At 35.4% G+C, this 110,679-nt stretch overlaps 9 protein-coding genes and 1 long non-coding RNA gene across 13 annotated transcripts; 6 read left to right on the top strand and 4 right to left on the bottom strand.

Moving 5' to 3' along the window:
- Positions 1-1,318: 1,318 nt before the first annotated feature.
- LOC131005114 (high-affinity nitrate transporter 3.1-like) lies at positions 1,319-2,917 on the bottom strand. Its single transcript, XM_057931928.1, has 2 exons — positions 2,392-2,917; positions 1,319-2,003 (listed from the first exon to the last, which is right to left on the bottom strand). The coding sequence occupies exons 1-2, from the start codon at positions 2,516-2,518 to the stop codon at positions 1,519-1,521; spliced, it is 612 nt and encodes a 203-aa protein (XP_057787911.1). The 5' UTR covers positions 2,519-2,917; the 3' UTR covers positions 1,319-1,518.
- Positions 2,918-16,967: 14,050 nt separating this feature from the next.
- On the top strand, positions 16,968-20,711 carry LOC131005112 (zinc finger BED domain-containing protein RICESLEEPER 2). Of its 3 annotated transcripts, XM_057931924.1 has the most exons (5): positions 16,969-17,299; positions 17,378-17,434; positions 17,918-18,181; positions 18,447-19,285; positions 19,545-20,711. In XM_057931924.1, exons 2-5 carry the CDS (start codon positions 17,389-17,391, stop codon positions 20,460-20,462), a joined length of 2,067 nt encoding a protein of 688 aa, XP_057787907.1. In that variant the 5' UTR covers positions 16,969-17,299; positions 17,378-17,388; the 3' UTR covers positions 20,463-20,711. The 3 variants fall into 3 exon arrangements, with proteins under 3 accessions (XP_057787909.1, XP_057787908.1, XP_057787907.1); XM_057931926.1 differs by lacking the exon at positions 17,918-18,181 and having other exon boundaries at positions 16,968-17,299; XM_057931925.1 differs by lacking the exon at positions 17,918-18,181 and having other exon boundaries at positions 16,968-17,434.
- Positions 20,712-37,251: 16,540 nt separating this feature from the next.
- On the top strand, positions 37,252-43,420 carry LOC131005111 (putative late blight resistance protein homolog R1A-10). Of its 2 annotated transcripts, none has more exons than XM_057931923.1 (4): positions 37,252-37,960; positions 39,731-41,730; positions 41,807-42,026; positions 42,667-43,420. In XM_057931923.1, the coding sequence occupies exons 1-3, from the start codon at positions 37,487-37,489 to the stop codon at positions 42,024-42,026; spliced, it is 2,694 nt and encodes an 897-aa protein (XP_057787906.1). In that variant the 5' UTR covers positions 37,252-37,486; the 3' UTR covers positions 42,667-43,420. The 2 variants fall into 2 exon arrangements, with proteins under 2 accessions (XP_057787906.1, XP_057787905.1); XM_057931922.1 differs by lacking the exon at positions 42,667-43,420 and adding an exon at positions 42,213-42,410.
- Positions 43,421-45,327: 1,907 nt separating this feature from the next.
- Positions 45,328-49,774, top strand: LOC131005110 (putative late blight resistance protein homolog R1A-3). Its single transcript, XM_057931921.1, has 2 exons — positions 45,328-48,255; positions 49,516-49,774. The coding sequence occupies exon 1, from the start codon at positions 45,605-45,607 to the stop codon at positions 48,248-48,250; it is 2,646 nt and encodes an 881-aa protein (XP_057787904.1). The 5' UTR covers positions 45,328-45,604; the 3' UTR covers positions 48,251-48,255; positions 49,516-49,774.
- A 14,037-nt stretch (positions 49,775-63,811) lies between these two features.
- On the top strand, positions 63,812-67,720 carry LOC131005109 (putative late blight resistance protein homolog R1A-10). Its single transcript, XM_057931920.1, has 3 exons — positions 63,812-64,622; positions 65,113-67,326; positions 67,405-67,720. The coding sequence occupies exons 1-2, from the start codon at positions 64,173-64,175 to the stop codon at positions 67,309-67,311; spliced, it is 2,649 nt and encodes an 882-aa protein (XP_057787903.1). The 5' UTR covers positions 63,812-64,172; the 3' UTR covers positions 67,312-67,326; positions 67,405-67,720.
- Positions 67,721-70,326: 2,606 nt separating this feature from the next.
- LOC131011735 (putative inactive disease susceptibility protein LOV1) lies at positions 70,327-71,124 on the top strand. Its single transcript, XM_057939554.1, has 2 exons — positions 70,327-70,335; positions 70,723-71,124. Exons 1-2 carry the CDS (start codon positions 70,327-70,329, stop codon positions 71,122-71,124), a joined length of 411 nt encoding a protein of 136 aa, XP_057795537.1.
- Positions 71,125-71,811: 687 nt separating this feature from the next.
- On the bottom strand, positions 71,812-72,654 carry LOC131005108 (uncharacterized). Its single transcript, XR_009095205.1, has 2 exons — positions 72,514-72,654; positions 71,812-72,425 (listed from the first exon to the last, which is right to left on the bottom strand). It is a non-coding gene; the product is annotated as an uncharacterized LOC131005108 (long non-coding RNA).
- LOC131005107 (putative late blight resistance protein homolog R1C-3) lies at positions 72,177-76,571 on the top strand. Its single transcript, XM_057931919.1, has 3 exons — positions 72,177-73,277; positions 73,674-75,895; positions 76,260-76,571. Exons 1-3 carry the CDS (start codon positions 72,177-72,179, stop codon positions 76,261-76,263), a joined length of 3,327 nt encoding a protein of 1,108 aa, XP_057787902.1. The 3' UTR covers positions 76,264-76,571.
- A 639-nt stretch (positions 76,572-77,210) lies between these two features.
- LOC131011731 (putative late blight resistance protein homolog R1A-10) lies at positions 77,211-79,811 on the bottom strand. The gene has a single exon (XM_057939544.1). It carries the CDS (start codon positions 79,809-79,811, stop codon positions 77,211-77,213), a length of 2,601 nt encoding a protein of 866 aa, XP_057795527.1.
- A 7,865-nt stretch (positions 79,812-87,676) lies between these two features.
- Positions 87,677-90,738, bottom strand: LOC131005106 (putative late blight resistance protein homolog R1A-10). The gene has a single exon (XM_057931918.1). The coding sequence runs from the start codon at positions 90,557-90,559 to the stop codon at positions 87,980-87,982; it is 2,580 nt and encodes an 859-aa protein (XP_057787901.1). The 5' UTR covers positions 90,560-90,738; the 3' UTR covers positions 87,677-87,979.
- Between the last annotated feature and the right edge of the window lie 19,941 nt (positions 90,739-110,679).

Below are 110,679 nucleotides of genomic sequence, written 5' to 3'. Positions count from 1 at the left end.
AGATCTTTGACTTTAGGCATTAACCCTTTAACGCTTGACCAAGGGACATACTGGCTCCCCTTATCTCAGTACTTCACTTGCGTGCTCTAATACTCCATCTATATCATCAATAGATGATCCTTGATGCTACGTGGAGTATCAAACATGCATCTTTCAGTTGACTTTGCATAATTGCATATTCTATTTCTTTTATTTTATCTTAGTCTCTATCTTGCACTTGACTTGCATTTTCCAATTATCTGTTCGCATAATTCTTCATTCACAAAACTATTTAATGTCAGAAACACTTGTGATCCTAAACAAATTTACAAACAAGAACTTGGTTCTCATAAATAACGCATGAGATTCACTTAAATCCCACACCATTTATTACACTTTGTTCGATTGAGTCTTATGATTCTAGAAGACTCAAAGTTGTCTGGGTGCATGGAGTGTGCAAACGTTACTTGAATAATATCGTTCGTGTTATTTTTAATTGATTTGAACAATATCGTCAATCGTCATATTTCAAATCGAATAACAATAATACGGAACACTAACACTGACGATATTACCACATCACAATTTAGCTGTGTTTATGATAAACAAAGTATCAAAACTTATCTGTCAGTAGTTGTGCTCTGCAAATTGTCATTCTCATCTTCATTGACTTTTGGAAATTGCCACGTTCCTTCCTATATTCAAGCGTGTACGGAGAATATAGTGTCCATAAAAAAAGTAACCAATGTGCAATGACTTTTTATTTACCAATTTTGGTTGACTATTTTACCAAATCGAGATTGAATTTATTGTATTGTATACTCTTATTGAGACCTAATTTATGGATGATCTGAATCTGTTAGTCAAGCTCAAAATATATACTATAAAATTATATAAACACGATCATATGCTTTTGATCGAACATGAACAATAATTCAAATCGTCTTTTTTTTTTTTATTATTACAATTTCATATTTACTTATTGTTTTTTAGAAGAAAATTCATATAGTATTTTGTTTCCGAGGGAAATTTCAAGCACAAGCTCAATTGCATATCTAATTAATATGCTAGCTCGACTCAACTCTTTATAGCCTAGGCTTATATACTAATGCAATTTGATGACTGATGAAATCTAAGAAATTTTAATTCTATACCTATGATGAAATGAAATTTAACTAAGATCAAAAGGAACAAACCTAAAAACTCTCAGAAAAGACTCATTATAATCTTTTCAGTAAAAAAATGTCAGTAAAGAAAAAAAAAACAGTTCCATCTACCCTCCCCACCAAAAGAGTCGACTAAAACAAAATGTCAAAGCATGAGATTGGAAAAGAAGAAATATACAGAAATTAAGATCCATTAATTCAACATCCTGAGAGAATACCAACCTCTCAAATTCAACTTTATGCATCACACAATGATTCATCTCCCAAGAATCACTTACCCCATACATGAATCACTAAACCACACCCCCTTCTTTTCCCCCCACATTATACAAAACAAAAAACCCAACTAAAAAAAAGTTAAAACAAATAAAAATCACTTGGCTGCCAATGCCTTGGATTTCCTCTTCTCCAAGAAGAAGAAGCCAAAGAGGGATACGATGGAGAAGGCGGAGAAGCAAACCGACGCGATGTCGAGCGACACGTGGCGGCCCGAGACTGCATCAACCGAGAACAAGTTGGTGGTCTTGTGAGCATCGGTGGTCTGGCCGTAGCCGACCTCTTCGGCGGCGGCGTTGAAGACGTAGGCCCTAATGAAATAGGTGGCGGTGGGCACGTCTCTCTTCACTGTGTAGGTGATGGTGTTGTTGGAAGAGGTGTAGGGTCTGCTGACGATCAAGTGTTGGCATGTCTTATCCTTCTTCATGATGTCGACGGTTTTCCTCCAGCCACGATCCTTCTGGCTGATGGGAGCGTAGCACAGCTTCACCTTCACTGTCTTGTAGCTCGAGTCCGTCCCCGCGGGGAAGCTCGTGTTCACCGACCACGTCACGGTTATATTGTCTTCTCCCGCTTTCAGAACTGCATATCATGACTCCTTATCACTATCACTAGCTTCCAATTTTGAACTAGTAACGTTTGAATCGAATGTATCTATAGAAGAAATTCCACTCAAGATTTTATTTTTCTACCAATCGCCTCTTTTCAGCCTAATGCAATCATAAATTGTCCGGGGCGATTCACGAATCGTTATTGTAATGTTTGAATCTCAATAATTTGACTAGAGCATTTGTTTTTTAACCACTGGTCCACTACCCTCTTTCAATATCCAATTCAGTCATAAATTGTTCATTCCACTTGACTAAATTTAGGGAGGCTTCTTCGTCAGGCCCTTAATTAGAGAGGTCAAATTGAATGACTCATAAAGGATATCACAAACAGAGAGAGAGAGAGAGAGAGAGAGTTTTACCTTGGCCAGATTGAGGTGAAGCAGTGACATCAAGAGTTCTCTGGAGAGAAGAGAAGGTAATACCGTAGCAAGTGGCCGCCAAGCACGAAATCAAGATCGATGCAAAGAGAAATCCATTAATCGCCATTTTCTTCCTTCTTTTTTCTTCTTGAAGAAAAATAAAAGATTTGCAGAAAAGGTTGAAAGCTGATTTTTGAGAAGTTGAAGATGGGATAAAAGCCTAGCAATAAATTGCTTTATATAGAGGGAAAAGGCTAACTAAATATCTTTCACCTTCAAATCCGACTTAACCCGAAAAAAGTCAACACAATAATCCAGCTGATGTTGTAGGAGTTAGTGGTAGTGATTAACAAGAGATTACTGAAGAAAATATGGCTGATAATGATGTTTTGATTTGTTTAATTGTGAGAGTGGCCCAAAGGTATATTCAAGAGATATGTGCGTGTGACTGTGTTTTCTATGTGTTTTGTGTGCGTGGCTGACTTAGCTTATTACATTCTTGTATAGTTGGATATGAACTGGAGCTGAGATACTTGCAAAAGAATCATGATATATTCATTTTGTAATGGCAAATTCTCCCAGCAGGATGGATGTATTGTGCGGCCCGTCAACCCGGGGTTCGCCTTGTTCCGGTCCATCTAACAAAAGCATCATTTTTTTTGGTTAGTATTAAAAGTGTTATTTACATGCATTAAAAATATTATTTGTAATGTATTATTTATTTTTATACAAAGTATCATTTATTTTTGTAAAAAATATTTGTGAAAAGTATCATTTATATTCAAGAAAAGTATTAATTAATGTTTAAAAAAAATATCACTAATGTTTTATATGCATGATGTCATTTGTTATTGATAAAAGTGATAGTATTTGTTTTCAATAATAGTGTCATTTATTGTTAATAAAACTATCATTAACATATAATAACTGGATGAAACTGGGTGAAATGAGTCGAAGATGGGGCGAGTCGAAACGGGCACCGGGGCACGAGCTAATCCGGTTCACATTATCAACTCTTTTATAATTTGGTAGTGATACAATACAATTAGTTCTTCCTCATTTGGAATGTGGGTCCATCATAATTAAATTAGAAGGTTGCGTGGTGTGTGTTTTTATTTGTGTCTAGACAATCCTGTAAAAGTGTTATTCAAATACATTAGGTTTGATGGAGTACTATATTTGAACAATTTGTATGGACTTTTGTGAATGAATGAAAAGCACCGGGCGAGATGTATTTTACCAATTGTAGCATATATGGAATTATTTTGAAGTAGAAAATTATCTCTCTCTCGATTGTATATAACTCTAAAACTAATAAATTAATAATAAAAGAAATAGGCACTCTGATGCATGATATTTTAAATGAAAATAAATAAATTTGAACTAATAATTAATTAAATTAAACTGAAAATATAATTGCGGATGGCCGGCCACACATGAATTTTCGTTTCAAAGAATCTAATTAAACTATTAAAAAAAATTTAAAAATGCACGAGTCAATATACATCTAATTAAGGCCATGAGATGATATTTACCTTTTCAATAGACAAATTTTTTATGACATTTATTTGAAAAGTAAGAAAATAAAGGGGCTAGCTAGAGTATGAAAGCAAAAGGCAAGTGAGAAGCTGCAGCTCGATTGCAGTTCAAAACATACTAAATTGTGGCCTTTTAACAAAGTCTGCCTACTTGGCTCCCTTCATTTTGGAATATTTTCAATATAATTCATGTACAATTGTCCGTTCATATTTGTCAAAGCTCCCTCCCTCTCTTTCTCATCAATGGGAAGATTGAATGGGTCTAATATAGCTAGATTAATTTTAATTGTATTTTGTAAAATAATAATCTAATCACAAGTTGCCAGATTTCAAAGGCAGCAAGTCGGAAGTAATATATGTCAATTGATAATAATTGTGTAAATACTATACTTCTTGCTCTTTTAATTCAACGTTTGACTGATATATTTTGACGTAAGTATTATTTACAATTTGGAATCACGATTACCTTCTTTTCTCTCCCCCCCCCCCCCCCCCCCCCCAAAAAAAATATCTTTCTGTGGCCGAGAGATTATTTAGCATGGCAAAAGTCCACGTTGATACCGATGTGGATAATTCATATTCAATTTTTAAAGGTAAAATGTGACTTTTTACCATATTCTTATGGTGTTTCCAAATAATTACTGTACAACGTTGTATGAATAACTTTTTTTTTTCAAATAATATATACTAGCTACAATTATTTTGATATTTAATGAGAGAAATTCGATAAGCCAAAAATTAATTCATGTTTATAACAACATCAAAAAATAAAGAAAAGGGGATAATTATGTGGCAAATAGGACATCGTATGATTGATGGAATTAAAGAACAAAGCCAAATAAAAATATTAGTATATGGTATTTACGCTCATATTTCCCATATATTCTTCAATTAAGCCTTACCTCATTTACAAATAGAATTGAAGAAGATAATTAATAGTTAATACATTTCTATCTTCTTAGAGCCGCTCCAGTGCATGGCGCTAATTAAGGGGTGATGCTAATTGGTGGTCCCCACCTTAGTGTCACTCCTCTCCAGTGCATTGGCCCTATAAGTTGCGCTATCATCTTCATTTCCATTTAATTTCATTTTTACTCTTCTATTTTAAAATTCAACATTTCATTAAAATTAAAAATTCAACATTGCATTAATTAAAATAAAATAAAAGTTACATTAATTTATATTATTATAATTAAAAATTCAACACTAATTAAAAAACAATAATTTCTTGAACTAATTTAGAGAGAATAAATTGAAATAAAAAAAGTGAGAGAATAGATTGAGATGTGAAGAGAGAGTTGTCTTGGATGTGAAAAAAATTGTGGGAATGATGTATATATATACAGAAAGTAATGAAAAAAAAAAAACAAAAAAAAAGAAGAAAAATTGAACTTTTAGAATTACATCAATTTTTAAAAAAAAATTGCGCGTGTTCAGTACGCGCCAAACATAATCAGCCTCTGTGTCCGGCTCCAAGCAACGAGCTCAGCACGAGCTGTGGAGACACTCCAATGCCGTGTCTCCAGCACCGTGCCAACTCGAGCTGGCATGAAGCAACAAGCGATGCAGATGCTCTTACACAATAGGTACAACATAATACTAATACAATACCGTTTGTTTGAAGAATATTTGGGGATTGTAAGTGTGAACAACATATTAGGTTTCTTTCAGTTTAACTCCTCTATTCGGATTCCCGATGATACGGTATCGGTTATGCTACATACTTTATGTTTTTAATTTTATTTTCCATGTAGATTTCAAACGTATAGCTCTTAGTTGTCGGAAAAAAAATTACTACAAAATGTTATACTCTAATTAATTTTTTTAACAATAATGATTTTCAGACACCAAGGTGTCTAGACACCTTGGTTTTAACCGATTTTTATATGAATTTTTGATTGAACCGATTTTTTGTTAATTTATGATTTTACTAAAATATCCTTTCCTTATATTTCTCAATTACTTTTAATCTTATCTTATTTTTTGTTTGTATTTTCATTTCTTCCATAATGTTTCCCGTTTTTTTGCAGCTTTTTCGTTTTTTGCAGTTAATTGTTTTCCAACTTTAATTGCTGGTTGGGGTTTGTCCCTCACAAGGTTATTTATTTTCAAAAAAATTATAAATCATATAATAATTGGAATTTATATGAGTTTTAATTGCAGATTTTTTTTATTTGTTTCAAGATTTTATTATTTAGTTTTCGAAATTAATTTTGTTTTTCGAAATTAATATTTATTCGTTTCAAATTTTTATTATTTATTATTTTGATTTTTTTTTCGAAATTAATATTTATTTTTATTATTTTTCGAAAATTATGTTATTTTTATTTATTTCCACCAATTTAGAGATTATCCTAAAATAATCTTAGATTTGATTCCACTAATTTATTTTCAAAAAATTTATAAATCATATAATAATTGGAATTTATATGAGTTTTAATTGCAGATTTTTTTTATTTATTTGTTTCAAGATTTTATTATTTAGTTTTCGAAATTAATTTTGTTTTTCGAAATTAATTTCTATTCGTTTCAAATTTTTATTATTTATTATTTGGATTTTTGTTTCGAAATTAATATTTATTTTTATTATTTTTCGAAAATTATGTTATTTTTATTTATTTCCACGATTATCCTAAAATAATCTTATATTTGATTCCAATAATTTAGAGATTTAAATTTCTCCAAATAATAATCTCATATTTGATTCTCCAATAATTTAGGGATTCTCCTAAAATAATCCTAAATTTGTTTACATAGATAATTTATTTTTCGAATTTTAATACAGATTTGAGTCCTCTAATTTAGGGATTCCCCTAAAATAATAGTAGATTTATTTCCACATTTAATTTAATTTTCAAATTTTATGTTAATTTGATTTGTTTCCATTAATTTAGGTATTCTTCTAAAATAATCCTAGATTTGTTTTCATTTATATATATTTTTCGAATATTTAAAAAAAAACATTTCGAAAATGATTTAAAAAACAAAGAACCAAAATGACAAGAAAGGTGTTTCATTTAATTTTTTTTTCGAATATTTAATAAAAAATCGTTTTCATTTATATAATTTTTTCGAATATTTAAAAAAATGATTTAAAAAACAAAGAACTAAAATATCAAGAAAAAGGTGTTTCATTTAAATTTTTATTTCGAATATTTTTTAAAAAAATCGTTTTCATTTATAGAATTTTTTCGAATGTTTATAAAAAAAATATAAATAACAAGAAAAAGGTGCTTGGGGATTTGAACCTGAGACCTCAATAATATGTGAGTAATACTTTGCCACCTTGTCCGGTAGTGGCAACCACATTAGTAAACCGTTAGAAATAATAATAAACTGAATCATACGAAGGGGCATTGTTCGAAAGAATAAATAACATATACTTTATTAAACGTGATATAATAATTATAAAATGAACTACTACAATGTAAGTAATGATAAGAAAATTAAAAATAGTGAATCAAACAATTGGATTTTGCTTGTAAAAGTATGTAACATATACTTTGTTTGAATATATTATAATAAAGTATTATAATTGATATGATAATAACTAATCGAACCATCATTGCGTTATTAACGAAGTCGAAATAATTGTACTCAATGAAATAAAGTTAATAAATTATTTGAAATTAATTAGTGAATTTGAAAATAAAATTAACATATAAAACTATTTAACATATACTTGAGGGAAATTCAATTTAATTATTGTAAATAATTAAACACGATATGCCAATAAGACAATGAACTGCTATAGTGTATGTAACGAAGTCGATATAACTTTTTTTTTTGTTCAGTAAAAGTATAAATTCATTGAAGAGGGAAAAACATGGCACCAGAGATGCCAGTTAAAACAACAAATCAAGTTTGAAACCCTTAGAGCACCAAGAAGTAAAAGGAATCCCCAACTCAACAGTTTTGAAAACCTCATTCAAACTCCAAAGACTCCCCTTAATTTGCACAACCATTCTATCAATATCCCAAACCTTACTCTGAAATCGGCTTTCGTTTATGCTTTTCCATAGCCACCAAATAGTGTCCACCCACAGCGCTAAAAGCAATCTCCTGCTTTTCTTCCCTTGCCGTTTTGATGTTGAGCCATTGTTGTATCTGGTTCCAAACCGCCTCTGCTTTCGGACAATGTAAAAATAGGTGTTCCGCCGTCTCCTCACACGACACACAAGCGTTGCACCATCTCTCCTCGATTCCGATCTGAATGTTTATTCTAAGCAAATTATCGCATGTTGCCAGTCTATTCCTCAGGCATCTCCAAGCAATCACCTTTACTTTATGCGGCGTCGGTGCATCCCAGACTTTGGCCAGCTCCAGAGGTTGGAAGTCGATATAACTATTTGTTATAAAATTATGAGTTGTTAATTAATTTAAATTAAATTAGTGAATATAATATAGTCATAAATAAAATAAAGTGAAATGATTCATACGATTGGATTTCGGTCGCGTCACTATTTAACATATACTTGAATGAGAAAGAATGTATTATACGATGGCATTTTGCATTATATTGAAATTAATTAGTGAATTTGGTATAAATAAAATAAAATAAAATGAATAATACGATTGTATTTCGCTCGCAAGTCTATTTAACATATACTTTATTTAAAATTGAAGATCTAGTGGATAGGATTAAGTTGGAAAAATATGCGCCCAACATGGATATAATTGTTTTAGATAGCGATTTTTTTAGTTTTTAATTAGTCAAAGGTTATATTTGTCTTTTACTATTTACTTAATTAAACCTAGATGATTAGTTAGTCGTGTGTTTCATTTTTTCGTTTTTAATCTTTTATTTTATGTTCTTAATTTTCTCTCATTCTTTTTCCAAGTCTTCTTTATTCTTCCATACTCTTAATATCGTATACTCTTAATATCAATTATTATTGAAGATAGTTGTAGCAGGTATTTATACACGATGAACACTGAAGTTATTTATTAATTTAGTTTTATTCTCAGTTTTAGTTGATTAATTTCATTGATTTATTTTGCGATTTTTTATTAAACGATTTAAATGTTGATTTGATTTTGAGGAAGTTCTTTTGCAGTGTTAATTATTATTCTTTCAATTGTTGTTCATAATTTCTACGAGTTGCATAATCAAATTATGTAGTTGCTTAATTGAATGGCAAAAAGTGTGTATTGCACAGAAGAATATGTAAACTGTATAATTTAAAATTAAAGTAAAAAAAATAATTCCTTCATTATTTACAAGTATTAATCGTACTGAATTATTAGTGGAGGAAAAATTAAAAAATCATCATTTTCGAAAAAAATAAATAATAGAATTTTCAAGAAAAATAATACGTATGAAAACAATCTACAATTATTTTTAAGAGAATCCTAAAATAAATGTAAAAAAATGAATAAAATATAATCGAAAAATATAAATAATTCATTTTTGGAACATATAATATGTGTGGAAGCAAATCTAATTGGTTTTTAGGAGAATCCCCATATTAAAGGAAACAAATCAAAAAAAAAATACAATTTTCAAAAAAATAAAATAAAATTACAGAAGAAAAAAATAACAGAAACAATTAAAATCGAATATAATACTAAAAAACGGATGAGATAATTTTGGAAAGGATATTCTAATGAAAATAAATCAAAAAAATTAATACAATTTTCGGAAAAAAAAATTGGCTGAAAATAGAACCCTCAATAATCGAACAAATTTAAAAGAAAACATAGTCAATTCATAAATTTTTGAAAAAAATAAAATAAAATTCGAAAAACAAATGAGATAAATTAAAAAAAAAATATTTTCGAAAAAAAAAATTCGGAACAATAAAAAAATAATATATGCAAAAATAATTACTATAGGATTATGTTTACAACAATTCATAAATTCGTCGGAAAAAAATAATAAAATCTCAGAAAAAAAATAACAATTCGAAAAAAAATCAATAAAATTTTCACTTTTCAGAAAAAAAAAACAATTTTCGAATAAACCGAAAAATAGGGGAAAAAAAACTAAAATACAAGATAAATAGGATAAGATTAAAAGTAGTTGAGGAATTTAAGAAAGGATATTTTAAAAGAAAAATAAAAAAATTCGAAAAAAAAATAATTCAAAAAATATATATAATTTTCGAAAAAAAAAAGGCAAAAAAACGGCAAACATTATGGAAGAAACGAAAATACAAACAAAAAATAAGATAAGATTAAAAGTAATTGAGAAATATAAGGAAAGGATATTTTAGTAAAACCATAAATTAACAAAAAATCGGTTCAATCAAAAATCCATATAAAAACCGGTTAAAACCAAGGTGTCTAGACACCTTGGTGTCTGAAAATCACTACCCTTTTTTTAATAGCATGACAACCGCATTGTAAATATCCATATTGAGGTAGTTATGTGAAAGTAGTGAAAGAGTGCCTTTAAACATGATATTTTTCTTCTAAACTAATTCTTTTTCATGCCCATATTCATCGAAAAATAAAACATGGTGAAAATAAAAAGTAAAAATGATTGAGAATCATGTTATGAATAATCAACATCTGAATACATTGATCAGAACAACGAAGAATAAGTAAAAAATTGGGATTTAGAAGCTACACAAAAATGTGACTTCTTTTTGTGGGCAATTAAATTTATAAACAAAACGAAAATATATACGTATATATAGGATTTGTATTAGGGAGAACAACTCAAGCAAGCAAGCAAGCACTAGAGATATCCTAAGACTGACTGAGTGGAGTTTTTATAGCTTCATTAGAATCTTTTGAGTAAACCCCCAACATGAAAAAACGAAATTGCCGTACCAAACTCCAAAGACAAGTCAAAAAACAACTTATATAAAGAAAAATCAGTAGTTTTCCACCAAAAATGGAGCCTAATTAAGATAGTGATGGACAACGTCAATTGGATGGAAAACATATAAGTTCTGGAAAGTTAAAACCTTAATCTCTCATACAAAAGCAGTAGCCAGATAACATGAAATGTTGGCGTAAGCAATCATTCTCGGTTATTCAATAACTTTCGATACTCTGTTTTCGAAATTCCAACCGCAATGGGGCTACTACGTATCATATGTATCCATGGGCCTATTGGGCTTCATTTAGCTAAATATCACTACATTTAACCCATTAACCACTTTTGCCCTACGCCTCACTACCGCCGCACACTCTCTCTATAAAAAGGCGCCTGCGACCTGATTTTTAGCTTCGTCTAGATTTCATCTCATTTCGTATTGTTCTTGGTTTGATCTCATTTCGATTTTTAGTTAGAAACTCTGCGTCGTGGTGGTGGAATCTGTTTTGTTCATATTATCTCAGTCAGTGGGATGGGATGTGTCGGCAAGATTAGTTTTTGCAAATTTTGCAAATTGAAATATTGCGATTTCAGTTTAAGTTAGTCTTACCGATACCTCCCATGCCGATGATTGAGTTGATGCCTTATAGTTAGCAAATCATGGATTTGTTTAATGTTCACCATCTTGATCAATTTTGGCTGAATTGATTCATTATTTGATGATTTGATTATAGTTAGTCTTTTGCTATTTTCGATTATGATTTTGAAGTTCAATACTAAGCTGTATTGGACTATTGGAGCTTGAGATTTCATTAAACTCAAGTGCAATAACTCACTTTTGTTTCTTTATTATATTAATTAACCTGCACGAATTAATTTGCCTATAAGCATTTTATCCAGAGTGATATCAAATAGTCGTATTGTAGCCACCCATTAATTGGTTAAATAGGAATTTTTTTTATTTTATTAGGAAATTTTTTGATTTATTAAATCCATTTTTAAAATAAAAAAAATTAATTATTTTACTCTATTGTCTACATTGTAATTATCTTTTTATAATTTTTTATTTTAAAAAATAAAATAAAAATGTATTTTTTTTATATAAAAAAATAGGTATGACATATATTACAGTAAAATAATTAAATTTTGTTTAAAAATAAATTAAAAAATTCAAAAAAAATCTATTAAATTAGTTTGTATGTGGCCATAACGTAGCAATAGATTTCTTGTTATATTATTTATCTATAGTTTATTTGTCAACTTTAATGTTAACCCAATACCAAAAAATTAATAATTCTAACAATTCACTCATGATTTTAGGGTTGGGCAGTTTGGAAAGTTTCACCCTGACCCCCGGGCTATGAAGTCAAAAGCTATAAAGTTTGGCCTACTTGGATTTTAATGTTTAATTACCTTCCCATCTTTTAATTTTTAGTTTAATTTTAGGTTGTTTGCCCATCCATCGTCTCCTCATCTCCTAAGAGCATAAATTATTTTTAACCCCTATTTTACAATTGCACGCAGCAATCCTCTTATTTTTCTTTATCTATTTTATAAACTTAGAATTAGATTTAAGGGAGATGTAAATTTAACAGGGGGATGTAAATTTAGGATTAAATTTGAGGGGGTGTAAATTTTTTTGTGGGCCCAATTTAATATAGGTGATCTGTTAGATGATCATTTTATCTCAGATTTAAAGTTACTTTTGAGAGATCTGTTGTGGATGCTCTAAGAAGTGCAAAATACCTCTTATTTTTTTTATGAACACTTAATTTCATCCAATATTTGTTTTTCTATTTCTCTAACGGATCCCACTCTACAGGTATAAATTACCAATTAAGGAATAAGAAGAGCAAAATACATATAAGATTCACAATTCTTAAAGTTTCAATTGATAGATTATATTCTCTTAAAGTTTCAATTGATAGGTTATATTCTTACTAGCAACCATTATATAAGCAAAAATATTTTATAATCTATGATTGAATTTACAAAATAAAACACATGATTTTTGCAGATATCAACTGCTCAAATTATTAACATTTATATTAATCAAATACACATAGAAATAAATTAAAGAAAAAAAAAATCTTCTTTAACATAGCAAAATTCAGTGAAACCTAATGAAAAATAAAATAAAAAATGAAGCAATAAAAAAACAAAGGCACGAAACTTGCATGCTTGTACCGAGTTATCAAACAAAATGAAAATTCATTAAATATATTAAATAAAATAGTCTTTCTAATGCATTGATAAATAGAGTGAGACCCGCTTGAGAAATAGAAAATAAAAATAATAATAAATATTAGACGAAGTTAATTGTCTGTCAAAAATAGGGGGAATTTTGCATTCTTTAGTAGATGTTGAGGGACTAACAGCTCAAACTCAAAAGATGAGAATATAAATGTATGAGGAGTTATATGATAGGGACTATTTGTTACTTCTCTATCTTTTTAGTTACAAATTAAATGGTTTACTTTAACTTTTAGTTATAAATTATATGTATAATTTAAATTACGTTAAAAAATTAAAATAACTAACTTCGTATTAACTATATTCACTTTTTAGTTACAAATTAAATGGTTTATTTTAACTTTTAGTTATAAATTATACGTATAATTTAAATTACGTTAAAAAATTAAAATAACTAACTTCGTATTAACTATATTCACTCTCCTCCACCAGTCCGCAACCTGCCTCCCATCTTGGTCTTGGATTCATTAATGTGTCACTGTACTTTTTCCGAAAGCGATGTATGACTATTTCAAACAAATTGTAATTTTTTTCTGATAAATTAATAATATTAAATAAAGAAACACAAATTCTTCGTGTCATTTCAAAATAGTGCACATGAGACCACCTTAATATAAAAAGCGTCATAGGAGACTCGAACCCAAGACTTTAGACTTTAGGCATTAACCCCTTAATGCTTGATCAACACACACTCTTGTAACTTTTTTTCAATCTTATCTCGTTCGGTTTTGCCTGTTTTCTTTTACATAATCGCTTTATACTTACATTGAAAATGAGTTTAAACATATTTTACTCTATATTAAACATAAATTCATTTATAATCATTTTAAATAATCTTGACAAAATGATATAGACCAAGTGAAATAGAACGTATAAGAGTGTTATTATGCAAAGGTACTAATTTTTGGCACTATTGTGTATTAGATGGCTATAATCAACTATGTTAAAAACTCATATGTGATTTAAAAATAAATAAAAAAACTCAAAGATAAGCGAACACATAATCATTTATGACAATGATATTTTTAATCAAAATAGTAACTCATTAAAGAGGTGTCTGTGCGAACCCTTCTTTTGTTGGGCTATTGAATTGTTTTGACTTATGTGAACTTATTAACTTTTGTGACGCAATTCCACCTACCCTCCACTAATGTGGCAATGGTAATTAAGAAGGAGAATTAATAAATTTTACTCTAACTAAAATTATCTTACTCTAATTATAATTGTCACATTAGTGATGATCGATGGAAACATTATTCTTGTCCACGGTGGGTAGGTGATCGGTTCTGTTCCATTAAATATTCAAGCCCAGATCCAAATTGTGATATCTTTCATAATAATCTCATAAATATGAAAATGTAACAATATTACAAGTATTCTCTTTGAATACATACTCTACTACTAATCTGTAAAAGCAATTATATATTTAAGTTAAAGTTACATTATTCCACTTATTATCTGAAATGAAATGAAATAAATCATTAGTTTCTATTTAAACGCAGCAAAACATATATTTTTTTTTTTTTTTTTGAGGAATTAAGAAAACAGAACTTTGATTTGAAGAGTTGCATTCATGTTCATTGATGTCCTAAGACATAAACTAGAAATATAGTTAAAAGAAGTTAAAAATTAAAATATTTTTCTTTGTGAGTAAAAATAATCGAATGCTATTAAAATAAATATTGCTGCAAATACCTCTTAAAACTGGCAAAAAAAAATCTCAGATCTTTTATCTTTTTAATTATAGCAAGAAATATGATTGGATTACATGATATTTACATCAACCAATACGTGTTATAAACAGTTTATTTATTTGGAGACCTCTCTTTGAGTGATAAGTATAATTAATAATATAATATAATATAATTAAATATTGAGTTAATATATAAAACTATTCACTTTCATATTGTAAAGATAAAAATTGTCCACTAAAATAAAAATAATAAAAACTGTCCACTTTTTGATTGAAAAGACAGAAATACCCCTTACTTTAAAATTTTAAAAAATGGCCACTCATTTCTCTCTTTCTCTCCTCTCTCTCTTCACCGTCACGTCTCTCTCTCTCTCTCTCTTTCTCTCTCTCACTTTCGGCGCAGCTGCCACCTCTCCCTTCCTCCGCCACCATCTCTCTCTCGGCGTCGGAAATCCGCCACACTCTCCGATGCTGACCTCCGCGCCACCCTACGAGATCTAGAATAAATGTGTTCTGAGGCGCAGATCCGTAGAGGAGGTGAAGGAGGTGGCGCAGATCCGACGGAAGTGGAGGAGACGCTGCAGATTATGCCAAAACCTGCATAATCTGGAAGCTTCTTCCCCACATTTCTGATGCAGATCAAATCCAGCACCGTGAAATGCTCGTCGATCCAGATCCCGGCCAGAGGAACGTTGCCGTCGGAGATGCCGCGGTGGAGATTCGCGGCTCTGAGTCCAGCCGATGTCAATCTCCCAATCCTCACATCGATCTCGAACAGCGAATCCTCCGTCTCGTTGTCTCTCTTCACGGTGGTGACGAAGATGGAGGGTGCGGCGGAGAAGAGGCGGTTTGCGAGGCCTTTCGATTAGGGTTTCGTCGGATTTCTAGCGTGTTCTCTCCTCCGGCGAAGCGCCGCCGCCCCGGCCTCGTCGGCTCCGCACAATGGGGAAATTACAGCTTGAGGCGTCCAATCGAATGGGAGATTGGGGATGAATTTCTCTTTTTCAATTTGGGGATTAGCTTCGAGAATTGTGGTTTACAGCAGAGCAACTTCCAAACCTCACCGCACAATGGGGAAATTACATTTCTTAACTATTTACCTTAAATAAATAGAAAAAGGAAAAACGATTACTTTTACACATATTTTCGATTTTATAATAGTACCAGTGCACTTTTAATTTGTTGATATTGGATAGGAAATTAAATCCATATTTTATTTTATTTTAGCATTTGTAGTTTCAATATTCGAATTTTTTTAGGTGGAGTGTCGATTTCATTAAGGGTGCGTTCTTGAATTCACAACTAGATCTATGAATTCACAACTTAATGTGGTGCGTTCTTGAATTCACAACTAGATCTATGAATTCACAACTTAATGTTCTTGAATTCACAACTTAATGTTCTTGAATTCACAATCAGATCTATGAATTCACAACTTAATGTTCTTGAATTCACAACCAACTCGATGAATTCACAACTTAATATTCTTGAATTCACAACGAGATCTATGAATTCACAACTAAAACTTGAATTCACAACCAAAATAAATTCTAGTTTTAATTGTGAATTCAAACTTTGAAAACCCCAAATTCACAACTACTTGAATTCACAACAAAAATAAATTCTGATTGTGAATTAAATTCAGGTTGTGAATTCGACTGATTGTGAATTCACAACCAACATAAATCTGGTTGTGAATTCACAACCAAAAAATTCTGCCTGTGAATTAAATTTAGATTGTGAATTCGTAACCTAAAAATTCTGGTTGTGAATTCGATTGTGAATTCACAACCAGTGTGAATTCACAACCAAAAACTTTTGGTTGTGAATTCACACTGGTTGTGAATTACGGGATTTTTTAAAGAGTTGATGTAAAGTGGACATTTTTTTAATTTTTAATGTGAAGGGTATTTTGGTAACAGTGGACATTTTTTATGTTTTTTTTATTTTAGTGGACATTTTTTATATTTACAATATGAAAGTGATCATTTTAAAAATCCACTCTTAAATATTTAGTATGTATGATTCAGTTTAACTAAATAACTTTAATTAAAGCTTTATGAGGACGAAGCGAGTGTTGTCTAATTAAAATCAATATTTTTTAAATAAAAATATTAATGAAATTTACTATTTAAAAACATAATGTCGCAACATAATTAGAACTTCGCAATGATACCATTAATTTTAAAATATACAGTACTATAATATATGACACTACTTTTGTATATATTGCGATAACCCATAATCTAATTAAAAAAATAATTCTTTTCCCAAAATAAATAAATCAATCAAACTGAAGCAGTAGGTATTGGCGTGAGTGACGGCTGGCTCTGCATATTAAAGACGTGAACAGCTATCTATCTCTCTCTAATCTCAGCATTTTCTTGCTTTTGGCCTTCCCTCAGATTTTTTTCTTTCGGCGGCTCAGATGCGGCTCGCTCTACAATCTCAGCTCCAACTCTTTCAATTAAACTTCAAAAAAACTTCCTCCTCTCTCCTTTCTCTCTCCTCTTCCCTCCATTTTTTTCCTCGCTCTTATCAATTGATCAAAAACGCTAAGAACTTCATGTGCGCGACCTTGGATTCACGTTTCTTGATCTGAGTTTCCTCACAGAAATCCGACTCCATCAATCTATCAGCATGAAATTGGACACCTCAGTTTGAATTCTGTCGCTTCTTTTCTGTATTAGATTCCGATTTAGTTTTGAGTTTGAAACAGCTGCGAATTGGTTGCAGCTCGCAATGTGATGGATTGGGGTTTTAACAATGCATACAGTAACCATTCGCTGAAAGGTTTGCATTTTTCTCTTTAGTTTGATTTGATTAGTTATATCTGCTATATTGATTCTATGCTGTTTGTGAATTGCTCTCTGAATCTATGTTGTCAAGTGAAGTTTGCTCCTTTGGTTCTTTTGAGCTCGGGTATTTGATTTCGGACTGAAGATCATACTTTACACTGTGATTAAATTTTAGGAATCTCAAAGCATTAGACTGTATGCATCTTAGATTGGAGGTGTGGAAATTGTGGAAAGGAAAGTGAATATTCTAAGTGCATTAAATATGAACAAATAGGGAATTCTTCAAACTATGCTACGATCACTTGAATGCAAATGCATTATTAGAAAGGGAAATCACTTTTTGAAGACGAACTTAGTGCAACTAAGTGGGAATAAGCATCTATGTAGGAGTTCAGAGAGGCTGTTGTGATGTCTGGTGGTGCATATTGTTCACAAATGATTGTCCTCTTTATGATGAACTTTTTATTTTTGTTTGTAGTGGATATGGATCCGAAATCTCTAGCAATCATCCCTCAAATTGATCCAGTTGATATTGGTTCCGGTTCTTTGGAGAAAGGGAGTAATGTTCCTAATACAAAACCTGGTTCTGGTTCTTTGGAGAAAGGGAGTAATGTTCCTAATACAAAACCTAGGAAAAAGACTATGACCTCAGTGTATCTTAAATATTTTGAAACGGTGATGGATGGGAAGAGTCGAAGGTGCAAATTTTGTGGACAAAGCTATTCTATTGCCACTGCAACTGGTTATTTCTCAACTGATTTTCTCCTTTGTTATCTTTTCCATTTTCTCCTCTAGTGGTTCCCTATTTGTTCAAGTAATTCAATTCAAGTATCAAGTTGAGGCTGAAACTTGAGTTGCTAGAAAGTCTTTGTTACAACTCTTAATATTGTGGTTTTGACCTTAAATTTAACACACATTAGCATTTAAGCTTTGTTTACTATTGGAACATTTCATGCTGAAATATATCCATGAGAATTGTTATTGAAATCTTCCTTTATATATTGAAGGTAATTTGGGGAGGCATCTCACCAATCGGCACCCAGGATATGATATGGGGGATTGCTCCAACAGCCCTGCTCCACAGCCTGTGACTGTTGCTAGGAAACCTCAAATGCCAACTAAATCACCGGCAGTGGAGGTTGACCACTTGAATTGGTTGCTTGTTAAATGGCTCCTTGAAGCATCCCTTCCAACTTCTAGTTTGGCAGAAAAATGGCTGACAAATACGTTTAAGTTTCTAAATCCATCTTTTGAGCTATGGAAGGTGGAGAAATTCCACAAAGTGCTGCGTGAAGTCTTCAGAAGCATGCAGGAGACCGTGAGATTGACTCTGGAACAAGTTTCGTCCAAGGTTTCTATCACTCTTGATTCATGGACTTCATATCAACAAATCAAGTACATGAGTGTTTCGTGTCAGTGGATTGATGAAAGTTGGTCCTTCCGAAATATTCTTCTTGATGTTTGTCACATTCCAAGTCCTTGGGGGAGTTCTGAAATCTATTATGTTTTGTTGAAAGTTCTCAGGTTGTACAATCTTGAGACTAAGATTCTCTCTTGTACCCTCAAAGGCGATATAGATTGTCAGAAATTGGCTACTTTGTGTTGTGTTCCTTGTGTTCCTTGTGCTGCTTATACTCTTAATTCAATTGTAACTGATGGTTTAAGAAGTACAGAACGAGTGATTATGAAGATCAGAGAGTTTGTTATGGAACTGAATTTATCACCAGAAATGTCTGAGGATTTCATTCAGTTTACTACAGCATACCATGAAGGAAACTGGAAGTTCCCGCTTGATTCCTCAGCTCGGTGGAGTGGAAACTACCTTATGCTTGATATTGCGCGGAAGGTATATCTCATCCCTTTATTACCAGAGACTAATGAAGCCTAGCACACAACTTTAAGTTAATATATACATTGTGGCTTGATACTTTTTATTTATGTATAAAACTTTTGATCTCTAAAACCTAGCATAGAAATTTAAGTTAATATACACATTGTGGCTTGATACTTTTTATTTATGTATATAACTTCTTAAAAAAATGAAAAATGAATTAAAATATGCTTTTTGTTGAAACAATCACATTGGGAATTTGCTTCTTTTGCAGGCGAGCAAGTCGATGGAAACAATTGTTAGAAAGCATGAAGAACAATTGGGTAGCCGATTGCTGCTCAACAGTGCAGAGAAAAATATTGTTAATATGATGCACAAGTATCTAGAACCCTTCTATAAGACCATCAATGATATGTGCACGAGTAAATTGCTTACGGTCGGTATGGCTCTTTTCTTCATGGAGCATATTTCTGAGACAATTTTGGCCTGCAAAGATTCGAGACAAACTCCTGAATGGCTCAAGAAAGATGCTGAAGATATGTATGCTAAAGCACAATACTATAGTAACCAGGTTTGCAACGCATTCATATATATGACTGCTGTTTTTGATCCGCGGATAAAAGTTGAGCTCATTCCCGAGTATCTCAACTCAGAAAGTTACATGGAGGAAGCAAGAAATCATTTCATCAGAAATTACTCTGTTCCCTATTTTTCATCTGTCGGCAACTCATACTCTACTCAGGATCTGGAAGACAGAAGAAATGCATCTTTTGCAGAGGAGATTGCTCGTAAGAAACGGAGGGCCACGATGAGTTCCACTACCGATGAGCTTACACAGTATTTGTCCGAGGCCCCTGTTCCGATGCAAACAGATGTTCTTGATTGGTGGAGAGTGAATAGCTCTAGGTATCCACGGTTGTGTTTGATGGCTCGAGATTTTCTTGTTGTGCAATCGACTGCGTTGTTGCCTGAGCATATATTTTGTGTCAAGGGTGATGAAATCGATAGACAGAGGTCCTTCATACCACAATATGATACACAAGCTTTACTTTGTGCAAATTCATGGATGCAAAACGGGATTAAGTTGAAGCACAAATCTACTGAAATTGATTGTGAAAGAATAATGGAACTGCAAGCTGCTTCAACAACAGAGACTAGCAGTAGGAGATTTGACAAGAAGCAAGTATTATGAGTAGGATAGTGTACCATTGATTATGCAGTATGTAATGTTTGAGGTTGATGCAAGGATCATCTAGAATCTGTGCATCGCCTATATAAGTGTACTTTAATGTGATCACTCTACTGTAATTCCTCCTGCTATTGTTCTGGGGAGTTACAGCCCTTCAAAGATGTTCTTGAAATTGTAGTCTATACAGTACATCTGTATTTAATAATTGAGAGTCCAGTTTAACAATAAATTTAAGGGGTAATTACTTGTAAATTCATAACGTTTACATTGAATTGGTTTTTGCACCTAATTTTATTTTTCCACTTTTAAATACATAACTTTTCATTTTTTGTCTTAAATTTATCCGGTGACTGATTTTTTATTACACCGGCGCCGAAATGCTACTGTGGCAGCCGGAATTAATGAGGTGACAGTCGGAAATTAACATGGTGGCACTTTTGTGATATGTGACAAAAATATATGAAAAAAATTAAAATAAAAAATACATGTGGAAAAAAAAATTTAAAAAAAGAAAAAGAAAAGGAAAATAACCCCCCCCCCATCGTCTTTTCCCCCTTCCCCCCACCCCAAACCCTAACTCCCCCTTCCCCCCACCCGGCGCCGCCCCCTGCCACCTCCACCGCCGCCACCTCCCCTGCCCCCACCCTCTGCCGTCACCACCACCGTCACCCCCTCCCCTTCCCCCACCCTCCGCCACCACTCCCAAACACAAGCACGCAATTTGAGGGAGAAGAGTCGAGCCTCCTCTATTTTCTTCGAATCCAAGCTCTAAAATCCGGCGAACGGACTTGAACTGCGACGCGGCGCACGAAATTCAGCCTCTGAGTTTTTGAAATTATGCAATTTTATGGTGAATTCGAGTTTTTGGTTTTCTGAGTTATGGGAGAGAGGCGGAGGCGGAGGTGCCTCTGTTGAGGAAGAATTTGGTCGTTGCGGGTCTGGGGAGGGGGAAGTGGCGGTGCCGAGGTGGGGGGTCGGATTTGGGGATTTAGGGCTTTGGGTTGCAGCGCCGAGATGGGGTTTGAGGGAGAGACGATGGCGGCGTCTCGCCGTTGCTGTCGCTGGAATTTCAGAGAGGGGAGGTCGGCGAGATTTGGGGAGGGGGAGGAGAAGGCCGGCGAGGTCTAGGAAGGGGGAGGGGGCATCTGGAGTATGCCATGGTGGTGGAGCGGGTGGTCACAACCTGGGGTTTTTTGGTCGTCTGCAAAGTCTACACCGGTGGAGCGATATCCGGCCGGCATCGAGAGGCAGGGGGCGGTGCAGTGGGTGGGGGGAAGGGGGAAGAAGGGGGGAGAGGTGAATTAGGTGGGGGAAGATGATGATTTAGATTTTTTTTTTTTTGTCATATGTAAAAAATATATTTATGTGTCAATTCCGGCTGCCATCTCATCAATTCCAGTGGCTATAGTATTATTTTCGGCGCCAACGTAAAAAAAAATCAATCACTGGACAAATTTGAGACAAAAAATGAAAGGTTATGTATTTAAAAATAGAAAAATAAAATTAGATGCACAAATCAATTCAGTGTAAACGTTATGGATTTACACGCAATCACCCCTAAATCTAATGCTTGGCTGGGTGAGTATATATTTCCCGATCCATTAGATTCTAGATATCTCGTGTTTGTGTGCTGCACTTATATTAAGTTTGTGGTTTATTTGATGCGGCTGGGTCTAGTTGTAGTGATGAGGGGGCACGATATTCTCATCAATTTGCACTAGATTGTACTCACTCCTCTACAAAAAAAGTAGTCATAAAAATAGTTAAGTATATTGTCAACATAGGAAAGATTTCACTTAAAAAAGTACTCAATTCGTTCACAATTTAATGCCCTATTTGAGTGTGGACACGCAGACTAAGAAAGTTGAAAAATATGATGTGGATGAAATATAATGGTAGTTGACTAAAGTGATAAAGATAGTTGACTAAAGTGATAAAGGTGTTGTGAGTGGGTGCACTAGTGATAAAATGTACTCCCTCCGTCCACAAATTAATGCCCTACTTGGGTCCTGGCACGGAGACTAAGAAAGCTGAAAAAGGTGATGTGGATGAAATATAAGGGTAGTTGACTAAAGTGATAAAGTAGTTGACTAAAGTGATAAAGTGTAGTAAATATAGAATATAAAAGTGAAAAAGGTGTTTGAAGGTGGGTCCATTAATGGCAAAGGGTAGTAAATATAGAAAAAGTAGGAGAGTAAAAGGGTACAAAAAGCAAAACAGGGCATTAATTTGTGGACAGTTTTTTAAAGCCAAACAGGGCATTAAATTGTGGACGGAGGGAGTAGTAAATATAGAATATAAAAATGATAAATGTGTTTTAAGGTGGGTTCATTAGTGGCAAATGGTAGTAAATATAGAAAAAGAAGAAGAGTAAAAAGATACAAAAAGCAGAATATGGCATTAAATTGTGGACAGATTTTTAAAGGCAAGTAGGGCATTAAATTGTGGACAAATGGAGTATAATAATAATAATAATAATAATTAATTATATTTTAAGTGGAGGGAGGAGTCCATCGTATGAAAGAAGAACAAGACTATTGTCTGGGCCCGGCTTAAGCTTTATACGCCGGCATGGTGTTCGAAGCTTTTGCTTTCTCATAATAGTTTATCACACAATAATGAAGGGTTATTAATTTTTTAATTTATGCTACCATTTTCATATTATTAGAATGTATTGAGCTCTTATACCGAAGCAGCGAGGTTTAAGATTCAAACTCCATTATTTCCATTTTCCCATATAAAAAGAGCGAATTTATCCCATCATATTGCTACATATTTGAAATTACATGCTTTTTCGAAGAGGTCAAAGAACTCCATTATTTCCATTTTCCCAAATAAAAAGAGAGATTTTATCTCATCATATTCCTATAAGAGATTACTCATTTTCATAAAAGGTACTCCATCCGTCTTAATTTTTAGTATTCATTTGAGAGTAACTCGAGTTTTAATAAAGTGATTGAGTGTGTTATGAGTGTAATAAGAGTCTCACATTTTATGTAAGTGTTAAAATAATTAAAGTGAATCAAGGACTCCAAAGATCCTGAGTTTGAATCCAGCATGGCACGATCCTTATTATTTATTTATTTACTTGTTAATTTATCAAAAAAATAAATCAAGAGATATTGAAGAATTTGTTGGACCATTTACCTTTCCTTCCATCAAGCACATTTCTAATCTTGGACTGATATATCAACCCAAGTTTTAGTTGGATGAGCATTGGGCTTAATGGGTTTTAGATACACAGATGTCTCCCAATCTAGCCCACTAACTTTTTAAACCTACACTTGATCACAAATGCAACTGCCTCCTCCGCCGCCGCCCACAACACCCTATATATACAGCGCCTTCATTCCCAATTACACCCATGTTTGAGTTCTCATGCTTTCCCAGTCGTTGAGATGGGTGTTCTTGGTAAGACAGCTCTTGTTGAAATGATTCTCAGAAAATTTTGATTTGTTTCCAATTGAACCGTCTTACCCATTCCACCCATTCTAACGGTTGGGAATGAACCTCAGTTTTCCCTTTAATTGGCTGAACATCATATTCATCACAGCGTGTTGTCTTTCAAATTCAGTTATGATGTCGATCTATGCACCTTACTTTTTGATTTTAAATTTTGATAACATTTTCTGTTTTGCAGAGTGAGTATTCAATGATTTGTTCTTGCTGCAGCTCGAAAATCTAAATTATTTGCTGCTTTATGTACACTGCGTTACTGTTTGAGTTTGTTGTTTATTTGATGTTTGGATTCAGTTTTGAGTAACAGGATTTGCTCATCAATTTGCTTTAGGTAAATTCAATGTTCTGAATTTTGCAGGACCAGTTTTTGTTTTGATGCAAATGAATTGGGTGAACATATTATTGAGGTCTATCATGTCAAAAATAAATAGAAAATTGATAGTAATCCTCAAGTTCTACTATTGCATACTACATTTAATCTTTATTATTGATTTTCATTAATACAAAATTAACATTCTTTTAAATTATATTAATGGATTTGGATATCTTTTTGATATTTCTATAATTCCTCGTAAACTAAACCATTCAAATAAAAATAAGCCTATTTATTTTTTGTCCGCAATTATAATGTAATTATAAACAAACACACAAATAAAAAAATAAGGTAAATGTCACTTTCTGTTTCATCGATTATGTTCTAATTTTTTTATAATATCTAATTGATATTTAACCTACCAATATTTTTTTAAGGGAAAAGGTGCAAATAAGCCCTCCTAGGTGTAACTCTTATAGCGTTTACCTCCTCATTCTCTATGTTCGTGCAACTAAACCCCTATATTAAAAAAAAGGGATCAAATAAGCCCCTCGCTCTAACGGCCGTCTTCTCACCGTCAGAAAACATTTTCTTTTTATTTTTAATTTTCTGTGGGGCCCACCATCATCCCCTCCCTGAAGATTATGGTGGAGGAACGGTGGCCTGATTCCAGAGGGAGGCGGCTTACCGTCGTTGCTCCGGCGAGCTTCCGCGGCGTCGGATTTCTGAGGGAGAAGGAGGGTCTGTGCGTGGTTAGACCTCAACAGCAACCAGTTGAGCGACGAGATCCCGCCGCGGCTGGGGCGGCAGCTCAGGGCGAAGGCGCTCACCGGAATTTTATCAGGAAACACATTAGTCTTCGTCCGAAATGTGGGGAACTCGTGCAGGGGAGTCGGAGGCCTTCTGGAATTCGCCGGCATTCGCCCCGAGAGGCTGCTGCAGGTGCCGTCGCTCAGGAGCTGCGATTTCACCAGGCTCTATTCCGGCCCTGTTTTGAGTCTTTTCACGCGGTATCAGACGCTCGAGTACCTCGATCTCTCTTATAATCAGCTTCGCGGCAAAATCCCGGATGCGTTTGGTGAGATGATAGCTCTGCAGGTTCTAGTTATAACGCATAATCAGTTATCCGGCGAGATTCCGGCGACGCTAGGGCAGCTCAAGGATATCGGAGGGGATGATGGTGGGCCCCACAAAAAATTAAAAATAAAAAAAATAATGCTGACTAACGGTGAGAAAACGGAGGTTAGGGCGAGGGGTGTATTTGCACCCTTTTTGTTGGGTTGGGGGGTTTAGTTGCACGCACAGTGAGAATGGGGAGGTATACGCCATAAGGGTTACACCTAGGAGGGCTTATTTGCACCTTTTCCCTTTTTTTAATTGTGTCATGTAATTTTTTTTAATTGTGTCATGTAAAAATTTTTCGGCCCTGGGAGTTGACGTGGAACGCTAGAATTTGATTACATGGACTTATTAATCCACTTGGAATTACTAATTTTTATTATAGTTAAAAAAAAATCAATACTCACCACACACCAGTTCACACACGCATACACTCAAATTAGGGGCATCGCTCCCTTCTCGACGAGAGCAACTATCGGCTATTGTCTTCCCTCCATTGACCTCTCTTCTTCTTCGGCGACCACCGCCAGTCACCTCTCCCCCATCTCCCTCGACACACGAAAGAATACAAACTCTCATCACTCAACACATACACACATGACACACACACCTTAGCGGTGCACCTTCTCTCTTCTCTGATGAAGAGCACCATCGCTGACTCCCTCTAGACCTTAGACCTCCGGCGAACAGCGGCGACAAGCCGCCATCACCTTTCTCTTCCTCACACCGAAAACAAGACACACAAATTGGACGCAGCCTGCGCTGCCCCTTTTCCCGGCGATAGCAACCGCCAACCGATACCTCTCTCCTCATCTCCCTCAAATCCCCAATTTTCAGCCATCATGGACGCCGCCTGGAACTCCTCATTTCCAGCCATCTAGTTTCTTCACTGAATTACCAATAAGAAACGAAACTAGATCCATATAAATTCTAAAACATGGTGCAAAAATTTGGAAATGCAGAGGTTCATCAAGAAACGCACATCTGTAGCAAAACGAAATCCAATTTTGCTAAATTTAGGGCTAAATTCGAAGCTCAATCTCGTTTAATTCGCGAGATGAAACTCGTAGTTGACGACGAGCCACTGGGCGTCGTATCCGACGGCGGAGCCGATGAGAAGGATGAGGGGTGGTGGGATGCGGTCCGAGGCAAGGCCGACAAATATGCCGAATGCTTTTTCGACGCACGGCGCTACTGCGCCGTCTACGACGAGAAGCGGCGGCGGGTGGCAGAGATCAAGCAGAAGAAGGCCTCCTTCACCGGAGTGGCTTTTGGCAAGGACGTTTTCCGGTTGGAGGTGCAGCCAGGGTTCGACGCGGCAGTGGCGATGGGCATGGTGATCCTCTTGGATCAGATGTATGGCTCCGGAAAATTCATTTCGAAATTTTGCTTTTTTTTTTAAAGCTTAATAATGATGGCAATTCCAAGTAGGTTAATAATTTCACGTAATAAATTTTCGGCATTTCACGTCAACTTTCGGGTGCCGGAAAGTTTTTACAAGACACAATTAAAAAAATATTGGTAGGTTGGATACCAATTAGATATTATCGAAAAGTTGGGACATAATCGATAATTCGATCAATCGATGGGACAGAAAGTGATATTTACCCTTAAAATATGCAAATTTATACCTCAATGTTTATGCTTTTCTCACAAAATTGTACCGCAACGAGAAAAACCACTACAATACAACTTAACAGTCTAAATGTTTAAGGTAGACGAATCGTATTTATCATTAACCAATCATTCCAGGGTTCGTCAAAATAATTCGACTATTAAAAATCTACAGATTCCACACAGATTCTTCATGTATTTTGGAATTCTAAATAGATTTTGAACGAATTTTGTAGGAATTTTAACAAGAATTTGACGTGATTTTGATAGATTTGAAATCTACCATCCCAACGCTCGTTGGAGTTAATTGAGCGTTGGGACAGCTCCCAGCGATCGCTGGGTGCCAGCAACCGCTGACTTTGTGCGGTATAAATACATAGAATGAGCCTTGCTTATGCTATTAGTTTAAATTGCCAACGACAGCTGGACAGAGTTAAACGGGCCCAACGATCATTTAAAATACAATATAGAAGTAAATGGTACAATCATTGAGTGTTTCAATTGAGAATTTATTCTTACTGTTTCAATTGAGAATTTATTCTTACTGTTCAGTTGCTTCAAGCACAATTCCTTGAAAATGAGTATTTTACTTACTACTTCCATGTCAAATTACCACTAAGTGCATGGCACTTGTGCAAGAGATGTCTACCAGATTACGAGGACAGAGTTAAACAGCCCAGCGATCGCTGGGTGCTAGCGGTTGCTGGCTTCTTCGAGCCACGATCACTGGAACTCAGCCGGCGCTGAAATATGAAATCTTTCGAATTCTCGTGGTTCGAGGTCGGATTTGTTCATGTGTATTTTTTGAATGAAATCAATGAAAATCAGTCCAATTTTAAAATCCATAGATTTTTAAATACCACTAGATTTTCATAGATTTTTAAAAGTCTGAAACGAATACCTCTGGATTTTTATAGAATTTTAAAAGTCTTGAATGAATAACTCTAGATTTTCATAGACTTTTAAAAATCTTGAACGAATACACTCAGATTTTAAAAGTCTGCAGAAATCTATTAAAATCCTGAACAAATACACCCCCTAAATTTACTCACTTCGAATTCAATCAATAAATTATTTTCACGCTAAATAAAATCAATAGTTGATTGGGAAAACAAGTTGGTTGGGTAGCGTATGCATATAACATATCATTAATTGTCTCTATCTAATTGTAATAAATAGGAACCACTACAATAAATATCTCTATCACGTTGCTAGTGTAGAGAATGGGTCCAGCGACTTATTCTATTCCAATGTACCAAAATTTCTTCAAAAATACTTCTCCATCCGTTCCACTAACATGACTCTTTACTTTTGGCACGATTATTAAAAAGAAGAGTGATTAAAAGAAAAAAATAATAAAAAATTATGTAACCCATAAATTTTTGTGAGATAAATAAATTTTCTTTTTTAAAAAGGAACATTTGTAATGAAACAACTCAAAATTGTAAGGGGATCATATTAAATAGGACGGAGGAAATACAATTCTTTTAATCCCGATTTTAGAGTTAATCATCAAAAAAAATTTAGACTCAATTTAGTGAGTACATTGCTAAATTAACTATAGCAATTGAGCTAATAAAATAAAAAATTTAATACAGATCATAATATTTTGGTACTATAATGTATTAATGTTGCATAGTTTCTATGCTCAAAATATCTATATATAAAAAAAAGAAGCCTTTAAAGAAACAAGTGTAGTTGCTTTTGGGCTTTAATCTTTTGCCCCCTTTTTCACATTGAGTTCCCTTGGTACGCACTATGAGATAAAATGTGATATTTTGATTGAAATATGTTTTTTATTATATGTTATATTAATATCTTATTTAATAAAATACGTTAATATATATATATATATATATATATATAATATGATATGTTATTTGTTATGATGTATTAAAATTATATAAAGTTAATAATAATTACGAATTTTACCTAGTGTAGATCGTGGAAATTGAGAGAATAAGGTCGAATTGCTGAGAGAAAAGTAAATTTGATGCTGTATTGATAGAGAACACGTAGGAATACATAGCAGGAGTACATGGGGTATTTATAGAGTACATTTGGAGGGTAGAATAGTAATTTCATCCTAGAAGTCATGCTCCCCGCGTGGTCAGGGGCACGATGGTAATTTTATCTGCCTTTGCTCATTCCTCTGTTCAAAGACAGAAAAACATACGTATCGCGGAGCCTTGGATTCCTCTGCGAATGAGCGATTCATCTGCTCTGGCGCTTCCCGAGTGAAGTGGTCACTTTTACCATTAACTATCTCGTGGGTAGGTCATCCCTCTGACTTCAGTGATTCCTCTGACCGAGTCCGTCCCTCTGGCGGAGCGCGTTCCTCTGACCCGAGCCCATTCCTCTGAACCGAGCCCATTCCTCTGACCGAATGATTTCTTTGACCCGAGCGATTCCTCGGTCCAAGTCCACTCCTCTGCTCTGCATATATTACTCCTCATCAGATTTGTATTATGTATACCACCTCCATAGTTTGTATATAGAATCACTCGAATCAATATAATATTTTAAGACTTTTACTTTATGAAGAGTAATGTGTTCCATACTATTTTTTACTAATTAAAATTTTAAAGTATCCTAAATACTACTCCCCCGTCCACGAAATGAGTACCCATATTTCCTTTTACGTCCGTCCATGAAATGAGTACCAATTTCCCTTTTTGACAAGTGTACCCCACACATCTCTTTAATTAATATACTCACAAGATGAGACCCTTAAACTATTCACATTACACTCTATATATTTCTTAAAATCCGTGCCATCCATAAATTGTCGTGGACGGAGGGAGTATATATTATACACCCTAATTATCTGTATCAAAATAGCTCATATAATATAATTGGGCCTTCAATAGAACTTTTTTTTAAGGGTAATTTTAAACACAACCCCCAATTTTCTCACTATAGCCCCCTATTTAAAAAAATAATAAAATTAATTATGATTGTACTATTATACCCTCATAGCTTTTATTTTAAATCTGTAATAAATTACTAAGTTATAAAAATTAATTTAAAGTACATCACGTATAATTTTTTTACAGAAAAGAAATCATATATAGCTCTCATCCTGATCTAATATAGATAAATCATATAGCCCCATCATGTTCTAATATTAAAAATACTGATAAATAACCCTAATAACTCCATCAGTATAGCCCCCAACTCAAATTTTAATTAAATACGCAAAGAACAGAACGCAGGAAAAAGAAGAAGAACATCGACATAAGAAAGAACAAAGTTCAACATCATCTTCAATTTATTTATCTTGGATATGAAGAAATTTTTCTTTTTAAGATGCAAAATGACCAGAGTTATGAAAACCCAAGATACATACCTCCAACATATTTTTGTTTTGACATTATTAGATGGGAAACTGTTATCTGCACACGCTCTCAATGCTTCTGCATACGCCTCATTATTATCTACTGATTACAATTGGAATCAATTATATTTCTTTACGGAAGATCTAACTTTCAAATAACTTGACATATATAATATTGTCATGTTTAATTGGGAATTGGAATGAAAAAATTGATCTGATTATCAGAGTAAATTAGTCACTAGTACATTTGAAAAGTAAATTAGTCGCGTTTGTTCAATTTTTTTTTTTGGTTTTTCCATAGTTTGTTGGTTACGACATGTATAGAAATGAATTTAATCATACAACACATTCTCAACCTCATTGCGAGAAGTAAAAGGGAAAAGAATTTGAAAGAAAGTTGGAGCAGAGGATGCAAAGAAGTTTTGTGGTGAATTTCCTGCGTTCTGTTCCTCATCCACTCCAAGAACCACCTTATCTCTCCATTCACCAAAATCCACCTTATATCTCCAATCTCCAATTCGCTTCCAAGAGGGATCGAACCCAGGTCACTTCACTTAAGTGAGGACCCGGTGGCCAGTGGGCTAAGCCCCCTGGTTGAGTTGGGGGCTATACTGATGGAGTTATTAGGGTTATTTATCAGTATTTTTAATATTAGATCAGGATGTGGGCTATATATGATTTATCTGTATTAGATCAGGATGGAGGCTATATAATTTCTTTTCTGTGAAAAAATTATACGTGATGTATTTTAAATTAATTTTTATAACTTATAATTTATTACAGTTTAAAATAAAAGCTATGAGGGTATAATAGTACAATCATAATTAATTTTATTATTTTTTTTTAAATAAGGGGCTATAGTAAAAAAATCGGGGGCTGTGTTTAAAATTACCCTTTTTTAAAAAAAATACTTTTAACTTATATCGAATCAAATTGCATTCCCACTCCTCACTCCTTAATGAAGTTTACTAGTAGTACAATTTTTTTTTTTCTAACTCAAACAAAAAAAAGGGTTAACTAACTTTGCTTTCTCTTGAATTCAATCAATAAATTATTTTTATGCTAAAAGAGAGAAACGTCAATAGTTGACTGGAGAGACAAGTTGGTTGGTGGTGGCATATCAATAAGGACCTTCGCAATGCATATCATTATTTTTATGCTTTGTTTTAGAGAAAAGTCAATAGTCTGTATCAAATTGTAGTACTAATAAATAGGAAACTCTAATAAATATCTCTATCACATTGCTGGAGATAGGGTTCAGAAAACTTATTCAATTCCAATTTACCGAAAACTTTCTTCCCATGTACTAATACTTTCCTCGCACCACTATTACTGTCTAAAACTTTTTAGGCACAAAAATTAAAAAAAATATATAAATTAATTAAAAATTGTAAGATCATACCTTTTGAAGAGTTAAATTATTACTCCCTCCGTCCACGAAAGAACTTCCTATTTTTCTATTTCGGGACGTCCACGAAAGAACTTCCTACTTTTTCCTATTTTGGGACAATACCCCACCACTTAAAAAATACTCCCCTTTTAAGACAATTCCCACCACTCAAATAATATTAATTAAAACAACACAATAAATTATTAATACTTTTTCACAATTCTCAATACACTTTACAACTTTTTCTCCACTCTCAATACACTATACAACATTTTATTAAAACCCGTGCCACTCCCTCCTAGGAAGTTCTTTCATGGACGGAGGGAGTATATTTTATGAAAATGTTACAATAATAATAAGACAACTCAAAATTGTAATTGACATAATAATAGCGGGACAAAGAAAGTAAAATTCTTTTAATCTCGGTTTGGACTTAACTTGGAAAAGAAATGGTAAGACTCAATTTATTGATTGTATCAGTGAGAATGTTATTTTTTCGTGATAATTAGAATAATGAGTAAATCAATATAAATATATGAATAACTTGCTTGTTATGCACGAGTAGTTGTATTCTATTAATGTGGTATTTTTTTTGCACTTTCATAATTCAAATCCATATGAGAATGACTATTCATGCGTTACTTAATTTGTTTATAGATTTATATTAACTTATTTGTTATTCTCATTTGTCAATATATTTAGTCATTCTATTATATCCTTTCTTTATATTATATATATAGAAAAGAATGCCTTAAAACAAGTTTTTATTTTAGCCAATGATCATGAATTCATTCAACAAAGTGATGAATCCATCATAGATATTCATGATCTAAGGGTTGAAAATGATTCATAGTTTATATTTTAAATAAATTTTTATTTTAGTCAACTCATATATATATATATATATATATATATATGGGAGAGTTCAACAAGAACATAAATATTTACAAAGTCTAGAGTCATAATCTCGTTCGTTAGATCGATATTAATCAAGGGCTGAGATTAAAAGCTAATATAATTAATATAATAATTTTTGAAAATAAAAATTGGTAAGATCCCTTAAATTACTCACTTTCCTCTCTCCTCTCTCCTCTCTCATCTCTCTCTCTTCCGTCACTTTTTCCCACTTCCCTCTCTCCTCTCTCCTTTCTCATCTCTCTCTCTCCCGTCCCTTTTTCCCTATCTCTCTCGTCTCTCACACAGAACACACACACACCGGCAGAACACACACAAAAGGTGGCGCTGCCTCCTTCCTCGGCGCCGCCCAAGTTCAGCCCACAAGTTCAGAGCCACCGCCGCCCTCAAGTTCAGAGCCGCCGCCGCCTTCGAACGCCCTCAAGTTCAGCCACCGCCGCCTTCGAACGCCCTCAAGTTCAGCCACCACCGCCTTCGAACGCCCCAAGTTCAGCCCACAAGTTCAGAGCCACCGCCGCCCTCAAGTTCAGAGCCACTGCCGCCTTCGAACCCCATTAAGTTCAGCCACCGCCGCCCAAGTTCAGCCACCAAGTTCAGCCACCACCGCATTCGAACGCCCTCAAGTTCAGCCACCACCGCCGCCGCCTTCGAACGCCCCAAGTTCAGCCACCACCGCCGCCTTCTGAACTCCGGCCGCCGCCCCCTTCTCCGTGCATTGAACATTCGCCGGAGAAGAGGAAGGGGGCGGCAGATTTTGTAAATAATTTTATTGAACTTATACGTATAATTCTGTGAACTTTTGAATTTGTGGTATTGAACTTCTGAACTTGTGTTGAACTTGTCTTGAATGGTGTTGAAGTTTTTTGGTGTTTAATGAGGGAAAATCGTGAGAGAGAAAGAGGTAGATGGGAGAGTAGGATTGAACTTGCAGATATAGTTTTATGAACTTGCAAATACAGTTTTACGAACTTTCAGATATAGTTTTATGAACTTAATTATGTATTTTGATTTTAAGAGAGAGAGAGAGAGGAGAGAGAAAGGAGTAAATTAAGGGATATTATGAATCTTACCAATTTTAATTATATTAACTTCTAATCTCAGCCTTTGATCAAGATTGATCTGACGAACCAAATTGCGACTCCATTCTCCATCTAATATTGTGTTTCCCTAGAATGCAACCCTATATATATATATATCGGGGAGGGCTAGAATAAAAACGCTCTTAAGTGTATAAAATATAAATGATTTTCAGCCCTTAGATCATCAAGATCTACGGTTGATTCGTAACCCTGTTGGATGAATTCGTGGCCCTGAGTTCGAATTCTAATGGTAACAAAAATATATTTTTCGCAATTCGTAACTCTGTTGGATAAATTCATACGTGTTCTACATAAAATTCGTACATTAAAAAACGTTTATATTTTATACACTTAGGGTCCGTTTGATTTGCAGTTTAGGATTGATTATGATTAAAATTATCTTGAAAAATTAGTGTGGATTAGTGTGGATTTATACTATTTTATGGGTGTTTGATATCATGGCTACTTAATCATATATTGTGTTTGATATCCATAGGATTATGTTGGATTATATTATATCTAATACCAAAACTATCCTCATATAATTTTAAAAATACCATGTGTGTCCATCATTACTTGGACATTTGCATCGATATGCGTGAGGAAGGGTAGCAGAATTTTTATCCAACTTCGCAGTATTAAAGTTATCCAAGGGGGGAGGGGTGGATTATTAGTATGGGTTATTCCCACAAAATAGCATGGAGAAGTGGGATTAAGTAGGAGTTGACCATATTAACTGCACATGATATCAAACATCACACTAATCTGTATTTATTTAATTTATCATACCTATAAACCCATATCAAACAGGCCCTTAAGAATGTTTTTATTCTAGCCCACCCCTATATATATATGCGCTACCGTGAGAGCACATCTTAAAATAAGAAATAATAGCAATTTTTAATGTATGAATTTTATGTAGAACACGTATGAATTCGCTGTATAAATGTATGAATTGTGAAAAATAAATTTTTGCTACCTTTGTGATTCGAACTCAGGACCATAAATCCATCAAACAGGATTACGAATCAACCGTAGATCTTGATGATCTAAGGCTGAAAATGATTCTTATTTTATATCTTAAGAAATGCTCTTATTTTAGCCCATATATATATAAGTGGGATATAGTGAGAATATTATTTTTCGCGAGAAATGAAAATAGCGAATAAATCAATATAAATATACGAATAAATTGCTTATAATCCACAAATAGCCATATTAAGTTAAGGCGGTGAATTTTTTGTCCGTTTCAATATTCGAACTCAGCTGAGAGCTTGAGAATGACCATTCAAACATTATATTGATTTTTTGTAGATTTATTTTAGTTTATTCATTATTCTCATTTCACATGATTAATTTGAATAAATATTACTATATCAGTTATACAATTTGAATATCACACCTTCCATATTCATTCTCATCTTTCACTCTCTCTCTATATATATATCATTATAGTCATATAAACTAAAGTTGCCTTTTACTTTAGAAAGAAAAGAAAAAACGCTTTCCATCTCACCTGAAATACTAAGGTGCAGTAATTTGAGTATAAAATTAATTGTTAATAATAAAATTGAAAAGGAAAAATAGCTTTTTAAGGTTATTTATGTCAGATCATGTGACGGAGATAACATAAAGAAACTTTTTTTGTAACATACTACTCCATTTTGTAATTTATAGATTATGTTAAAGGTGTTTGTTTATTTATTAAGTGTTCCAAAAAAAGTATTAGAACATTTCAAATGAAACATATCAAATTTAAGAAAAAATATATTACTCCCTCCGTCCCAAATGAAATGTCTTGTTTTCCTTTTTGGGCTGTCCCAAACGAAATGTCATGTTTCCTTTTTTGGCAATACAATCTCTCTCTATACTTAATATTTAAATAATTTTCACCAACCCACTTTATCTACTTTATACACATTTCTTAATCTCCATGCCGAAAAGAAATAGGACATTTCGTTTGGGACGGAGGGAGTATTTATTTATTAAGGGGTTAAGGTGCAGATAGGCCCATTAAGTGTAAGCCCTTATAACGTATTGCCCCCCTTATTAACTGTGTGTGCAACTTACCCCCTAAACTACCAAAAATCGCACATTTAAGCCCCTCTGACCTAACGCCGTCCAACTTCGTTAGTCAAACTTTTTTCTTTTTCTTTTTAATTCAAATTGTGGGGTCCACCTTCCTTTCTTCTCCTTCTTCTACCTTAAACCTTATCACTGCTGTGAAAAGCGTGCTCTGCAACTCCAGCACCTACACCAAGGGCTCGTCTTCCACGGCACCAACTACTTCTCCCTCTGCGTCTCCGAGGAGATGCACAGCCACAAGCCCTTCAATCACGTTGTTTTCGATTTCGAGCCCTTTCTTATCCCCAATCTCCCCCATCAAATCCAGCTCGTCAAAACCCAGGTCTCCGATTATAATTTGCACGAGAACAAAGACGATTTCAGTCGCTGGATTCAGCAGATGAGCGAGTCCGACTCCAAAAGCTACGGTGTCGTCATCAACAGCTTCGACGAGCTCGAGCCCGACTACGCCCACCTTCCTTTCTTTTGATGGTGAAAGCTTAGCAGGTTCTGAATCTGCAACGTATGAGTGATTGTATAAAATTTTTGGAGCAATCGAATGAATTTGCGGAATTGATGTACAAGGGTTTTCAGTATAGACAAAGAGATCAGAAGATAAGACGAAGAATTATACGACCAAGAAAATGATCGAAGGTTTTATGGGAAATTTTGTTTCCATAATCGTAGATTAAAGAAAATCAAATGAGATGATGCGCATATTCACCAACTTATATAAATGCCCTTTATCCAATTTGCTTTTTTATCTTCAATTGACAGAGAATAAGTAGGGTGAAGAAGAAGAGAAGCTGAGTCGAGAAGTTTGGGTGTCTTTTGACTCATTTCCTTTATTTAATTTTATTTTCCTATTTCTTTTTAAGCTAACATCTATATCTATACATCTACAATAGGCCTAGTTGATGGTGAAAGGGTCGCCCTTGGTGTAGGTGCCGGAGTTGTAGAGCACGCTTTTCACGGCAGTGTTGGAGGAGAGGCAGTGAGAAGGCTTAAGGTAGAAGAAGAAGAAAGGAAGGTGGACCCCACAATTTGAATTAAAAAAAAAAAGAAAAAAGTTTGACTAACGGAGTTGGACGACGTTAGGTTAAAGGGGCTTAAATGTGCGATATTTGGTAGTTTAAGGGGTAAGTTGCACACACAGTTAGTAAGGGGAGCAATACGCTATAAGGGCTTACACTTCAGGGGCTAATCTGCACCTTAACCCTTTATTAAGTGGAGAAAAAGATCCACAATTAGTAAGTATAGTTGACTAATGATATTTTTTAAGATTAAAAGTGGTGGTCCCTCAATGGCACGTGAAAATAAGTGTAAAATATAAGGGTAGTAATTAAGGAAATACTCATTTCGTCCCAATAGTAGTGTCCCATAGATTTTGGACACAGAGATTAAAAAATATGTAAAAAATAGATAAAGTTAATTGGTGGAAATTATTTAAATATTAGGTTTGGAGTGAGAATATATTGTTAAAAATGGAATATGGCATTTGTATTGAAACGTCTCATTAAAGAAAATGAGACATTTGTATTGAGAGGGAGGGAATAGTTACTAAAAATAAGTAGGATATGAATTGATAGATGGATCAAAATGGAAAATTAAAACACGGATTGAAAGATAGTTTGAGGTGGAAGAAGTGGTCCGTGGAGTATTAATTAACAAACGTAGCCCAAATAAATAGTAGTAATAAAATTGTAAATTAGAGGCGCATTTGATATGTGAAGTGAGATGGCGGAGGCTGCAGTGAGTTTCTTGCTGGAGCAAGTGAAGGAGGTGGTGACAGAGTACAAAGATCTCATCTCCGGAGCAGAAAATGAGTTCAACCAGCTTAACAAGGAGCTTGGTTTACTCAAGGCTTTCCTCAAGGACGCGGCCAAGGCGACGAAGCAGGAGCATCTGTTCAGAGAAATGGAGAAGCAGGTAAGAGAGGTCGTCTACGAGGTCGAAGACACCATTGATACTTGCTTGACCAAGGCTATCGAGGTCAGGGCCAAAGAGGCAAAGACCAAGAAGTCTCCATTTTCCTTATCGAGGCAGCGGGGTTCCGGATCAACAAAAAGTGTCAGCCTCTTGAGAGAGGTCAAGTCCATTAGAGAAGGAAAAGTGTTGCCGATGTTCAACGAAGCCAAGATGCAGTTTTCTAATATGCGGATCGGCGATGGATCCGGAGCCGTCGATGATCAACGGACTAAATTGAAAAGGGTAACACATTGCTTTTGTTTTTTTCTCCTCACTTTCAACTTTAATTAAATACGAAAAGTCAGTTATTGGTGATTACTTCTAAGAACTGTTCTGCTTTGATGCCGGTACTGCTAAATGTTACATAGATTATGCTTGTATTTGTTTGACTTGGGGAAGGGAGGTGTGAACCCTAAGCCTAACTGCCCTTTTGGGTATTACAAAGATAACTTTTTCCATATTTTTTAGTGGAAAATGATCAGGCAAAATTATTCTTATGCTGAGTTGAAGAGACTGAATATTACCATTAATATTGTTACTTGAACAAGTTTATGGTGAGGTTGTCTTGGTTGGGAGATAGAATCCCCTAATTTACTCATGTTCATCCTTTTTGGTTTAGCAGCAATATTTACATCCACACAAAATCTTTCATGAGGATAATAGTATAGTGCGGATCATATGCAAACTTTAATAAAATACTTATAAGTATCTTATTAAAATGTGTAAAAGGATATTTATGAGTGTCCTATTAAAGTGCGTGTATATCTGCACCATGTAGGAGACCTCCTCTTACATCATGTGTAATTACAATTCAGATCCTATATTGTCAATTTACATGACATAGTTTATTGCATTAATGGATGATCTTAAATTTTTGTAATTACAATAATGCTTATGAGATCTTCTATTACATTTGTGGATGATCTTAAATGGTTGAAATTAAGATGATGCTTATGAGATAATTGCAATTTAAATCTTAAACTTTGAACCCTCTAAGTTCTAGCAAATTAGACACAATCTTTAGAGCATTTCAATAATGTACCAATATTTTTTAAATTTGTTGTAAATTAGACCTTTCTATATTTCACAAATTTTGAGTTGATTTTTTTGCCTAAATCCCAATTTTGAATTCGTGCTAAAGAATTATAGAATGATTGAATTTACAACAACTCAAAAGATAGAGATGTTATTGGTACACCTTAAAGATTAAAATAAATTTATGACAAGATCCATAAATTGGAATTTAAATTGCAATTTTCTCAAAATTATGATAAAATGTTGTGTTTCTCTGTTGCAAAGTTACTGTTAGTGTAAGTAAGACACACTTAGCTTGTTATTGTGTTGACACATCTAGGGAAGTTCTTCTTTTACTTCGAGTGACAATGCAAGTCCTCGAGAAATCTCTAGAGTGTGAATTTGTTTAGTTAGGTACGGTTATCTTTCCTTTCTTTGTACTTGTTCGTTTGGAATATTTATTGCAAGGAAATACTCGCTCATGTAACGTATCTATATGTTATTGAAAACACAAATAAGGTTATTGTTTTCTTAGTATTGTTTATTGAGTTTTTTTCATAAGCATTCTGCCTGTTTGTGAAAAATATGTTATCTCTTATATTGTTCAATAGTTGAGTTGTAATATTTTGTTCCTGTAGTCTCTATTTTTTTTTTGTTGGGGTTGGGTGGTGAATATGGTGCATACATTTCTACCTTTCCCTATTAGAGTATTAGTAGAGTTTTAAGAAGTTACTTAGGTCTTTGACATGACGCTCTTTGTGAGTCCTTTACAATTTAACATCGGGTAGTTGAAAGTTTTTTGTGGGGGAAGCTTCTCAACTGTAGGTGTGTTTACACCGAACTAGATCAATTATTTTGTGTGGTGTTTCACGAGTGATAAATCCATTGAGAATTATTGATTGTATACTAATTGAGTACTGATATTTTTATTTACAAATTCTTGAACTGATAAATTTGGTATAAGATCTAATCCTTACATTTTGTATCTCTTTCACATAGGATAAACCAATCAGGCAAAATAGAGTGGTAGGTTTCGAAGATGAGGAAAAGACCATAAAGGGCTATCTCATGCCAGAAACAGAAACAGCGCGGCTCGATGTCATCCCCATCATCGGTATACCTGGACAGGGAAAGACAACACTGGCGTGGAAGATTTATCAGGACGAGAGCATCTGCTACAATTTCCCTATTCGCATTTGGGTTTACATCTCACAAAAGTTCAACAGCAGGGATGTATTCCTCCAAATCCTCAGAAAATTCACCACCAGCCAAAATACGTCTAATCTCAATGACGACGAGCTGGCTCAGACAGTCAAGGTGTGTTTGGAGAAAGAAAAATTCTTGCTAGTCCTGGATGATGTATGGAGTGTGGATGCGTGGTTAGGAATTAAAGAAGTGTTGCCGCTGGACAATGGGAAAGGCAAGGTGCTCATAACCAGTCGAGAGGATGCCGTCGGAGAAGCCACTAGTGTTTACAGAAGAGCCCACAAGCTGCGGTTCCTGACAAAGCCGGAAAGCTGGATGCTGCTACAGTATGAGGTATTCGGTAGCCTGGACGAATGCCCCGACGAATTGAGCGCCATAGGTGAACATATAGCCATCAAGTGTGATGGAGTGCCGTTAACAATAGTTGTGATAGGAGGTATTCTGGTGGACCAACTAGCCAGGGGCGTGGCGATGGAGGGATGGGAGGAAGTATCTAAAAATGTGAGTGATGCCTTGCAGAAAGACGAGGCGCAGCGCATAACAAGTGTCGTGGCATTGAGTTACGACAGACTCCCCGATGACCTGAGAGATTGTTTTGTCTATCTGGGGGTGTTTCCTGAAGATTATGAGATTCCGGTTAGGGTGGTGTGTGGTTTGTGGATTGCGGAAGGATTTATACAACCCAAGGATGGGAGGAACTTGGAGGAAACCGCACAAGATAATTTGAATGATCTTATTAGGAGGAATTTGGTGAAGGTGGACAAAACAAATCCCATGGGCAAAGTTAAAACATTTCGTGTTCATGACATGATACGTGCCTTCTGCATAACCATATCTAAGAAGGAGAGTTTATTTCATGAGATAAAAAAATTCAGGACTGGAGTTTCTCAGCTTGATGAAGTAGAGAAAGCTCATCGTCTTTGTTTCCATTCCGATCTCTCTAATTTCCTCTCAGAAGGCCCAAAAGGTCCGCATGTGCGTTCGCTTCTGTGTTTCTATGAGCAGCCGGTTGAGCTGAATCCAGAACACATAACAGTTATACCGGATGGCTTCCCTAAGCTCAGGATTCTGGAGTCCAAGTCCGTCAAATTTCACCAATTTCCTGCAAAGGTTACCAAACTAATTCATCTGAGGTACCTCACACTCTCCATTGATAACCTCACAATTCTTCCGGAACAAATCTACCAGCTATGGAACCTACAAACTCTTATAGTGGAGACCAAGAAGCGTTCCATTACAATGAAAGCAAATGTGTGGCGGATGGTTCGGCTGAGGCACTTCAAGACTAAAGCGGCTATAGTCCTCGACAACAACTGGGAGGGCGAGGCAGGGCAGAACCTCCAAACACTAGAGAGGCTGTCGCCCGAATCTTGCACAGAAGCCGCCTCCAGAAGGGCTAAGAACCTCAAGACGCTGGGGATTTCCGGGAAATTAGTCAATATTTTCAGAGCTAAGTTCCTGGAAAAACTGTATCATCTTGAAAAGTTGAAGCTGGTGAATAGTATACCTTATGAGCCAACATCAGAGGATATGTTGCATTGTCTCCCTCTACCAAACTGTTTCCCGCCAAATCTGAAGAGGCTGACATTATCGAATACATTCCTTGGGTGGCATCACATGTCCATGTTGGCAATGATCAACAGCCTCGAGGTCCTCAAGCTGAAAGACAATGCATTTGTCGGTGTGGCCTGGAAAGTTGCTGGCTATACCTTTCCTAGTCTCCAACTCTTGCTCATTGTCAACGCGGATTTACTTATCTGGGAGGCCTCCCCTGATGCTTTCCCTTGTCTCAAGTATGATTTCATCCTTACCAATCTTATGTTGATGTTCAATAATTACTATTTGATACGAAATTATGCACTCTATTAGGTATCTTGTGGTCAAGAATTGTGAGAACCTCAACAAAATTCCAGAGAGCCTGGGGAAACGCCTCCAGAAACTGGAAGTAGAGCGTCTTCGCGATTCGGCAATTGAGTCAGCGAGGGAGATTGGAAACTCAAAGAAGGGAGGCCAAAAAGGGAAATTTGCGGTCGATTTCGATCTCAAAGTAGGTCCTGTATCTGAGACCAGTAAAGCCACATCTAATTAGGTACGTTGCAAGTGTCCCCTACATTACTCATTTAGTTGAATCACAAGGCTAAATCCGAATCCTACCAACACTTTCTAAATCAACATATCTTGTACAATGCTTAAAAGTTTTCAGCATAACAATATTTCTTTAAACGAGTGCCTTAAAATCCTAGTTTGGCTTGGCAATGACTTGTTGATCGTGCAGGGGCAGTTCAGGCATTGCCGCCATATCAATGCTTAATGCACGGAGTTGCCCTTTGTCACTTGGCCTAGAGCGGAGGCTACCATTGCTTTTTTCCTTTCTAGATATTGTTATTCATACAAACTATTTATGAACACAATATCTTGATATTTTGAATAATACTCTGAATGTTCACAATAAGTATGATTATTTTTTTTGTTATTTTCGTCCATCCATATTCCACAATAAATATGGTCTTTCCATTTTAAAGCGAACAAATCAATTGAAGAAAATTCTCAAACTCTTCAATGTTTTATAAATAGAAACAATAGGGTCGAGTGGCCCTATTCAACATACAACATCAAATTTTGTCCACCATTTGAAAAAATATAAATTTTGGTCATTTTTTGTATGTCATGACTATTCAACCCTTCTCTCTCTCCTCTCTCTTTCTCTATCTCCCTCTCTCTCTCTTCAGCGGCTACGCGGCAGCGGCGTCGAGCTTGGAGAAATCGTCGGAGCTCTCGCGGCTTGGGCAGAATTCGTCAGAGTAGAGGATGAGGCGGCGGCGGTGGAAGAGATCTGGTCCTCTGAAATCGGCGGTGTGGAGGAGGGACTGGTCAGGTGGCGGAGAATGAGGCGGCGGCGGCGGCGGATCTGATCTGATGAGGCGGCGGTGGATCTGATCTGATGAGGCGGCGACGGTGGATCTGATCTGATCGTTGCGCCGCCTCCTCCATCGGCAGATCTGATCTCCGCCTCCTTTGATTTCAGCCATCGACAGATCTGATCTGATATGTAATTGTGCTGCACGTATGACACTTATGGCACTATTAGTGCCATAAGTGCCATAAGTGCACACTTCCCCTAGGGTTTAGATATTCCATTTAGGGTTTAGATTATCCATTTGGGGTTTAGATTATCCATTTAGGGTTTAAATGATGTTGTTTCTGTATTTGTGCTGCACGTATGACACTTATGACACTATTAGTGTCATAAGTGTCCAAATGACAAATTTACTTAGTTTTATTTTGAATTTCCGTTGGCACTTATGGCACTAAAAAGTGCCATAAGTGCCAAGAGTAAAATCTTGACACTTATGGCACTAATAGTGCCATAAGTGCCTAACCCGACCCAGCACGCGACCCGCGTGCCTGATCCTACCCGGTCTGCCTCATTAAGGGTAAAAACGTCAAAATCAATAAAAATGGCTAAATTTTGTGTTTTTTCAATGTGTGACCATAAATTGTGTTTTATGCCTCATTTTGGCTACTTTAAAATTTTACTCTTATAAATATGTAGTTCAATTGAAGTATTTGTATCTCTTTCAAAATCTTCAGACAATACATCAAATTATTGCAAACGACCTCCATAATTCACTTACCATTTGAAATGCAAATGCCTCATTCATATAACTTCGTCAAATGCCCCATTCATACAATCAAAGTGTTTTGCTAAGCTTTTAACAAACCCCTATTTAATTTGTATTGTTTCTATGAAAATGGAGCACTTTATTCGATTGAAAGTGGAGCAGTTTATCTCATTGACAGTACATCGTGATAGTGAGAAAGTTTCTTTGCAAATAATGAAGTATTTACAAGGCTTGAGCCCTTCTTCTTCTTTTTTTTTTTTTTTTTTCATGACATGTGTACTGTAAATCTTGATGATATCTCAAAATTAGGGGAACGAGCTCTCTCGACAAACTAAGATATTTGTAGTATCATTTCATTTGTCACTGCGGGGTGAATGAGCTCTATCTCTCTATAACTATAATACTATATGGCTTCATTATCATTTGTCACCGCTAGTGATAGGTATTAATTGGTTGTGTGGAATTGAGTATAATCCAATTTTAGGGGTTTGCAAATTCAACCCGGACCCGCCGAACTCGCCCGGACCGACAGGTTCGATCCGGATTGAACCGGTCCATTATAGGTGTTCGGTCCGGGTTGGGTTTAATTTTAAGGACCGAATTTTGTCTGGGTCGGTCCGGGTCTAAACCCGGTCGAACCCGGAACCGATCCGATACTCATATAAATTTAATATTTAATTCATATTATGTAATAGATTGATTGTGATTTATGTTTTGTTTTTTGTGATTGTGGATTGCGAATATTTGAGACTATGATGTGTTTTGGTATTGTATTTTTTATGTTTTAGATCTGAAAAATAGGTGTAAAAATAGGGGAAAAAAATAAGAAAAAAAAGTAGGTTATTAGCGGGTCTGACCCGGACCGAACCGGACCCGTTGCTCGGGCTCGGTCCGGTTCCGGGTCGGCCCGCACGAAAGTTTCGGTCCGAGTCGGTCCATTTTTCTAAAATTTTTGGGTCAGCAAACTCGGCAGGTCGGTCCGGGTCCGCTGCACACCCCTATCCAATTTATTGTTATTATTTGCTTAATTTATTTACAATAGCTTTGGTTTGTCTAGACCTTGAAACTAGTAAAATCAGAAGAATGAGTTGCATTTATTAAAATCAGAACTTACAAAGTATGGTAGAATTAAAACTTAAATACTTTGACTGGTCCAAACCCTCGAATTATTGAAATGGGACCATATGATATGAGTATGAGGTGAAGGAATCAATGGTCTAGCTTAGTCGAATTGACTTAAGAGAAAAATTGTCACCCCAAAATAATTGAAGAAATTATTATTATTTATTTTATTTTTTTTGGGGGGAAGAAAAATTGAAGAAAGACTGAGCCCCCCACCCACCACCAATCACCCCCCCCCCCCCCCCCCCCTCCCTCTCTCGTTTTTCTTTAGAATAAATAACACTCTCGTTTCGTTCTTTCCTCCTTCCTTTCACTACATTCTTATTTCAATAAAAAAGAAAATACAGTTTCACTAAATGCAAAATTGATGATTTTAGAAACTATTCATCCACAAGAAAAACACATTGAATATAATCAAGTTTACCACTTATTAAGTCTGAGTTTAATATTCATGCTAATTATACTCCGTACATAATTTTTTTTTAGACTAAAGAGAAAAAAGTGAAAAATTCCGAAGAGGGGACAAAGATGGTAAAGCTATAATTAGTCCAAACAAAACTTATTAAGTTTTTCAAAGAACAGAATAATAAACCACATCGACCCACACACTAAACATTTTCTAAAATTTTGGGAGCCTCATAAGTTCATTGACTTAAACAAAGACTAGAGATAATGTCAGTTTTAAACAATGTTTAATTAATTTAACTAATGCAAGTTGTATGTTTAAAATAATGTCACCCATGTGAAAGAAGTACCGTCTCTTTTGAAACAGCTTTCCAAGAAGCCTCCAAGAAACCTCCAAGTTGAAACATTAATTATTCCTCAAAAATTCATTTCCCCAATCCCAGATTGAAACATCAACCTTCTCAAAAATGATTTAGCTCACTGAAAACCCCCCAAATTTTTCTTCACCACACCAAAAATGGCTGCTTATTCTGCCGTCGCCGCTTTCCGGCAGACTCTGAAGCAGCTGCTGGATTCCCACCAGTTTCCTACTCATGTGTCGGAGTCTCAAATCGAATTCCTCCATGAAAACGTCAAATCCTTGCAAGAATCTCTCGACAAAATCGCCTTCGTTCCTAAACTGAAAAGGCCAAGTTTGAAGGAGTTGCAAAACAAAATCAGAGAAGCCATCTACGCAGCCCAAGACGAGGTGGAATATTGGAGCAGAGGCCATTCACCAGAAAAATCCGGTGGAAAAACCATGGAGGAGCTAGCAGACGCCATAAAAGACGTAGAAAAAGAGGCGGTGGTTCTAGAACAGGAGATCAGAGACGACCCAAAAGCCCAGAATCTGTTCTCCAACAATGGCGACGAGCCTGCTTTCAATTTCAGCGGCAAGGATAAGATCGTGGGACAGGAGGAAGACTTCAAAACAGTGACGGGGTGGCTGCAGGCGGACGACAAAGCGCGGCTGGTGATTCCGATCACCGGGCTGCCCGGCATCGGTAAAACTACTCTTGCTAGAAGTATCTACGACGACAAACAAACCAGGATCCAGTTCAACATTCGTGCTTGGGTGACTGTATCTCAAGACGTGAACTACCAAGAGGTCTTCACCAAGATCTTGAACACCATGGAGAGCAAGAACTTTCAAGCAGGCCACTACGCCACCCAGGGCGACGAGCATACGCTGCTCACTAAGCTGCATCAGGAACTCTACAATCTCAAATACTTAATCGTGGTGGATGATGTGTGGGATACAAAAGCTTGGGATCGAATAGCACTGGCCTTGCCGGATAAGGAGAATGGGAGTCGAATTCTTCTCACCACCAGAATTGGGGATGTTGCTGATGCTCTCAAAAACTCTAGTTTTCTCCATAAGATGAAGCCCCTCGGTCTGGAGCACAGCTGGGAGTTACTCTGTTATAGGGTATTCGGTGACAGGCTTGAAGACCCCAAGGATGATATTACAAAATTCTGCCCTTCTCACTTGAAGGATACTGGAAGGATTATCGCGGAGAAGTGTAAGGGTCTTCCTCTCTCACTTGTGGTGGTTGGAGGTCTTCTTATTCAGGAGAGACAGCAGATAGATTACTGGAAACGGATTGAAGAAGATGTCGCTGATGCTGCTACCAAAGGCGAAGACTCCTACTTGGAGATCTTGGCTCTCAGCTACGTTTACTTGCCTGGTAAACTCAAGGGCTGTTTCCTTTACATGGGAGCATTCCCGGAAGATTGTGAGATTCGTGTCACCAAACTCATCAAGTTATGGGTTGCCGAAGGCTTCTTACCAGCACCAAAAGCACCATCGGCGGCACCGGCACCAGCACCAGCAGTCCCCAACGTGGAACAAGTGGCACAGAAGTCGTTGGAGGATCTTATCGGGAGAAATCTCCTTTCAATTCGCAAGAAAAGTTCCAATGGCGGAATGAAGGCTTGTGGTATGCACGACAGCTTACGGGAGCTGGCTGAGAAAGAATGTGGAATGGAGAAGTTCTTCTTCTCCAGGAAGAAATACAATCAGGAAGTAGAAGAAGAATCCAAGCTCAAGAGGCGCGTATCTGTTCACAGAAACATTCTCATGTGCCTCGAAGAAGTTTATAACAAAACAAGAACGATCACGCCTGCCCGGAGTCTTCTCTACCTCGGCTCCCACCACCACCACCCGATGCCCTTCTTTTTAACTTTTGATCTTCTCAAAGTGCTGGATGCTTTCACTTGCTATTTCATCCAGTTCCCGGACGAGTTTCTTGATCTTGTTCATTTGACTTACCTTTCTTTCACATACAACGGCAAGCTTCCCACAAAGGTGACGCACCTCAAGAAACTCGAGACTCTCATGGTTCGTAGAGAGCCCAAGATCATCTTCGTGGGTGCATCTTTTCTGCCAGACGAGATCTGGGAGATGCCGCTGCTGAGGCATTTATGGTTCACGGAAACGGATTTCCCTGCTCTTCCGCCTGCTCCTCGGAACATAACTCTGCTTTTCAACCTCCAGACTCTTGCAAGTGTGGATGCTGCTTATTTTACTAATGAAGTCCTTGACAACATGCCCAACTTGAGGAAATTGGCAATGTGGATCGAATCGCCGGGTAAGATCAATTTCACCGTTTCCAAGCTGACCAAGCTGGAGCATTTCAGGTTCGTGGTGCTGAATCCGATCCCGGACAAAGGGATTGAAGTTGAGTCGGCTGAGAGCTTCTTCCCGAGAACACTGACAAGGGTGACTCTGAGTGGCACTGGACTTCCATGGGAATACATGAAATTCGTTGCTAAGGAATTGAAGGGTATTGAGGTGCTGAAGCTCAAGGAGCTGGCCTTCAATGGGCCGGAGTGGTGCCCCGACTGTCAGATGAAGGAACTCAAGTACCTATTGATTGAATACCTGAATTTCCAAAAGTGGGAAGCAACTAATTCCCATTTCCCCAAACTCCAACGGTTGATTATGAGGCATTGCTACGAGTTGGAGAAGCTTCCTGATGATATTGTATACATTGGACCCCTTGTGGCGATGGAGATGGTGGACTGCAGCCCTCAAGCTGTGTCTTCCGCAGAGGATATTATAGATAAGGCGGAGTCCTTTAATGAAGGCTTTGAAGGTCGCATCTTTTCTTCATGGGAATAGATACGGTATGCAACTTCCTATGTTTTATATTAACAGGACTCTGCGTGTGTGTTTGGGTTCTGTATGCATCAATCTTCACTCTTAACGACTTCTCATTAAATCTTCATCAAAAAACAAGAGTAAATAAATTTGATTGGTAAAGATTTCATGACAACTTTAGAGCATCCGCAATGGGGTTATTTGATAGCCTACTTGATAGCCTACTTGTGTTATTGAGTAGGTAGTGCTGCATTGGGGTTCCTTGATAGCCTACTTGATTTTTTTAGTTTTTAAAGAGGAGAGAGAAATTTTTAAAGAAGATAAGAGAATTAAAAAAAAAAAAAAGAAATTGCACTCGGACATACTCGATAACTCGAGTAGCATTCACTTGCAACGGCTACTCGAGTGCAATACTCGAGTTCGAGTAAGCTATCGAGGATAGCGTTACTCATGCTCTTAATCTTGCTTGTGAAAACTTCATGAAAATATCCGTGCATAGAGAAGTTCTTAATTTTAGATAATTTTAGCTAATGGAGATTCTTTTTTCTTCCCTTTTTCCTTCGAGTAGTTTTTAGGATTGAAATTATCACCCTTATCTATGGAATTAAAAGCACCACCTGCAAACTGCATTGTATTTGGCTAAGCTTATTTTCAAGAGTTTATAAGTTTCAATAACTTATAAGAGGTTTTAAAAGTTTATAAAATGTAATGTTTTCGATGGTTTTTAAATTGTTAAAGTGTTTGAATAATTAAGCTAGAGAGAAAATTGTGAGTTAAAAAGAGAAAATATTAGTTAGAGAGAGAAAAATGAAAATAGATAAATTAGATATATAACGAAAATAATTAATCATATATAGTATAGTTATTTTTGTACAATTAGGTTGTCTATAAGATTATGAAAGAAATAAGTTGAGATTGAGAAAAACTTATTTTTTGAGAGATTAAAAGTTGTTGGAACTTATTTTTTCAACTTATAAGTTGTTTAAAAATTTATTTTATCAAATACTATGTTTTAAGAATTTATAAGTTTCTAATTACAACTTATACACTATTTTAAGGAGCTTGACAATAAAGCACTATTCAGTTGGTAAGACGCTTATCCTCTAATCAATATGTCAGCAGTTCGAGTTACCACGGGGGCATCAACCATTATTGATCTTACTTAAAAAAAAAAAAACTATTTTAAGGAGCTTATAAGCTCAACCAAACATTCTATAAGAGTAAGTGAATATATTTGTGTTATTGCGTAGAAATTCACCTACTCTTCTCTTTTTTTGTTATTGCAGAATGCTTAACAGAAAACTTGGTTATGATTGGGGATCGACTGTTGTTTCATTTCTTTGCGGCGCTTTGTTTTGTGTTTGGTATTGATGATGTAAAATCCTGATGGTGGTTTGTCTCCCTTATGTTTGAAACTTAAATAAATGTGTTCCTGCCATTGTTCTTTCTTGCCATGTAGATGTATTGAGGGATTTTATGGGACTACCAAGAACTTGTTACACTTCATTCGTATTATTCTATTGAAGTATGGCATATCTTTTCGAATGTGATCCTTTGTACTATAAGGGACCGTTTGGTTCTGGCATAGGAAAATAGAAAGGAATTCAAAACGAGAAAAATGATCTTCAGATTCTCAATTTGTTTTGAGTCTTTTGACTCACCGTCGCAAAAAGAACCGATTTCTCTATGATTCTCTTTTTTACTATTTGATTGAACAAATAAGAATCAATTTTGATGATAGTGGTAGTGATGAGGTAGCGATGGTGGTAATGATAGAGGCGGGGAGGAGGATGGAGAATGAAAATATCGGTAGTGATATGATGGTGGAGAAATGGCGTAGAACGAGGGATATGGAGGAATTCAAATTCAAAATAGAGTATGGGAATAAAAAATTAAATCTCAAATGAGAAAAACCCAAAATAAAAAAATGAATTAAATAGAATCAATTAAAAGTAACGACAAGTTTTCTCAAAAAAAAAAAAAAAGTAACGATAAGTACAAATACGAGAATCAAATCCCCAAACGAAACGGTCCTTAACTTATTGTCTTATTTTTAATTTTGCTATTTTATAACTATTTATTATAAAATTATTAATTATAAGCTTTAATTCACAAAAAATGTACTTTAGATTAATTAACTCTAATAATTAACTATAAATTAAAAAAATATAAAGAATACATATGATCTCTATTGGATGAATAACCCTAATAGATTAATTTAAAATTATATTAATAAATTAAAATTAAAGAAAAAATAATTAAAATTATAACAAATTAAAAATTGAACAAAATGTGACACAATAAATTATGAGACATAGGATCCCATGTAATATCATCCATTGAAGGGAACTCGTGACTAGGGATGGCAACGGGCCGGATCTGGACCGGGTCTGGCCAATACCAGATCCAGATCCGTTTTCATATACCAGATCCAGATCCAGATCCGTGCATCTGAAAATTTTGGATCCAGATCCAGATCCGTCAGATCCGCGGGTCCACGGGTCCAGATCCATGGATCTGCTATTTTTATATTAAATTAAAAAAAAATTCACAAAATCAACAACATCTAATTTCCATCATGAAAAATATAACACAAAATACTTTTATCTAATTACTTTTAGTTTTTATTCTTTTGAATATAATTTATTTATTATTTTTAATTTAGTTAATATTATTAGTAAACTAAATATAAAATATAATATATATATATATATAATAAAACGGATCCACGGGTCGGATCTGGGCCGGATCCGGATCTAAAATTTCAAGATCCAGATCCAGATCCGTTTTCAAAACTGAGATTCAGATCCAGATCCAGATTCAGATCCGTCGGGTCCAAAAAATTGAGATTCAGATCATTAAAAACGGATCTGGATCCACGGATCTGGACCGGGTCCAAGATCCACTGCCATCCCTACTCGTGACCGTTAACATTTAGCAATTCTAGTTGGGTAATTTTTTATTTATTTATTTTAAGTGTCTTGTGTTAAATCCTCTAAATAATTAATGTATGTCAAAATGTCTTGTGTGAAACCTAGAATATGCATTTGTTTTTTTTACGACCTCTCACATTTTCTATTTTTTGAGATTAACCCACAAATAATTTAATATTTTTACCCTTATAGTTACACTTATTTACAATTAATACACTATACAATACCTTTAAAGTATGATTATTTATTTACTATTAATACATTAAAAAAAATTCAAAAAACTTTTACAAAAAAAAATTATCTATACTATTTATGTACTATCAATACACTCAATAAATATTATTTGATGTGTCCGTCAGTCCATGTCTCTCTATGCATTTTACGCTCATATGTAGATCTCTCTATATATGATCTTTTTTAGGGGTGAAAAAAAAAATATCTAAAACTGAATAATCAAATTGATCCAAACCGAAATATTTAAATATGATTTGATTTTTTCAATTTTTTTAGTTTGATTCGATTTCTATCTTTCAAAATAAATTGGTTTTTCGGTTCTATTTGATTTGATTTTTTAAAAATCGAACAAAATCGAAAAGCTGAATTATATTTATATAATAATATATTAATATGTGTATATATGAATATATGATATACATAATTTTGATACTAAATATAATTTAATTTAACTTTTTTTCCTATTTTTCAATTTTTTATTTTTTTTATTTTTGGTTTTTTCGGATTATTTCGATTCTTTGGTTTTAATTCTAATTTTTTTATTAATTCAATTTTGTTTATTCGGTTAATTCGATTCGATTTTTCTTTATTCAAATATAATTTTAATTTTATTAATTTTAACAAAAAAACCCAATCGAAAACCAAATACATACCCCTAATCTTTTTACGAATTATCCCATGAATAGTTGAACACACACACACACATAAAAGGAGGGTGTTAAGAAAATCATTGGAACATACAAGGCCTGAGGTCTTGAGTTCGAGTTCATTACTGTAAGATCATTAATTTTATTTATTTTTATTTATGTAATTTATTAAGAAAATCAAAAGAAGGAGGGCTTCACATTTATTTTTAAATTTAATTTTATGAATTGAATATTGATTGACAATGTTAACTGAACCAGGCAACGACCTGGTCATTTATTTATGTTAATTATCAGCAAATAAAAGCTGTCCACTTCATCAACTATGAGTATTTTACTTCAAGTTGTAATTTTAAAATCATGCAACTTGTAACTTATTATATGCATTAGTTGCGGCTTGCCGACTTGCTTGCCCAGGGTTTAATTTTTGATAATAAATGCCCCCCCGAGTAATTATTTACAGCTATGCGAAAGAAACTTACATTTTCTGGAGGTCACATCTGAATCTGAGAGGCAGTAATATATTTTTTAATAATTATAAAAAGTATATATAATTAAATAAACAAATCGCATGCAGACCACACAGATGCGGAAAAGCATGAGATAATTAATGAAATTAGACTAAAAAATTCTCAGAAATGGGAATTTTTGAGTGCCTCGTTAGCTTTACCATTTGTGCGTACCTAAACGTAGTAGCATATTATAAAATACTAGAATCCGTTGAATAAAATACATTGGAACATCTCTTAGACTTGTGCATATGTAAACGTACTACCATAAATACAAGAATCCTTTGAAAATACTAAAATTTTGGTCCATATATAAAAATATTGCTCCTTCTGCCTCGCTTCAAATGATCCAAAAAAATTAGCACATAAATTAAAAAATATGTGATAAAAGTGTAAAGTGATGGTGAAACAGCTTAAAAAGTAGTTTTAAATTCTCAATTTTATTTTTAAATTTGGATTGGGTCATTTAAAGTGGGACAATCCAAAATATAAATTGGGTCATTTAAAGTGGAACGAATGGAATAATTGTTTTCTTAAAGTTACATACACTGATACACGCACAAAATAAATTAATTGTTTTCATGAACCCTTCTACCTACTGATTAGAGGGATGTGTTTTACTAAGTTATGTTTCCTTGTTTAAAAGTTAAATCCTACTCTTTCAACATTTTTGCAAAGTAAGTTAATTTTTCGAATTTTGCAATAATACCCCAACCTTATTTTTGGTTTGTTGTAAATTTATTCCTAAATTTTCCACGAATTTCAATGATGAAATTGACAATAAAAGAAGATAATGTAGAGTTGTAGACAATACCCTTCAAAAGTGGTAGGAAGAAGAAGAGCTTAAGTGCAATGCGTGCAATCATTGATAACTTGAGGAAGAGGAATGTCACGTTGGAAAGAAGAGCTTAAGTGCAATCCGTGCAATCATCAAAACAAGACGACAAACCACCTTTTCTTGCTCTGCCTGAAGATTGGTGTGGTATGGGACGAGATCCAAAAGTGGTTGGGGATCAGTTCGGTTCGTCCTCAAACTGTAAGAATGCACTTCAACATGTTCGCAAGCTTAGGCAGAGGGAAGAAGATTGGAAATTTCTTAAAGGCGCTTTGGGTTTGCACACTTAGATTCTGTGGAAGTGGCGGAACGAAAGCAAATTCGAAGGAACGGCCTGGGACATCAAAAGTATTGTTCTGGAGGTAAAGCAAGAACGTGGTGTTGGAATAAAATCTTTAGGATCTTAAACAACGAGATGAGCTTCTCTTCTTGGTGTTCAAACGATATGACAATCTCTACTGTGTAAAGGACTAACTGTGTGTGGTACATCTGGTACCAATTCTATTATAATGAAATTTTCTTGATAAAAAAAAAAAAAACCCTTCAAATGTTTTGAATCAATTAATTTTGAAACTAGTTTCGATATTGAATATATATCTAACTCTCAATTTAAATTTTTGTGGAAAAATTTAAAAGTAACATATGTTTGCAACAAATAAAAAAGTTAACTCATTAACTCTAAAAAAAGTTAAGAAATTATTACAATCGTGAAAATTAAATTTAATCTATAAAAATTGCTGAACGCTTGAGATTTAATTTGTAACTAATTCTAAGAAAAAACAAGAATTGTGTATAAATTGCTTGCCACTTAAATTGAAGAATTTAAAAATAATGAACAAAAGAAAATGCCAAATAAATTTATCCGTTCAATGTGAAACCATTGATATCGATATCAGTGCAAGTTGCAAATCTTTTTCCTCTCTCCTCGATTATTGGACTTTTTTGTGGAACGTGAGGATGAAAACTTAGGTTATCTTCGTTGCTCATTCCTACTGTATCCCCTTGGGCTACAAAAAGTTTATCACAATTTTTAATTCGATTCTTTTACTAAAAATTTATTACTTTTATTTATAATAATAAAATTCATTTAATTTTATTTATGTTTAAAGTTAAATTTTTAATTCAATAATAATTCTATTAATTTCTTTTTAAAATTAATGCAATATACAATATGTTAAATTTTTTGTGGACGAATAGGTATAATATAACAATTTTAATATTAAAAATAACCTGTAATTTCAATTTTATTTCTAATTGTCTATTCTGTTATGCAGTAAAAATATATTTAAATTTTTTTGTTAATAAATATTCTTTCAGTCCCACTAAAAGTGACCTGTATTCCATTTTGAGCCGTTCCACTATAAGTGCCCTGTTTCTATAAATGAAAAAATGTAACCATTCAAAAAGTGGGGACTCTACCACTTTTAATAAATTTACATTTTCTCCTTAATTCCCGAAAAGTTTTGAGTCTCTTTAGTTTGTCCCATTTATAATGACATTTTCTATAAATAGCATGTGGTCCTTACTATCTCTACACACATAAAATAAGTGGCCTCTACCAACTTTACACTCTTAACCCTTTATTCTTAATTTTCATGCCCAAAGCAAATGTGCCAAGATAAGTGGGACGAAGAGAGTAAAATATACTCCCTCCGTCCCAATAATGTTGTCTCCTTTCTTTTGGGCACGGAGATTAAGGAGTGTAAAATTAGTATGGTAAACTAGAAGGTCCCACATGTTTAACAAGAAATTAAGTATAGCTTAAAATTATCATTGTGATCTTTCTCATTTTCCCGGCGACAACAACAGTAGGCGGAGCCACACCTGCACCGCCCCCTTCCCCGGCATCGGCACGGCCATCAGCCGCATTGCCGCCTCTCTCCATCCGGAAAAGTGAATAGAATCAAGCAAAAGAACAAGAATAAAAATCAAATCTTTAGCCCAACAATTTCTTCAACAAATTTTTCATCATCTTCATATATAGCCCAACAACAGAAATATAATCATTAAATTTTCCATCGTCTTTGCTAACCAAGAACAGAAAAAACCAAGAACAATTTCTGAAGAAGCCAAGAACAGGAAAACCAAATTTCTTCAACAAATTTTCCATCGTCTTCGCTAATCAGGAGATGCCGTTTCTCATCGTCTTCGTTAACCAGGAGAAGCCGCCGACAGAAGGTGGATTTACAGAGGGGGAGGCTTAGATCTGTGCAAATGGGTGCGGCGCCGGAGGAACAATAGGGAAGGAAGCGGCGCCGGAGAAACGATGGGTGTGGCGCCGGAGGAACAATGGGGGGAGGAAGGGAAGGTGGCGCCGGAGGAACGATGGGTGCGGCGCCGATTGGGGCTCCGTCGACCTCTCAAGGGCTTTTCATCACTAGATCTGTGCAAATAGCCTCAATTCACAGAGAGAGATGGACCTCAAAGAGGCGGAGAGACGGAGGGGGAAGATGGGGAGACGGCCCCGGAGGAACAGAGGGGGAAAGGGGGAGGCGGTATCGGTGGAGTTATAGAGAGGAAAGAGGGAGGGGGCGCCGGTGGAACAGAGGAGGAAGGAGAGGCGGCGTCGGTAGAACAGAGGAGGAAGGAGGGAGGCGGTAGAGAGAGAGCCGAGTGGGTATGATATTTCCCTCTAATAAGGGGGATTTGTTTAATTGCTTAATTAAAATTATGTTTAATTAAAAATTAATTATCCCTTAAAATTTACCTAAAAATGAAATGAGACAAGATTATTGGGACAAACCAAAAAGGAAAGTGGGACAAGATTATTGGGACGGGGGGTATTAAAATTAATGCAAAAACAAACATTACAATTAATAATAATAATAATAATAATAATAATAATAATAATAATAATAATAATAATAATAATAATAATAATAATAATAATAATAATGCACAAAATAAAAATAAACAATAAAAATAGAATAATGAATCATATGGCTCTATTAATACTGCAACTGATACAGAACAAGAGTTTATTGCAAATGGGCCCGAAGAGGCTGTTGAACCAGCAGCAAGTGTGAGAGTCGGCCCAACTGAAGATGGCGTAGCTAAGCGCACGAGAGTTCCACCCACAAGATTCAAAGACTATGAGATGTATTAGGGTTATTAGTTGTTATTGTCCTTCTAAGAATGGTCCCCTCTCATGTCTCTCTTCTTTCTGTTAGGATGGCTGAAGAGTGTGGCAGCAGTATCAGTCGTTGTCTCCGCTTTTGCTTTTAGTATGTTGTTTGTATGAGGATTGGTCTATCTTATGAATGAAAATTATCATTTCCTCTGATATCTTTTCTTTAACTGGAGTCTTGGCTCACTCAAAATAGTCCCTATCTATCATTGGTGCTTTCATTGTTTTCATGCCTAACCCTGAGATTCTCGCCGCCCTTCATGCTCTCCAGACCCAACTCACAACTCATCTCTCCACGTCTGTCGAGCAGTTGGCGGCCACCAATGCGGCGGTGGCAGATACCAACTCCATCCTCCAACGTTTCATGTCCGCCATGGAGTCCCCTGGCATTACCTATTTCCTCGGTACCTTATTCCCCTCCGACCCCTCCTCTGTCACCTGGGAGAAGCACCAAGCCAGGGGAAACTCATAAGCCTCCATCACCGCCGCTGCTCAAAGCGCCGCCACAGGGTCCTACCCTTCCCATCCGCCCTTTTTCACCCCAAGAACTTTGTGAGAAAATGAAGAAAGGCATATGTTACAACTGTGATCAGAAATGGTCCCCCAACCACCGTTGTCGTAGTTGTTTCTACGGCCTCTTAGGCACAAATGATGAGCCAGAGATCAACGACGTTGAGCATGACGCTCTGTCCACAGACGAGATGATCGTCCCCACGTTCCCACTCCCTGACGCCGCTATTTGCGGGGATATCTCGAGCCTTCACACACTCTCCGGCCTTGGCCGACCCCGTACCCTTCACCTTAAGGGCACCATTCATAGGCGCGCGGTGCGGGTGTTGGTGGACAGTGGGAGTACCCACAATTTTATCCAACCAACGGTGGTTCAAACTCTCCGCCTTCCGGTGACAACGATACCTCCGTTTCGTGTCTACATTGGAAATGGAAACTTTCTCTTATGTTTTCAATTGTGCTCAGCGGTTCCGATCGAAATTCAAGGGCAGATTATTTTCGTGGACCTCCACGTGCTCCATATCGACGGACCGGCTGTCGTCCTTGGCATCCAATGGTTACAGACGTTGGGCCCGGTCACCCACGATTACGCCGCCCAAACCATGGTTTTCCATCGTGACAGCGTGGCTACTACCTTGAAAGATGACCTTGCTATCGACGTCCACCCAACTCACAACTCATCTCTCCACGTCTGCCGAGCAGTTGGCGGCCACCAATGCGGCGGTGGCAGATACCAACTCCGTCCTCCAACGTTTCATGTCCGCCATGGAGTCTCCACGATTACTCCGTCCTTCACAGCAAGTTTGCGCGCGGGGAACTGGGCTCCGATTTCTCAGTAGTTGGTGGACTCATCCTTTTCAAGCACCGCATATATATAAGTGTCACGTCTGCATTGATTCCTCAGCTTCTCATGGAAGCGCACGCCACTCCCATGGCTGGTCATGGGGGCGTCAAACACACTCTGGTGCGGTTAACATCGTCGTTTTATTAGCCTCGGATGGCCTCGGCAGTCAAAGATTTTGTGGCATCATGCCTAACTTGTCAGCAAACGAAATACTCTCCGACACCACCCGCCGAGCTCTTTCAACCCTTGCCCATTCCGACTCATGTGTGGAAAGACATCACTATGGATTTCATCACTGGACTTCCGCCGAGCCGAGGGTATACGGTGCTACTTGTGGTTGTCGATCGACTCACCAAGTTTGCTCACTTTGGATTGCTTCCGACTTTTTTCACATCAGCCAAGACAGCAGCTTTGTTCTTGGAAATAGTGGTGAAACTGCACGGGTTCCCTACCTCTATCATCTCCGATAGGGATCCCATCTTCCTCAGTGCGTTTTGGCAACAACTTTTCAAGTTGAGTGGTACTACTCTCAAGCACAGCACGACGTTTCATCCTCAAACCGATGGACAAACGGAGGTCACCAATCGGACCATTGAGCAATATCTCCGCTCTTTCACCTTGGACCAACCCACAACCCACGACTTGGGCTGCGCACGTGGGCTGGGCAGAATTTTGCCTTAATTCTTCTTACTGTCATAGCATACGGATGATACCCTTTGAAGCCCTGTTTGGCCGCCAACCCCAGATGATTCCCCATTATGCAGCGGGATCGACTAAAATCCAAGCTCTCGATGAGCTCTTACAGCAGAGAAATGGCATACTTCGGCAGCTAAAGGAGAATCTCCATCAAGCCCAATCTCGGATGAAACAACAAGCTAACCGTCGTCGTCGTGACCTCGAGTTTCAGGTGGGCGATGAAGTGTTAGTGCGTTTGCAGCCATATCGCCAAACCTCAGTCCGCGGCCGACAATTGCCCAAGCTGTCCCAACGTTACTACGGGCCTTTTCCAGTCACGGAGAGGATAGGGAAGGTGGCTTACCGCCTAGAGCTCCCTCAATCTAGCCGCATCCACCCGGTGTTCCATGTCTCTAAACTTCAACGGTTTATTCCATCCGGCACCACCCCTATCTGCACTCTCCCAGTTGAGTCTTTCAGCTCCCGACCCATTCCCAAACCCTTGGCGATTTGTGGGGAGCGACAAATTCTGACGGCCGCGGGTCATCAGCGCCAAGTCCTAGTTCAGTGGCACGGCGAGCCACCGGAGAACTCCACCTGGGAACCTTGCGAGGACATGCAGCGCCAATTTCCTACCTTCAACCTTGAGGACAAGGTTGATCCAGAAGGAGTGGGGAATGATACAGAACGAGAGTTTATTGCAAATGGGCCCGAAGAGGCTGTTGAACCAGCAGCAAGTGTGAGAGTCGGCCCAAATGAGGGAGGCCCAACTGAAGATGGCGTAGCTAAGCGCACGAGAGTTCCACCCACAAGATTCAAAAACTATGAGATGTATTAGGGTTATTAGTTGTTATTGTCCTTCCAAGAATGGTCCCCTCTCATGTCTCTCTCCTTTCTGTTAGGATGGCTGAAGAGTGTGGCAGCAGTATCAGTCGTTGTCTCCGCTTTTGCTATTTAGTATGTTGTTTGTATGAGGATTGGTCCATCTTATGAATGAAAATTATCCTTTTCTCTGATATCTTCTCTTTAACTGGAGTCTTGGCTCACTCAAAATAGTCCGTATCTATCAGCAATTCTGTTCATTGAATAAAAAAATGCAATAGAATAAAATATGATTGAAGTGAAATGGTGAGCTATTTTAAAACAGTATTGGAGATGGTCTTAAAAGTCATGCTTACCATCAAACTTGTAACAACCCTAGTAAGTTAAAAATACCAGCAAAACTGGAAACTATTACAAACTTATGCATATGTAAACGGTAGCGTAAAATACATGAATCTTTCAAAATAATAATACGATAAATTTGGTACATAGAGAATAGAAATTTGTATTACTTGTATGTAGAAGTCTTGATACAACTACATGGTAAAGCTAAAAAACGAGAGCGAAAATTCAAGAGTCATTGGAACTCACGGTGATGTTCCACGTTTATTCACAATCCAACATCAAGGGTTGTAACTACAAGATAAATAAGTAATAAATAAATAAAAGTTAAAATAAAAGCAATTAAATAACCGGTCATGCAATTTTACTTGTCCTTTTGACATGTGTCATCATATACTGGATTATTAAATTAATTTTAATTTTATCGCCAATTTTATACCAATATTTTTGTAACTAAAAATTCACAAAAAATAAAAATAAAATGTCAAATTGAATAAATATGAATTAAATATTTACTATGTATCTTTGGTATTTGCAATTTAGTATTCACACATCTATTTGTAACTTGATTTATTTTTATTTTTTTCAATTTTTAAGTCCAATTCTTGTAAGTTTTATTTTGTTATTGAGTTTGTAGCCACATTTAAGTGTGTATGAATTTTTACGAATATAAATAATTTTTATATATTTCTAGCATTATTTAAATATAATAAAAATCAAATATAAAAAGTACTATATATAACAATAAATAATGGTATAAGAAAATATATTTTAGATTGAAGCAGGTCATTGATAAAACATAAAAAGTTGTAGTAGCATAGTGAATTGAATTATAAGTTGTGTATGTAAAAGAAAGTTTTTTTTTTCTTTCAATTATAGAGTTGGATTGATATAAGTTCTTATTCTAAGTTTTCCAGAAAATAGTTTTTCTTTTTCATTTAAATAAATGAACATAGAAAAAAGTAAGAAAAGAAAATGAAGGGATGTACATACAATAAAATTGATTTCTTCGTTCACCGTGAAGCCATTGATATAAAGTCAAGCTTGCGCGAGTCTTTGTTTTTGTTTCTCAATTTCGATGTCCTGTGCACATGGTGTAAGTTAAACAAAAAGTACTAGTACACCCGTCCGTGCGTTGCACGGTGGGCATTATTTTGAAAAAATATTTTAAGTAAAATAAACATAAATCTAATTTAATACCATGGGCATTATTTTGAAAGAACATTTTAAGTAAAAGAAGCATAAATTCATCATAAGCATAAAATCTAATTTAGTATGCTCGTTTGTACGATGCATAACCAATATCAAAATTGAACGACATTTAATTTTAAATAAATAAATATACACATTAAAATATAATTTAGAAATAAGTAAATGCAAACATGAATCTCAATAAAAAAAATTAAAATTATCCACAATATAATCTCAATGAAAAACATGAATTTAAAAATATTTGAATTTTCAAATTAAAAAAATAATTAATTAATTTTAATTAATAATCTGAATTTCCTAGACTCCAGCATTCTGCTCATAAACCTCAGCTTTAGCCTTTGCATAGGATCATCAGCAGCAGCATCTTTCTCGCCTTCTCGCTCGTCAGCCATCTTCTTTCTATGCAAATCTTAAGTTGTTCGTTGCTCTGCTTGAAGCCGCAACATTTCATGCTCTCTTGCTGCTACCTCTCGAACCAGGTGTCAACATCCCCCCAAATAGGTTTGGTCGCCAACCCTACTCTCCATCGTTGATTTTCTAGGGAAGCGCATAATTGACGGTGGGGATGCGACTGTAGAATTAGACGTCGTCCATGTTGTCCATGGTGAAAGTGGCGTCTTCTCTCTCTAGAAAAGTGACAAAGCCAAAGGAGCGGTGCTTCTGCGTGGCCTGGTCCACGTCCAACGGCGACTTCACATCATTAATGTCTCCGAAAGAGATGAAGGCAGCGTGGAGTATTTGCTCGTTCACCTTGGCTAAACCGCCGACGTAGAGAGTATTCTTCTGCACTCCTTCGTTCATGGCAATTTTTTCATTTCTCCACGAATCGGATTAGTATGAATTGGCTAAATTGCCTTCGTTCATGGCAATTTGCTCGAATTATGTTTATAAGTTGCCAATTTTTTTGAAGTGGGTTAGTGGGACGGTTATGCATAAGTGAGAATACATGTATAATTATTGGTATCAATTTACATGGGTTAGTGGAAGTAAAAAGTTTTAAATTATTTTTTAATTATCTTTAATTTAAATTTGAATGTAGATAAAAACTTAAACTCTATTTGGATTGAGGTATCCGAAAATATGGCATTAGTGTAGTTGAAAACAAAACTAATTTTTAAATTTTGGCGGCAAAAAGTAGCCGTTAAACTGTCTTTTTATATATTATATAGATTTCTTCCATGCTTATAAAGCATGCGCTGCATTTAATTTATGATATAGTTGCCATTTAAATCTCAAATTCTTGATTTTTTTGTTGTAAATTAGACTCAAATTTCAAATTATTTTAATAATTAATATATCAAATTTTGATTTAAATTTGTCTCTGTCCTAATATTTTGCATCAATTTGGAGCTCGGAGTTAGATCATTCATCCAACGTCGTAATCTAAATCCGATTGAGATTTTAAAACTCGTTATTTAATTTATCCCCATTATATATGTTGTCATTTAGATCATCGGACTTCCACAATTGTAACTCAAATAATCAAGAATCTACAAATCCACCTCACCAACTTACCACTCAATTAGTTAGTCATCAGAGGCCCGATTTTAAAATTGATAATCTAGAAAAATCAATTTTTGTAATCCAGTGAAAAAATTCGATAAATTGGGTGATTGTTCTCATTAATTTAAGACTAGTATTTGCATCCCGTGCAATGCACGGAAAAATATTTTTTATTTTATATATTTATATAAAAATTAATACTAATTCAATTATCATACTCATAAATATAATAAAAAATAATTTTAATTAAATATATTTGAATTGAATATTAATAATAAAAAAATAAAAAATAATGTACAATTATAAAATTTGATATTATGAAAAGTAAAAAAAAATAAGTTTAAAAAAATAAAAAATACTAATAAAAAAGAATTTAAAATACATTTTTTTTTCAAAAAGATGAGAGAGGGGAGAGAAATTTATAAAATTTTAATATTTAAACAAATTTAATTTGTACATTTTAACTCAAATATTATATAAAATATATCAAATTAAAGCTCTTATTGTGATTTTTAATTTGATATGCATATTAAATATTTATAATTAATCGAATTTCACAATTTTGAAAATAAATAAAACAACAAATAAGAAGTTAAAGAAATGGAAAATAAAAAGAAAAATATAGTTTAAACATAAACCTTCAATTTTATTATAACTACAAAATTGCCACTCAATTTTGAAATTGAAAACTGCTTTTTTAATATAGTATAGATGTATTCCTAATTTCCACAAGTATGTATTAGATGGAATTTAGTGTCTCGTCATTTTTTTGTGTTATTAAAAGTAATTACATAACCTAATTAAATGAAATAAGTCCTAATTAATAATTTTAAAATTAATCTAAAGAATATAAAATTGAAATAGAGAAAAAACATAAAAAGAAAAGACATAAAAAAAATTGAAAGTGTGATACGAAACAAGACATTAAATTTGGTTTCAATAGAAAATATAAATAAATTGGAGACTACACTATACTGAAAAAGAAAAAAAAGACCCTTACTAAAGATAATAATGCACACAAATTTAAATTTGGAAAATATCACAACTACCATGATTAGTACTTTTTCGTTCTCCAATTTAATATTCATTTAAGAATGACACTACAAATTTTACTAAAAGTGTGAGTGGATTAAAAGTTTCATCTTTATAAAAATGTTAAAATAATTAAAATAAAGTAAAAGGCTCATATTTTATAGAGTCGGAAGTATTTCTGTTAAAGAGGTGGTCTTCTGTGTGCCCGGGTGTACCGTACACTTGGGTTATACCCGATCCGAATTCTGACCCATTTTTTTTAAAATAATACTAATACTAACATGGAATGACACTGACACTAACACGATTTTGGAATGATACTAACACTATTTTATTTTACAAATGATATTACTTTGAAAATAACACTAACATTATTTTGTTTTACAAATGACACTAACACTATATCGAAATGATACTAACACTTGACATTCGAGTAGGATAATTTATTCGGGTCAGGATTCGCGTCGGGTATTCGGGTCACCATCTAAGTGTACATGAGATTTTGTGTGTGTTAAAATAGGAAAAGATAGTTAATTGAAGGAGATATTAAAATGAAAATAGGAATACTAACTGTTGAATGCATAAAAAAAGTACTACTAGTACAATGAACTTTCCCAATACAATAATGATCGTGCCCAAACCTCCCTACGTTAAGACGACCACAGTGTTGACTTGAACAGCGACACATCTTTCTATCTCTCTCTTCCAAACTCTCTCTGAGATGGCGGAGGCGGCAGTGACATTCTTGCTGGAGCAGCTGAAGGAGGTGGTGGTCGGGTACGCGGATCTGATCACCGGAGCGGAGAGGGAGTTCGATCAGCTGAACCACGACCTTGATTTACTCAAGGCGTTTCTGAAGGAGATGGCGGAGAAGAAGAAGAAGGATAAAATGTTGAAATTACTGGAGAGGCGGATAAGGAAAGTGGTGTACGAGGTGGAAGACACCATCGACACTTGCTTGACCAAGGCTATTGAAGCCAAGGCCAGGAACTCCTTACGCCGCCGTATTGGTATCAAAAGTGTAAGCCTCGCCAAGGAGGTCAGGGCCGTTAGAGACGAAAAAGTGGTGCCATTGTTTGAGGATACCGGTAAGTTTGCTAACATGGAGAAGATTGCCCATGGAGCCGGAGACGGGGCCGGAGAAGAACCACCTACTCACTCGTCAAAAAGGGTAAAAATTCTCATCTTTTTACTTTCTTTTTATTTATTTATTATTATTCTATCTGCTGGCGGGCCCGCGCACATAATAATTGGAGATAAATGCAATGTGCACACCGTAGATGCTGCTGGGTGATAAATATTGTAATTTTCAAAGCTGTATAACTTTGGTCTTGCTTGGATGCATTAACTTTTGTACTAGTTATTACTATATGATATTTATATAGACTTAAAATGTTAGAAATATGAGTTTTAAGAAATGCTAGGGTGAGTCTGTTGTGATTGGAGAATAAGTTTCATTTTGTTGTGAGTGGAGTGGTGGTCATGAGGGTGTTTTTTTGTGTGAATATATGTTGAGAAAGTGATAAGGTGAGGTAATGTCCAAAATTAAAAAAATTGAAAGTGATTAGCCCACTACTAAATTATTGGTGGCTCCTTTGTTCGTTTTCGTTATCTAAATTGTTGGTGGCTTCGATACTTACTTTTTTGTAACGTTCACACAGGATATACCAATCAGGCAAAACAGAGTAGTAGGTTTTGATGAGGAGGAAGCGACCATAACTGGCTATCTCAAAGAAAGAAGAGACAAGCTTGACGTTATCTCCATCGTGGGCATACCGGGACAGGGAAAAACAACATTGGCATGGAAGATATACGAGAACGAGCCCATTTGTTTCCATTTCCCCATCCGCATTTGGGTTTACATCTCTCAAGTATTCAACAGCAGAGACGTGTTCCTCCAAATTCTTAAGAAATTCATCCCCAGCCAAGACACATCCAGCCTCAACGACGACGAGCTCGCTCAAACAGTTCGCGCGTGTTTGGAGAAAGAGAAGTTCTTGTTAGTCCTAGACGATGTGTGGAGTATTGATGCATGGGAAAAAATCCAGGCGGTGCTGCCGTTACACAATGGGGAGGGTAAAGTCCTCATCACCAGCCGAGAGACAAATGTCGGAGTGCAATCTCAAGTTTACAGACCTCCCCACACATTGAAGTTCCTAGATGATGATGAGAGTTGGGAGCTTCTCCAATATGAGGTGTTTGGGGATTTGAATGTTTGCCCGACAAATTTGAAAGGCATTGGAGAACAAATAGCCATGAAGTGTGATGGAGTGCCACTGACCATAGTTGTGATCGGAGGTATTCTTAAGGACCAACTCACGAAATCTCGATCCGCGGCTGTCAGCGAGTGGGAGTTGACGGCAAAAAGTGTGAGCGAGGCCTTACAGAATAAGGCGAAGCGCATAACAGAAGTTGTGGAATTGAGCTACGACAGATTGCCCGATGACTTGAGAGAGTGCTTTATTTTCTTGGGTGTATTTCCAGAAGATTACGAGATTCCCGCTAAGATGTTGTGTGGGCTGTGGATTTCTGAAGGATTTGTACTGCAGAGAAAAGGAAGAAGCATCGAGGAATGCGCAGAGGAGAATATGGATGATCTCATCAGCAGGAACTTGTTGAAAGTCGGAAAAACTAATCACATGGGAAAAGTGAAAACATGCCGTGTTCATGATATGATACGTACATTCTGCATATCCATAAGTGAGGAGGAGAATTTATGTCAAGAGGTTAAAAGATCAGCAAAAACAGGAGAACTTGAACCTTCAGCTTCTCAGCTACAAGAGTCTCATCGTCTTTGTTTCCGCTCGGATTTGTCTAAGTTCCTGTCTGAAAACCCATCTGGTCCGCATGTTCGTTCGTTTATGTGTTTCTACGAGAGGCCTGTTGAGTTGGAGTCAGAACACATAGCAGTTATACCAGACGGCTTCAAAAAGCTTAGGATTCTGGAGTCCAAGTGCATCAAATTGGACCAATTTCCATCAAAGGTCACCAAGCTAGTTCATCTTAGATACCTCACCCTATATATTGAGACTCTGAAAATTCTGCCAGAGCCAATCACCCAGCTATGGAACCTACAATCTCTTGTAGTGGAGACCAAGTCTCGTTCCATCACAATGAAAGCAAATATGTGGAGAATGGTGCGGCTGAGGTATCTCAAGACAAGGGCTGCTATTCTCCTAGACAGTAGTAAATGGGAAGGCGATGCAGGGCAGAACCTTCATACGTTGAATAGATTGGCCCCCGAATCTTGCACGGATGCCGTCTCCAGAAAGGCCAAAAACCTCAAGACCTTGGGGATCTCTGGGAAACTGGCCACTGTTTTTGAAAATAACTTCCTAGAAAAATTGCTTCATCTTGAAAAGTTGAAGCTTCATGAACATACATCTGAAGATATGCTGCCTGAACTTCCCCCACGGAATTGTTTCCCACGAAAGCTCAAGAGGCTGACATTAACGAATACATCCCTCGAGTGGAAGCATATGTCCACGTTGGCAATGATCAAGAGCCTGGAGGTCCTTAAGTTGAAAGAGAATGCATTCGTTGGAGTGTCGTGGAATCTTGGAGGTGACAACTTTCCGAATCTCGAACTCCTGCTGATTGTGCAAGCAGATTTAGTTCTTTGGGAGGCCACGCCCGAGTCTTTTCCTAAGCTCAGGTTTCTTGTGGTTAAGAACTGTGAAAACCTCAAAGCAATTCCAGAGTGTCTGGGAACATATCTTGAGAAATTGGAAATAGAGCGCGTTCGCCGTTCTGCAGTTCAGTCTGCAAAGAAAATTGAAAAGCAGCAGATGGGGCGACCCACCGGCAGATTTGCGGTTCAACTCAATCTCGTCCTAGGTCCTGCGTGTGATACCAAGTGATCCAACATTTATGAGGCAAGTTTTTTACTTTCGTATCAACAATTTGATTCAATGACTATATATTCTTTAGCAACGACTTCTTCGTCCGTGCAGGAGAACACTTCAAATAATACCGCCAGATCAAGTTCATCAATACGGATGTTCAGCTGGTGTGGTTGATCTTTGTACTTCATTCAAATAAATTCGTTTTCATTTGTTCAAGATGAAAAACTTTGATATTTCTCTTACATTTTCGTTTTTAAACTTTGCGCTTCTATGTTGTGGAGCCTTTTGAATGTTTCGAAGAATGGACGTAGTTGTCCGTGGATGCGAATCTTTGAGATTCGCGGAGAATACGCCAAACCCTGGATATTTGAATTGACCCCATGTTCGATTTGATGAATTTGTTGAGTGATTTGGTCATTATTCATGTCATTCTCCCAATTTGCTCCGCATTTTTCATAAATTGCCTCCCAAACCTCAACGTCCTTTTGGACACGTTAGAAGTGCAACTTGATTTCCTTGTTGTCGCGTGGAAGTGTTTTAGAGTCCGTTAATCATTGTATTTCTTCGTGATTTCTCCTTAATACACGAGGACCTTTTGATCAGATCCCTTTGTGATCTAAGCGTCGCCTCGGCCCATAGTTGGCAAATAAGCTCGGTCTCCGTCAGAGAGTAGCCGTCGCATTGCTTGAGTGTCTTCAGAAGGGCAGGAATCTCGGCCACTTCATCGTCTTGAATAAATTGAGTTTTATTCAAGTTGATAGTCTCAATACCCTCTTGAGAAAATGGGGAAAAAGGCAATGGGAGTCTGAGAGAAGAATTTGGGATCCCGAGCTACAACGCTTTATTTGGTTGGTTGCTCCACCATTTTCTCCATTCACGATCCATTTTTTTAAGATGAAAAAGAGATGAAGAATGGTATAAAAATATAAAGAAGAGAAGAAGATGAAGAAAATTATAATACTAGAATTGTAATGTAAAATGAATGGAGATTAATGAGATATTTATAGGAGAAAATTGGAAATAAAGAAAAAAAATTGAAGAATAGCCGTTGAATGAGCCAATAACTCTTTTAATAAATAAATAATAAAAAAATATAAGAAATAGCCATTATTCAATATTTTTTAATTGGATCTATAATGCACGCGCCTATTTGTCTCTCCTCCCGCACCCGAGGAGCTTCGTCTTGAGCTTCTGGCAGCGCTGTGCAGCTCGTTGGAGCATGACTCGCGCCCACCCAACAAACCTCGATGTGGTTGCTTTAATATTGTAGCCATTTTTCAAATCATAAATTCTAGTGTTAATAGTATTTTGTGTTCTCCAACTTTAGTGTCTTTTATGAATGTTCTCAACTTTCATTTTCTTGTCCAAAATTCTGAACTTTCAACTTTTTTTTGTAAAATATCTTGAACTTTTATTTTCTATTGAAAAACCTACTACTTTCAGTGTTTTTCAGAAAATATTCTTAGCTTTCAACGTTTTTCATTTTTCATAAAATATCTCATTATACAAATTTCGGCGATGGAATGATAAGTCATCTCACTTGATTTTTAGGTGGAATGATAAGCCATCTCACTTTATGTGTTTTACATTACAACTTTATAGAGTTGAAAAAAAATACCAAAATTTACTAATAGTTTGTGAACTTACAACCAATTAACATTTCAAAAAAATATATTGTGAAATATAGATCTATAAAAAGTAGGGTTAAGGTGCAGATAGGCCCCTCAAGTGAAGGCCCTTAGAGCATTTCAGTCCTCTTACTAACTGTGTGTGCAGATTGGCCCTCGAACTCAAAAAAATGGTGCAGATCGCCCCCTCTGACTTAACACCGTTATGGGCCGTTAGTCAGAGGGGGCGATCTGCACCGTTTTTTTGGAGTTCAGGGGCTAATCTGCACCTTTTTCCCTTTTTGGAGTTCGGGGGCTAATCTGCACACCGTTCATTAAAAAAAATCACATGTCATCTTCTCCGACCAACTTTTCCAGCGTCAATCGCCGTCAGATGAGGAAAATCACGAAATCAAGTTCCCAAGCCCCAAATCGGGAATTCCAAATCGGCGTCATTGCTCCTGAAAATCACATAATCGAAATGGAAACTCGAATTCTCCCTCGAACGTCACCGCCCCCCAATTGCAGAATCACCCCCAACGAATCGAACTTCGCCTCGCCGTAGGCGGTGATCGTGACCCCAATCGAGATCGAGATCATGTTGGCCATGGTCTCTGATTTGAAGGCGTCCTTCTTCAACAGCACGCCGATAGTGTAGATGGCGACGGGCATCGTCGGCCTTTATCACCGGATTTCGCCGGATTTGAGAGAAAGAGGCGACTCCTTATCGAGAAAAGCTAGGCGACTCCTCATCGAGAAAAGCCAGGCGGCGGGTTCACCGGATATTGCGGCGGCGATTTCCGATGGAATGGGAGAATTAGGGCTCGTCCTTGACGCTAAGCGTGTGCAGTCGAGCGAGCTCCGAGGTTTAGGGCCCAAGAGAGAAAGAAAGGGGCGGCGCCCTCCGCCGACCTCGCCAGAGCTTGAATCAGCGGCAACGACGATCAAATTTTGAGCGAGAGAGATGAATTAATTAAAAAGTTAAAAGGTGCAGATTAGCCCCTGAACTCCGAAAAAACGGTGCAGATCGCCCCCTTGACTAACGGCCCATAACGGTGTTAAGTCAGAGGGGCCGATCTGCACCGTTTTTTTGAGTTCGGGGGCCAATTTGCACACACAGTTAGTAAGGGGACTGAAACGCTCTAAGGGCCTCCACTTGAGGGGCCTATCTTCACCTTAACCCTAAAAAGTAATTAAAAGTTTCAAACACTCTTTATAGACTAATAGAAAATTTGGAAGAAAAAATATTTAGATATTTTGGTAAATATTTTAAATAGATAATAATAATCATTAGATATGTTTTTTTTAAGATCTTGGTCATTCATTTGATACACCTCCTATTGTAAAGAGTGTTTAAAATCTTTAACACTACTAATAAAAGTTAATTGTGTATTTGATGAGTGGAGAATGAGTCCCACAAAAAATGAAGATTGTAAGAGTAATAGTGAATGGAATTATTTTGGAAAGTAGATTAGAAATATGTTTTAGGGACAATCCAAAATAGAAAGAGATAAAGATGTTTGAGGGACGGAGGGATTATATTATAAAAAACTTATAAAATTATATTTTCTAATTTTTTTACTATTTGAATTAAGTAGGTAAGCACCGTGCGACGCATAGTACTCAATAACTACACATCAACAAAATTTAAAATATTTATAAATTTTGATTATGAGAAATATTAGTTACTATTTTGTACGCCTACACAAAATCTTACGACGGAGGATTCGGCTTGCGTGATAGCTAGCATACAGCTTATCATCCCTTGTTTAAATTGTTATCACGGCACCCATTCTTACTTTCTATAACATTCACACAGGATACACCAATCCGGCAAAACAGAGTAATAGGTTTTGAGAAGGAGGAAGCTACCATAACTGGTCATCTCAAAGAAAAAATAGACAAGCTCGATGTTATCTCCATTGTGGGCATACCTGGCCAGGGGAAGACAACATTGACATGGAAGATTTACCAGAGCGATGAAATCGGTTATCATTTCCCTATTCGTATTTGGGTTAACATCTCCCAAGTGTTCAACAGCAGGGATGTGTTCCTCCAAATCCTGAAAAGATTGTCCAGCCTCAACTTCAACGACTTGGCTCAAACAGTTCGCGCCTATTTGGAGAAAGAGAAATTCTTGTTAGTCTTAGACGACGTGTGGAGTGTAGTTGCATGGAACAAAATCAAGGAGGTGCTGCCCAGTAGACAATGCGGAGGCTAAAGTCCTTATCACCACCCCAGAAACAGACGTAGGAGAGAAATCTAGAGTTTACAAAGCTCCCCACAATCTCAAGTTTCTAGATGGTGATGAAAGTTGGGAGCTCCTCCAATATGAGGTGTTTGGTTTGGAATATTGTCCGCCAGAATTGAGCACCGCAAGAGGTGTGATGGAGTGCCACTAACGATAGTTGTAATCGGAGGTATCCTCTTCGACCAACTCACGAAATCTCAATCCACATCTGCGAGTGAATGGGCATGTGAACAGTGCCGGTAACAGTGGGAGATCATCAAGTTCTTCAATATGGATGTATGGTTTGGTCTTTGTTTTATTAGATGAAAAATGTTGAAGTATCTCTTAACATTTTCGTCTTTATGCTTTGCACTTTTGTGTTATGATGACTGAACAAATTAGTTTCACCATTAATAACGATGATTTGTTTGTGTGCTTCTTACTTTCTTCGGTACAATTGAGTAGCTTTCGAGCATAGTTCATCCCTTCCGAAATTTTCTACTGTTGTTTTCTTTAGTTTTCGGTGAAAGGTAGCGCCTAAACTACCATCGATAAAGCACCCTGGGGGGAAGTTGAAGAATAATGGATGGGATGTTAAGAAATACTATCATAATCTACGCAAGGAATTAGACTATGACAAGATAAGGTAAAATGAATTCCTTGTAAAATCAAGTATGAAAAACAAACCATGTGCTTGAATACGATTTACTTGAAGCATAAATTGCACTCAAATTCTCCTTTCCTCCATTCTTTCTGTTCGAGTCTTGCAACATCAATTTCTCTAATTTCTATATCCAAAAATTCGAAGAAATTAAACTACAAACATGCTGGCCCGACCACCACCAGCAAGCCACCGTCTATATACATTCCATTTTGGGAGTCTTTTTCCAAATTAAAGCGGCTTTAAAAAAGCAAAAAGTGGCTCTCATACCGTCTCCACAAAAACAACCACAAACAAATCTGGTGTAAGTACGTTTGCATTTATCCAAAACTCTTTCAATCCAAACACAAGCTGATTAGCAGCGGAGTGAAAGCAGGCAGGGATGGCTTACGCTGCTGTTGTTTCTCTTAAGCACACAATAGATGGCCTTCTAGATTCTTCTCCGATTTCCCATGTCTCCTCCATTCGAGATAACTTAAAACTTGCACACTTATCGTGCAGGTGCCTCCAATACGCTCTCGAAAAATCCAACCATCGCAGCAGCAAGTGGTTGGATCCTTTGGAAGGGCTAATAAGAGACGCTGCACATAAATTAGAAGATGTTCTCGAATTCCATGATGGTGCCTCCCAACTGAAAATAGACTTGGAGGAAGTTAATCAAGAGATTATTTCCTTCGAGCAAAAAGCGAAAGAGGCGGGGAAACAATTTCTCTGCTCACCTCAACAAGATGATGATGACGATGATGATGTTTCGTCAAATATTGATACTAGTGTGGAGATGGTTGGGCGTTCCAGTGAGTTTGGCGAGGTGCAAAACTATCTGCGTCAAAGAATGAGGCCAGACGACATGTGTTTCTTCTCGTACGTCGGGGAAGTCGGCACAGGCAGATCAGCTATCGGCAAGACCTTTTTCGAAGATCAACAACAGTGTTTCGACTGCAGCGCGTGGGTGACGTTAGGCGACACGAAAGGTGAAGAATTTAAGGAAATTGCGATGCGCATCCTTGATCAAGTAGACAATCACAAATTGGTCGGAGACGAGGAAATACGCAACTGCTTGTTCAACACTTTGGAGCATCGGAGGTACCTGATTGTGTTGGATGATGTACGCAGTGTAGAGGTGTTGGATTACTTGAGAAGCTCATTTCCAGATCAAAGTAATGGCAGCCTAGTCTTGCTCACCACCGCCCTAGATGAAATAGTTGTTTCTGCCCAAAGTTTACATACTTGCAGAGCGCATACCGACTACGCCAAAACATTGCGCTTTTGTCTACACTGGGCGGTTTTTGGTCGTGATGCGCACATCTCTCCACAACTCCGTGAAGCTGAAAAGAAGATTCAGGAGAATTGTGGAGGTCGTCGTATGCTACTTGCCAAAACTTTGCTCTACCTACTTAAAACCGACAAGACGCCAGAGCAGTGGACCAAGTTAGCAGCAGACAAAGAAAATCCTGTTTTCATAGTTGAAGATGAAATTTCAGAGGTATTCTTACTGCTACTTACCTTATTCACCCTTTATAGACTATAATAATAAATACAACATCAAAATTCCCAACTTCAATTGCTTCATGTAGACTAATAAATTGTTTCTTCACTTAAAATTCCCTGTTTTTTCCTGCTGGTTAAGTCATCAACAAAGAAATATGTGTCTGTAGTGACCTGTTCTTTTTTTTTTTTTTTAATTACAATGATCTTATATTATGTTTATTCTTGATGTATGTTGTGCATTTTCCTAGAAGTTTCTATATGCTTGTGCACAAGTTCAAGAAAAACCAAACTTTGTAGTTCAGAGATCCATAGTGAAGCTGAAGCATGCGCATCTAAATACTCTTAATTTTGATATGAATTGGCTCATTCTTGCACTTATCATTTTTTGCAGTTATGTAAAATCAAAACTGAGGTGCAATCCCACAAGTGGGATATGGATGACGAAAGAGATGTTCTTGCTTTTGAATGGCTCTCATCAACATGGACAGATTTTTCTAAAATAGTTGCAAATATGAAGAAGGCGATGCATCCGGAAAGGTTTTTTGCCAAATTGCAAATCATATCTTTATGGGGGATGGCAGGCATTGGTAAGAGTATGTGGGCCAAAAAACTATTCCAAGACAAGTCAATTTTGTGCCATTATGACCATCATGTGTGGGTCACTTTAGGCCCAAAATATGAAGCCAAAAGAATTCTGATAGATATTATGGTACAAATATATCCGAGCATACACGAATTGCATATGAAAGAAGATGACAAGTTGGTGAGAGACTTGTGTATACTATTATCCAATAAGAGATGCCTCATCGTCATGGATGATTTGTGGAGTGTAGAGCCCTTGCATCACTTGAAGGAGTTATTCCCAGGCATTAAAGGTAGAGCTTTGGTGACAACTAGGCTAGGAGAAGTAGCTAAACGGGGAGAAGATGATATTTTTTATGAAATGCGGTTACTAGATGAAGAAGAAAGTTGGTGTCTTTTTCGTCAACAGGTGTTTGCCGATGGATTCTGTCCCCCTGAGTTAGAGAAATCCGGGCGAAAAATTGCAAAGAGATGTGAAGGTCTTCCTCTCCTACTCCTCAAAGTGGCCGATCAACTACTCAAAGTGGATAAGGACCCACAACAATGGAACGATGCAGCCTCGGGGAAACGAAGTTTAGTTTTCATCAAGGCACATGATGATATATCCAAAATACTACTCCCCAGCTACAAGAACTTACCACAGCATCTAAAAACATGCTTCCTGTACATGGGAATTTTTTGTGAAAGTTATGAGATCTCCAAATCCAAGTTAACTAGCATGTTGGTTGCTGAGGGATTTCTTGAACCAAAGCTATACGGAACTAAACATCATTTTGTTCCAGAATTTTTGGGTGATCTTGCAGGTAAAAGTGTCATCATGGTCCAACAATGGGATACCAATTTCTACGTCAACAGATGCCGCCTCCATTGTGTCTTTTGGCATATGTGTAACAGTGTGGCTGAGAAGAAAAAGTTTTTCCATGCGATGGATAGTTATGCCAACTGTTCAGTCGAGAACATGAAGAGCCAACGCAGATTCTGCATTCGCACAAGCACTTTATTGGGATTGAAAGATGTGCAGAACTCAATGGCATCCGTTACAAGTGCACGCTCTTTGCTATGTGTAAGTCCACCTCATCAGTATCCAGTCCCCATAAGTTTTGGTTTGAGGTTGATGAGGGTGATGGATGCTCTTCCAATTCGTCTATACGAGTTCCCGGTTGAAGTGGTGAAACTAATTCATCTAAGATACCTTACTCTCACTTATAATGGGAAGCTCCCTACATCAATATCAAAACTTGGGAAGCTTCAACACTTGATAGTCAGTCGATACATGAACACCAAATCATTTGAGAATTCTTCGCCTTTGCCAATGGAAATTTGGGATATGAAGGAATTGAAACATCTTCAGATCATGGGAGGACACCTACCTGATCCAAAATGTGGTGTTGGTTTACCAAATCTCACAACACTTTTAGATGTGAGTGCTCAGAGTTGCACACGAGAGGTTCTTGAAATGATCCCTAATCTTAAAAGGTTAGGCATTCGAATTGAATTGGCGCCTGATGATGAAGGCACTGCCTTCCACTACTTGAATAATATATCTTGTCTTTCTGGATTAGAATCACTCAAGTGTGCTGTTGTAAATCCTCACTTCAGGCGTGAGATTGTTCCTCCACCTGCTCCCACCTCAATGTTCCCATCAAGCCTTAAAAGGTTGAGTTTGAGCGGGTTTGGATATCCCTGGGAACACATGATTATAATTGGTGGATTGAGTGATCTGGAAGAGCTCAAATTGAAAGACTATGCCTTTCGAGGACCAAGGTGGGATACAAATGATGACTCTGATTTCAAGAAACTTAAATTTCTTTCAATTGAAGATACTGATTTGGTGCACTGGGAATTGCCCATTTGCATGGAGCTCAAGCATCTAAGCATTAAACACTGCTACAAACTGCGAGAGCTACCTACCTTTTTGCGTATGGGCTTTAGAAAGATTGAAATAGTCGACTGCAACCCTTTAACTGTCACTTGGGCAGAGCAAATGAGACGGAAGATTAAGCCATTCCGATTTGAAGTCCATCCTATAAGGTTAGTCATTTGATTGTATCTCTACCAGAATTCTGCATCTAACTTTTTTTGTGGCAACTCTTTTTAGTATCTTTCTATGATACTTAATACAGTTACAACATGAATTCTACGTAGTGTTCTGTATACGTGTTTTTTTTTTTCTCACTAATTAGTTAACGTGAGTGATATGAGCAACATATGCATTAGGTACAGGTGTTATATGGAAATAGAAGTTTTTATATTTTTTCTAAATGACCAAGGCAACATATTGTATTCCCCTAGTTCTTTATTCTATATATAACGCCATAAGTTTTAATTTGGCACAAATTCTCCTTTTATATGTATGCCATCAATGGTTTTTTGATGCTTGAAGTTGATGTTGCAGGTGATGTCGAAGAATGAGACGTGACGTGAAGTGCTTATTTAAAGTATTAGGAATTGGCGTTTCATGTTGCATCAAGGGACTAGTGGGTCTTGTTTGGTTTATTTCTTTAGGGGATAAAACTGATTTGTAATGCTATTGTGTTGCGTTTTTCTTTCTCCGCGTTGATCATTTCAGTCCTAAGCTGAGTGATATTGAGATGTTGCCTTCCACGTAGTCATTGTGTGAGATGTGAAAATTTTGGTTTTGCAACAAACTCAATTCGAGTATACCAAAATTTCCAATTATTAACTAGTATACGGTGCAGACAAACAATTACTTGGCCCTTCTACTTAGATGCTATACTAGGTAAAATATTGGTCGTGTGTATGTTTGCAGCACATAGCACATACATTTGATCTAGTGTAAAATCTATTATCATTAATTTAGTTATTTTGGTAAACTTCTGCATCTTCAAGATTGTTGAATGAGACCAGTGCATAAGAAAGATCTGAGGTAACTGTTACAAACCTATGATCAATAAAATAATCATTATGTAATTATTTCACTGTGAAATATATCTATTTAGTGAACTGAGTGAAAAGAGATTCAGAAATTTAAGATCCTTCTGTACAATACCACAATGATCAGATATCATCTTTAGGGAAAGAAACAGCAAGCCATATCTACTCTGACAAACAACATGCTTATCATATACACATGTAAGTTCCTGTCTTTGAGGGAGAAAAATGTATTGAGCTTGAGCTCAACATGCCTATCCATTGACCTTGAGCTTGAGCTTTCTAGTAACACCCACGGTCCACAGCAGTGGGGCTTGTAGCGTTATAGCGGCACAATAGAACTAAGACAAAAGAATGTTTTTGATAGATAAAATGCTTCCAGTTGAGCTTGAGCTTCGTTGCAACTCCCTGGGCACAGAGTTACACAAAAACAACTTTCATTAGCTATTCGAAGTCATGGCTTGTGCTTCCTGTCTTCCCATGAAGAATGAACATCTACTTTCCAATCTTGTGTAGCCTTTTTCATCTGCACTGCACCTAAGGGGTTGCAATCGACTAGCTTAATCCCTCCAAGAAAGCCTCCAAATTCCCCATGAATCCTTTCTAAATTGTAGCAGTGTTTCATGGTTAGGGTTTCAAGGTCATCAAAGCTTCCACGTCCGATTTTCCAGTCCTCCAGATCAGTGTCTTCAATTATAAGAATAGTAAGTAAACTGAATGCCTGTTCTTCTACTTCCCACTCAGGACCTTGAAAAGCATAATTTCGCAATTTGAGCACCTGAAGACATGGCAATGAGGAAATCTTGCTCGTTTCTTTCCAAGGATAGCCCATCCCGCTCAAGCTCAACTTAGTCAAATTTCGAGGGAAAATCGACATAGGAGTGAGCGAGGGAATAACAACCTCAGGATTCATAACAGCACATTTAAGTGATTTCAGGTTGCTGAGATGGGAAATATGATCAAAGCAACTCAAGGGGCTGCCATTATCATTATCATCATCCACATCCAATTTGATCTGAATTCCTAATTTCTTTAGATTAGGCATTCCTTTCAAAACAGCTTCACTACAACTATGAACACTAACATTTGAAAGTGTCAACAACCTCTCCAAGGAAGCACCACAAGGGTGTGGTAAGTCACTACCCATGACTTGAATTTGCTTTAGCTCTTTCATGTCCCATATCTCCCTAGGCAGGTGCACCGGATCTTCGTCGGATCTGATGCTGAAATATTGATTGACAATCAAGAACTGAAGGTTTGAGAGCTGGGATATTGACACTGGGAGCTCTCCATTCAAAGTGAGGGCAAGGTATCTTAGTTGAACTAATCCTAGTACCTCCATAGGGAACTCGTAGAAACGGATTCTAAGAGCATCAAGTTTCCTCAGCAACCTCAAACCAAAACACATAGGCACTTGATACTTATGCAATGGACCATAACATAGGAGAGAATGTGCAGTGGATGCACAGTTATCCTCCACCGATTCACACACTTCTTTGATCCCAAACAAGACATTGTTGTGGAAGGATAATCGGCATTGGCTTTCTATACATTCTCCAAAAGCATCATTGCTAGTGCTCAAGACATGACAAAATTTACTCTTCCTAGCTTGTTTGTTAGACAGTTGCCACAGTGAGGAGTGAAGGCGGCAAGTTTTTATCTGTTTAGCACCTAGTCTTCCAGAATCATCTATAGTTTTCTCATTCACCATTACAAGACTACTAGAAACAAGCTCCTCCAAACATTTTGATGCACTAGGATATAAGAGTTGGTATGTTTTTTCCTCAAGAAATCCATCTGCATCCCACATATCAATGAGCTTGGATCGCGATATATCATATTTTCGCGGAAAAATTCCCATATAGAGAAAACACATTCGCAGAAGTTTAGGTATGTAGGTGTAGCTTGGAAGTAGTACCTTCAATATTTCATCGTATGCATCCATAAAAATTTGATGATTCTTGTGCCCTGCAACCTCAGCCCAGTATTCCACTGTCTTCTCCTCTTCAGACAAGAGGTTGGCCACCGCGATTATTATAAGAGGAAGGCCATCACACTTGTCCACGATCTTCTTCCCAAATTTCTCGAGTTGGAAAGGGTATGATTCCGCACCAAATACCCTTATCCGGAGCAGATCCCAGCTTTCTTCTTCGTTCAACAATCTAACTATCATCAGTCCACTAGAATGTGGAACGTTGTATTCGTCTACTTGATGCAGCCTAGTCGTGAAGAGGATCTGGCTTCCCTTGATCTTATCCTGCAGAGCATCTTTCAATCCATTTCTCTCGTATTGATACGAAGAATGCAGGTGATACATCATGTATTTGTCCCACACATCATCCAACACAATGAGGAATCTCTTATCCTTCAAACTTTCTTTCAAGCGCAGAGCTGTAACATCTTCATCTCCTTCCTCGATAACTTCACCATTCAACTCAGCCAGAATGCGGCGCGGAATTTCTTTGAATTTACATTCTTTGCCTATTGTCACCCACACACGACACTCGAAGTGATCCGCAAGGTTTGGATCTTCGAACAGTTTCCTAGCAAGAGTGGTTTTACCGATGCCAGCCATCCCAACGAGCGCGGTGACTTGGGTGCTCTTCGACCAACTGATTCTAAGTCTACTTTTGAGCTTATTGAACTCGTAAACTAATCCAACCATCTCTTCACCAGAATTGGTTCTTGGTGAATCGCAATCTTCTTCCTCGTCATCTTTTTCAGACAACGAGTTGTACAATTCTTCGATGTACTTCTCTCCTGTTGTTTTCAGCTGAACCAATTCTTGATGTATTTTTGGTATAATCGGATCTCCGCTGCTTTCAGATTGTGGAGCGTGTTGCTTTAACACATTTCCTAATTTTGATATTTGGGATCTCAACGTAATATCTGCTCTGCTCCAAGGGATTAATCCTTTGGCGATTTCTTGTAGGGAATCCAATTCTTTATCAGCGAATTCCAAGATTTCTCGAGAGGAAGCAGCAAGTGAATTGCCAGAAGTTTTTAGAAGATCTTCAATCTCTCGCTTAACAAATCTGATTTCTGCAAAAGCCATATTCTTGTCTCTTTCTCTCCCTGAAGTATTTTGGTAATGAAAAGAGAAGATGAAACAGTAAAAATCTAGTCAACCATATGAGAATTAATGGATTGTCCAGCTTTTTGCATAGTATAGTATGAAAAGAATCCAATAGTATCTGTCGGCCTTTATAACCAAAAAGTATAGTGTAGTTATTTTAGTACTCTAGCAGTGGGATATTATACAATGAAAATAAATATATAGGTATTATTATATAGTTTTGAATATTTTTATTAATTAATTATATTTATTAAATTGACTTTAATTAAAATTTTAAAAATGAATCAATGAAACTATTAATGAATAAATTTAAATGTAAGAAAGTAATATTTAAAATATATGCCTAAATAAAAATACAAAAATATCTATGAAAAACATTCTAAATTAGTAAGACGAATTTTAAATCTTTTATTGTTTGTAAGAGCAGAAAGACTTCAAAGTATATTTTTATTTTTTTCACACACTTAAATCGAAAAGTTTAAAACTATAATTTATCAAATTAGTAAAATTAATTATAAACATTATAATTAATAGAGATACATTGTTCTTCATTGGAGATAATATCGCTTGCAGTTATGATTTTTACTAATAAAGTAGAAGTAGAAACAAAATTTGTATTACGAACTGAAGACTGTGGGATCAATCTTTTTAATGTTTTGATGCCAACCTGTTTCGTTCATTGGAAAAAGAAGTGGATATTGCAATGGATTGTAGCATTCGTAATAATGTTTTATTCTATGTTTGTCATCGAAATGAGCATGAACTACAATATCCCGCTTCAATGAAATATTTTTATTATTTCCCTCAACCCATATAGCTGCAACTTGATCTGCATATGGAGAATTATATATTCGTTGATCTAAGTTGACATCTTTAGAAATATAAACCTGAACATCGTCCATTGAAGGATAATCTTTCAATCTTCGAAAGAATTTTGCATACAAGTTGACCTCTAAAATTTCCATGAGCATATTTACAAGTGCTTCTGGCAAAATTTAATTTTGCATTATATATGTTAATTTTGTTCTCAATTTCACTTCGTGTGTCGTAAAAGTATAGTTGAAAAAATGCTGGAGATGTATATTGTGGAATCAATCCACGAAGATCATGACAAATCATTCCTTGTGCTAAAAAAGAATAAACTCTCCGTCTTGCAGATGCGAGTTCTTTATCCAATTTAACACCAAACAAAGTAAATGAAAATATACTATTATAAGCACGAATATTCTTGCTGAAACTCCGGAGAAACTTCAGAAAATGCAAGCTTAATGACTAATAAATTTTCTAAAAAAATTGTTGTAAGAGACAATAGAATTAAATAGACCAAATTGTTAATTGAAAAATTAAATATATTTATATTTTTAATTTAACTAATATATTTATATATTAAATTTACTCAATTCAAATATTATGTATTCTTGAAAGTTTTTTTTTTCAATATTTTAACGGATAAACCAATTACATATTCCCTCAAAATTTGAAAGTTGCAATATGTTGGATCCATTGGAATTTTAAACGTATTTTTCAAATTTACATATTTCAATGAGTGTACACAGTACACATGCCCGTATTGGAATTTCAGATTTTTTTCCTTTCAAGAAAAAAGTATATTGCCAATGAAGAAATGGTGAGCTTGTGATCACTATGCAAAATTTAGCCAAAACACATCATCGACGGTGACATAAAATGGTCCACAAACTAATAAAAAACGAAGAACACGTACCTTAATATTATATTTATACTCCTATACTAATTAAACCAAATAAAACGCTAATTAAGTTTCTCACCAAACCAATTATATAGTTCCTCATCATTTCCAAAAACACCATATCAGAATACCATGGATTCCGAAACTACCCCTACCAGAAGCAATGATCAATAGACGGAAGTAATAGATGTGGAACTTAATCAATTTCTAAACTTGTTCCCAACATACTACACATAGGCAGTAAACAATCATTAACAGACGAAGCGAGAATCAAAACTAACCTCAAACGGGCCTTCGAAGAGGGAAGGCGGCTACCAGAGAAAGACTAAGACTGACGGTGAAGCACGAAAGAGAGTAAGGTAGACTGGAGACTCAGAGGGCGGAAAAGCACGGCGCTGGTGTAGACCAGGCTAGAGATTGCTGATCGGAGCGTAGTAGCGAAAGAGAAGAACAACGAAATCCAACCAGATCACTGCTGAAGACACTCACCGTGGTTGAATATATAATTAAAGGCGAAGGTTGGAACATTAGAAAGACTGATATATAAGAATATGATAGATATAGGTGATTAATCTCCTTCTCTGCTCCCTAATTCGTTCGACAACACAAAACAAAACAAATTGAAAAAAACTTAAAAACGATCCCTAACCTTTGCAATTGTCTTCCTCAAACTGACAAAGGCCACTCAATATTGCTACTCTCTAGAAAATTGTAACCCAAAATCGTGAGATGTGCTCCTGCCCCTCACATGAATTTTCACCTCTCAACTTTTTATGTTTCCGCCACCAGGATGCTTTTCATCCTCAAGATAATAACATAATCACTATTCAGATATCTCGAGTACATGGTAGAAGAGGAATAGAATTCTAATGCAATAAGTATTCTTTATAGATTTGGGTAGGGGTGAGCAGAAACCGAACCGAACTGAACCGGATTGGTGCGGTTCGGTCCCAATTCTATTGGTTCGGTTTTTGGTTCGGTTTTGAAAAGTAAAAACCGAAAATTTTCGGTTTGGTGTCGGTTTCCATTTTTTGGTTCGGTTTTAAACCGAACCGAACCGATACATATTACTCCCTCCGTCCCAGCTTTTAGTATCCAACTTTCCTTTTTTGGCCGTCCCACATTTTAGTATCCATTTCTATTTTTGGTAAAAGTAGGTGGGGTCCTTACTCCACTTTAATTATTTTAACTCTCACATAAAATGTGCGACCCTTGTTCCACTCACAACACATCAATCACTTTATTAAAATCCGTGCCGTTCTCAACTGGATACCAAAAGCCGGGACGGAGGGAGTAATATTATATTATATATAATTATTTTTCTAATTTTTAAACCTAAAACTAAAACCCTAATTCACAATTATAATATATAATTATTTATCATGTTCATGTTGTGGGGATTTGACATTTGAAATTTGTGTATTTTATATTATTTTATAATTTTTAATTGGTATTTTTGAAAAAAATTGCATCGTCCGGTTCGGTGAACCGAACCGAACCGAAACCGATAAAACCGATGATTTTATCGGTTCGGTTCCGGACCCCCAATTGGTGCGGTTCGGTTTCAATTTTAACCATCGGTTCGATTTTCGATTTTGAGTTTTTGGTTCGATTTTGCACCGAACCGAACCGATGCTCACCCCTAGATTTGGGTGACAAATAAATGTATATCAAAATAAATTTATAGTATTTTATAAATATATAAAATAAAATATGTAGAGGGGTAAAATAGACAATCCACAAGTTGTCCCATATAATGCTTAGGCTCTTTTTCTATTAGTATATATAGATCATGGCATTTTCTTTGTAGATATTAGCGGTGAGAGCATTCTTCGTACGTATAATTAATATTATTTTATTTAGTAAAACAAAATATTTAAATTTCATATAATTATATTTAATTTTTTAATGAACACTATAATCTATTTAGTTCTATTATTTTACAATATTTAAAAAATATATATATATTAGTTCGTTACTTCTAATAAACATAATTTGTAGAATAGATATATCTATTTATAAGTTTTATCAATAGCTATGGATATATATCACATAGATTAAGTGTAATATCTAATAAATTAATATATTTATAAATATATAATATGTAAAACAATCTTAAATAAAACATGTAATAGGGGTAAAATAGGCAATCTACATGTTGTACCCAATGCTCTTTTTCTATTATATATAATATAGATATTCTTATTTTTTAATATATATTTATCTTTAATATTCATAAAATAATATTTTATAAATTATTTATTACTTAATAAATTAATTTTGATGAATTTATTTCTTCACTTTATACACATTTTTAATCATTTCTTAAAATTGGTGTTCTTCAGTCTTACAATATTTTTTTATGGAATTATGATCTTTTTTATTTTTTATATTATATGACGATGAGAAATTCTATATCATTCGAACCGTTAGAAATAACAGTTTCTATTTTACTATGTTGTTTTATGGGGTAAGAATTTACACATGCTTATAGGTGGTCCAAATTCGAGGATACCTATTGCTTTTCGTTGGACCTTATTTAAAGGCTTTTTATCTGGTGTTAAAGGGCAAAAATGCCCCATCCCTTATGTGTTTTTTGAAAAATGTCCTTTCTTATCATAGAAAGCAATCTATGTCCTAAAAGATTAAATTACCCTTAATTAGGTCAACATCAAATGTAATCATTTCACACTTCTTACACACTCTTACACACTCATCACTTTCAATGCATTTTTTTACAAGAATTAGTGATGTTGACTGAATGCATTTATTTAAGTGCATGCGTTTTTTTTATTTTCATTCTTTCTTTCTTTTTTTATTTAAGTGTATGTATATATATTTTTGAACGTTACTATATATTTATATATTCATATTCATATCTTTAAAATGAAAAAAATGTATTAATGGTATCTTGAGACAATCTTTGAAAAAAATTGATTCTCTTTGTGATAGACATAAAGCCGATTGTATTGGCTTCACTCTATTTCTTTCTTTTGTTCATATATCTTATAGAATCTACTCCTTCAATCCATATAATACTCTCTCCGTCCATGAAAGAACTTCCTAGGAGGGAGTGACACGAGTTTTAAGAAAAAATATTGTTGAGTGTATTGAGAGTGGATAAAGGGTAGTTGAGTGTATTGAGAGTGGTGAAAAAGTGTTATAATTAATATTGAGAGTTGTGAAAAGTGAAAAGTAAGAGGATTATAAGTGGTGGGGTATGGTCCAAAAATAGGTATGAAGTTCTTTTGTGGACGTCCCAAAAAGGAAAGATAGGAAGTTCTTTCGTGGACGGAGGGAGTATATATTATTAGATTCCTCATTTTTTTAACTCACCAATATAACCGAGAGAGATAGAATATATTATTAGCTTCCTCATTTTTGTTCAAAGCACAATTTTTTTTTATGAAATTGAATAAAATAGAATATTTTATACCTAAATAATATCTGTCCGACCGGTAATTTTCTCGGAAAAATGTGTCCGACCGGTTCAATGTTTACTTGAATTGTATCCGGCCGGACACATTTCTCCGGGCACTTCACCGGCCGGACAGATCCTCTATCGACATAAAATTCTCTATTTTATCTATTTGTATCTTTATATTAATTATTACTATTTTTCTCAATTTAATTTGATTATATTGTTTAAGTGTTAATTATTGAATTAGTGTTGCTTTGTATGAATTATTATATTGCATGTTTATTTTTGAGAGAGCATACACAATGTGTCCGGTCGTGTATCCACTCGTTTTAATTATCTTATAATTTTGAAAATCAATTTTGAGTTCAATTAACTTTTAATTATGGAATGCATGCAATGCGTCCGGTTGTGTTTCTTTTTGTTTCTTTTTTTAATTATTACTAGTATATTCTTTGTCATGTAGCCAACCATAAAATGACAAAATATTGAGTGTTTGAAGGCAATATTTGATCACTTTATTTGTTAAGTTCCAAGGCTGCAATAGATTGTATCTCGGCCAAATGTGTCCGGTCGTGTATTACATAATATGTAATGACACACGGCCGGACACATTTTCAAGGACACTTGTCCGGGCGGACACATGATTTTCGAGCATATTAACATGAGTTATGTAGAAATATATATGTATATAACTAAAATGTAAGTAATAATTATTAATTAATACTTTAAAACATGATAGAATGTGCTCTAATTCACATATATTTCCTTCAAACGTAGCTTTAAATCATAAAGTATGCTATAATATGCTAATAATTCACATAAGCATATAGGATCAAACAAAACATTGAAAATAAACAATAACTAACTTAAATTACATTTCAAACGTAAAATGACATACCTTTAAACGTTCGGATGAGAGAATTCACAAATAATAGCTTCACCACTTGGAAAATATTATAATTTCTATTGAGTTTGAGTGTTTTTTCACTTTGCAATGGAGTGTGTCCGTCTAGATCTCATATATAAACAAAGATTCCTTCATTTCACGTGAATTTCAATGAAATTAGAGTGTTTGACATGAATACTTTACTGACATGGCTATTTCACATCATATTTGTCGTTTATCATCAATTTTTTTAAAAAAAAATCTGTCCATTAATTGAAGGTTTTAGAAGTAAATCATAGGCTAATTAATCAATGGAATATAAATACTAAAAATTAACACGATCGATATTCGCACTCAAAACACAAAATGGATTAAAAAAAATGTGTCCGACCGAAAAAAACAAGTGTCCGGCCGGTGAAACCTTGTGTCCGGTCGGACACTGGTTTTTTCCGGTCGGACACATTTTTTTTTGTTCCATTGTGTGTTTTGAGTGCTAATATCGATTGTGTTAATTTTTAGTATTTATTTTTCATTGATTAATTAGCCTACGATTTACTTCTAAAACCTTCGATTTTAATTCAAAAATAAATAAATATTATATTTTGTTTCAGTCTTTCACTTTTTCCAACACTTATTTGACCGATTTCAATCTTTAAATTGATGACATTGATGTTTTTCTTACACTTTAACAACTTTTGTAAGACTTTGTCATAGATGTGTAAGACCTTTTGTGGAAAACAATGCACAACCATCACATTCAAATGTGAATTTTTGATCTTCTACAAAGTTGCATTTACTTTGGAGTATTAACTTTGATTGATAAAAATAATAAATTAATCCTTTATTTATTTTAATGAATTACAATTTTAAAATATCTTAAAGTTTTTGATTATTTTTATCATTCAAATTAATTTTACTTGATTCTTATCTCATAGAAAGAGTGTAATTAAAGATATCATACTCTTGAGCATAAAAATATTCAATCACACATATAATTAATCATGCAAAGTAAATGCCCAATATACTAGGCCTATCTAAGTAATCTCCGCCCCGATTTAAACAGGTGTGGAGTCAAGTTTGGGGATGAATTTTTTGGAGCGGGTATGAAGATGGAAAAGTAATACCCGATCTTGTCTCGCCCCATTTACATCCTAATCGGACCATTTTCACATGCCAAATTATTTTATTTGAACATTTCATTTTAATAATTAATCTTTTGAAATAAAAAATCAACACATAACAAATCTTTTAATAATTATATTCACTTTCATTTAAAATATACCTGTTATAAAATTATTTTATTTTATTATAAATTATTGGTTAATATTTGTATTCAAACGTTGTGATTTATTGAAATTCGACTGAGGGAGTAATTTATTAGAATACCTACTGTAATTTAAAGATAGTGGAGTATTATTTTTATAAAAATCATAGCCACATTTGTATCTAAATAAATTTCTTTGAAATTGTGCCAAATTTATCTATTTTTGTACATGCTCGCATGTGCCATTCAACTAGTTTATTTATTAAAAACATGCTATCATCGGATCCTATGTAACTTATGAGTAATTAAATTTCCTAGTTATTAATATAATTATAGAATAGTTTAGCAATGTAATAACTTCGATAAATTGATATGAATGGCAAGTAGAATCCATGAGGGATGAGGCAATAAATGACTTCTCTATACCTTGACATCCAACATTCTAGGAAACTAGAACAAGATCGCACCAATTGAGATTAGTTGATAAACAAAAAACGCAAGTAAATTCGTGCGAGGTTTTCGATACAAACGTGACACGTGAAATGATGAAACAACAAAAATATACTAAAGGCAAAACCAAATTAAAATTAAATAACCATGAAATCAAAATGTTCAGTCGCAGCTTCAAAATCAAAACAAAAGAAAGGATGCTAAGTATTCATTGCGCACTTCGTTTCTCGGCATTCCGTAAAACAAGACAGAAATGTAAGTAGATAGACAAAATCAAAGTAAACTAGATTACACGCTTATTTGAGCTGAGTTCGATAAGCATATATATAAAGTAGCATCACTCGAACATAGTTGGAACATTTGATAAGATCACGAAAACAGCACACGCATACCTGAGGAGGAAGAGTGTAATATGTATTCATATTTCATAAGAACAATAGATTCGAACTTCAAAGCCCTCCTTGTCGAAGTCCTCCTGTTCTTGCTTGATTTCCTCTGCTGATTCCACTGCTTTAGGGCTGCAGTCAACCAATTCCATCACCTTAAGGCCTCCTATATATCCAAGCTCCAAAGGGATTCCCTCCAAATTATAGCAATGCCTCATATACAGCTGTTCTAGGCAAGGAAAGTGGGAGTCATTAACAATCCAGCTCTTCAAATTCAGGTATTCAATCATCAAGAACTTGAGCTTCTCAAACACACAGTCCTCCATGCACCATTCCTCGCCATTGAAGGCGAGCTCTCGCAGTTTCAAGACTTCGAGATTTGGCAGCTCCACAATAACTCCCATTGCTTCCCAAGGAAGTCCGCAACCACTTAAACTCAGCTTCCTCAATGTCTCTGGCAAGAAAAAATCAGAATCGAATTCAACCTGTTTGCTGGGGCTGGGATTCAAGACAGTGAACTTGAATACTTCGAGCTCCTCCAGCTCGTCCAGATAAAGGCCTACAACACCCGGTTTTTCGACCCACATACCTAATTTTTTCAAATTAGGCATGCTTTTAAGAACCTCTCTGGTGCAAGAAGCAGCATTGATATCTGTAAGCGATTGAAGGTTGGCAAAGAGGGGAAGATTCTCAGGGATTTTGGGCAAATTCGTTTCCGTCATTACAAGATGCCTTAACTGCTGCATACCCCAGAATTCATCAGGCAAAAACGATTTCCCCACGAATATGATTCTTGGCTGTCTACGAACAATCAAGACCTGAAGGTTTTGGAGCTTGGACAATGATGATGCAAGCTTCCCATTATATGTCAAAGACAGGTACCTCAAATGAATCAAATGAGCCAATTCCTGCGGGAATCGGATGAAGTAAACTGTATAGGCATCCAACACCCTAAGCAGATCATAAGTTAGAAACAAGGGCATTGGATGATGATGATGAGAGCCAGCATAGATCAGAGTTCTTGCATCTGAAATCGATTTCGTGGCACGATAAACATCCTTCAAGCAAATGAGGATGTTTTTATGAACAGACACGCGCCTCTGAGCCTTTGCAGCTTGCTCTAATCCCTGAGCATTCGCATACCTCCTTATAGAGTGAAAGAACTTCTCCCTCCCCGATTCCTGCACAGCTAGATCGCGCAGACTGTCGTGCAATCCACAGGTTTTGATCGTCCCATCCGAACTAATCTTACGCACTGTGATGAGATTCCTCTGTGTGAGATCCAGCAAGTGCTCCTCCGCGACCTTCTCCAGCCTCCCCTGCCGCGGAGTTATGACTAGAAATCCCTCTGCAACCCACAGTCTAGCTAGTTTCGAGAGTGGAATATCACTATCTTCAGGAAATGCTCCCAGATAAAGGAAGCAACCCTTGAGTTTAGCGGGCAAGTGGTTGTAGCTCAAAGATAGTATTTCCGAGTAGGCCTCCTCGCCTTTTCCAGCTGCAGCGTTCGTGTCCTCCTCAATCGTCTGCCAGTACTCCTCCGTCTGCCTCTCTTGAGAAAGAAGACCTCCGATGACGGTTAGAGAGAGAGGGAGACCGCCACAATTCTTTGCGATCTCCCTTCCGGTCTTCTCTAAATGAGGAGGGCACGGCTTCCCTTCAAACGCCTTGTCGCATAGCAGAATCCAGCTGTTTTCTTCATCGAGAGGCTGCATCTCGTGACAAAATTCAGAAGATTTGACAGTTTTAGCAACGCTTAGAATTCTGGTAGTGAGAATAATTCTACTACCGTTTTTGTTATCCGGTAACACATTCCTCACTTTATCCCAAGTATCAGTATCCCACATATCATCAATGACCACAAGATATTTGTTATTGTACAGGCTTTGATGCATTTGAATTTTGAGCTGATCATCGTTGCCTTCGTACACTCTCTCTCCTGCTTTCTGGCCCCTACTCTCCATTGAATTGAGCAATCTAGCTAAAATATCTCCAACGTGATAGTCTTGGGATACAGTAACCCACGCGCGAAAGGGGAAGCTTTTCTTAATCTTGGGATCGTCGTAAGTGCTTCGAGCTAGAGTAGTCTTACCGATGCCGGCCATTCCGGTGACCGGGAGGATTTGGAGTTTGCCTTCTTCGCTGGTGAGCGCGTCGGAGAGGAGCTTCTTGTCTGTCTCCTGCCCCACGATGCGAAAAGTGCGGCTGACGACGCCGGATCTGGGCGGCGGCGGGATTTCCTCGGCGCCGTCGAGCAAGGATAGTTTCACTTTCCTGATTGAATCGGCGAGCGTCTGGGCTCGAGATGCGATGGGGTCGATATGCTGTGTTATTTGGGGGAAGGAGAAGGATGGGGATTTGGCGGAGAGGAAGGATTCGATGGCGTCTTGAGCTTGGTAGATTGAGTCTCGGATGAGGGTTTCGAGGATGCCAGCGGTTTCTCGGTCGTGTTTGGGCGTGGGGAATATTGTTTCGACGGATTTTTGCAAGGAGGAGATGGTTTGGTGGAAGGACTGGAGCTGCGGCCTTTGATCCTGGAGAGGAAATTGGTCGGAGTCGAGGAGCAGCTTCAGCTGCTGCTCTAAGGAAACTACGGCGGAATAAGCTGCCATCTCCGATCAGAAAGTAGAGAGAGAGAGTTCTGCGTCAACGGGTTGTGATGGATCGACCCTTACTGACTCGGAGAAGTAGGAAAAAATGTTTTTTCTTTTTTATTTACGTAGTCAAAAGTGAAAGTCCTGCTGAAACTTTTAAGATAAGCATCTATCTCTCTCAATATTAACAACGTATACTCGGCACGAATTTTAATAAAATATGAGTAAAGTTGGTAGTGTAGTAAAAGTCCACTTCAAATGTGAGTGGAGTTGTGTAGACCCTATTACTAAAAATATCTGTATCTAAGCGCTCAAAAAAGAAAAATGATTCTGTATCTGCCACACTCTTCTCTTTTCTTTTCTTTATATTCTTCTTTTCGTGTTCACTTGTCTCCAAAAAATTATAGCTTCCCTTCCTTTTAATTGTATTCTAATTTCTTCCCCCTTAAATAATTGAAAGCTTCTCAAAATCTCGATTTGATTCTTTTATAGTATATTGCTCTTTTCGTCCATTAAAAAAATCACATTGTGTAATTAATACTACAAAATTAATCAAATTGTTAAAATTATTATAAGTGAAATGATTATTTAAATGATAATGTTAATACAAAAAATAGAATAAATATATATTATTATATAAAATTTGAAAAAATGTAAGCAAATACATGTAGTATATGATAGTTTAAAAGGTGAAGTGAAACTCTTTTTCACTAACAAATAAAAATTGATGAGTGGGCATCTTTTTGTGAATGGAAGAAGTAGTAGAGACTAGAGAGTGCGTGCATTACAACAATCCATAAACTTCACATTAATAACTTGTTATAACTGAATAATTGTAATAAATTTCATAATATATATAGTAATTAATTTTTTTTGGAAAAATGATTCTTTTAATTGTTAATATAATCAATGTAGCAAAAATAGATTTTTAATTAATATAGCAATGTAAAATGAAAACAGATCGAATTTAATTTTATGTAAATCTAATTAATATAGTGGTAAATTGACACATAATGGTCAATATTCTTAATTCAATAATCTTGTGTTAGAGTTCATTAGTTTTGAATTTAGAATTCATTATTGTTGATTCATTAAACTTATAGATTGTCTCTTACGATAATCAGGGAAGTATCTTCTTAATTACCGTAAGGAGAAAAATCACATCAGAAATGTATTCGATGATTATAACAGATTTATTTGTATGAATTAAAGTCATAGTATTTGCCAAGGATTCGAGTAATCAAGTTAGGTTGGACTTAATTAGAAGCTGGAATTTTTTAATAATTGTTGTTACTTTCATTTATTCTAAGGGTCGAAACAATTGTATTTATTATGGATTTAGTTATTCTTCTTTTTTTTTCTAAATTAATATTAAAAACTTATACATATAATTTAGCAATTAACGGAGTATATGGTAATGGTATATTTACGTACCAATATCTCTTATTATTATTAAGCTACTCGTTTGTTTTTCAGTAAATGATTATATAGGATAATTTGTAATTAGGATATTTAGCGTGGATAACGACAAATTATTATTACTGAGTTGGTGTTTGCTATCATGGCTAAATACAGAATATCATGATTTAAGTTAATCTAAAGGGGAGGTGATATTATTAATCCTAAGAAATTTGGATTAATAATATTGGGTCATGGGATTAAATCGGGTCATTCACATTACTACTAAATAATACCAAACATTAGACTGATCTGTACTAAATTAGCTAATACAGTGTATCAGAACCGATCACCTACTCACCGTGGGCAAGCATAACGTGCCCACCATTGATGTGGCAATTTTAATTAGGAAAGATAATTAATAAATCTTACTCTAATTAAAATTATCTTACTATAATTACAATTGCCGCATCATGGTGGGCACGTTATGCATGCCCACGATGGGTAGGTGATCGGTTCTGTATAGTGTATTAGTCAATATCAAACACGCGTAAAAAGTCTTAAAGAACAATTGGTGGTCCAAATGGACCCATCCCTTTTGTGCCAGCTTTCAAATGGGTCACTTTGATTCAGGCCTGTCTTCGAAGCCACCCATAGAGAACTACTTTTTTTTTTCCTTGCATAAAATAAAGTAGAAAAATAATAAGATTGTGCCTCAAAATAAAATACGATTGTAACTGTTTGAAAACGTTAACTCCCATTTTGAGACTCTAAATTGCAAGATCCGTTATTCCGTTTATGCAGAGAACTTGAAAACCAAAATTTTGCTTACATTTATAAAAATAAAATCTTTACATTTTCAAACCAAATATAAAATCTTACTCAAATTAGTAATAATTTTTTGAAAAATAAATAAGATTTTATTCTCCGATCTTGTATGGAGTAACAAACATTATCTGCACAATTATTCCAAAACAATTTGCACTTTGTGTAACTGTGTTCATCATATTTCTCTTCTTCAGTTTTTTGAATAAATAAAAGTGACTTTGTAAACAAGTTGATTGGCTTTCGCAAGGTCAATAAAAAAAAATTAAAAAAAGAGGGAAAGAAAAAAAACAGAATCCTATAATATTTTTGGTCAGGACTCACATGGGCATTGGAGAATGGGTTTGGGCCGGCAAGGAAAATGCCAAATTTGGTCATCAGGATAGCAAATAAAATCAAGAAATAATTTATTAAAGAAAGAAAAATTATGCATATAATAACGTGTTTTTCTGCATTCTAAGTTTCTAACCACCAGAATCAGATAAAATATTTGTTAAGGTTTTGTTTTTAACCTTATACAGTTATGGTTCACATTCAGTTTTCCACAGTTCCACTGTTTGACAAGAAATGCGACATTTTTTCTTACTATTTTTTTTTTTTAGATAAGTATTTGTTCTTACTATTAAGATAAATTAGTATGCATTTTGTATTGTACGTATACTCACACTTTCACTGTTTGACAAAGTGTGTGAACAAAATTCTATGATAGAGTGCTCGAAACACAATTTGTAGAAAAAAGTTTCACACTTTGTATAAATCTATTTATGTTGGATTTATGAAATAATATACTACCTCATTTCGTCTACCAAGAGAATAACATTTTTGGTGGACACGAATTTTAATAAAATAATTTGTAGATATATACAAAGTATAAATGAGTGATTATGATTGAATTGCGTGTGATCATAAAAAAAAATCAGGGGTTGTAAGTAATAGAAGAAAGTGGGATCATGTCCCAAAAAGAAAAATATTACACTATTTGTGGACGTCCAATCAGGTAATTGTGTTACACTTTTGATGCACGAAGAGAGTATTAAAAATTAATGCAACTGAAATCAATTTCAAATTCATTTGAGCGATAATTTTCTAATTACTTTAAAAATAGTGGCTTATTATATTTATATATACAAAGATTAGATTAAAATAACTTAATTAAATTATATTTAATTATTAGCATAGTCGCTTGATAATTATGTGAAGCAAAAAATTAGTCTTTTTTCTTCCTATTTTAATTTATTGTTTTCTCAAAATTGTGTTGTTTCATGTAGAAAATTATATCAATAGTCGTGTGAAATGAAAATGAAACAATATCCTCGCATGACCATTTTGAAGAACGAAACACAATATTTGGTCACTAATTAAAAAAACACAAATTTGACCATTTTTTACGTTTAAGGATTATTTTGTCCTTAATTAGAGTGGACCAGATTCGGATTTGCGCGCGGGTCAGACACACATGACACTATTAGTGTCATATACTCAGTTATGCACAAATTGTAATTATATATGGTCATATTAGTGTCATTAGTATCATACGAATGATACTTATGGTCATATTAGTGTCATATACCTGTATGCTGATATTATTTAGATGAGTACAATTATATGATCATTTTAAACACTTCCCCGTAGGATTTAGATTATCATTTAGGGTTTAGTTTATCTATTTAGTGTGTTGCACAAATGGTACTTATGGCCATATTAATGTCATTAGTGCCATATACTCTCTTATGTAGTGTTGCACGAATGGTACTTATGGTCATATTAGTGCCATTAGTGTCATATACTTTGATTTTTTTATTTTTTTTCTGTTGACACAACCCGCGCACAAATCCGAATTCGACCTGAATCCAGTGCGCCCTAATTAAGGGCAAAATAGTCTTTACACTAAATGATCTGATTTTGTGTTTTTTCAATTAGTGGACAAATATTGTGTTTTATTCTTCAAAATGGCTATTTCAAAAACGCTCTCAATGAAAATTGTGACACGAGCTTTAATTTGATATATAATAAATTTATTTTAAAATGAAAAAGTTGTAAATATTTAAAACTTCGAAACAAATTATATATATACACGATTGATACTATGTGGTTTGTAACTTTTTTCTATTTCGTTTTCTTTTTCTTTATGAATTTCTATTTATTTTATATAAAAGAAATTAACATAACATTATGTACTTAATATTATTCTATGTATAATAATTTATTTAAGAAACATTGTATCAATATATAACCTCATTTATTATATTTAATTTTTTAAATTTAATTACATACTATATATTTATATTTTTAGCTACAACTATTCTCGTGCATTGCACGCTGGACTATTCTAGTAATTGTAAATTAGAAACTATATAATTAATATATCTTTACGTTAATAAAATCATATTGATTTAAATTATTCATGAATGACTAAGCGTGTATTTATAAATCTATAATTATAAATACACATATTTATAAATACACACTTAGTAATCTATGAATATTGGGCATACAAAAATATCTAACATTATTATGAATATTCTATACAATGATAACCATTATAATTTTTTAAACAAATCAAACATGTTGCTTCACTTGACCCACAATGTGATAACGCAGAACAATTTACTGTGTAAAGTGTATTATTAATTATATTCGATGATATCACGATTACTAAGTCTCTAACTATGAATAATTATACAACTAGAAAAACTATGAATAAGACTCTGGCTATGAATCATACATTGATAGATAACTAAAATATCAGTAAAATGTACAACTTGTCCTTTTGCAATACATGGCTAGCTTGTTTGCTTAGTCCCTATTTCTAAATTAAAGATATAATCAAGAGAAATACGAGCAAATTGAGTAATAGAAGCAAATTATATAAAAGTATAATTATGTTGAAATATAGAGCACGAACATATATACATACAAAGTCGCTATAAAAATATGAAAATGATGTGCATTCTTAGTAAAATAGTGATACAACATCTTTCTCTTTTTCTATTTTGGTTCGTCCTCAAAACATCTTTCTAATCTATTTTTGAAAATAATTTCACTCACTATTAATTTTACAATCTTCACTTTTTATGGGACTCATTCTCCATTCATTTAATACATATCTAATTTTTATTAAAATTCGTGCCATTCTCGTTTAGAAAAATGTTCGAAAGACGGAGGGAATATTATTTATATAATAGATGAATGATCAGCTATTTTTATGACGTTATGTATCCCCACCCTGAACTAATCCACATCATACATATAAGTTTGATTGAGAGAGAGAGAGAGAGGATACAGAGTGCTAATCGAAAAAAACTAAATACTCCCTCCGTCCCGCTTCAAATGTCTCCTTTCTTTTGGGCACGGAGATTAAGAAATGTGTAAAAAGTAGATAAAGTGGGTATAAAGTAGATAAAGTGGGTTGGTGGAAATTATTTAAATATTAGGTATAGAGAGAGAGTGTTTTGCCAAAAAGGGAATGGGTCATTTGGAGTGGGACAGCCCAAAATGGCAAATGGGACATTTAGAGTGGGACGGAGGGAGTACAATACATCAGTTCATTCTTATCCTCACAGTAGTAATAGAATAATGTCTTTCAAAAAAAAAAGTAATAGAATAATGAACAAGTATATAATTATACTTGTAGACTTGTAGTTGTAAGTAGTATAAGAGTAGTTCGTCCATGGTAGGTATCGTCCATGGTAGGTAGCGCTTATAATAAATATGCAAGAGATTCCGTTTTTGACTATCGAATGCCACCTCGCCAGACCAATTCTCTTGCATACGTTGCTATCCCTTATTGAAATTATTGCTCTCGCTAGTTAGAATGTATTTTCTTCATCTCATTATTAGTATTATCTTATTTTCTGTTTATGTCACGCCAGACCAATTCTCTTCAACATGTTACTACATTTTATTGAAAGTAGTATAAAGATGACATGCATTTGCAGGTAAAAAAAAATTATTTTAATAAATAAACTTTTATGAATGTATTAACATTTATTTCCTCAATGCATTTATGCATTTTTGAATCTGTTTAATTTGTTTATAATTGAAGCTTTACTATTGAGCTTGATTTCTTTTACATTTATTAAATTTATATAATAATTTTTTATTAAAAAAATTAATAAGCCTTGGATTCAAATACTAATAAATTTATATGCGATAAATAGATAAAATCTTATTAAATTTGTTTAGAATTGTGATTGGAGTGGAATTCTTGTATATTCACAATAGTCAGCTAAAAAAGACGAGGATAATAATTATATGATATTATATTATTGTCTCTAAAATAAATTAAAAACTAAGGACATATTAGATAAAACAAATTTTGTAAAATAAAGTTATTTTATAACAAGTATAGATTATTACTCCCGCAAATTAAAATATATTTCCTTGATCTCATTATTATTGTCTCATTTTCTATTTATGGCACAAAAGACCAATTCTCTTGAACATGTTGCTACCACTTATTGAAATTATTGCTCCCGTAAATTAGTACATATTTCATTTATTTTATTATTAGTGTCTATAAAATTCTCTCTTAATCTAGTGTCTATAAGATTCTCTCTTAATCTAGTGACTATAAAATAAATCTCTTTTAACCTATTGATACGCTAGTAACACAAAGTTATTATACTTTTACTGAGCTAATTAAATGCATTAATTAACATGGTGTTCACTCAAGCATTAACATGGTGTTCACTCAATTAATCCATCCACCTGTCATATACGAAGATTCACAAGCCTCCAATTTAAGGTGAATTCATTAATTTACGAGTCTCCTACTCGAGGTTAACTAGATTAATTGTCCAGTAAAATCTTAGAATAATACACTCAGCAACATTGTATTTGATAGTAGGCTTTTTCTTGATTATGTTCTCCCTTTGATCAATAAATCATGCTGTACCAATCTCCTTGATTATGCTCGTGGTTCGACTAGAGAAGGCCAAATTGTCATAATAATAGGGGATATAATTTTTTTTTTCTTTTTAAAGTTAAAGAGAGAATAGTATTAAAACGGTGCAAGGGGTACTCGTTATAAAAAACTCAAAATTATTTTGTCTTGAAAGGCAACAAACTTTTCGTCTTTAAATAAAACTAGCATTTGCACTCACGAAAAATATTTTTATATTTTATTATATACAAAATTAATGATTATCATTTGATGATTATATAAAAATTCTAAATATAATTAAAAATAATTTAATTTAATATAAATATATTTTAGTTTAAATAAAAATAATAAAAAATAATTCATATTAATAAAAAATGATATTGTGAAAAAAGAAAACAATATAAGTTAAAAGATAATTGAAAGAAATAGATTTATTCAAATAAAAAGAGGAGAGAGGAGAGAGATTTTTTTTAAGTTTTAATCTTTAAATAAATATAATTTTTATATTTTAAATTCAATATTTACATAACATATATCAAATTAAAGCTCTTGTCACGAACTTTAATTTGATATGCACATCAAATATTTTATAATTAGTCGAATTTCACAATTTTAAAAAAGAAATAAAATAGAAAAATAAGAAGTTAAAGAAAAAGAAAAAAAATATATAGCTTATAAATAAACCTTCAATTTTATTCTAACTATAAAATTACCACTCAATTTTGAAATTGATTTGAAATCAATTTGAGATTGAAAACTCCATTTTTAATATAGTATGGATATCCCTCAAAATTTAATTAACCGTCAGCTTTGACTTGGGGATCACATGGTTTCACTGTTTTAGAATAAATTAGATAACTTTTCTTATTAAACATTTAAGGAAAATGCTGAATACACATAATATGTGCGCACATAATTGGATATTTTTGTCATTTTATAAATCTCCATAAATTATGGAGTTAATACAATTTCAATTGAATTTCTAATTTACGTAATCATCCTTTGAGATAATTAAGGAATGTACAATTCAAATTTCAATCTTATATCTTTCCTTAATAATAAATTATTTATTTCCTTAAATTAAATTATGAATCAATTTTCATTATACAGCTTTATTTATCAATGATTTACATCCTATAAATTAGATCAAACTCAACTAGAAGAATCAAGTAATTAAAATTGCAGTCAAATTATTGTTTCATATTCTTATTTAATTAGTTAGTTATTTTTCTTCAATAACGTTACATGACTAATTAATGATTTAATATGTATTGATGAAAAAATTGATGAACTCATCAACTTAACATTCTAAATTCATATATTATATAGATTTAAATTCAAATTTATTATTTTACAAATTTATTATTATAATTATTATTTTGAAATATAAGAAAAATTATGTTTAATGTTATGCTACGGATACCGCTATTGGGTAATGTAGGAAAGGATTAGAGTGATGTTTGAGAGGTAACATCTTTGAATCTGTTAGTGATAAGTTCCAATTTATAGCTCATTATTAGTGTCTTTCTTTTATTTTCTTTTTCTTTTGTTGCTATTTTAATTTGTGTTTTATTTTTTTGTTGAAATTAGAATTAAAAAAAATATATAAATATAAATAGATGACTATAATAAATCCCTAAGCAAACTCAAATCGGACTCGCTACATCGAGCCGGACCGACGGGTTTGGTCCGGACCAGACCGACTCAATAGACATATGCGGTGTGGTTCGGGTATGATTTTTCGAACCGAAAAATATTTGGGTCGGTCCAGGTCTTAACCCACTCCAACTCGCCGAACCCGGACCGACTCGTATCTTTTATAAAATAATTATTTAATTTATATATTTCTAATGATATTTAGAAATAAATTAAATTTTATCTAATATAATAACTCATCTAATATCTGTAAGTAAATTAAGTAATCTGTGTAGTTTTGTACCGACCCGTACCTTTAACATTTCTTTTTATGAACTTGTTGTGCTTGAATTATTATGTAATGAATTGATTTTAATTTATGTATTTTTGTTGTAATTGTGGATTGAGAATATTTGAGCTAAAATATGTGTTTGTATGGAATTTTTTTAAGTTTTAAATCGGGAAAATTGAGTGTAAAATAGGAAAAATAAAAATTTGAAATTTCAGCAGGTCGGACCCGGACCAATCTGGACCCGATATTCGGGTTCGGTGCGGTCCTGGGTGGTCGGTCCTCCCTTACAATTCGGTTCGAATCGGTCTACGATTTAAAAATTTTCGGGTCGTTGGTCCCGACGAGTGGGTCCGATTCGATGCTCACCCCTAATAATAGGCTAGCTATATTATTTGATTATTATGACATTATAAAATAGAAATGAATTATTATATCTGAGAAACAAATATGATAAGTTGACCACATTGCATTGATGAATTAAATCATAAAATTCTATCACAGTATATTATATTTTATGAATTAGTGAAATTAAAATAGAAAATGTAAAGGAATGACTATAATTGCGAGAATAATGTCATACGTTGATCGATTACGAATGAAAACAAAATATGAAGTGAATTGGTGAATTTGAAATAATAAAAATAAATTAAAAGGAATGAAGTACTTTAATGGTGAATATAATATCATATGCTAGCTACAATCTTCAATTATTTCATAAAACTATAGGTTATAATGAAAAATAATACTCCCTCCGTCCACGAAAGAACTTCCTATTTTTCTATTTCGGGACGTCCACGAAAGAACTTCCTGCTTTTTCCTATTTTGGGACAATACCCCACCACTTAAAAAATACTCCCCTTTTAAGACAATTCCCACCACTCAAATAACATTAATTAAAACAACACAATAAATTATTAATACTTTTTCACAATTCCCAGTACACTTTACAACTTTTTCTCCACTCTCAATACACTATACAACATTTTATTAAAACCCGTGTCACTCCCTCCTAGGAAGTTCTTTCATGGACGGAGGGAGTAAGAAATTAAGGAAATTTAAATAGAATAGAAAATATAAAGGATATACTATAATTGTGGGAATTATATCATATGTTGAGCACATAAATTGACTACTCAATAAAACTATACTATAGGATATTAAATTATTATTTCATAAAACTATGGATTATTATTAGAAAAAATCATAATAACTTAGTGAAATTTACCTAAAATTTTGAAAAAAAAATACAAGAATATATGACTATAATTGTGAGAATAATAGAATTTGTTACATACCTTCTTTGATAATTTCATATGAGTATAGGTTAATATGAAAAAAATTCATAAAGAAATTGTGAAAATAGAAAAAAAATAGAAAATATAAAGAAGTTACTATAATTGTAAGAATAATACTCCCTGCGTCCCGCGAAACTTGAGCACTTTCCTTATATGACAAGTTTTTTTTTTCCCTTCATTCATTTTTTTATTTTTTTTCACCTACCACACATAATACACAAAATACTAACTCTTTAAAATTTGTGTCAGAAAGAAATCGCTCAAGTTTTGTGGGACGGATGGAGTATACTATAAGACAGTATATTATAATAAACTAGAGAACTCAAAATAAAAAATAAAAATTATTATAATTGTGAAAATAGTCTAATATCATCATTTCATAAAATTATATTATAAGATAATAGATTAAATAAATATAAAAAAAAAGATAAGTATCGAAAAGAAAAAACAAAACACAAATGAAAAAGGAAGGGAAAGAAAAAGAAAAACATAGTATTGAAGTGCATTGTATAACTATAAGATATAGAGGAAAGGTACAAAGTTGTCACATTACAATGGAATATTTTCAAATATTTTTAAGATAATAATATGCGGATCCATTTTTATTGAATTGAATAATTATTTGCTTAAATTAATAAATATTAAAATAATTATAGGTTAATAAGTTAAAAAATTAAGAGCAACTAAATAAAAAATATAAAATATGAAGGAATAGCAAAAATGGTTAGAATAATTTCATACGTTAGTTACATTCTCTGATTATTTTATAAAAGTACAAGTTAATGAAAAAATAATAACAATTGTGAAATTAATGTAAAAATTAAAAAAATACAAATAAATGACTATAATATAATCATACGTTGAGCACATCGATTGATAACTACTAAAAATACACTACAGGAAAATATATCATAATAAATTAGTGAACTTAAAAAATAAAAAATAAAAACATAAAAAATCACTATAATAACAAAAATAATGTCATACGCTAACACACCGATCAATTAGTAAATAAAATTATCCTATAGAACATTACATCACAATAAATTAGTGGACTTGAAATAAAAAGAATTTATATAAAATAGGAAAGAATAGCTAAAATGTTAGAATAATCTCATACGTTAACTACATTCTTTCATTATTTTATAAATGTAGTATATGTTAATGAATAAATCACAACAAATTAGTGAAATTAGAATAAAACTTATAAAATATAAATGTATGGTTATAATTGTAGGAATAATGTCATACCTTGAGCACATCAATCCATATCTCAATAAAAATATGCTATAGGACAATATATTATAAATAAATTAGTAAATTCAAAATAATAAATTAAAAAATATATATGATTATGAAAATACATTGAGCACATCGATCAGTTACTCAATAAAATTATATCATAATAAATTTAATGAACTCAAAATTAAAAATTAAAAATATGAAGGAATTATTATAATTGCAAAAATAAATTAATAAAAATAACAAAAAGAAAAAACAAAACAAAATGAAAAAGGACATGGAAAGGAAAAACGAAACAAAAAGTATTATCCTATATTATAGTATAATGTATATTAAATTTTAGAGGAATATCGTGACATTTGTTAAAGTATATTTAAAAAAATAAATCGTAGTATTATTTTATCTATGAATTTTTATTCTTAAAAACAATATCAGTAAATGTAATGACCCGACTTTTTATTAAGGATTATATACTTTTAATTACTGATTTAAGGATGTATTAGAGTTCAGCATCCATTTATAAAATACGAACTTATATGAAATTGATAATTTATATATGTGATGATTTATTTTTTTTTATTTTCAATAGATGATGCACTCAAAATATATTTTGAGTCCATTAATTTATTGTGGAGAATTTAACACTGAAGTGTTAAATATGAATCTTTTATCGATTGTTTACTTAAGCCATGAGTAATTTATTTTATGTTAGAAGCAAGCTCAAATGGATTTTATGCTTCAATAAGAATTAGGCTTATATGTCTTAATGTATTTAAATGAGTTTGGAACCTTATAATTAATATAATAATCTCTTAGAATTTTTTTAATTAGAATAATGGCAAGCATGCTGAATCCTAAAGCATGCTGAAGAAATTCTTGCTACGCATGCTGAAGAAATTCTTCAGTCATACATGCAGGCTGAAGGTATTCATACCTGTGAGTTGAAGAATTTCCATCCAAGCCAACCCATTTTTTTTCTTTTATAACCTACACCATATTCAGCCAAGTCCCACCTCTCACATTCATCTACCATCTCTCTCGCAGCCAAGAAACGACACCACATCTTTCATCATTCAAGGTTTATATTTCTAATTTATATATTATCCTTCAATTGTATACATCAATTCCAGAATACCAACACATGCTCATTAACTCAGATTTACATATGCTTTGATAAATGAAGAAAATGAGTAGCAAATTCATAGATTTACAGTTGCTAAATATGTACTTGTGAACTGAAGTTACAAGGAAAGAGTTAAAACTTTTATTTGAGCAATTACAGTATATGATTCTCGCACAAAAACCCTTTGTGTTGGCTGTTTGCGTGTGTGAGTCGAGGTCAGGGGGAGGGCAGCCTCGGTGGCTCGTCGTCGCCGGCGGTTGACGGACGGCGACGGAGCCGCGGTTGTCTCCGATCTGCCAAGAAAGGGAAAGAGGAGTTTCAGTTTTTAATTCAAATTTACGAACCTATCGTGAGTGATAAAACGAGAGAGAAAGGATGGTGGATTGTCGGAGCCCTGCGACTCACGGCGACGGCGGCTCCGGGAGAGGCGACTGCCGGGCTCTTGCTGCCAACAGCAGCGGCCGGCGGCGGCGCTCCTCCAGCGAGCCACTGACCACCGGACGAGCCTGCAGCAACTCCAGATCCGTCGACTCTCGGCGAAGCAGCTGCAGTCGGCGGCAACTCCGTGCAAGCCAACGGCGGCGGGAGCTCCGAGCGAGACGAACGGCTGAAGGCCAGATCCGTCGACTCCCGGCGAAGCAGCAGCAGCTCCAGCGGCTCCCGTCGACCCAAGCGGTGGCCGTGGCGTTGAACGGCGGCGGCGGATCTGCCATGGAGGAGAGGCGGAGGCGACGGAGCGGCGGCGTGCTTGCGCTGCTGCGCCTGGTTCCAGCGGCCGAGGGAGTCGAGGGTGGCGACACCTGGTGGCTGGTCGCGGTGGCCGAAGGAGAGGAGGGGAGGAGGCGACGGCGAGGCGGCGCGCCGGAGGCGGCGCCGCCCTCAGCCGAACAGAGAGGGAAAGGCGAGAGAGAGAGGTCCGAGAGTTAGAGAGAGAGAGAAGCTTGAATGTGTGTGTTTAAGTGTTTGTGTGTGTATATTTAGGTTAGAAAAGGGAGCCGGGTTTGGGCCGGGTTTCAGCCGGGTTTGGGCCGGGTTTGAGCCGGGTTTGGGCCGAAAATATTGGGCTCCTTCTTGGGCCGATTTAATTAAATTCTTGGGCCGATTTAATTAAACTCTTGGGCCGATTTAATTAAATTGTTTGGGCCGATTTAATTAATTGTTTGGGGCTTATTCAAAGAAAAACATGATAGACTTAATTTATCTAATTAATTTGGGCTTATAGCTATTTAAATTATTTGAGCTCTTAATTATTAATTTAAATTGAGCTTGATTAATTTAATTATATATTGACCTTTAAATTAATTATTTAAATGGAGTTCTTTATTTCAAGTATTTATAAATGGTTTATAAATAAAATATTTTGAGTTAAACTCTCATTTAAATTAATTCTTTTCAAATGACTTATTAATATGGATTATTTGAAAATGATTAAATGATTTTAAAAATAAGAAAGCATGATCTATGATGATATGATTTATCTATGTAATATTATAGGATTTATTTTTAAATAACGGAATATTTGACTTGATGACATAAATAGAACGAGTTATGATTAATGCGCATGTTGATGTTCGAATAAATAGTTTCGAACCTAAATGATAGTATGTGATAATGTTTTGAGTCTAAGGTTTTGACGAGATAAGATTAATATTAAAATTTACTAATTATTTTAAGGATGATGATGGGCTCACTTATTGGGCTTCATGATTTTATTATCTTGGGCCTCATTTGTTGGGCTCTAGAATTTAATTGATGTTGGGCCTAATATTATTAATGCACTGGGCTTCGAATTTGTTCATTTGGGCTCGAATTAAATTCCTTTTGGGCCTAGTTTATTTTATTGGGCCGGAGATTAATTCAATTGGGCTTTGCTTATTTTATTTCCATTGGGCTAATATATATATTGTTTGGACTCTATTATTTTTATAAATGGGCTCTTATTATTTATTTTGATTGGGCTTCTATTAATTGTTAATAATGGATTTATTATTTTTATTAATTGAACTCCTACTATTTTAATTGATTAAGTTCAATGAAATTTATTAGTTAAGACCAATGAGATTTATTAATTTAGGCACATTATTTAATCCTAATTATTTTAATTAGTGATAAATTTTAAGACTTACTAATTATTAATTAGTAAGTGAATTAGATTATTTTAAGATGAGTAGATTATTAAAGATTTATAATCCGACCTCATAAGACGAGATTTAATTCCTTAAATAGGATTAGCATCTCATAATTTAATTAAAGGAATATGAGTCATGCATAATCATTTCACGCATCCTCATTTATTGAGATTTTTCGAGAATTAGAATCTTATTTTATTTTCTCGGATTAAAGGTCAAGCACCAGAGTTAGAGCTAAACCGTGAGTCTGCTATTCAGGTGGGCTTTCTACGTATAAACTAAAATTATATATTATTAGAATTGTTAAGACTTTATGCTTATGAATTTAAATGATATTGTCAATGCCTAAATGCTTTATGTTTTATTATTAATTGCCTATCTGATGTTAATCGAATTCGGATTCTGGATGGGACCGCAAATCCCTTCGGAATTAGTGTACACCTTGTGATCGTGAGTCATCTAGCGGGTTGGCCGATCATAGTGTCCGTAGAGGGAGGCCTCCCTCTCGGCACGAGTTACTGATATGGTGATTAATGATATAAAATACCTGCGCGGGTTATTGATGAAAGAAATGATATTATGTTTGGTAAATACGAGTCTTTAAAGGAAAACCCTCGTATATTACTACTGTTGAAAGGCTTGACAATAAAATATTATGCATGTATGTAAATTTCGGCAAGTGTCCACTAAGTACTTTTGTACTTAGCCCTGCATGTATTTTTAAATGTGCAGGTTGAGCGGTGATCGAGGATGTAGTGTGCAAGCGGAGCTTTGTCAAACTAGGATGATTACCTCAGAGTAGAGTATATGTCTTCATACATATACTCAAATTGTTATTCCGCTGCGAACACTGATTATGTTAAGATATTATGTCAAACAATATGTATTATTTAATAATGTACTAAAAATATTGAGTACCCCGTTTTGGGATAATATTATGTACGGTCCCCTTGTGGCCTTCATTGATATCTAGATATTTCGATTGATTTCCTTATACAAGTCGAGTCATCAAGAAACCGAACATGCCCCTTTCTTACTCCCGCTCCTAAATTCCCTCCCTTAGTCGCGGTTTCCCCGAATTTGCTATCCTTAGCAAGTGCGGTCGTGACAGAATGGTATCAGAGCATTTCTTTTGCTCTGAGTACTACTCATTCCTTCTAAGTTGAGTCTAGATTAAGTAAGTTAATACACTTTTGAACTAGTTGACAAAAGCTTGGCACTACATCTCGTCACGCTCAACGGAGGTTATGGTAAGTACTTTCAAGTTTTAATTAAGTTAATTTCTTGAAATGTATGAAGCATGAATAAGTATGACTATGGTATGAATCACAAGAACTTAGAACTGTTAAGTTATATATGCTCACTCTCACGACGGAACATAGAAGAGAACTTAGGGAGATGCCTTAACTTTTTCTTCATGTTACGATGACATCGACAATGACGGTCGAAATAGAGAAAGAAGAATTACACGAAGGGTCACATGATGAAACCACGAGCATGAAGATTGAGCAGCGTAACGAACGCCAATAGTACGTTGATGGCATGGACATAGCTTAAATATTCGAGTGTTTTTCTACGATGAGATCTCGAATTAGCTTGGCCTTTTGAACTTATTTTGTTGAAACTTTTATTGCTCGTTGCTAGATCTAAGAAAATATCATCATCACATAACAAGCCCTAAGTTCGGTAAACAACAACACTAGAACTATATGATAGTCGAATTAGGTAATCTGTGATTAAGTATTAAGAACCTGTATGACTTGTGTAAATGCTAGATTTAGATGATGAGGTATTTTTGCACGTTATGGTTATTGAACCGAACTTGTTTTCCGATTTTAGATATTTAGAACCTTATCGCCTTAAGTTACTTGTCGTGTGCTACTTTTGACGATAGAACTTCCTTTGTTAGATGGCGAGGACTGTTTTCACCCGACGACGACCACTACCCCCATGGGCTAGCCCAGGGGAGGTCGAGCAGTCCTACCGCACCTATGCTCCATGTCACGGGGATAACCTCGGACAGTTCCTCGCAGGTTTTCACAGACACTGGGTCGAGGCGAGTGCACATGGAGTATCAGGGTATGACGGTATCCAGAGGTTGATCTTACTGTTACCTTCCGAGTGGCAGGGATGGGCTAGACAGATTTCTGCCCACTACATCTTTCGCCGAGAAGATTACCACGACCTCATGGGAGACTTCCCTAGCTTTATTGCAGAGCTTCAGATCTGTTTCACTTTGTGGGGCCGTGCTCCTCTAGGGCCCTACATCCTTCCGGGGGACTACGTACAGGTGGGGACGCCTTTGCCAGCGGAGACACCCGCTACTGCCCCTGAGTCTCCGATGGCCTTGCCACGAGATTCTCCACCACGAGCCTCAGTTCTAGGGCGCCGTGGTAGGCACGATGACGAGACAGGCCCTTCTCGTCCACGGGCTCGCAGGGATTTCCCATCGCCCCCTGACTCAGTGATCCGAGCTACTGCTACTCCACCACCACTGATACCTACGATAGACGCAAGGTTTGAGGCTGCCATGGCAAATGTCGACAGGGTCATGGCCAACATGAGGGAGTTTCTAGATAGGGGCAAATACCCTATGCAGGAGGATGACGATACAGCACAGTATGGTACGATGAGAATTACTCGTCCCAAGCCCGTGCCAACTCCAGCTCCAATCAAGCCTCGTGCCACGGCCAGGATCAGCACCAGAGACGATCCGATCCGTGAGATTGTGGACGATATCTTTCGCTCAGCCCAGATCATGCAGGAGACAGGCGAGGGCCAGGGAGAGACTCCGTTGCCCAGCTGGGAGCCGGGCGAGGATGAGGAGGAGGACCCCGAGGAGGATCCAGAAGAGGACCCCCTGGCGTCACCGAGGAACAGTCGTACCGCGACTCAGAGTTCATAGATTTGATAGTTTTAGCTTGTGAATGTACTCCGGAAACAATAATTCGTTCCAATGACTATGATTTTATTTATGTTGTTTCTAGCTAGCATTAGTACGGAAATGTTGGTCTCTAGGACGTTCCGTGAATAAAAACCCTTTTGTGATTGCTTAACTAGTAAGCCAATACATCATAGGGAGTACTAGATAGACTTTACTTACATTTTGGGTTGACGATGTAAAAGCCCTCGATGAGGCAATATTCCATATATATATATGACCCTAGCATGGGCTTTCTACGACGATCTCGTGTATGTTTTATGTTTCTCTACGGGTTTTATTCTTCACGAGTCAGTTAAGAATGTAGTAACTTTGAATAATGTGACTTGTGTATGCAACGGTTCCTGTTAATATATTAGTTTTGGAGTAATGATAAGTTAAATTTAACAAACAGTTCTTTATTAATTGCCTTAGAGATTCCTGTATGGAATGTATTAAAAAGGGTGTTTGTAATTTGCAGAATGCCGCCTAAACGAGGTCGCCCCCCTAGGAGAAACGTTAACAATGATGGAAATCGCGATGAAATACCTGAAGGGCGGCGAAACGACAGGGAACCTACCCCACCCCCTCCACCCCCTGCTAGAAGGACTGAAGAACTGTTTCTTCGACAGAATCCGCCCACATTTACTGGGACAGGCGACCCAGCCGAGGCCGAAGCTTGGATACGCGCCTTGGAGCGTATCTTCACTTTCCTACACTGCACGGAAGAGGAGCGACTCTCGTGTATGTCTTTCCAACTAGCCGGATCGGCTGACTTTTGGTGGGAAGCCCGCCGAAAGACTCTGACTCCCGAACAATGGGCAGCATACACTTGGGAAGACTTTAAGACGGGATTATATGATAAGTATATTCCCAAAAGCTACAGAAAGAAGAAGGAGGCTGAGTTCTATAGCCTGAAACAAGGGAAGAAGACGGTGACAGAGTATGACAGAGAGTTCTGCGATCTATCGCGTTATGCTCCACAACAGGTGGATACTGATGAGAAAATGGCGGAGAAATTTTGTGCCGGTCTGAGGCACGAGATTCGGATGACTCTAGCTAGTCATGGTGGACTCTCATACACCGAGTCTTTGAACAGGGCACTGGACATCGAAGCTGCGATGCCAGTAGAAAGGTTGGCTCCATCACAGACCCCAGCGCCAGCCAACCCACCTGCACGCCCTCAGAACTTTAAAGGGAAGCGCAACTGGAACGACCATGGAGGAAATGAAAACCAGACTAACAAGAGGCCATGGCAAGGAAATGCGCCGATGAGACAATATCAGCAACAAGGACAAGGGAAGCAACAGGGTCCTGCCCCGGCTGGAGGCAGCCAAAGACAAAATGAAGTTCCCCTTTGTCCAAAATGCCACAAACCACATCGTGGTGTCTGTAAGGCTGGAACTGACAGTTGCTACACGTGTGGCCAGAAGGGCCACTACTCGTCACAATGCCCCAACAAACAGCAGGGCGCGGCAATCAGGGCCACTTATGCCCAGCCCCTGCAAGCAGTTCAAGGGCAACACCAGCCCCGCCAACAACAGCCATACCAGCAGCAATACCAATACCAGCCCCGCCAACAACAGCCATACCAGCAGCAATACCAACACACACAGCGCCAACAGCAACAGAGGCGGCAGCAACCATTGCCGCAGCAGGCGAGAGCCTTTGCTCTCACCCAAAACCAGCCCGAGAAAAACCAAGGAAACCTGGCAGGTATGGGCAAGCTTAAAGGTTTTTCCATAATGATTCTGTTCGATACTGGTGCCTCGCATTCTTTTATATCTGCCCCTTGCGTAGATACCTTAGAAATCGAATCAGAACGAGCTAAGTGTGCCTTAAGAATCACTACACCCTCAGGAGGAAGATCTACCACCACACATGTTTGCTCGAACGTAGAATTTGAAATAGGAGAACTTAAGATGGTAGCGAACAATCTTAATATTCTGCTTATGTGGGATGTAGATATAATCTTAGGAATGGACTGGCTAGCTGAGAATCACGCCACCATCCTTTGTAGTGAACGAAAAATTTCTCTTCGACCACCTGGAAAGGAACCGACGGAATTTCACGGCATCGGTATGAAGAAAAGAGTACCAGTGATATCCGCATTACAAGCCAGAAAAGAGATGATGAAGGAAGGAAGCACAGCTTATCTCGTCTATCTAAACGGGGAAGCTAGTGAAGACAAGAAGGTGGAAGATGTGGCAATAGTACGAGACTTTCCAGAAGTTTTTCCTGAAATATTGCCAGGACTACCTCCAGACAGGCAACTAGATTTCACCATTGATCTAGAACCTGGATCTGCCCCAGTATCAAAGGCACCGTACAGGATGGCCCCAAAGGAACTACAAGAATTAAAGGTGCAACTACAGGAACTCTTGGACTTGGGTT

The sequence above is a fragment of the Salvia miltiorrhiza genome, chromosome 1 (assembly GCF_028751815.1).
Source record: "Salvia miltiorrhiza cultivar Shanhuang (shh) chromosome 1, IMPLAD_Smil_shh, whole genome shotgun sequence".
NCBI lineage: Eukaryota > Viridiplantae > Streptophyta > Magnoliopsida > Lamiales > Lamiaceae > Salvia > Salvia miltiorrhiza.
Note: the sequence above shows the minus strand (reverse complement) of the source record. Positions and strands in the feature narration are given on the sequence as shown.

Excerpts from the sequence above, each read along its gene's own strand:
- LOC131005109 (XM_057931920.1), top strand. The coding sequence starts at position 64,173 with ATGGCGGAGGCGGCAGTGACATTCTTGCTGGAGCAGCTGAAGGAGGTG. Across the intron at positions 64,623-65,112 it reads CTACTCACTCGTCAAAAAGG|GATATACCAATCAGGCAAAA; the intron begins GTAAAAATTCTC and ends ACGTTCACACAG.
- LOC131011731 (XM_057939544.1), bottom strand. The coding sequence starts at position 79,811 with ATGGCTTTTGCAGAAATCAGATTTGTTAAGCGAGAGATTGAAGATCTT.
- LOC131005110 (XM_057931921.1), top strand. The coding sequence starts at position 45,605 with ATGGCTGCTTATTCTGCCGTCGCCGCTTTCCGGCAGACTCTGAAGCAG.
- LOC131005107 (XM_057931919.1), top strand. The coding sequence starts at position 72,177 with ATGGCTTACGCTGCTGTTGTTTCTCTTAAGCACACAATAGATGGCCTT. Across the intron at positions 73,278-73,673 it reads TTGAAGATGAAATTTCAGAG|TTATGTAAAATCAAAACTGA; the intron begins GTATTCTTACTG and ends CATTTTTTGCAG.
- LOC131005112 (XM_057931924.1), top strand. The coding sequence starts at position 17,389 with ATGGATTGGGGTTTTAACAATGCATACAGTAACCATTCGCTGAAAG. Across the intron at positions 17,435-17,917 it reads CAGTAACCATTCGCTGAAAG|TGGATATGGATCCGAAATCT; the intron begins GTTTGCATTTTT and ends TTTTGTTTGTAG. Across the intron at positions 18,182-18,446 it reads TTCTATTGCCACTGCAACTG|GTAATTTGGGGAGGCATCTC; the intron begins GTTATTTCTCAA and ends TATATATTGAAG.
- LOC131005106 (XM_057931918.1), bottom strand. The coding sequence starts at position 90,559 with ATGGCAGCTTATTCCGCCGTAGTTTCCTTAGAGCAGCAGCTGAAGCTG.
- LOC131005111 (XM_057931923.1), top strand. The coding sequence starts at position 37,487 with ATGGCGGAGGCTGCAGTGAGTTTCTTGCTGGAGCAAGTGAAGGAGGTG. Across the intron at positions 37,961-39,730 it reads AACGGACTAAATTGAAAAGG|GATAAACCAATCAGGCAAAA; the intron begins GTAACACATTGC and ends TCTTTCACATAG. Across the intron at positions 41,731-41,806 it reads GATGCTTTCCCTTGTCTCAA|GTATCTTGTGGTCAAGAATT; the intron begins GTATGATTTCAT and ends GCACTCTATTAG.
- LOC131005114 (XM_057931928.1), bottom strand. The coding sequence starts at position 2,518 with ATGGCGATTAATGGATTTCTCTTTGCATCGATCTTGATTTCGTGCTTG. Across the intron at positions 2,004-2,391 it reads TTCACCTCAATCTGGCCAAG|TTCTGAAAGCGGGAGAAGAC; the intron begins GTAAAACTCTCT and ends CATGATATGCAG.